This window comes from Rhinopithecus roxellana, chromosome 5, assembly GCF_007565055.1.
Source record: "Rhinopithecus roxellana isolate Shanxi Qingling chromosome 5, ASM756505v1, whole genome shotgun sequence".
Classification (NCBI taxonomy): domain Eukaryota; kingdom Metazoa; phylum Chordata; class Mammalia; order Primates; family Cercopithecidae; genus Rhinopithecus; species Rhinopithecus roxellana.
In genome coordinates this window covers 111,433,344-111,562,763 of record NC_044553.1, presented here as the reverse complement: position 1 = coordinate 111,562,763, position 129,420 = coordinate 111,433,344, and the positions used below count along the sequence as shown (strand labels likewise).

General features: G+C 51.7%; 2 protein-coding genes and 2 pseudogenes across 2 annotated transcripts; 2 read left to right on the top strand and 2 right to left on the bottom strand.

The window, feature by feature from the left end:
• Window positions 1–15,097: 15,097 nt before the first annotated feature.
• Window positions 15,098–18,547, top strand: LOC104674381 (annotated as a pseudogene).
• A 10,538-nt stretch (window positions 18,548–29,085) lies between these two features.
• LOC104668188 (golgin subfamily A member 6C-like) lies at window positions 29,086–49,686 on the top strand (the record flags this gene model as incomplete). Its single annotated transcript, XM_030931300.1, is given in 19 exon segments — window positions 29,086–29,112; window positions 39,857–39,976; window positions 41,966–42,046; window positions 42,901–42,939; window positions 43,206–43,256; window positions 43,357–43,438; window positions 43,538–43,644; window positions 44,707–44,793; window positions 44,901–45,013; window positions 45,206–45,288; window positions 45,684–46,191; window positions 46,448–46,517; window positions 47,841–47,916; window positions 48,348–48,439; window positions 48,675–48,774; window positions 48,857–48,957; window positions 49,049–49,163; window positions 49,166–49,201; window positions 49,288–49,686. Coding segments are annotated over 19 exon segments (2,103 nt in total), but the record flags the coding sequence as incomplete, so codon positions are not given.
• LOC104674383 lies at window positions 31,197–31,982 on the bottom strand (annotated as a pseudogene).
• Window positions 49,687–56,089: 6,403 nt separating the features above from the next.
• LOC104674385 (chondroitin sulfate proteoglycan 4-like) lies at window positions 56,090–66,758 on the bottom strand. Its single transcript, XM_030930834.1, is given in 16 exon segments — window positions 56,090–56,182; window positions 56,862–56,924; window positions 57,653–57,819; window positions 57,965–58,099; window positions 58,201–58,399; window positions 60,040–60,069; window positions 60,071–60,164; window positions 60,166–60,215; window positions 60,520–60,586; window positions 60,588–60,982; window positions 62,579–63,224; window positions 63,226–64,890; window positions 64,892–64,953; window positions 64,955–65,245; window positions 66,495–66,658; window positions 66,734–66,758. Coding segments are annotated over 16 exon segments (4,146 nt in total).
• Between the last annotated feature and the right edge of the window lie 62,662 nt (window positions 66,759–129,420).

Sequence of the window (129,420 nt, the reverse complement as noted above, 5' to 3'; positions counted from 1 at the left end):
AGGTAAGAGTTGTTTGCACACCACAATTACAGTGTTATAATACTCTGTTTTTCTGTGTACTTACTATTACCAGTGAGTTTTGTACCTTCAGATAATGTCTTATTGCTCACGAATGTCCTTTTGTTTCTGATTGAAGACTTTCCTTTAGCATTTCTTGTAGGATAGGTCTGCTGTTGGTGAAATCCCTCAGCTTTTGTTTGTCTGGGAAAGTCTTTATTTCTCCTTCATGTTTGAAGGATATTTTCGCTGGATATATTATTCTAGGGTATAAGGTTTTTTTGTTTTTTTTTCCTTCAGCCCATCACACATATCATGGCACTCTCCCCTGGCCTGTAAGGTTTCCACTGAAAGTCTGCTGCCGGATGTATTGGAGCTCCATTGTACGTTATTTGTTCCTTTTCTCTTGCTGCTTTAGGATCCTTTCTTTATCCTTGACCTTTGGAAGTCTGAATATTAAATGCCTTCAGGTAGTTTTCTTTGGGTTAAATCTACTTGGTGTCCTATAATGTTCTTGTACTTGAATATTTATTCTCTGTTATTATCCCTTTGAATAAACTTTCTACCTCTGTCTATTTCTCTACTTCCTCTTTAAGGCCAGTAACTCCTGGCTTTGCCCTTTTGGGACTATTTCTAGATCTTGTGGGCGTGCTTTGTTCTTTTAAATTTTTTGTCTCCTCTAACTGTGTATTTTCAAATAGTTTGTCTTCAAGCTCACTAATTTTTTCTTCTGCTTCATCAATTCCACTATTAAGAGACTGATGCATTATTTATTGTCGATTGCATTTTTCATCTCCAGAATTTCTGCTTGATTCTGTTTAATTATTTCAATCTCGTTGTTAAATTTATCTGATAGAATTCCAAATTCTTTCTCTGTGTTATCTTTAATTTCTTTGAGTTTCTCCGAAACCACTATTTTGAATTCTCTGTCTGGAAGGTCACATATCTCTGTTTTTCTCTGATTGGTCCCTGGTGTTTTAATTAGTTTGTTTGGTGAGGACATGTTTTCCTGGATGGTCTTGATGCTTGTGGACATTCAATGCCTGAGCACTGAAGAGTTAGGTATTTATTGTAGTCCTCTCAGTCTGGCAGTGCATTACCCTCCTGGCTTTGCTATGTGCCAATACACATGGAGTATTCCCAGCCAGAGAGGCTCCCGCAAGTCTTAGTGTTCAAGGTGTTTACTGGAGCTTCATCACAGAGGCATGCTTGATTGTCCACGTGGATGGATCTTCTCAGTTTTCAGTTTCCAGTCTTTCCAGGGGTGACCTAAAGCCTGGACTCTAAATCTCTTAGTTGGTTTCCCGGCCTGGCTAGACCCCACCCTAAATCTCATTATTAGACTATCCCTTATGACCCAAGACCCCCAGGCAAAGATATCCCTGTTAGGCATTACACATTGAAGATTACCTCCCAGGAGTCTAGGACAAAGGCCAGACCTCTTTTCGGTCAAGGTTAATTTTTATTTGAAACTGTACAACATGCCATCACTCTATTATCCTTTCTGTTTTATCTTCAAAATAACCCTAATTGATGGGTAAGGATGTTTATTATCATAAACAAGATCTTAAGAGGGAAGACGCTTGGGCAAGTTTGCACAGTAGATCCTGGACTCATGGTACAAGACTCTTTCCACTCTCTGAGAGCCCCGAGTGCTGAGAGGAAGATGGAAACAAGATGTGTATGTGTGTGTGTGTGCACATGTGTGTTTGTGCATGTAAATGTATATCTAATGAGTATGTGTGGATATGTGTACGTCTCTGTGTGTTTGTGTATATATGTGGATGTTTGTGTGTCTATAAGTATGGTTGTATATGTGTGTATCTGTTCGGTGGTGCACATCTGGAATACCAGCTACTCAGGAGGCAGATGAAGGAGGATCACTTGAGCCCAGGAGTTTCAGAAAGAGAAAATTTCAATGATTTTCTTGCAATTAGAAGAAGAAACCTGGGGTTGGACATAAAAAGACATAAAGCACCGGATAAAGAGGCAGAGAAATGTCTAATGAAAAACAAGTGATCAAGAATTAGTTAGTTCATCCATAAAGAAATATAGCACTTTAGCAGCAGAATAAAACTGTAAGATAATTTCCTCTAGAACCCTGACAATCTTTGTGAGAAAACTGTCGATCACATATGTTAATTGCCAAAACTTGCAGGACTCTGTGCAACAGAACTGGCTAGTAAAACCATCTTTCTTAAACTCATTATGCTACAAGTGACATTCAACTTTTTCTCAAGCAAGATTTCACAAACCTATCTCCAGCTTCCAGATAGTGAGGGAAAGTGTGATCAGATTTTATGATAAATTGTGCCTGTCTCTGAGCCCATCTCCTCCTATTGAAGAGAAGGAAAATGAGGCAAGCACATTGCAGCCCTGCCGACAAAAGTCACAAGATAAGCAGATAATTATTATTTAAACCAGAGAGTCCTATACTTTATTCACGAATGCCACACATTCTATATTAGATCTTTCAGTTCAATTTACTTGTATTCTTTGAAGCAAATTTATAAGACTCAAATTATTCAGAAAATACTCCCAAGCTAATAAAACACTTTAACCAGAGGAAGTATCATGCTACGCAATATGGTGTGGTGGTGAAGGGTGGAGGCTCTAAAACCTGAAAACACAGGTTCAAGTCCTGGCTCCACCACTTTGGCAAGGTTACACGGTCTTGCTGTGCCTCAATATCTCCATCTAAAATGTGGGGATGACAATAATAGTGTCTATTTCACAGAGTTGTTCTGAGGAAAATAATATATATGAAGCACTTTGAACAGCAGTTATTGCTATGTAAGTGTTTGCTATAGTTATTTTAACATTTCAGATTATAAATATCTACCCTGTTACTCAGATAACAAGAGTCCCTAAGCTGACAACATGATGAAGAGCTTTTGGGTTTCTTAATTTCCATCAGTTTTGTGAGGGAAAAAATACCACATGAAGAAGAGCAACTAAGCAGGCGTGAGAAGGAAGCTTGGCTTAAGATTGGGGGGCTTGGATTTATTAGGCTTTTGTCTTCTAAAAATTTCCTAAGCTCCATTGATAAGAAGATGTTCAATATCAATCTAGCTAAAAAGGATCAATAGACCCCACAAGACACTGAGTTAGAAACAAAAGTAGAAGGGTAATAAATGAAATATGGAAAACTACACAACCAGAAAAATAAACAACTACCAGTACCCAAAGCATGGCTAAATCTCACAGGATTATGTTGAATGAAAGAAGCCAGCCACAAACGCGCACATAATGAATGATTCCATTTACATGAAGTTCAAGAACAGGTGAAACTAATCCTTGGAATCATGTGAGATTTAGCCATGTTTTGGGTGCCACCAAGATGGCACTTTTTGTATTCTAACATGGTGGAAAGGACAGAAAAACAAAAGAAGAAAACTGAGCTAGGTAGCTCCCTCAAGCCCTTTCATAAGGTCACTAATCCCACTTAGTCATCTCCTAAAGACTCCACCTCTTAATGCTATCACACTGGGGTTTAAGTTCCAACATGAATTTTGGAGGAGACACAATCATTCCAACCATAGCAAATAGACTTTACTAAAAAAGAAGAAAAAAGAAAAATCTTGTCTCGAAACATAATATTCTAAGAGTTTATATATTTACAGCCCAGTTTTCCACTTGCGTACATACATATTTGTGACCATGAGTGTCATTCTTAGCTGAGAAAAATTTCAGTAAGTTTTTTCTCACATTATTAATATCTTATTCAGATAAAACCAAATTTCTAACCTAGATTTTAGGTTGAGACAGGAACCCATAGTCATTTGTTGCGATGTGAGAATGACAGAGAGAGATATTAACTAGCAGAATCCAACTATAAAAATAAATTTAAGAGCACAATTCTCTACTAATGACTCCCCCAGACAAATCATTACTTGGATAGCAATGAATCAACCTAAAATGAAAGTGAGAAAAATTCAAGTCCTTTTCACAATGGATGGATGTTTATGAGACTGTTAAGTGAAGAGGGTTAGAAACAAGGGGATAAATGGCATGCTAATTTGGGGTTGAATGGAGTAATGAGATGATCTTGGAAATACAAGAATCGTGCTTAATGGGACTTGTCTACTTGCAATTCAATAAACCAATATACGTAAATTCAAAGAGACAAAGGACATGAGCGCTCAGAACAAAATTATAGGAATACAGCCAGTCACAGTGGCTCATGCCTGTAATCCCAGCACTTAGGGAGGCTGAGGTGGGCAAATCACCTGAGGTCAGGAGTTTCTGACCAGCCTGGCCAACGGGGTGAAACCCCATCTCTTCTAAAAATACAAAAATCAGCCGGGCATGGTGGTGGGTGCCTACAGTGCCAGCTGCTTGGGAGGCTGAGGCATAAGAATCACTTGAACTGGAAGGCGGAGGTTGCAGTGACCGGATTGCCCCACTGCACTCCAGCCTGGGCGACAGAGCGGGACTCCATCTCAAAAAACAAACAAATATATACAAATTTGCAGTAATAAATTTAGCAAAGAGGCGCCAAAGTTGAGATAAGGGTCACTGTTCCACATCTGACACCTTTAATTCTTGAGTCATAGGGATGGCAAGCCAGGAACAGAATCTTCTGAATGGAAGCTAAAACCAGCCTTTGGGGTGGGTTCAGAGAGAATGATCAGACTCAAGATGTGAAAGCAGATGTTTCCTGGTAGAAAATATCCCGAATGCAAGGGCATTTTCAAAAACAGTGGTGCTGGGGGAAAGAGAATGCTGTGTGTTTAAAAAGAAAAAGAAAAAAAAAAAAAATTAAAAGAATAGAAACAAGGAAGAAAAAGTGACCAGACAGTAGGGTGACCATACGTTCTCAGACCATCCAGGCTCTGAGGAGGGCGAGACAAGGCCAAAGTTACCCAGCAACAAGGTACAGCTAAGGTTACATCTGCTGTCCCGGTACAATTATTATAGTGCCCCTTTCACTCTCCGAAGTGTCTGAATTTGGATGATGAAGCTTATGATCACCCTACCAAAGAGAGGAAATTAGCCAGAAGACCCATGTGTCCATTTTAAACGGTGTGGACTAGCCCACAGTCCCGTGCCGCTGCCCAGCTGAACGGTGCACACCACCTCTGCCTCGCCCTACCCCGCCCTCCCTGGGGCTCCAGGAAGGCTGGAGCGGAACCCTCTGCTCCTGCGCTGCTCTGGTGCCACCTGCAGGTTATATGCGGGAACTGCTTCTCCCCACCCCGACCCTGGACAGCCTTGGACTTGGCCAAAAGACATTTCGAGTAGGCCAAGCCCGGGCTGGGGAGTTGGCTGAACCCTGAAGTCCACGTTACAGAATAAGATGGGCCCAGCTTAAACCAACAGAGCCCAGCTCCTCCTCTTTCTACCCACTCCTGTCCTGTCTCATTGTGTAGACGGGAAACTGAAGCCTAATTCAGATTTTTCACTGGTAGGATTGTGAAGCATACAGCTGGAGCCTCCCAGGTGCCATTCCCCACATCTCTGTCTTTCCCCTAATACGTTAGGATAGTGGGGAAGAAAGAGAGCTTAAGCTCACTAAGCTCCTACTGTGTACTGGCCAGAGTGGGCACTTTTCTCTCCAGCCTCACACTTGATGGGAAATAGGTGATCACACAACTAGGAGACAGGATCAGAGTGGGCTCGCGATGTGCTCACCGTCTGTCAGCTGAAACTGGAACCCAGTGTGAATGTGTCAGTCTAAATACAGAGCTCTATGCATGTTCCTCTCTACTCCCTTGGTCAGCAATACCAATTCCCAAGGCTGAACCCCAGGAGGGCTGGACTGAAGGACCTGGAGGTAATAGAAAACAGCTCAAGGGTGGTGTACGTGTCACTGGAATTTGGATTCCCCTGTGTTGGAGCCTGTGAATTGCTTCCGGCAGTAAACCGAGGACACTGTAGGGTTCACCTTCTTTTAGGGATCACAGTTCTGCTCGACCTATCTCCAATGTTCAAAAACTATTGTTTTATATATTTTGTTCCATTTTTCTAGTTGTTCAAGGTGGGAGGCAAATCTGGCCCCTGTTATCAATCATGGCCACAGGTAGAGGTTGCAGGATGTTGTTTATATCTGTATCTTTTTTTTTTTTTTGAGACAGGATCTCGCTCTGTCACCCCAAGTGGCGCCATCTCGGCTCACTGCCACCTCCACTCATGGCCTGAAGAGATCCTTCCACCTCAGCCTCCCAAAGTGCTGGGATTACAGTTGTGAGCCACTGCACCTGGCCTGAAATTGTATTTTTCTTATTATCAGTGAAGTTAAACATTTTTTCCTGTGTGTCAGCAGCATTTGCGTTTCTTTTTCTTTGAATTTTCATATTTTTTTCCCCATTTTTCTTAGAATTGTTGGTCTTTGTCTTCTCTACTTTTAGAATAGAATGAATATGATATTAATCATACTTCCAATTGTGACCATGATGGAGTACCTGTATTGACGATAGTCTCCCAGCATGAACACCTACAAAGTTGGATGAAATACATGAAGAAATTGTCTTCAGACATTGGCAATAGGCAGTTCCAGGTACAATCCGAGAGACGGGAATCACATGAAGTGACTGCTACATTTTTCTGGTGGGGAGTTTCCAAACTCTCAATGACAGCACCCAGAGGAAGAGGCCAAGCCGAGAGGATCCGTCAGGGATCCTCGTTTTGTTTTGTGAAGGAAACAGAGACTGCCACTCAGGGCTGCTAAAATGTGTGTGGCAGAGTCTCAGAAAGGATGGAGTTGCAGAGAAGGAGCCCCAGAAATCTTATAGAGGTTGCTGCAGGTCCTTGGCCAAATGCCAAACTATGAATGTGCAGATTGAGACTCTGCAAGGCCCAGCACAGAACAGCCGATGGGGAGCTGAAAAGCTAAACAGTGATTTCAGTAGTCACAGACTACTGGAGACATATCTGAATTCTGGCTCAGCCAGAGTCTCCAGGCTTGGAATCTCAGGTCTTGATGAATATCCCAGACATTCACAGGAGGGTCTAGAAGGCCATGCCTTGGGATTAAGGAAGATTCCCTAGGAATAAGGGCAAAACTAAAAAACAGCTCACCCTAACAAAACCTAAAATGTAGCCTTGACACACGTGATCAAGTTAACCCATCAGTAATTTAATTCCCTGCCAAAACAACTCAACATTAGAGTAGGATAACATAATCCACATCTCTACAATGAAGGTTCACAATGTCCAACAGATCAAGTAATACTTACTAGATGTGTGAAAAAGTGAGAAAATGCATCCTACAATTAAGAGAAAACCAGTCAATTTGACCAGACCCACCGTGCATGGTGGCTCACGCCTGTAATCCCAGCACTTTGGGAAGCCAAGGCAGGAAGATCACTTGAGCTCAAGACTTCAAGACCAGCCTGAGCAAAATGGCAAAACCCCATTCTACTAAAAATTCAAAAATGATTCATGTGTGGTGGTGTGCAGGAGTCCGTAACCCCCAGGCTGTGGACTGTACCAGTTAGGTACCTGTTAGGAACCAGGCTGCGCAGCAGGACGTGAGTGGTGGGCAGTGAGTGTTACTGCCTGAGCTCTGCGCCCTGTCAGGTCAGCAGGCATTCAATTCTCATAGGAGCGTCAACTCTAATGTGAACTGTACATGCGAGGGATCTAGGTTTCACACTCTTTATGAGAATCTAACGCCTGATGATCTGAAGTGGAACAGTTTCATACCACAACCACCACCCCTGACCCCGTCTGTGGAAAAATTGTCTTCTGTGAAACCAGTCAGGACTGCAGGTAGCAAGTGCCTGTGGTCCCAGTTACTTGGAAGGCTGAGGTGGAAGGATGGATTGAGCCTGGGAGGTGGAGGTTGCAGTGAGTTGAGATCATGCCGCTGCACTCCAGCCTGGACAACGGAGTGAGACCTTATCTCAAAGAAACAAATAAACAAAAAGAGCCAGGCATGGTGGCTCACACCTGTAATCCCAGCACTGAGATGGCGCCATTGCACTCTAGCCTGGGCTACAAGAGCCAAACTCCATAAAAAAAAAGAAAGAAAGAACCCATAAATGGCTCACACATTGAAATTATCAGGCAAGAAGAGCTTTAAAGTAACTACATACATACATTAAAGAATTTAGAGAAATATCAACACCTACCTGTGAAGGATGGTAAAATAAGAATTTAGAGAAATAAGTTTTAGTATAAGTATGTCCTAAATATGTATGGTACATACTTACTAAAATAGTTTACTTTTTATCAGAAATCTAAATTTAACTGGGTGTCCTATATTTTATCTGGCATCTCTACCCCAAAGCCAAGCAGGAGAGAGTTCAGAGTCCTATCTTCCAGCAGGTGACCTAGCCTAGGACAGGGCCTGGCCAGGGGCAATTGTGCATTGGATGGGTTCGAGATGCCAGTTATTCAATGTGTCAAAGGTTTGCCAGGCCAACATACAATCAATATTATTTTTATTTAACATTTTTGTCTAAAGCAACTTTAAAAATTTTAATCTTTTATGTGGAAATATAGATTCAGAGGAAATTTCAAAGATGGTACAGAGAGGTTTCATGGACTCCTCACTCAGTTTCCTCCAAAGGTCCTCCAAAGATTCTATTTTGTATAAATGTAGGACAATATCTAACAATGTCACTTGTCTAGGTCTATGCCATTTTATCACATATGTAGACTCCCTTAACCACCGCTACAATCAAGATACAGAACTGTTCCACCACCATGAAAATCCCCCTCTTGCTATTCCTCTGCACTAATTCCAGGCTCTTCCCCTCCACTATTCCTACTCCTGGCAACCACTAATGTGCTTTCTGTCTTCATAATCTTCTCACTTCAAGAACATTATAAAATGCAAAAATTAGCCAGGTTTGTTTGGTGGCACCAGCTTGTAGTTCCAGCTACGTGGAGGCTGAAGGAGGAGAACTGCTTGAACTTGGGAGGTGGAGGCTACAGTGATCCTGTCACTGCGGTCCAGCCTGAGAGACAGGGCGAGACTCTCTCAATGAATGAATGAATGAAGGCCTGGCACGGTGGCTCACACCTATAATCCCAGTAGTTTGGGAGGCCGAGCCAGGTGGACAAAAATTAGCCAGGCATGATGGTGCGTGCCTGTACTCCCAGTTACTTGGGAGGCTGAGGCATGAGAATCACTTGAACCTGGGAGGTGGAGGCTGCAGTGAGCTGAGATTGTGCCACTGCACTCCAGTCTGGGCCACAGAGTGAGACTTCATCTCAAAAACAAAATAAAAAAAAAAAAAAAACAAAGAAAAACAGAACATTATATAGATGGAATCACACAGAATGTGGCTGTGGCCTTTTGAGACTAGGTTTTTTTTTTCTACTCAGCAAATGCCTTTTAAGATACATCCAAGTTGTGTATGTTCCTTTTCATTGCTTTTTTCTGTTTGAGATGGAGTCTCACTCTGTTACCCAGGCTGGAATGCAGTGGCAAGATCTCAGCTCACTGCAACCTCTGCCTCCTGGGTTGAAGCAATTCTCCTGCCTCAGCCTCCTGAGTAGCTGGGATTATAGGCACTCACCACCATACCTGGCTTTGTTTGTTTGTTTTTTGAGATGAAGTTTTGCTCTTGTTGCCCAGTACAATGGTGCAATCTCGGCTCACTGCAGCCTCTGCCTCCTGAGTTCAAGCAATTCTCCTGCCCCAGCCTCCTGAGCAGCTGGGATTACAGGTGCCTGCCACCATGTCCAACTTTTTTTTTTTTTTTTGTATTTTTAGTAGAGATGGGGTTACACCATGTTGGCCAGGCTGCTATTGAACTCCTGACCTCAGGCGATCTGCCTGCCTTGGTCTCCCAAAGTGTTGAGTTTACAGGCGTAAGCCATCACAGTATTTCATAGAATGGATGTATCAGTTTGCTTAACCATTCACCTATTGGGGGGTATTTGGTTGTTTCCAGTTTGGGGCTATTACAAATAAATCTGCCATGAACAATCATGTGTGAGTTTTTGTGCAGACATCAGTTTTATTTTCTGCTACAAATGCTCAGAAGCAATTGCTGGGTCATATATTGAGGTGTATGTTTAATTAAAGAAGCTGCCAAACTATTTTCTAGAATGTCTGTACCATTTTATATTCCCACCAGCAATGTATGAGAGAGTGAGTTTTGTCTGCATCCTCGCCGATATTTGATATTATCACTATGTTTGATTTCAGCTGTTTTAATAGATATGTAGTGATATCTTACTGTGATTTTAACTTGCATTTCCCCAGTGGTTGGTATTGAAGATCTATTCCTGTGCTTTAAGTCAACTCATTTTTAAAACCTAAATAAATGTATTTAAAAAGGAAACTTTTGCTTTTGGAGGCCAAGGCAGGCTAATTGCTTGAGTCCAGGAATTCAAGACCAGCCTGAGCAACATGGTGAAACTCTGTCTCTGCTAAAAATAAAAATATCCAGCATGGTGGTGTGCGCCTATGGTTTCAGCTACTCGGGAAGTGAGGCAGGAGGATTGCTTGAGCCTGGGCAGTCGAGGTTGCAGTAAGCCATGATTGCGCCATTATACTCCAGCCTGGGTGACAGAGCAAAACCCTGCCTTAAATAAATAAATGAATAAAAGGAACTTTGTGATTAGTGGTTCTCAAAGTGTGGTCCCTGAGCCAGCAGCATCAGCATCACCATCACCTGAGAACTTGTTAGAAATGCAGATTCTCAGGTGCCACCCCAGATCTCCTGAATCAGAACCTCTGAGGAGGGGGTTCAGGGATCTGTGGGTTAACAAGCCCTCCCGGTGAGAATCAGTCTCATTTACTACAAATAGAAGGTAATGGTAAAAATAAATGCATCTGCGTATCGCCTGAAATCCTCTTGTGGGCCCCAGGTTCACACACCACTTTCGGGCAGGAGCCCCACTCACAGAGGCTATGACAAGAATGCTCCTGCCCCTGGGGCTGTGCAGTGACAGCTCACACAGCTCCACGTGGCAGTTCTGAGTTTGTGAAGTGCTGATGCAGTCCAACTACAGCCCTTCCTGCCCTTCAGTGGACTGAGAAAATCCAGGCTCTGAGGAGGGCGAGACTTGCCCAAGGTCACCCAGCAACATGGTCAGTCTCCTATCCCAGGGCCCTCACAGTGCCTGGCCTGTTTAAAGCCTGCCTCTATTCACTGCTGAGTGAAAACTCCAGCTCCAAAACAGAATATGGGGAAGGATACTATCTTGGGCAGCTTATGTTTATAGCTGCAGATACACAGGAAAAAAGTCTGAAAATACAGTTGAAACTGTTATTTAGGGAGAGATGGGGTTTGCTGTTTGTGTTTTTAACTTTTATATTTCATAATTTTTATCACAATGCATAGTTATATAATCAAAATTTATTAAATGTTAAAAATTGACATGAAGCCTGATCCAGCCACGGCCTATCATTTGCAGAGTCAGGAAACCTTCCAGATAGAGCAGCCCTGCACCTGCCCCAGGTCACACCCTGGGCCTGGGCACATGCTAGGTCCTCTGTCTGGACACCCTCATGCCATGGCGGCCTCCACATCCATACCCACCAGCACCTCCTGTGGGTGAGGCCCTACCCTGCATCCAGCCCTGAGCACCCCCTAGCCCAGAGGGCACCTCATGGTGTGAGAGTCCACCTGTCTGTCTCTAAGGGAGGAAAGCTCCTTGGGACATGTGTTCCGCTTGACCATCACCCTGGCCTGGTACAGAAAGGTGGACAGTGGGTATTAGGTGAATAAATGAATGAATGATTGGAATGAGTCCCCAAAATGGTGATTTCCTGAGGCCCTTCTCCAGCTGGCCCAGGCGGAACCAGTTCCACTTTTCACAGGAAAGCCAGGTGTGAGGAGTGGGGCAGGTGATGTGTGAGGGGCCAGGTTCTCAAAGGCTGGATGGACACAGGGCTTGTGGTGGGTCTGGGGGTGGCAGTGCTGCTGTGGAAGCCTCGGGGAGGGCTCGTCCCTGGAATACCCCAGGGTATCCTGCTGCGTGGTGTGAGAATTCCTGGCTGGTGGGGACACACAGGTACTTGCTTGGATTGGCCACCTGGTCCAGCCCAAGGAGCTGCACCTCCAGCCCCTCAGGGAAAAACTCACTTTTGATGTGTGACAACAGCTGCAGGCAAGGGGAGGGAGAGGTGTGATGGGCCTTGGCCTTAGAAACCAGGAACCAGTTCATGCCCCTACCTTGGTCTATGTGGGAAAGGGATGGGACCTCAGCTAGCTCTAGGGTTCTGGGTTATGGTAAGGGCCCTCCCTTATGGACTCAGTGATGCAGGCTGACCCAGCCCCTCCCCGAGCCTCATCAGTGAAACCAGGGGTTTCGACAGGACTGGGCCAGGGCTCTTGACACCTCCCAGCTCTGACCTCTGGCTTTCTCCCAGGAGAGCAGGAGATCAGACAGAGGTGACCCAGGCTCCCCTGTTTACCTCAACCTCCTTGTGGAGCCTCCCTCTTTCTGCCTGGGAAGTGGATGGGGCTAGAAGGAGGGGCACTCACCTGTAGGTCTCTGACTTCTCTGCCCAGGTGTGCCTGGAGAGCCTGGTCTATACCCAGTGCTCTGCTACACCCCACAGCCTGGCCGCAACCTCCCTGCCTCCAGAGCAGCCCTGGCCCAGGGAAGAAGCTGGTCTCTGCATTGAATGATAGGTAGAAAATGGAAGTGGGGATGACAGCTCTGGAAAGGAGCCAAGGAGGAGGTGACTTCCCAAGGATGTGGAGGTTTTTTTCCAGAATGGAACTTGACTGGTGCGGGCAAACATCAGGAGGTGGGGAGGATGGCGCCCTCTGTGGGAGCTGGGGCGACTTGCCTGGGCCAAACAGTGGTAGGCTCTGGGTAGGAGCGGCCAGAGCCTGGGGTCCCTGTCCTTGCAGAGGACTGAAATGCAAAACAAGTGTCCCCTGCCTTCTGGCTGGGGGACATCCTCTACTTCCAGGCCCAGACACACACCAGCTGCCACAAGCCCCTGAGGCTCTTCAGAGGACCAATGGGCAGCCACACCCACTCTGGGCCAGCCTGATGGGCCCACCTGCACCCTGGTCAGGGCCCATGACTGAGGGGACTCTCTGGGGACAATGGGGGCAGTCTCATGCTGCCCTCTTACAGGTGGGTCAGTCCCTGGGATCTGGTGTTGGGCTGGGGTGGGCTGAGGCTGTTCTCTGCCGGGGTGCCTGGTGGACAGCAGGTGGAGCAACTTCTCCTTGGCTTTCCTGGACCCCAGGACACAGCTGAACACTGCGCTTTACCCTGGAAGCCTTCAGATCTTCAGGGGACCCCGGGAAGGAAGAGGGGCTGCCCATGCTTGCTCCCTGCAGCAGGCACCTCCTCTGCAGAGTGACATCACCTGATTCCTGAAGTCCTGGGTTACTGACCAGAGAGAGCCCCAACACCCTCATCAAGGCCTGTTCTTACATCAGAGCAGCTAGTACATGAGTTCGGAGCTGAAGGGGGCAGAGAGAGAACACAGGGCTCTGTAAGAGTTCTCGGCTCCCTGCTGCAGTGGGCCTCGTAGAAGGCCCCCCAAAGATCTGCAGCTGCTGTAAGTCACTGGGAGGAAGCTGTGGCAGACATGTGTTTCCCAGCCTGGTAGATGCAGATGGGTATCCATGCCCCCAAGTGGAAGGCCCAAATGAGGCCTTGGATGTGGCAGTGCAGGAATTCTAGCCAGCTCTGGGGCCCTGGGCAAGTCATTTAACCTCTCAGAACCCCACTCCTGGTCACCATGGGGCTCTTGTGTGGATGTAAAGGACCCTCAGGCCACGTATGTCCCATCAGTGGAAGCCTAGTATGGGTGGAGACCCCCGAGACTGAACTCAGTGGCGAGATCCTGCCTACCCAGCTCTCCTACATAGAGCCCAGAGCCAGCAGGGTGGGCTTCCTGGAGATGCAGGCACTCCTGCGGGCTGGGAAGCATGAGCAGGGGTCCCTTTGGGGAGGTGGAAGAGGCTGCGGTCAGTGGAGGCCATCATGAGGCAGAGCTTGGGCAGAAAAGGCGTGATGATTGGGGGATCTGAGACTCGACAGAGCCTGGACTGAGGACACTATGCCACTCAGGCGGTGGAAACTGAGCTACGGCTGGGTCCTCTGGTCCTGAGTGAGGCCTTGCCAATCCTGGAAGCTGTGCCAAAGGTGGCTCCATGTAAGGGCACATCTGAGCACTTTTTGTTTTTGAGACAGAGTCTTGCAGTGGCACAATCATAGCTTACTGCTGCTTCAAATTCCTGGGCTCAAGTGATCCTCCCACCTCAGCCTCCCAAAGTGCAGGAATTATGGGCCTGAGCTATGGAGCCCGTTTTAAATCTTAATAAATATCTCCTCCTGGTCTGCTTCCCTGGCTGACACACATGCTGGCATCTTGTGCCTAGACAGACATGTTTCTGGACTTGGTTCCATTTGTTCTGACGGGCTCCTCTCTCTCAATGACCGCACGTTACAGTATGTGGCTATTCTTACACATTTCTGTATAGAACTCAGGGTTAGTATATTAATGTCAAACTTCTACTGGTTTTTGAGGCTGGGTGGAATGTTTGGGCTAATTTAGTTGTGGGCATCTTGACAATACAGGCTTTCCCTCCAGGAACAGAGATTCTGGGACACAGGTTTTGCACATTCTGGTTTATTGCTTGGCTCGCTGCCACAGAGGGATGGCACTGCTCCACACGCCATGCCCAAGAGATGTCCCATCTTATCTTTTTCAAACAAGTTGAATGTTCTCAGCTGACAGCGTATCATCAGTGCTGCAGGGACTCACTCCCCAAAACCCGAGATGAAGTGAGGCAGAGACTATGGAGCAGATCCGTGCTGACTGCATTCGTCCTTCCTGACCTGGGCTGTCTCTGAGCTGACAGAGGGCACTGATTTGGGGACCGGGGAGGGGACAGTACAGGAGAAATGCTCCTCACCTCCCTTAGCTCCTCCTGTCCACCCAACACTTGGTCACCAAGGTATCTGACTTCCAGGCCCCAGTCACCACTAACAGGGTGCTGCATGGGAACAAAGTGTAGGCCCAGAACCTGGAGTTCAGGTCACTCCTCCTTCTAGTCGAAGCCTCTGTCCCTCCCAGGTGATTCCAGCCTCATTCCTCCATGGGCCAAATATCCTAAACAAAGGCCTGGACAGGGGGTCTTTACCCAAGTGCCCAAAAACACAAGCAGAAAGGCTCTGCATGCCCCCGTGGCCTGCCAGAGGTAAGAGCCTGTCCGTCAAAATGCACAATCCTGGTTCTTGCAGGAAGGTGAGGAGCAGAGGAAGAAAAAATCCATCTCATTCTTTTAGCAGGAACCTAAACTTGGGAAAGCCAGACCCAGTACCTTTCTTAATCCTGATACTTTTATAACTGGTTACAGCGGGGTCTCATGCACAACTGTTTTCCAACATCTTTCAACTGGCCATATGACACCATGTAATTTATTTTTTTTCTTTTTCTTTTTTAAGGCCAGGGGGAGTGGCTCACACCTGTAATCTCAACACTTTCAGAGGCTGAGGCAGGAAGGCTGCTTGAGGCCAGGAGTTCGAGACCAGCCTGGGCAACATAGCAAGACCCCATATGCAACAGAAAAACCTGTCTCAAAAAAATTTTTTTTCAGTGCAGTGGCATGATCACAGCTCACCATAGCCTCCAGCTCCTGAGCTCAAGCAATACTCCCACCTCAGCAGTTGGGACTCTCAGAGTACACCACCACATCTGACTCATGTTTTAATTTTTGGTAGAGGTGTAGTCTCACTATGTTGCCCAGGCTGGTCTTGAACTCCTGGCCTCAAGAGATCCTCCCAATGTGACCTCACAATGCACTGGGGTTACAGGCATGAGCCAACAGGCAGCTCCTGCAAAATCTGTTCTCCAGGTGCTTCTTTTGGGCCTCCTAGCTAGACTGTCATTGGCAAATACTAGTTTATTATTTTCCCACATTTATGTTAATGGATTTCCTATGTTTTATTTATCTAGACTAGGGTTTCTCAACAGCAGCACTATTGACGTTTTGGGCTGGATAATTCTTTGTTATGGAGCTGCTTGTGACTCACAGGATGTTTATCAGCATCTCCAGCCTCCGCCTGCTACATGTCAGTAGCACTCTTCAGTGTGACAGCCAAAATGATTTCAGATATTGTCAAATATCCCCAGGAAGGCAAAATCACCTTCAGTTGACAACTGCTGACCTAAAAACCTCTGGAACAATGTTAGATCACGGTAATGATAGCACATACTGCTCCTAACCTTAATGGGAATACCTCTGGAATCAAAGTATAGTAGCACCTGTATACTACTGTCTGGGCTGTTATTAGGACACTGTATTAGTCCATTCTCACACTGCTATGAAGAAATACCCAAAACTGGGTAATTTATAATGAAAAGATGTTTAAGCTGACTCACAGTTCTGCGTGGATGGGGAGGCCTCAGGAAACTTACAATTATGGCAGAAGACACCTCTTCACAGGACAGGAGGAGAGAGAAGGAGAGCTGAGCAAAGGGGAAAGCCTGTTATAAAACCATCAGATCTCGTGAGAACTCACTCACTATCACGAGAACAGCATGGGAAAAATTGCCCCCATGATTCAATTATCTCCACCTGGTCCCAGCCTTGACCAGTTGGGATTATTGCAATTCAAGGTGAGATCTGGATGGGGACACAGAGTCAAACCATATCATATCCTTTATATTAGCATACTGTATCAAAGCATATGCAGATGGTGTGTGCCTGTAGTCCCAGCTACTTAGGAGGCTGAGGCAGGAGAATTGCTTGAACCCAGGAGGCGGATGTTGCAGTGACTCAAGATTGTGCCATTGCACTCCAGCCTGGGAAACAGAGCAGGACTCTGTCTTAAAAAAAAAAAAAAGGAGGGGCTGGTCTGATGAGGGGTCACTTGAGCAGAGAGTGGAATGAAATAAAGGATAGCAAGCCACACAGTGTGCAGCAGGCAAGGATGGTGGGAGCAAAACTGGTGTCCCTGAGCAGCAGCAGGGAAGCTGGAGTGGCTGCACTTGTGTGGGTATGGGGAAGAGGGGAGAGAGGTCACTCGTCTCTGTGAGGCCCAGGACTTTGTTTTATTCCCTGCTGTATCCAAGTGCTTAGAGTGGGAACTAGCACAGAGAAGACACTCAATTGACATTTGCTGAGCAGATGAGTGCCTGGAGGAGACCTCAGAGCAGGGTTTGGTGGAGGGTGGGTCAGGGAGAGAGTTCACTCAACAGCCTGGTGATAGGGGAGAACAAGTGGCCAGAGGGTATCCATCTATGATGGGGACCAGGGGTCCCTGCTGGGCAGCAGTGTGGGAGACACACGGATCCTGGCCATACCTCAGCCTTCCCTCCAGCTTGATTACCTGCCCCCCCTCCCTTGCAGAGGTTTCGGTTCTGTGGTGATCTGGACTGTCCCGACTGGGTCCTGGCAGAGATCTGCATGCTGGCCAAGATGGTTGAGTGCACAGGGTCTAGTCTGGGTGGAGGAGGGGCACTGGGCTGGGGATTTTGGGTGTAGCTGATGTTGAGGTTTCTCTAAGTTTAGGGCCTCAGTGCTCTCAGCCTGTGCTACCATGCCTTGTGACCGTGATCAGCGGCTGGCCTGCTCTGAGCCAGTCCCCAGGAAGGAGGGGTGAGATTCACCAGCCTGGCTGATGTAAGGACTTCCCTTCCAGTCCTCTGTGAAGTTGCAGCTGCTCTGCAGCCAGGTATTAATGAGCTGCTGGGACAGGGGAATGATGTGAGTACAAGTCCCAGCACCCCATTGTCCCATGACCTTATGACCCCCAGTGCCCTGAAGCTCTGCACTAGGCCTGGGGAGATGGGTGACCCAGCCTCGACACCTCTCTGGGCACCTCCCATACTTCTTTCCAGCCTGTCTGTTCCTTATTGCAGGATCCAGGCTAGGGGTGAGGGGCTGGTGAATAGGGTACTGGCACCCTCTGAAGGTCTCCTTTCTCCATAGTATGAGAAGATCCTGAAGCTCACAGCTGATGCCAAGTTTGGTGAGTACCTCACTGAGTCCACAGGCCCAAGGCAACCCTGGGACTTCAGCCTGGTGCCTGGTACAGAGGGGCCCCCCAACCCTCCCTGCAGCATCCTTAACTTACCTTCCCTAGTGGAGGAGCATGAGGGAAAGAAAGACATTGAGTGTCCCACCTTCCTGTCCTCTGCCAGCTCCTGGAGGAGCAGGAGCAGTGCCTGTGGCTTCAGGAGGCCTGGGAGCTTTGAGCTGAAGTTAATAGGGCAACTGGGAGGTGACTGGGGCCACAGTGACACCCCCTGTCCCACTCATGGGTCCCTCAGAGTCAGGCGATGTGAAGGCCACAGTAGCAGTGCTGAGTTTCATCCTCTCCAGTGCAGCCAAGCACAGTGTCGATGGCGGATCCTTGGCCAGTGAACTGCAGCAGCTGGGGCTGTCCCAAGGTATGGGTTGTGGGTGGGCAGCTGGGCAGCCTGTGTGGGCCAAGGGCTGCTGCCAAGGCCCTGTGACCCTGAGGTGTACTCTGCCTCATCTGGACCAGGAACCCAAGCCAAGCCCCTACCTGCTACCTCCAGAGCTACTCCATTCTACCCCCAGAGCACGCGGCCGGCATGTGCCACTGTTACGAGGAGAAGCAAAGTGCCTTGCAGAAGCACTTGTGGGTCTGCATCATACGCAGCAAGTATGAGGCCAGCCAGGGTCCAGGCTCATTTTAGAAGGTGCATGCTGCACGCAAAGTGCATGGAGAGTCCAGGGGGATGTCTTAACCATGGTCACATACCAATCAGGTGCAGAGCTGGGACCTGGCCCTGGCTCTCTTGACTCCGTGGGCTGTGTGATGTGTACCTACAGGATCAGACCTTGCCCTTTCCTCCTGGTTGACTCTTCCCTAGTCCCCTGTGCCCCATATGTGAGCACCCAGCTCTTTCTTATTCCTCTCTCTCCGAAGCATGGTCCCTGGGAGCACAAGTGGCAGAAGGGGCAGCAGAGACTGTGGACCCCTCAGCTGCACCTAAGACCTCTGTGTGGTCTAGCTCTGTGTGCTGGGGGAGGCTTTTGGCTACCATTTCCCCCTCTGTAAATGAGACCGATACCTGTGGCATGGAGGGCGGGAGGCCGGTGTGAGTGCCAAGCACTTGGAGCAGGGCCCTGAGTAAACATGGACTTGGAAACGGGTGTTCCTCGATTTTATGCACCTTGGGAATGGGAGTGGGGCTCCCTGCATGGGTTGACAAGTCATTGCTTTCCCCCACTCCACCTCTTTCCCAGCCCTGCAAGTCCAGTCCTCGGGGGTCCAGGAGGGAAAAAGCCCCTGGCTGTGTGACTTCGGGCTGGTGCCTGGCTCTCTCTGGCTCTGAGTTCCTGGGAACGTCAGCAGCCAAGCCATGCCCTCAAGTTTAGTACCTTAACAAGAAAGGCGGGGACACTGGGATCAGGCCCACCCCCCAGCCCCAAACCCCATGGCCCCAGCTGGAGGATGAGGAGATGCTGGGCTTGGATGGGGGAATCAGGGATGGAAAGGGACCTGCTCACCCCTCAGCTTGGCTCAAAGGCTCAAGGCGTCAATGGTTGAGCCTGCCCCTCAGGAAGCGGCCCGGGCCCAGCCAGACAGTGACCAGGACGAGGGCAACTCTGACGAGCAGGTGGCCCAGGATGAGGAGAGCCACGGCATAGCTGGAGATGAAGGCGTCCAGAGGGCTGGAGGCTTTGGGGCCAAGAGTGCCTAGAGCAGAGCGAGAAGGCTATGACCAGGTGGGGCCCTGCCTCCCAGACTTCTGAGAAGGCAGAATCTGGGCCCAGAAGATCCTGTGGGACCAGAGATCTGGGGTTAGGAGCATCTTGGAAGGCTCCATGAGGAGGGGAGGCAGGCTTCAGATCAGGGCATGTGGAGTAGGCAGATGGACAGAGGGAGAGGGCCTGCAGAGGGAAGGAGGTACTGACCGAGGTCTGGGATGACGGGTGTGCAGACCCTGGTGAAACAGTCCCAGGAAGCTTTTACTCCTGGCGGGAGGCAAAGAGGGAGCAGACCTGTTGCATGGTGAGAGAGAAAGAAAGAGAGAGGAGGCATCAGGCTCTTTTAAACAACCAGCTCTCCTGTGACCTGATAGAAAACTCACTCATTGAATCACTTGAACCTGGGAGATGGAGGTTGCAGTGAGCTGAGATCGCATCACTGCACTCCAGCCTGGGCTGTGAGCGAACTCTGTCTCAAAAAAAAAAGAAAAAAAAAGAAAAGAAAACGCACTCATTACCATGGGGAGGGCACTAAGCCATTCAAGAGGGGTCCCCCACCATGACCCCCTCCATGCCTGGCTTCCTAGGAAATCATCTTGACCCCAAGGGGTTGGGCAGGGCCACTAGGCTGAGGGTTGGAGTTCTATCTCTCCTAGTCCCAGCCTGGGTCTCCATCACAGGCTAGCCCACTCTGCTTGCTGTGTTCTCTCCACACCTGTTCCCTGCAGCCCAGGGGTCAGTCTGGGTGCAGGCCTGGTTAGAGGTCCAGAAGCAGACTCTGCACCCCCGGAGCTCATACCTCCTGTGCACCATGGCAGCCAAAATGCACCAGCATGGCCAGGAGTGCTTGCTTGTCCCTGTAATCCTAGTGTTTTGGGAGGCTGAGGTGGAAAGCTCTTGAGACCAGCCTGGGCAACATAGCCAGACCCTGTCTCTACAAAAAATAAAATTAGGCATGGTGGCATGCGCCTGTGGTCCCAGCTACTCAGGAGGCTGAGGTGGGAAGATCACATGAATCCAGGAGGTCAAGGCTGCAGTGAGCTACGATTGCACCACTGCACTCCAGCCTGGGCAACGGAGCAAGACCCTGCCTCTAAAACAGGAAACAAAGTGCACCAGTGTGTGGATACCAGGTTCTCCTGGTGTGTGGACCTGACCGCACTTGGCCCCACTGGTGAGTAAGAGGCTGCCTGCTGTCTTACAGAACATTCCCAACACTACACCTGTGACCCTCCTGCATGCTCTGGCAGGCTTTGTGAGGGGACCTGTCACCTACCTCTCTGGCTGCCCTAAGGCCCAGCTCAAACCTTCCCTGCCCCGAGAACCTTGTTCTGAGAGTCTTTCCCCCACCCAGAGGCCCCCTCATTTCAGAGCTTTTGGTGGGGTGAGTACAAGGATCGACTCTCTGCTACCAGCCTGGGAGGAACTGTCCCCAGGGTTGGGTCTCTGGATGGCATATGAGGGTCTAGACCAGGACCCAGATGCCTCTAACCTGAAAGGTAGGACCTCGGTTGCCCCAGCTTCACAGAGCCCCTCGTCCAGCCTGACCTTCAGGGACAGGCCTGACCCCTGCGTCCTTTGGTCTTGGTCCCTACTGGGAACTCTGGTTACCCTGGCTTACCTACTTTGACTCCAGAGGTAATGCTGACATCCCCCATGAGACACAGTGACAGACTGCTTACCTGGCTCAGTCACCATGGCCAGGCAGAGCTCAGGTCCTGGCCCTGTTCAACTTCTGCCTGCTGGGTTCAAGTGACTCTCCTGCCTCAGCCTCCCGAGTAGCTGGGAGTACAGGTGCATGCCACCATGCCCAGCTAATTTTTTGTAGTTTTAGTAGAGATGGGGTTTCACTGTGTTACCCAGGATGGTCTTGATCTCCTGACCTCGTGATCCACCCACCTCAGCCTTTCAAAGTGTTGAGATTACAGGCCTGAGTCACTGTGCCTGGCCTCCCTAACACCCTTCTAACTCTGGTGCCCTGCAGGGTCTATTTTGGAGCACCTGGAGCCCAAGAAGCTGCCCCTCACCTTTGTGATTCCAGGGACCCCCTCCCTCATCATGATGAAGGCGGACCCAAACCCGCTGAGGTGCCTGAAGGAGCAGGGTCAGCCTCTGCCTCCCATGGCCTCTCTGATGGGGAGGATGTTATCCCAGCAGCGAGAGCTGGGAGCAGAATCAGGAGGATGGGGGGTTTCTCTGTGGGTAGCTCTGGGATCCAGGGTGGAGCTCTTTTAACCTGGTCCCTCCCCTGTGACTCTCCTTGGCCCCAGGCAAAGAAGCAGCTTGCTGGAGGTCACCTGTCAGGTAGGGACAGAGAGGGATCTGGGTTCTTTTTCACTCACCGGCAGCTCCCCCTCCCCCTGCCCTCTTCCCCATTGATAGAGAACCTGGCATGCTGTGCCCCGTAGAAGAGTTCCCTTTCCTTCTGGTGAGGGATGGAAACCAGCTTAGGGTGGGAGGGATGAGGGGTCTGGGGGCTCTCCCAGCCCTGCCTCACATTTGAAGGATGGCATCTGGGTGACAGCATGGTTTAGGCTCGAAAAAAGGCACCCCTAGGTTTATAGTCTGGCCTCGGGCAGGATGCTGCCATGCCACCTTCTCTTCTGTGCATCCTGACCTGGCACCCTACTTAGTTAAATGTCCTCAGGCCTCCTGCACCTTGGGCATTGCCCCCACTCCCTGCCCCGACATAGCTCTCCTTGTCCTGGATTAATCTTCAGAGATTCTTGCCCAGCCCACAGCTTTGCTGGACATCGCAGGCTGGGCCAGGCCCCCTGCCCAGCACTGACATCTCTTTGTGAGTCTCAACCGGACTGAGCTGCAGCTTCAGGGTCAGGGTAGGCACTGACTTAATTGATGTGACCCAGGACAAGGTGGTTTATTGATGGTTTCATATCTGGTTAAGCTCTTGGCCTCTATGGTTTCTTTGGGCGCAAGATACCCCTCTATCCCATGCTTAGGTGCCCACATGTGGCCACAGGTGCCTTTCGTACCACCATCCCTGCTAGAGGCCAGTGTCCAGGCACCTGTGGCTCCAGGCAGAAGGCTGAGTGCAGAGCCAGGCCTGGGCAGATGTTCTGCAGGGGCTGCAGGAGCCGACAGCCCTGACCACTCAGCCCGTGGCCTTCCATTCCCCTTCACTGTGTCTGGCCCCTCATCCACCATCCTTCCAGGGGCTAGGGACCTGGACCACACTGACTTTTGTCTGCCCCTGGTTCCCCTTGTGCCTGCCAGGTTCTTGGCTGAGCATGATGGTCTTGTCCATTTTCTTGATTATCCACAATCAGAGATTTATAGAGCCAAGTGGGGACATCACATCTCCTGTCTACCAGGTCCTCACCAGAGACAGGACTGCCTTGGGCCGGGCCTGGGATACTCAGGGGTCACACTCACCTTTTGAGACCTAGCTTCAGCGGCTTCAATCTGGGCAATGGCCTGATGGGCAGCTGCCCCTTCTCCTCTGCTTTGGAGAGGAAGGTCAGGCAGGAGATCTGCTTCCTGCCCACCTGAGGCTGGTTGGAAGCAGGGCACCCACCTGTGCCTGTCTCACCTTGCTGTAGGTGCAGCGGAGGATGAACCCCTCTCCTGATCTCCTGCAGATGTGCATTCCAGGTTTACAGTAGGTGTTGGAGTGGGCTCCAGAGCTCTCCTGGCCCTAGGAAACCCTGGGCTCCATGAGGCCTTGGCCTAGCCAGATTGTTTCCCACACTGTCACCTCCCCACACTGTCACCTCCCCACACATGGGGCTGCATGTTGTGTGCCCTGGGTGGGACATTGGAAGGAGTTCCACCTTCCAGGTTTGGATCACAGTAAAGCCTCTGCCATGGAGATGTGCTGGCTGAGACAGATGGGGTTGAACCAGCCCTGTCACGTTGGTCTTGGGCAAGTCACCTGTGCCTTGCTTCCCTTTCCCCAGCAGCCAGATGGGGATAATAGCACCTATTTCACCCATACTCAAGTGCTCACTTGTTAGCGGGAACTGAGTCCTGGAGGAGGTGCAGGGGGAGCCATCGAGGTAGCACTGCAGCTGGACCTGGGTCTCAGTTCCTGCTCCTGGCTGTGAGATGTGTCTCTCTCTGTTTATTCATCTGAAGGATAGGGCTGTGCTGTTCTGGGGTCACTGTGACAATGCAGCTGGCCTGTGTGAGTTGGTGGTGGCCTCCTGAGATGGTTTGAGGTGGACTGGAGGTGTGTTTTGAATGACCTTCACCCCCTTGAGGAAGACCCACTTCGGGAAGACTCACATGTCTGTGTAAAGGAAACCAGGTTCCCTGCCCTTCAGCTGTCCTCCGTCCCTTCCCAGCCCCCTCTGCTGTCCTGCAGGCTCTGGCGGTTGCCATCCCGCTTGGTGGCTATCTGGCTAGTCCACACTTCCAGGTGGACCCTCTCTCCTCACATGGTGCATATCCCATTGTGCCACCTCCAGACAGGCCATGCTAGCTCCAGGGCCTCCCTTCCCTGGTACCCAGCCCCCACCACTAGGTATGTGCCCCCTCCCTAAAGCCCACTGTGTTCACCAGCTGTGTTTGGACTCTGTCTCTGTGCAAGGCCTCATGCAAAGGCTGAATCAGCCTGGCTTGTAGAGGGCCAGGAGACCAAAGCTCAAAGAGAGTAACGGTCTCCCAGAGTCCACTTAGCCTCAGCCCCAGAGCTGCATCCGTGCTGTTCCTGGCTCCAATGAGCCAGTTCTCTCCCATGACTCCTGTAAGTGCTCCTGTGGTGATGGAGGTAGCTGGAGAGAACAAGGCTGCCATAACCTCCATCCCTGAGAAGGCCCAATGGGGAACTTTTAGGCATCAGGGCATCCCAGGGAGCATCTTCCAGGGACCCATCCTGCACCCTGCCCCACCCCGGCTCTCTAGTGAGAAATTGCAGTTGCTTGGACAGCGGGGCTGACCCAGGACAAGTGCATCTATTAGGCTGGTCTTTGGGGTGCTGGGGTGGGGGCAGGGGTGCTTCATGGATAGGAAGGAGAGGCCTGTGTGTTCCAGAAGTACAGAGGAACCTGGTGCCAACTGCAGTCAACCCCAATGTGATGACCTTTCTACGTGCCCTCTTCGATATCTTGGTGCTGACTGCTGTATTTGGCCAGGTAAGCTCATGGTCTGTGCTCCTGGGGTCCCCTCACTGGGCCTGCCCACTGCTTCCAGGTAGGGGAGCCTACGGGCCAGGACTGTCCTTGGCTTCCCCTTCCAGATCGTGGGTTCAAAGATCATTCCTGGGTTCCACCACCACCAAGCTTCAACGGTGTCCTGATGGGCACAGGAGCTGCTGGGGCTTTCTAGGTTAAGACCCTTGCCGATCTCGGCACTCCCCCCTCTGCAGTAGGGGGGCTGCAGGGGTCAGCCTCAGTCTCTGACCTGGAAGCCTGCCTTACCTTGCCCCGGCAGCCCCACACCTGCCCTGGAAGACCCCCCACACCCAGTGGCTCTGATCCACTCTAGGGCAGCCAGGGCCCCCGTTGCTCATACCCTCTGGCCTGAGGCTGACTGGCATTGTGGCTGGGTTTGGGGGTCAGGGTTGAGGGTTGGCCTTGCCCTTAGTAGCCCCCATTCCCCCTCTGACCCCTTTTCAGTCTTCTTCCTCTTGTGGGCTCTACCCTGGCACCCTCCCAGGTCCTCACACTGGATGACTTTCTAAATATCCAGAAATCACTTTTTAAAATACCAGCTTTGGGGCTAGGAGTGCCTAGAGCAGACCAAGAAGGCTATGGCCAGGCAGGGGCTCTGCCTCCCAGACTTCTGAGAAGGCAGAATCTGGGCCCAGAAGTTGCTGTGGGACCAGAGAGCTGGGGATAGGAGCATCTGGGTGGGCTCCGTGAGGAGGGGAGGCAGGTTTCAGATCAGGGCATGCAGAGGCAGTGAGCCTGAGGGAGGAGGCTGGTGGACAGATAGAGGGGGCCTACAGAGGGAAGGAGGTACTGACTGAGGTCTGGGATGACCATCTCTACCAAGAGGCCCTCTGCCTCCCCCAGGATGTGCAGACCCTGGCGCACACAGTCCCACACAAGAGCCTGGGCTGGCACCGCCCTGAATAAGGTGGCACCCACTCTGGCGGTTAGTGGATGCAGCCTGGTGGGAGGATCATCCCACTTCAGGGGGCTGGGCAGCCTGAGGGGCCTAAGGGAGGTCATCTCTTCCAGCCTCCTGCCCTCAACCCCAGAAGCCAGGTCTGAGCCCTAGGCCACCCAAGGGCCACCTTGGGCCCACCAGAATTCCTCCACCACCACTTGGTCAAAGTTTTGTAGAGGTCTGAGGACAAGGGTCAGCTGGGGGATCAGGAGAGGATGAAGAGGGTCACAGCTCTGACAAAGTCTTGTCCAGTCATCCCCCATCTTCCCAAGGCCTCTTCCCTGAGCCCCCTACTTCATTCCGCCGCTTCACCCATCTCGTCAGCTGCCCCTGAGGTGCCCAGGACTCGGGGCTGGTGTTGTCCTCCAAGGCCTCGGTGTAGTGCTGGCCCAGGATCTGCAGCCAAACTTCATACAGCACCAGCTCCGCCTTTTCCCCTAGAGAGATAGGGGTGGAGGTGGCATCAGCCTGCACTCCCTCTCCTGGAAGCCCTGGGGTGGGACGCACACACAAGCTCTAATACTCCATCCAGGGGTCAGCTACTGCGGGTCTAAAAACGAGATTTGTTGCTTCCTGTTTTTGTGTGACCCATGAGCTAAGAATGGCTTTTACATGTTTAAATGGTTGAAAACATGGAAAGTAGAATCGTATCTTGTGACACATGAGAAGTATGTTATGTGACGTGCAAAATTCCACATCCATAAAGAAAAGTTTCTGGGAATGTGACTATGCTCATTTGTTGACATGTTGTCTAGGGCTGCTTTCTTGTTGCGGGGGAGGGTTTGAGTATGTGGTGATGGAGACACAGTGGCCTGCAGAGCCTTAAAGAGTTTCCATCTGGCCCTTTAAGGAAAACGCTTGCTAACCCCTGCACTGATCTAGCTAATGGAATATGCTGCTCACTCCGAGAGTTGATTCTAGTAGGAAATGTTGCTGATAATGTAACAGATGCTGCTTTTATGTTTTATTTTGTCACTGCTCTGGTGGGAGACATGTAAGAAAATTCACTCCCTGGGAGGAGGTCATGGTGGGGTTTGTGGCCATCAATGGTGAAGCCTCTGCAAGAGGATGCGTGGGGAGCTCTACCGTCTGCTGAGGGGGTTGTGATGGGTCCTCTGTGTTGAGGAATGAAGAGGGAACATGGTCTGTCTGCTGGGAACTGGCTTCTGAGGAGCAGAGGAGATGGTGGTTCGGGCCTGTGGAGGCAAAGGCCCAAACCAATCTGGTCTCTGGGGTGGCCGGCAGGGAGAGTAGTTGTGTAGGAGTGGGTGCGAGGGCAGAGCCTGAAGGAGGGCGCCCAGACCACACCCCAGGAGGCTGCAGTGGTGGGGGTGGGGCAGCACTGTAGGAGGACCAGCGCCTTCTGTGGCTGAGGGGTCCTTGGAGAGCAGCTCCGTGCTGTGCATACCTGGAGGGGACTGATTTCACCCAGCGTTCTCCTTACTTTGGTGTGGAAGAGCTCTCCCTGTTAGGATGGCATGAGCTTGCAGAAATCATCCTATCAGGAGGCCTCAAGAGGAGATATGGGTTTCTTGCAGCCCTTACACTGGGGCAGAGCTGAGGGTTTTTGCCTCTGACTTGGTGGGACAGATCTTGTCATGCATGTGAGAACTCAGTGAGGTCCTGGGCAATCAGGGAGGTGATGGGACCCTCTCATCCCTCTGATGTTGACTGCTTCTCGCCTATGTCCAGCTCCTTGCTGAAACTCTGTGCCCCATTCCTCTCTGTGGCCCCAACACATGAGCAAGCATTGTCTGAAGAAAATTCTGCCCATTCTCTAGAAGGGGAACACCGAGGTTTAGAGAGGGGAAGAGCCTGATGGCCCAGAGACACACAGGGATCACAGCCCTAGTAAAAACACAAAAATTAGTCGGTGTAGTGGCACATGCCTGTAATTCCAGCTACTAGGGCAGCTGAGGAACAGTAATTACTTGAACCCAGGAGGCAGAGTTTGCATAAGCCATGATATCACCACTGCACTCCAGCCTGTGCAACAGAGCGTGACCCTGTCTCAAAAAAAAAGTTAAAACCCATTTGTCCAGTATAACGTTTTTCAAAATACATACTCAAACATAGAAAAGTCTAGAAATGTCACCAATGGTAATTTCAGGAAAGAATTCTAAGGTGACTTTTTTGGTTATCTGCAATTTTTTCTTTTATTTTTTGGACATAGGGTCTTGCTCTGTCACCCAGGCTGGAGTGCAGTGACCTGATCAGGAATCACTGCAGCCTTGACCTCACAGGCTTAAGCCATCCTCCCACCTCAGTCTCCTGAGTAGCTGGGATTACAGGCACATGCCACCACATCTGGCTGATTTTTGGATTCTTGTATTTTTTGCAGAGATGGGGTTTTGCCATGTTGCTCAAGCTGGTCTTAAGTGATTTACCCACCTCAGCCTCCCAGAGTGCTGGGATTACAAGTGTGAGCCGTGTGTGCCAGGCCTATTTTCTATAATGACAATGACCATGGATTTCATGTGCCAATATTTTTCTAACAATAATATTTACAAAGCATACTATGAAAAATATTCAGAGAAAAAGAAGAATACAAAATTGTAAAAATCATATATAACTAGTTGGTTTGCTTTTTTTTTTTAAAGGAAGAAAGAAACAAAGTAGACTGGCCAGGAAGATAGTTACTTCCACTTTGTATTTCTCTGGTGATCTCATTAGGAACTCTAAAAAGTTCCAGGAGTAGAATCATGGGGCAGAGTACCCCGGCTTTAATTTCTGGTTCAGAGAATCCTACCAACTTACATTGTCACCAGCAAGGTCTTTGACTACCTGAGCAAATCTCACCTTAAATCAATTCTCACCTGACATTAGCTGCTCAGCTTTCCACTGATACGTTGACTCCAGGAGGCTCCTTGAGTTCTGCGTGTTCAGCTGGCCTCCAGTGGCCCCATTATTATTTTCTGCCAGGTAAAAGTCAATCACTCAAACAGGTTGCAGCTGGAATCAAACAAAGGCAAGCTGTTAGTGAACACATAAAACATTTCTCCATTACACAGTCAATTCAAAAAAGGTTTTGATTTCTTTTGCCAGGAATTTTAGAAAATTAATCATACAAAACACTGTATCATTCTCTTGGAGAATAATCAAGCCAAGATTTTCAACCATCTCAGTGGTCCATTGAAAAATGTTCATATCTATTTAAAATCAAAACCAGAGAGAATTCAAGTTAATGTACTTGTTGTTGTTGTTGTTATTGTAGTTTGAGACAGCATCTCGCTCTGTCACCAGGCTGAAGTGCAGTGGCTTGATCTCGGCTCACTGCAACCTCTGAATCCCTGGTTCAAGTGATTCTCCTGCTTCAGCCTCCTGAGTAGCTGGAATTACAGGCACACGCCACCACCCCCAGTGAATAATTTGTATTTTTAGTAGAGATGGGGTTTCACCATGCTTGCCAGGATGGTTTCGATCTCCTGACCTCATGATCTGCCCACCTCAGCCTCCCAAAGTGCTGGGATTACAGGTGTGAGCCACAGAGCCTGGCCTAATGTACTGTTTATTTAAAATTCTAAGGATCTTTAAATAATTTTCAATGGATCATATTTTTATTACATTTTAAAATCGTTTATAATCTGCTTTCACACATATTCTCCCTCATTTGATCCTCACAATTGCCCTGGGAAGCAGGTTGGAGACAGAGTAGGGGACTATTAGGAGACAGATTTACACAATGCAGAAGAAAGCTCACTGTGAGCCGGGTGAGGAAGGGAGCCTTGGAGAATCATGAATGCAGTATCTATGTCTATATTCCCAGCCCAACTACAATGCCTGAAATTCATTAGGTATTTAAGAAATAGCTGCTGAATTATTGCCTAGGGGTGCTCAGTTGAAGAAGCACAGTTGGAACTAACAGTCAAGCTTCCTGACTCCTAGCCCAATACTTTTACAAACACACCACCTATTTTTCTATATCCAATAGAAAGTATAGTGTTTAAGTTGTACATAATGTTAATTCACTTTCAATACAGGTCAATCATGATTAACTGTCAGTAGCTTTTGTGACAAACTTAGTAAACTGGAAAGTTGAACCTTTCAGTGTTCCCATTCTCATGTCACATGCTATTTCTGTTTTGAAATAAAAATCCTTCCACATGAAACTTTATCCATCAAAATGACAGAGAAGTGAAAACAGATACAAGAAGAAAGCAAAACATTAATTTCAACATCGTTTTGTCTATTTTGCTTTAAAAGTGTAACCACCAAGCCATTTTTAGGAAGATACAATCTTTTTGAAGTGTTAGAAACCATAATAACTATTCTTAACTTTAAGTCCTAAATGACCAGTATGTGTATTAGTAGATAACTGGACACAGTGTAAAGTCAGAAGGGTGACTGTATGTGGCAGAAAGGGCAGTATGTCCAGCAACTGCAGATGGATAAATGACAATGAGTCCAGATAATGAATTCTGATACAACCATTCAAATAATGCTCATGAGTACTTGATAGCATAGGGAAAAGCTTAAGATACAGTGTTTTAGAAAAAAAGGAAAGGTGAAAAAAAATAGATGGAAAGCATGACTTCAATCTTGCATACAGATGCTTCCACTTTATCCTTTTTGTTTGTTTATTTGTCTGTTTGCTTTTGAGACAGGGTCTCACTCTGTCGACCAGGCTGGAGTGCAGTGGCATCATGATCTCAGCTCACTGCGGCCTCTATTTCCCGGGCTCAAGCAATGCTCCCACCCCGGCCTCCTAAGTACCTGGGACTACAGGTATGTGCCACGATGCCCAGCTAACTTTTTGTATTATTAGTAGAGATGGGGTTTTGCCCTGTTGTCCAGTCTGGTCTCAAACTCCTGAGCTCAAATGATCTGCCTGCTTCGGCCTCCTAAAGTGCTGGGATTATAGGCATGAGCCACCACCTCTACTTTATACTTTCTCGTTGAAGTAGACTGTATTACTGATGCCCCACCCACACCCTCTTTTTGGATATCTGGCCTCTCCTCGAGTCTCTGGAAAGGGCAGCACTACAAATCCAGGGACCACTAGGGAACACCCACCCTCACTGCTAGGCAGATCAGATTCTCTCTCCTGCTCATTGGAAATGACACAGAGAATTTTCGATAGATTTTTTGCAGAGGAGCATCTGTATGGAAAGGTTCAGTAACACTGAGAGCAGGGGTACTACCAGGGCAAGCCAAAGCCTCAGAGGCTGGAGGAGCCTGGAGCACATGCCGAATGCTTATCTGCAGAGCAAAGCACAAGCATGCAGCAGAAGTCCAGAGTGAAGGCATGCAGGAGAGGAAAATCACCTCCTAGCCCAGGCAGGCCTTCCATGGTGTGGTCCTATTTTCAGTTTTGTACTTAGATGTCTGTGAGGTTGCCTGTTGTATTCTTAATACAAATCCCACTTAAGCCAGCCTAGAATAGGTCAAGATAAATGTAATGACTTGACTTGGCTGGAGTGCAGTGGCGTGATTATGGCTCATTGTAGCCTCAACTTCCTGGGCTCAGGTGATCCCCTTCTGCCTCCCAAGTAGCTGGGACTACAGGTGTGAGCCAACTTGCCCAGTTAATTTTTTGTATTTTTCTGATGAAAATATTTTTCAGAAGAAATCTATGTACATTATCACTGACTGCTTTTTCTTCATCTTCTGTGAATGTGTAGGTGTTTGTGTCTCTTGTGTTTCTTCCTTTACACAGGATATGGGCTGTTTGAAAACTATTTCGTTATCTTCATCATCATCATTCATTTCAGCCACTTCAGATTTTCGTTTCTGTAAAAATGTTGATGTAAAACCAATGTGGGGCCCTAGATATCCACTGTCTTCTCAGGAGTGTCAGAAGTGCCTAAAACCTTTTTCTTCTTCCTACATAAAACCTGGGCTTTTGTAGACATCTGACAATTCATTTTTGAAATACTTTCCATTTTCTGTAAAATCAAAGAAGGAAAATCATAATCAAGTCCTTTTTAAGCTAGTTTCTTCCTGAGTAATCCCTCTTTCTTTTTAAATCACTCCTCCTTCCGTAGCTTTTGTGTAAGTGCTGATTCTAATTATACATTTCACTGATGGGTATGATGGCTGCTTAAATGGAATATTCCAGTCTTGAAAGAGTTCTTTCTGTACTTTTTCAGGTGGCATAAAATGACCCCCCAAGAGTCTTTCACCAAACAGGTAGTTGTTCATTGTTTCAGCAACTATCTTAGCAAAATCCTCAGACTTAAACTCCGCAAATGCATAGCCTTTGCTATTTCTTGGCCTTTTATTTCTGGATAGTCTGAACCTTGTAGCAGTGCCTTGTAACTGGGAGAAATAGGAAAGGATCTGGGTTTCATTCAGTAGGTTAGGTAGGTGGCACACATAGACTACTCCAGAAGAAAGTTGTTCTTGTTTTTGTGTTTTGTTTTGTTTCTGAGATGGAGTTTCACTCTTGTTGCCCAGGCTGGAGTGTGATGGCGCGATCTCGACTCACCGCAACCTCTACCTCCTGGATTCAAGTGATTCTCCTGCCTTATCCTCCTGAGTAGCTGAGATTACAGGCATGCACCACCACACCTGGCTAATTTTTGTATTTTTTGTAGAGACAGGGTTTCTCCCTGTTGGTCAGGCTGGTCTAGGACTCCTGGACCCAAGCGATCTGCCTGTCTTGGACACCCTAATTCCTGCGATTATAGGCATGAGTCACTGCACCCAGTCCAGCCTTGACTTTGAAATGTATGTTGTACATCCAGTCAGCAGTGAACTCTGGGGGAACACCAAAGATGAGAAAAATGAGAGAAGAAATACCTCCAATTAAAGGAGTTAAGACCAGATGCTTGAACTTATGTTTTAAAAAGTCACTGCAGGTTGGGCACAGTGGCTGATGCCTATAGACAGAGCACTTTGGGAGGCTGAAGTGGGTGAACCACTTGAGCCTAGAAGTTTGAGACCACCCTGGGCTACATGGCAAAACTCCATCTGTACACAAAATAAAATAAACTAGCCGGGCACGGTGGAACCTGTGGTCCCAGCTACTTGGGAGGCTAAGGTAGGAGGTTGAGGCTGCAGTGAGCTGAGATCCACCACTCCACTGCAGCCTGCATGACAGAGTGACACCCTGTCTTTAAAACAAAAAAAAAAATCACTATTTTGTGGTTTTCTGGGTGAAACCTCTGTTTCCATAAGAAAAAAGGGGGTTGAGACAGTATGTATTACTAATTCAAAATCATAACCAGATGTTTAAAGTAAATCATTGTATCTATTGTTTAAAAACCAACCTCAGGATTATTAAAAGTTAGTTTTATTGGATTTTTCTTTAAGCTGGGCTGGTTCACTCAGGTCTGTCACTTCCAAGCCCATGTTTTCCTACTTTTTAACCCTATTTGGAAGGAAAACTGCAGCTAAGATTAGGATCCATCCTGAGATGAAAAGTTTCACACATATACACCACACATACCCCCCACCACAGTATGATGACACAGTGACCCAACCTTAGGCTAATGGTACCACTGACAGCAAATGCATTTTTTTCTTTATTCTAATTTTTTTCCTTTATTTCTTCTAACAGCAGCAAATGCATTTAACCATTTATTGAGATTCTCAACAGCTACCATTTGGTTTGTAGAGCAAATTGTTTACAAAGTAACTTTTTTCCATTTTTGATATTTTAATGAAAATTATGTTCTTCAGTTTTAAAGCTCCATCCCTCTCCCAAAGAAAGACTAACAACTACCTACCAAGTAATGATTTTTTAGGAAAAGAACAAAAGCAAAAACAGCTTTTAAACACTTCTGGAACATGGGTAAGCTTCCAAAGTCAAGACCTTCTGGGCCCAGTGGAGGTGCTAGGCTGCCTCAGGACACCATCAGCACTTCCCCATCCACAACATCCTCAGCAGCGGGGAGCCATGCGCAGACCCCAGGGTGCTTCCTGTTCCACAAGCTCCCCTCTCTTTTTCCTCTCCACCCTTGCTGCTGGGCCTCCCCTCCAAATCTGCCTAACGAAGGCAGCAGGGTCTTTAATACTGTTCGGCTTTGTCAGTGGGGAAAGTGTATTCTAGAAAGCTGAGAGATTCCCTGGTCCAGTCTGGGGGAGGAAAAAATACGCAGTGTAGCATAGATGGTTTCACTTGTCCATTCAGACACATGCTCATACATATTAGATGGATGTATCAGATGCTTCAAAAGTCCTGATGTGTAGTAGTAGAACAAAACTTGCTTGTAAAAAAGAAGTTGTAAAATTATAAAAATATCTGCAGCAGTTCAGGCTCCTGATGACAAAGCTGGTTCTGCTAAGTAGTTATTTTGACATGCACAGCAGCTTTCCCTAGAAGTCCTGTGTTCCGGGGGTTTCATTTAGACCACAGGAAGTTGAAATTGAAGTTTAAAAGGTTCTCTGCTGACAAAATATGCTATATCCATTGGTGGACTTCTACTCAGTAATGAAAGGAACAAACTACCAAAACCTGTCATATGTCATGGACCAACCTCAAAAACATTAGCTAAGTAAAAAAAAAACCAGACAGGAGAACACATATTGTATAATTCCATTGATTTGAAATGTCCAGAAAAGGCAAGTTGATGGAGACTGAAATGGTCTGATTTACCTCAAGAGGTAGAGATTCAAGCTCTCTAGAGTACATGTGATACACACATGAGAAAAAGTAAGGAAAAGAAATTTAAATGTAAATAAATGAAAATAATGCTTCTCCCTGATTGTAAAGAAAATCACATTCTTTTTGTAATAATTTGGAAGACAAAATATGAAAAAAAGTCTTTAATGTTGCCACTCAAAACGTTCTGGCTTGTTGTTTTTTATACTTCTTTATGCATTTGAACATTTTAAAAAGTAGAATCATGGCCGGGCGCAGTGGCTCAAGCCTGTAATCCCAGTACTTTGGGAGGCCGAGATGGGTGGATCATGAGGTCAGGAGATCGAGACCATCCTGGCTAACACGGTGAAACCCCGTCTCTACTAAAAAATACAAAAAACTAGCCGGGCGTGGTGGCGGGTGCCTGTAGTCCCAGCTACTTGGGAGGCTGAGGCAGGAGAATGGCGTAAACCCGGGAGGCGGAGCTTGCAGTGAGCTGAGATCCCGCCACTGCACTCCAGCCTGGGAGACAGAGCAAGACTCCGTCTCAAAAAAAAAAAAAAAAAAAAAAGTAGAATCATAATATATAGTCTTTTGTCACTATGTTTTGGGAATATTTCTATGGCAGTAAATATATCCTTGGCATCATCCTTTTTAAAAGCTTGATGTATATTAAGTTAATCATTGCCACCCCAGAAGTAAATTTTCTTATATATATTTTTTAATGGATGCAAGCAAGCATTTTTGGGCTGAATTCATAGAAGTAGAATTTCTGGAGGAAAATAACATAAAACACTTTAAAGATTTTTCATAGAAATTTTCAAATTATCCTGCACAAAAATTGGTTCAGAGTTTATACTCCCAAAGTGGCAGAGCTCCAGTGCCCCCTTCCATTTGTCCACTTTACTGGTATTTAAGGAGAAAATCTCATTGTTTTCATTACACTTCTTTGGTTTCTAGTGCTTTTGCAATTTTTTTTTTTTTTTTTTTTAGATGGAGTCTTGCTCTATCGCCCAGGCCTGGAATGCAACAGTGTAATCTGGGCTCACTGCAACCTCTGTTTCGTGGGTTCAAGCCATTCTCCTGCCTCAGCTTCCCCAAGCAGCTGGGATTACAGGTGTCTGCCACCATACCTGGCTAATTTTTGTATTTTTTAGTAGAGATGGGGTTTCACCGTGTTGGTCAGGCCGGTCTCGAACTCCTGACCTCAGGTGTTCCACCCACCTTGGCCCCCTAAAGTGCTGGGATTACAGGCGTGAGCCATGGCACCAAGCCTTGAATCTTTTTAATATACTTATTGGTCATTTTTTTTCTTGTGGGAAGTGCCTGTTTCTCCATTGCCTATTTTCTGACCAACTTCCAAAGTCACATTTCACTTAAATTTTATCCTGCTGATTGAAAGCATTTCAACATAAACAGGAGCAGGACAGACTGTAATTATGTAGATCTTGCTCTGTCACCCAGACTGGAGTGCAGTGGCATGATCATAGCTACCACAGCCTTGTACTGCTGAGCTGAAGCAATTTTCCTACCTCATCCTCCCAAGTAGCTAGGACTACAGGCGTGTGCCATGATGCCCAGCTAATTCTTAAAAATTTTTGTAGAGATGTGAATTCGCTGTGCTGCCCAGGCTGGTCTTGAACTCCTGACATAAAGTGATCCTCCCACCTTGATTTGCCAACGTGCTGGGATTACAGGTGTGAACTACTGCTCCTGGCTGAGAGCTCATTTTGTTTGCTAGTGGAGTTCTAGGTATCTTTTTATGTTTGAGGCTTTGGTGCTAGTGCTGAAGTATTACACTCACCATCTGAGGTTTACAGGACTTTTGTTTTTAATATTGAACAGATGGAACTGTTTAGTTCTGTATCTTTGCAGGCATACAAAATGCGCCTACCAGGATTCTGCTTTATATCCATTGAAAGCAAGAAGTAATACAGTAAAACTTTGCCTGGCTTAGAGGCTTTGAAAGAATGGAGTATTTTGATTTAATTCTATTAACTTGGAATTGTGAAGGTGAAAAGAATTCAAAACTTATATTTCTGGTTGAATGCAATTTGAAAATACAGCCAATTATTCCCCTTTTCTTCTGTAGTAAGTTTGGACATTCTCATCTACTTGGTGTTTTATTGTAGAACTGCTAGTGTGCCTGAGACTTACATTGTGAAGACACTTGAAAAAACACTTGAGAGGTAAGAGGGTGTAAATGGTATTGTAAGAGATCAGGCTGGTTGAGAACTGACACTTGTAAATATACCTTGTAGACTGACTCTCTGATTGCCACTTGTTTTCTTATTTAACTCATAAAAATAAAACATTGGATGGAGGGTGGGAGTAGGAAGGAGACTTATGTGTTTTAATTGCATGTCATGGTTTCGTATCAAGACAGAACATATGGTATCCCTGGCTTTGGACTTACAGAAGGAAACACATTTTTCTACCTACTGTGTGCCAGAGGTTCTTGAACATCTGGAGGGATTACTGCAGCACAGATGGCTGAGCCCTACTCCAGAGTTTCTGATTCACCAGGTCCAGGGTGGGGCCTGAGAATTTGCACTTATAAAAAGTTCTCAGGTTCTGCTGGTGCTGCTAGTCCAGAGACTACATTATTGAGAACCCTCTTGTCTACTAACTGTAAATGGTAGAACTCTAGAAAAAAGCTTAGTTTGGTGTGGGATAAGAAGCTCAGAGGTTATGGAGCAAATCATGAAAGATTCAACCCTTGATCTCAGCCTTGTGTGGAATTCAGGTAGCAATACACAGTGACATAACACAGTTCTTGGTTTTCATGATTGCGAGTCACAGCCAAGTATCAAGTGAGAAATTCAGTTTCATTTGCAAGGCTTAGAGAGGTCAGGTGATTCTAGAAAAATAGACCTTGTGTATACTTCAAACCGGAAAGAGCTTTGAGTGCCTATTAAGTTGAAAGCTTTGTGTTTTTATTTACTTTTGACTATTTTATTTTATTTTATTTTTGAGATGGAGTCTCACTCTGTCACCCAGACTGGAGTGCAGTGGAGTGAGCTTGGCTCACTGCAACTTCCACCTCACAGGTTCAAGTTATTCTCCTGCCTCAGCCTCCTGAGTAGCTGGGATTACAGGTACCCACCGCCACACCTGGCTAGCTTTTGTATTTTTACTAGAGACGGGGTTCCACCATGTCGGCAAGGCTGGTCTTGAACTCCTAACCTAAGGTGATCCACCGGCCTAGGCCTCCCAAAATGTTGGGATTACAGGTGTGAGCCACCACACCCAGCCCAAAAGATTTGTGTCTTTAAAGATATTAGACATGTTTATTGTTTTTTAAAAAAATCTTAATAATGTAGGAGAATAAAAGAAATGTTTTTCCAAAAAAGAGAAATCATTGTGATTATTTTACCTTATTGGAATGTTGGATAATATAGTCCACTTCATTAATCATCACATATGCTATGGATTTTCCATTTTTATAGGATTTGTCTCAATTGAGGTAATACTGGTAATTCTTGTACTCCATCTGGAGATGAAAAATGTAGGCCAAAATCATAGACCATGCGTAGAAGCTGGATAATGAAAAGAGCTCTGGAGGAACATGTAGACACACACACACACTGACACATATATATTTAGAGTATAAACACAGATATTTTTTAAAGTTTGTTTTGAACGTTTTAAAGCAAAAGCCAGCCCCCTCTCCCCAGGAGTAGGTAGGCCCCGCCCCTCTCCCCAAGTGGGCGGGGACAATAGTTACATGGGCAGTTTTCCTTGTGATGCCACAGGTTCCTCTGGACACTGCTCCCTGGCCACGCCTCCTTTCCCTTTCATCTTTCTCATTGACCAATGGGCTTGGAGAATTAAGGCCACGCCCCATTCTGCATTCTAGTGGGGCCCTGGTTACACCTCCTCTGGCTCAGTCACACAGCCGCCTGGTAGGTGACTGGAGGTGTTCGCTGGTGTGGCCCCAACCCTGCCTCCCTCCCCACCCCATGATGTTAGAAGAGACTCGACAGAGTCAATTGGCAGCAGCCAAGAAAAAGGTAAGACACAACAGGTCATGGCCCCCCAACCTAGCCTGATATCCCCTCCAATGACAAGACCACTGCCAGAGTACATACCACTCTTGAGGCACACCGGGCTGGGGCCCCTAACCCTGGCACCTCTGGGCTCCCCCCACCAAAGTCTCATCAGTCAGCCCTGCCCCCTCAGCAAGCAGCACAGCCTCTGCCCTCGCCAGTCGCCCCATGGTGACTTTTGGCAGGTGACTCCAGGGGCTCCCTGCTCCATACTCGCCCCTCACATCCTGCTGCCCCAAGCCCAACCTCCCTGGGTTCTTTGGGCTCAGCTGTCCGAGGACCTGGGTCCCCCAGCCCCAGCCGCCCACCATCGCCAGTCATCCCCGGGTGACTTTGGGCTGGTGACTGCTGGAGTTTCCTGCTGCAGACTGTACTCTCCCCTCTGGCTGACCCAAGTCTGACCTTCCTGGGCTCTTTGGACTGGCAAGTAAAAGGACCTGGGCACCAGCCCTGTGTCCCACTCCCCCATCATGGATCAGCATGACTCAGCCATTGCACTGATGTGGTTCCCCCCACCCCCAGGAGGAGTGGAATGTAGTGATGTCACAGTCCCCCTAGGAACTGTCATTACTGCTGCAAGACTGGCCTATGATCTTACAACCCAGTCCCCTAAGCATTCTCGCCCCATTTCTGGTTCCTCTGGCCACAGCACAAATTTCCAGCTGGAAGGGGAATGGGGACAATGGGACTTAGGAGCAACAGGTTTCAGGTTGCCTTACTCTCCTTGCATAGACATTGACTTTGTGAAAAGCCTACACTTCCCTGTGAGATCAGATGTTGACAGTATCTCTGGGTGGCAATGGGAGAATGGGTTTGGTTTGGTTCCCTCCCAGCCTTCTACTCTCCAGAGAGACTGTAACGTACTTTTCTGAGTTCTCCACCTCATATTCTAATTCTCCATGGTTCTGGGACCAGACTGCCCTTCAGTCAGTGGTCTCTGAAGTGACATTTGCTCATCTTCTGTGGAATAGATCTTGGAAAACTGAACTTGACAGCTTGAGTCTTCCTCATATCATCTCAACTTTGGTACTTTGAGTGCCACAGGATAAATGTGGGAGATCTTTCTGAAGCATCAGTTTCCCTTGATTCTCTTGAGAGAGGAAAAAGCCTTAATGTACTTAGGGATGACGGTCACATAGGTTTCTAAGAGCACACCAGACTTTTCTTTGAAATGAGACTTGGGTTGTCCTCTTTCTGATAAATTGCCAGATTTAACAAAAAAGTTGCCTTGTGTCATGAGGACACATTGATATAAAAGTTTGAGAGATACTGGTGCACTTATTCACACTAACAGACATGTGAGGATGTATGACTCTAAACCACACAGTGTGCAGTTCTTGACTGCTTAATGTTTACTTTTCTACCTCTGCCTCTGGTTTTGGTCCCTGGCAGCTGTTGATTTGTGGAAAACCCCAGAGCTTGGAGTCAGAAAACTGAGTTTAAGTTCCATTATTGCCCCGCCCCTTTGTTTTTTAGCCATAATATCAATCCCTCTCAGTCACTAAGTGATTGTGACAACACCTTGTACAGTTGTTGGTGGCATTAAATCAGATGGTGCATAAGATTTTTTTGCAAAAACTGTAAAGGAGGATGTGGCTGTAGGGGCTGGTAGTCCTCATGAGTATTACTGCTCTTCTTTCCCACAGCTAAAAGAATATCAGCAGAGGAACAGCCCTGGTGTTCCGGCAGGAGCGAAGACGAAAAAGAAAAATACTGGCAGTAGCCCTGAGACAACCACTTCTGGTGGTTGCCACTCACCTGGGGATGTGAGTCTTGGCTGGTCAGATTCCTGGGGACAGGGGACCCAAGGGGCAGTAGAGGGTAATTGTTGAGTTTGTTGGGTACTGGTTAAGAATTCTGGGTTTGAATCCTGCCTCTCCATGTGCTAGGGATCTGACTTAGGGCAAGTTGCTTGAGCTCTTTGGACCTCTCTTTTCAGTATTGTTTGACTTCCATTTTTGAAGATTAAATGAGATTCCTTGTTGTTGTTTTTATGTTAATCCCTAGTACTTGGCCGCTGTAAATACCCAGGACACCCAGGAAATGGTCATTGCTGCTTGATTTTTCTCATCCCCAGTCTCAAGGGGATGCTGGGCCAATGAGTTCAGACACTTGCCATCAGGCTGTCCCTTTAGGAGTCACTGAAAGGGCCCAGTGTGTGGTGAGGAAAGCCCCAGGCACTAGGAGTAAGAGAAGATCTAACTTGCCACCAGCTTGCTGGGTGACCACAGAAAAATCACTTCTTCCCCTGGGCCTCAGTTTCCTCCTCTGTAAGATGATACTGGATAAGATCAGTGTCTTTCACACTTGCTTTTTGGCTGGAGCCCCCTTAGTTCAAGTGAACCCTTACTCAGGAGTCTGGGTTTTTTAATGGAGGTGGAGGTCTGGAGCTTTACCAGATTCATCGCCCATGCCCTGGGCCTGAGGAGAGGGGTCCAGTGAGCGTATTAAGAGCTGCATTGGTCAGGTGACTCTACTCTGTGACTGCATCGCTCAGGGGAATTTTCCATCTATTTGTTCCTGCCCCTGGCAAGGCAGCAGGTGGCCATTTGGAAGAATGGCACAGGCCATGGTTTTAATCTCCTCTGCTCTTCTTCAGCATTTCAGTTTTCCTGAACCCACATCTTCCTCCTACCCTGACTTTCTTGCTTCTCTCTAAGCCACTTCTGTCTTTCTCCCCCTGCCCTTGTTTTTCCCTTTTCACCTCATGTAGATTCAGGACATTCTGAAGGTGCTGGTGTCCAACCTTCACCATTCCAGTGGGGTAGCGCTCCCCCATTGCACAAGTGGAAGGTGAGGCAGTGCCAGGACCCCTCTCTGGCTTGCTGTCTCCAGCTGTGCATGCCCCTGAGGCTTCTCTGGTTTGGGGGATACTTTGCCTCTGGCTTATTTTTATTTTGCTGGCATTATCCTTCAGCCTGTTTATGTCTGCTTCTTCACCTGCTTGATTGATTGGGTTTTTTCCTTCCCTGCATCTTTTATCATCTTGGAAATGGTGAGACATACCTTAAAGTTTAAAAGTAATTTGGGAATAATGTACAGAACAGGCATGTGGGATTTGGGGCTTTTTTTTTTTCTTTCCTTTTCTCTTTTTCTTTTTTCTTTTTCTTTTTCTTTTTCTTTTTTTTTTTTTTTTGAGACAGAGTCTCACTCTGTCACCCAGACCGGAGTACGCTGGTGCAATCTTGGCTCACTACAACCTCTGCCTCCGGGGTTCAAGTGATTCTCTTGCCTTAGCCTCCTGAGTAGCTGGGATTACAGGCATCTGCCACCATGCCAGGCTAATCTTTGTATTTTTAGTAGAGATGGAGTTTCACCATGTAGGCCAGGCTGGTCTCGAACTCCTGACCTCAAGTGATCCAACCGCCTCCACCTCCCAATGTGCTGGGATTACATGCATGAGTCACTGTGCCCAGCCCCTTGCTGTTTTTTTTTTTACTTTCTCAATATCCTTGCTGTTTTTTTTTTACTTTCTCAATATCCGTAACTGTATCCCGTGTAAGTTTTCTTTCTTTTTTTTTTTTTTTAATTTCTATTACCCCTGCATCATCTGCTACCCTGAAGGGTCTGGAGGTAAGAGGCCCTGGGCCGAGGTGCAGTGACCCTGCATGCCAGCCCCCGAAGCTCCTCTCACGGCAGGGGCTGGGTGCCCCTCTGCCAGCTGAGACAGCCCCACACACCCCAGCCCTAATGATTGTTCTCTCTACCTCTCCCCACAATCGTCCTTCAACTCCTCCTCTCTGCGTGCACCTCAGAGCCGGTACCAAGAACTGGAAGTAGCCCTGGACTCAAGCTCCGCAACAATCAATCAACTCAATGAAAACATAGAATCTTTGGTAAGAGTCCAGTGGGGTCCCGTGATTCCGTGCTGCCCATCCTGGGTTTTAGTTTCCCCTTGGGGCTCTGAAGAAAGGGGCTGAGGGCCCCTGGTCCGAAGGGCAGATGGGGAGCTGAAGCACCCAGGCCTCACCTGGGGGGACCCCAGAGCAAGGAGCATGCAGCATGGCTCTTCTGTCACTGCCCTCTTTGCTGACTCTCTCTGCTTCAGACATCCCTGCTCCAGTCCTTGCCACACACGCCCTGGGGTTGTCGCCTCTCAGGAAAGTGAGGGTTGTAAGGGGCCCCGTATTTCTGCCCTGACTCAGTCCCTAATTTGCTCCTTGAGTCTGGACAAGCCACCTCTCCTCCTTGGGCTCATGTTTCCAGAGGAGGTAGAGAGTATCAAAGATCTCTTTAAGCTCTGACAGTCCGAGATTGAAATGCCCCTGGAATAGAAACCTCAGGGCCAAGGGTTCCTGTCTGTCCTTTTCTGTCCTGTATGTCTGCTGTGAAGACCCGTACCTGGCCTGTATGTGTTCAGTAAATGTTTGTTGAATGAACACATCTTTCTAAATCACAAGCTGGCAGAAGGGTGGGCCTTTCTCAGACTCCATCTCTAGAGGTTTATGTTACTGTCCTTTTGAGAGAATCCAGATTCAGACTTTGAGTTCTGTGGCTGTGGGCAAAAACCAACAAAGACCCAAATCCTCTGTCTTTGGGAGCTTGAGGAGAGTTGACCAGTTCGTGTTGCCATTGGGTCTGAGAACTTTGCCTTTAAAATCCATTCCTGGTCCCTGCCTACAACTTCCTGGTCTGGGGAATAGAGTTGAGGGGGCCCCCCTCAGTCACCTGAATTTGACTCTCCCCACAGAAACAACAGAAGAAACAAGTGGAACATCAGCTGGAAGAAGTAACGTGATTTCTTTGTTTGCACACAACATGACTGCTGGGTTTGGGGGGCACTCAGATGTAGAGGCGTCAGTCTCGTCTCACCCACTCCCAACCTGGGGAAGAAGGCTCACCCCTCAGATTCCACCCCATGCCCACAGGGTCCCTGATAACCTGGTCCCATGGGTGTGCCTGTCCTGGGGCATTGGTGGCATGCTGGGGGCATGTCTCTTGCTGTGCCATCTCTGCCTCCCCCGGATAAGAGCTCTGTCTTCCTCTTCCTAGCAGGAAAAGAAAGCAAACAAGGAAATACACAGAGCACAAACGGAGCAGTTAGAGGTGAGTGGAGGGTGGGGAGTTTTCTCCTGTCCTCCGGAGAATGTTTCTTTCCTTCTCTTTCAGCACTTGCTTGGCTTTTCTCCCAAACGTTCAATTCCAGACAATCAACATCCTCACATTGGAAAAGGCAGACTTGAAGACCACCCTTTACCATACTAAACGTGCCGCCAGACACTTCGAAGGTGGGAATCTGGGCACCCCGTCATCCTTCAACCTGGCACTTTGACACTGGCACTTTAGGGGGACTCCTTTGTGCCCCACCTCAACCTCTCTCATTACAGAAGAGTCCAAGGATCTGGCCGGCCGCCTGCAATACTCCTTACAGCGTGCTCAAGAATTGGAGCGGGCTCTCTCTGCTGTGTCTACCCAGCAGCGCGAAGAGGACAGGGTGAGTCCAACCAGCTGCCCCGTCCCCTGGCAGCCCGGCTTCCCAGATGCAGGAGTGAGCCTAAAGGTCCCTTCTGCAGGATGCAGTGTCCTGCCCAGAAGGCAGCATGCTCATTTCTCGCTGCTTTTGTGTATGGTTGTTAGAGGCAGCCTGGGGCTGAGTCAGCTGCTGTGGGTGAGTTGGGGGCACTGTGGGGAGCGAACACTGGACGCAGAACTGGGACGCCAAGTGCCTGTCCTGCCCTTACCTGGCTGTGGCCTTGGCCAAGTCCTAGGTGGGGTATCGGGTACTTGTACTGTGAAGGTACAGAAGAGTGCCTTTAGTATGTCACCATTTCTGTAGAGAGAGGAAAGTTGTATGTATGTGTGTCTGTGTGTGTGTGTGCTTCTGTGTCTGTGTGTGTGTATGTACTATGATAATATACATAAAACATGTCTGTAAGCATAAGCATTTCATTAAAAACCTCAGGAGAGAGTAACAGGGTGGCTGGGAGACACTTCCCTTCTGTACTTTCTGAGTTTTGAACTATGCGAATGTATCTTCCTTTCAAAAAGTGAACAAAAGATTAATTCCCCCTTTCTATCTGCGCCCCCACCCGTAGCAAGAAAAAATGGGCTTAGAGAATTGGATAGACCTGGGTGTTCAAATCCCAGCTCTGTCTAAGTGATCTTAGGCAAGCACTTAACCTCAAACACTCCATGATTTTCATCTACGCAATAGAGGTTATCCTAGTAACTGTCTCATATGGTGGTTGTGAGGGTTAAATGGGATTGTTAGCATGGCACCCGGTGAAGCACTCCATAAAGGTTCAAACAGTGGTAGTAATCACAGTAATAACAATTGCAGTATTATCTGATCTCTCTGGGCCTCCGTTAGCCAGCTGTAAATTCGATCTCTTTCCCTGTCCCTTCCAACTTTACTGAGTTCTTTTAAAAACCAGGCCACGGGCTTGGAAATGCCTTGATCTTTACTGACCGAGTTGTATACTGAGCCTAGCCCTAGCCCTTTTCAGGGGCACTGCCCGGGCTCCCCAGATCAAAACTTCTCACTCTTCACATCCAGTCCTCGAGCCGCAGTGAAGCAGTCCTCCAGCGGCAGTTACAGCAGACCAGAAAGGAGCGGGCGCTGCTGAACGCACACGTGACACAGGTGAGGCTTTGCAGAGGGAGGGATGTGGAGGGAAGATGATCCCAGCTGACCAGGAGCAGGTGAGGACCAGTGACAGCCCTTCCTAACTTCTGTGCCCATGCTTGCAGATGACAGAGTCACTTAAACAAGTCCAGCTACAGAGAGATGAGTATGCTCAACATATAAAAGGAGAGAGGGCCCGGTGGCAGGAGAGGATGCGGAAAATGTCGGTGGAGGTGAGACCTGACCCTTCAGCCCCCACCTTAGATGGGTCACTGGATCTTTCTGGGCATCTGTAAAATGGGACTAGTATAGCCGGAGGTGGTCATGGGTCTGGGCTTTGTGGAGGTGAGGGCAGAGAGGGAGATGGTAGCTTGTCCAGCCACCAGCCCCTCTCTCCAGGGCCCTTTCCCCCTGTGCTTTGGGCAGGCTCAGCATTGAAGGAGGAGAAGAAGCGTGACATACATCGGATACAGGAGCTGGAGAGGAGCTTGTCCGAACTCAAACCCCACATAGGTAAGATGGGGCTGGTGTGACCTGGGAGCAGGACTGGCATCAGAGGGCTGTGGGGTGACTTAGAGTGCCCCAGGGAGGTGGGTGGATGGAAGGGCTTTGAGGCAGAGGGAAAGAGGTTCTGTGCCAGGAGACTGGCAAGTCTTGTCATCTCCACGAGCCTCAGGGTCCCCATCAGCAAAGAGGGAGGAGTGCCCGTTGTCAGCCACCCACAGTGCTCTCTATCTGACATGGCTGGGAAATTGGCTTCCATCGGGTGCGAGGAATCATTAGCAGTGAGACCAAGATTGGGAAGCCTGAGAGGAGCTGTGCATCAAGAGGAGGCTTGGTTTTTTTTGGTGGGGGGAGGGGGTGGCAGAGGGAATCCAGAGGCCCTCATTGTCTGCTTCCTTTCTCAGCTGAGCCCCCATCCCCAGCGCCCCCAGCAGGGCCCTCTGAGGTGGAGCAGCTACAAGATGAGGCCAAACACCTGAGGAAGGAGGTGGAGAGTTTGGTGGGAAAACTCCAATCCCAGGTGGAAAACAATCAGGCCTTGAGTCTCCTGAGCAAGGAGCAAAAGGAGAGGCTTCAGGAGCAGGAGAAGAGGCTCCGGGAGCAGGAGGAGAGGAGTCTTCGGGAGCAGGAGAGGCTGTGTGAGCAAAAGGAGAGGCTTCAGGAGCAGGGTGAGAGGCTGCGAAAGCAGGAGGAGAGGCTGCGAAAGCAGGAGGAGAGACTGCGAAAGGAGGAGGAGAGGCTGCAAAAGCAGGAGAAGAGGCTGTGGGATCAGGAGGAGAGGCTGTGGGAGAAGGAGGAGAGGCTACGAAAGCAGGAGGAGAGGCTGCGAATGCAGGAGGAGAGGCTCGCACTCTCCCAGAACCAAAAGCTCGACAAGCAGCTGGCTGAGCCACAGTGCAGCTTCAAAGATCTGGTGGGTTGCCCTCATCCCTAGCCCTCCAGGCCCTTGTTTCCCCACCTGTAAAATGGGGCAGTGTAGCCCTCACATGACATGGTACTTCTAAAGGCACCTGTGAGCCAGAGCTCATCAGGCCCTGCTCTGATGGCTGTGGGGGAGAGGGGGTGATTTTTCTAACCTGCCTCCACCCTTCCTGGTGACATGGGAGACAGACACCAAGTTCAGGGTTCTCCAGCTGCAGTGGATGGCCACTGATTGCTTCTCTCTGTCCAGACACGACAACAAGAGCGCTCTGCAGTTGGAGCAACAAGTAAAGGAGCAGCAGGAGAAACTGAGTGAGGTGAAGGAGACGGTAACCTCTGCCCCATCCAAGAAGGGCTGGGAGGCGGGCACCAGCCTCTGGGGAGGGGAGGTCCCAGGCCAAAGGCAGCTCTAGCTGGAGGGAAGGTGACCCCAGCCCCTCCAGAGTAGCCCTATATCTGTTTCTTGCTTCCTGCCCTCTGACTTTTAGAGGTGGGTAGCCCTGGGCTCCTCCCAGGTCTGGACATCATCATCCCAGCTAGAGGCATGGAGCCCCCCAATTATAGGGGAAGAGACTGGTATAAGAGGTTCCTTATGCCCGGGGTGGTAGCTCATGCCTGTAATCCCAGCACTTTGGGAGGCTGAGGCAGGAGAAACGCTTGAGGTCAGGAGTTTGAGAACAGCCTGGCCAACATGGCGAAACCTCATCTCTACTAAAATTACAACAACAAAAAATTAGGCAGGCGTGGTGGGCACAAGCCTGTAATCCCAGCTACTCAGGAGGCTGAGGCATGAGAATCACTTGAGCACGGGAGGTGGAGGTTGCAGTGAGCTGAGATTGCACCACTGCACTCCAGCCTTGGCCACAGAGTGACACTCTATCCCAAAACAAAACAAAAAAGCCTCCTTAGATTCAACCTGGATTCTGGCCTCAGTTCCACTGGTCACCGTTCAGCTACTTTTCATCTCTGGGTCTCTGTTTCTTTAACTTCAAAAGGAAGTTAGCATTTTTCTTGCAGAGGTGCTGAGGATTAAATGAGATAATACATGGAAAGAATTAGGCTTGTAGCACACTTAGCAGATGGTCGTTGGCTCCCTCTGCTTTTCCACCAGTCTGTAGCCTACAGTTTAAATGGTAGGAAGGAGGACATGAGATTTGAGGCTGGGGAAGGAGGCATGGGGTTCTAGGCAAGGGAGGAAGTCTCTTAGGCCTGGAGCAAGGGGCCAGGGTCCTGGGCAGGTAAGAGCCCCACAGTGCTCTCACTACCCTATTAATGGGCCCAGAATCTGGAAACCAGCCACCATGTGCCCTCATGCCCAGGGTCTTCCTGCAGCTGGAGCTGAAGAGCCAAGAGTCTCAGAGTCTGCAGCAGCAGTGAGACTAGTACCTGGGTCACCTGCAGCAGTACGTGGCCACCTATCAGCAGCTGACCTCCGAGAAGGAGGCGTGCACAGGGAGTTACTGCTGCAGACCCAGCTCATGGACCAGCTGCAGCAGCAGGAAGCTTGGGGCAAAGCAGTGGCTGAGATGGCCTGCCAAAAGTTGCAGGAGACCCAGGGGAGGGAGTTGCTGAGGACAGGGCCCCAAGGGGGACAACCTGGCAACTTCCGTGCCTTCTCACTCTGTTTCCCGTCCCCTTAGGAGCACCTAGAAGCTGCCAGCCAGCAGAATCAACAGCTAGAGGCCCAGTTGAGCCTCATGGCTATCCCTGGAGAAGGTACAGGAGACCACTCAGAGGAAGAGGAGACAGCCCCAGGAGGAAGGGGGAACTATTAACAGCATAGGATTGAGGGGGTTGGAAGAGACCTTTAGAACAGATAGTCATTATGCTGACCGGGTGTCTGCACTAAGCTCGGCATGAATATGGTGACCTCCTGGGATCAGGGGGCCACCTGGTTGCCTAAGGATGAGTGAACTGGCCCAGATCAGAAAGGAAGCAGTTCAGAATTCCCACACTGACTGGTAGCAGGACTGTGCCTGGGCAATATAGCAAGATCTTGGTTCTTAAAAGGAAAAATAAAGAACAGCAGCTCATTCCCCTCTGGGGAGGGCCTGGCTCAGGGTTACACAGTGAGGGTGGGGAGAGGTGGGCCCGCAGTACCGCCCTAGATGGGTTGTCTGAGGACCCCTCTGGCCACCTCCCCACAGGAGATGAAGGAGGACATCTGGACGGTGAGGAGGAGGAGGCACCTCGGCTCATGCCAAACATCCCAGAGGACCTGGAGTGCCAGGAGGCCATGGTGAGTCTGACTTTCCCTGCCCTACTTTGACACCTTCCTCTGTGGTCCCTGGAGGGAGCCAGAGTCATGGGCCTGGCCCCAGGGACTGGGGATGAGTCTGTGTGTGGAGAGACCTACCGGGCCCTGCAGGGGGCCATGGAGCAGCAGAAGGTGAGTTCTGGCATGGGCCCAAGAAAGGTGGGGGCGGGGAAGGACAGGTCACTCCCGAGATGTGACCCCATTATTTTGGCTCCAGAGCAGCTTTATGGACCTCTCGAAGAAGGCGGACAGGAAGGAGCAGGTGGAAAAATTAGAGCTTGGATTCATCCAGCTCTCTGGAGCAACAGAGGGCATGAGTGAGCAGGAGGCCAGGGCATGGCAGGGGGAGCTGCGGGGCCTTCAGAGGGGCCCCAGTGTCTGAGTCCTGTCCTCTCGCAGGAGAGTACATCACCGAATATGAGAGCCAGGGGGCAGTGCCAAACACTCTGCACCAGGAGAAGGAGGACGTCATCAGGCCGGCTCAGAACGAGGAGATGAAGGTAGAGGGCATGCAACGTCTCTGCGGGGGTGGAGGTGGGCATGGGAGGTGAAGCCAGCTCAGGCGTGGCAGCTGAGCACCCCTCCCTGCAGGTGAAGCTGCTGGAACTGCAGGAGCTGGTGTTGCCGCTTGTGAGCGACCACGAGGGGCGGGACAAATTCCCCCCCACTGCCCAGAACCCGGCTGATGAGCCCGCTCCAGGGGCCCCAGCCCCCAGGAGCTTGGGGCTGTGGAGGAGCAGGGTGGTGAGTAGAGCCCTCAGGCGGGGTGGGCAGGCAGGAGCAGGGGAGGCTCGCACTGTACTCAGACCCCTGCCTCCCTCTCTCCGAAGATCTTCGTGAGGTGAGCCTGGCCGACAGCGTGGAGCCTGCACCGGGAGAGGCCAGGGAGGGTTCTCCCCGTGGCAACCCCACCGCACAGAAGATCGTGCAGCTGATTCCTGTAATGCAGGACACCCAGGAGCACCCAGGCTTGGCCAGCAAACCCTGCGTCCCATTCTTTTACCGGGCAGCGGAGAACAGGGAGATAAACATCATCATCATCTGAGAGCTGGTCAAGAAATTGAAAAAAAACAACAACAAAAAGTTATGGGGTTAATCCCCTACACAATTCATTTACTTCATTTGAATGTTAGAGCGCCTCGTGTTTATTTATGTTTCTAATTTACAGTTTAAATTTCTTTGTGAAAAGTTAAGGGAGAGTGGGTCTTTTCCTGATGTTCACTCTGGCATCCTTTAGCATTTTGGTTTTTAATTTGATAATTGTAGGTCATTAGCTCACATATCGAGTTTGCCCTTACATGGTGGGAGTTCAAACACACAAAGACCCACTATTTGCACAAAACTATTCTTGCTGGTTTGGAATAGGCTGCCATGCTTTTTAAATGTTATTGCAACATGTGTATTCATTACAGAACTCAGATAAAATCTGCTTATGTTCTGCTATGATATTTGATTGAATCCTAATCACAGTGAGCTCTTCATTAGCTCAATATTGTGGTTTGCCCTCAAGTTTCTTACTTTGTAATATGCCACTGTGAGTATTGACATTTAGAGTTGTTTAAAGGCCAAGAACTGGAAACACCCTTTTCCCTGTTTTCTGTGTATTGGGGATGGGAGTAATAACATTTTGGGGAGCTTTTTAAATCTCACAGAAGAGGAAAGTGGCCTGCGCTGGCAGGTGTGTGCAGGATAGAGTGTGTTTCATTTGTTCTGGTGCCAGGAATGAGTGCTGTACTATGGTAGTTCACTTAGGATTTGTATGTGCTCTGGGCTCATGAAGATATTGCATCATGAGCTGCAGCAGTTGGACTCTTTCTCAATGACCTAAAAAGGGATTCTTTCTGAGGAATGAAAGGCTCCCATCATTGACTGTGGATGAGGAAAACCTTTCCTAGCTTAGAGCATTTACATCTACAATACATTTTAAAGTCAGAGTTCATGTTACCTGTTTTAATCACCTGTCTCCACGGCCAGCAATCCCCAAAGTTCAGGAGCCGTGATGCCCTCCCAGGAAACTGACTGCAATGCAGATTCTTGAGCTCCACTTCAGAAATTCAGTAGGGCTTAGTGGGGCAATATTAGAAGCTTAGAGTTCATCAGAAATATAGAATTTTAAAATGTGAGTTCAACTGAATAAATTTGAATTTCTGTAGGAAATAAAGAATCAAAATACCTATTTAAAGATTGCAATATATGGTCATTATTTTTAAAGTATCTGATTAAACCTGATAGGTTTTCCAGAAATGAAAAAATCAGTTCTAAAACCAAAGCTGATATTTAGAAGATGTGAAAATGTAACTCAGCCCTATCCATAATAGAGTTTCTCTAAAACTTTATCTTACAGAGTCACTTTAAAATGATACAGTTCTTGAAAAATGTAACTGCTGTGTTAATGTTTTGAAATAAGTTAAAACATTTTAAAATATGAATACTGTAGTTTAAAGCAAAGAACCTGGGGGAAGGAAAAGTAGAGAAAGAGATAGCAATTTCAGTCTGAACCTTTATTTGCCAAGTTTTCTTAGAATGACTTCTACCAATTTATGAATTCCTGTCAACAGAATGTATAATGGAAATACTGAAAGACTGTTGTCTAAAGTGCCATTATTGACTGCTACTGTGATGCTACTGTAATGTAATAAATTAGGAAATTGTTGCAAAGTGCTGTTTTTGCCTTCAAATTTTGTGTGTCTTGAAAACTATATTATTAAAGATATTGAGACTGTGCAAATCCTGGGCACACTTGGCATGAGATCATCAGTTTTTATTTTTACAAAATTGTAACTATGCAAGTGTGTTTATTAAAAGAACACAAACTAAAAAGAAGTTATGGGATTTAAAAGTTGTGGGATGAAAAAGTTATGGGACAAAAAATGCTGTGTAAAAGTTGTGGCAAAAGAAGTGGAAAAAAAGTAGGAAAATGTTTTATGAAAAGTTTTTTTAAAAGTTATGAAAAGGAAGTTATGGGATTTTTTTTTAAAGTCATGGGATAAAAATAAAAGCAGGCCCCTGTCAGCATAAGCCTGGAGAAGTGGGGCTGGAGTCTCTGCCCCCACCATGTACCAACCACCCCTTCCCAGTCACCCCTTTACCATTAGGGTAGCAAGACAAGACCCCATCTAATGGAGGGAGACAAACAGACCCTTTGCCACCTTGACCAGGGCTGAGTCCTTAAATTTCTGGACGGTGATGTTTGTTATTGAAGAGCCAGAGGCTGGTGGAGTTGGTTTGTTTGGAGGAGGCCTAATGGCCTCCCTACTCTCACCAAAGCAACTTTTCCCTCAAGGGGGCTCCCATCTTCTTATTCAGAGAGGCAGCTGGAGCAGTACAGTGGGGCTAACTGTAGAGCAGGCGAGGGCACGGGCTGCTGGGGTGACCCCCTTTCCCCAGTGTACATATAGTATCTGTGTAACATTTTGTATATTCCGGGTGGTAGGGCCATCCCCTGTATCATAACTAGTGGAGGGTGGAGCTGGCATATGAGGAGGAGGTTCTAAATGTTATTTACAGCTGGAAAACTTATTTATCTATAGTATAGGACAGAGGAAGGAGGTGAGGATGGGGTCCTGGTTGACTTGGTGATGCGACTCCTGTGTGTTTTGCTTTTCATTTTGGAATAAATGGATTTAGTCATACAGCTCAGCCTGGTGGGTTGCTGTTTCCCTCACTGGGTCCTGGAGTTTGTGCCAATGAACGAGCAGCCCAGAGTGTCTGAGCATGTCCAGCTGGGCTGTTGGGGACCTTCCAGGCCTGTTACCTGTATGCTGCCTGGTGACACCTGGTGGATTTCATGTGGACTGCTATAGCACAGTACAGCCCTGACAGTCAACAGGCTCAGAAGCCTGATCTACCGGTGGCCGGGAAGGCAGGGGTATATATATATGTATATATGAGTATTTATAGCTATTTATAAAACAGGGCAGGGGCATGCCACAGAGGGGGCACAAGTTTTCAGGAATGGTCACACCTGGATGTGTCAGCTCACCACTACAACAGACTAAGTCACAGATGAAGGGGGCTGGCTTTGGGCTGGGGAGCCTCTGTTAAGTCACAGGACACCTGCCCCGCAGGCTTGGAAAGGGAGGCCCCCGAGAAGAGGAGGATCTGTTTAGAGGTCAAAGTGGGGCTGGGGCTCTCAGGACGGGATGGACTTGCCTGACCCAATCAGCTGGCAGTTGGAGAGAAGAAAAGAGAAAATAGGAGAGAGAAAAGCAAGCAGAGAGCTGGTGAGGCAAACGCAGAGCACTGGCGTGCCACAGCAGCTGTGAGAGGGCTGGGGAGGGGAGGGCACAGATGCGGGTGTGGCAAAGGTTCCTGGAAAAGAGGGGCCAGAAGGGAAAGGGGAGGAAGATGGAGGGAGGAGCCAGAGCTTCACAGGTAGTGCATGGGGGATGCGACGGCCCTCCCCAGCCCACACACGCTGGCCTCACCCATGGCACCCAGCCAGTGCACCCACAGTTCAGACCAATGCTCAGCCCCCTTGGGCTTCTCTCTTCTCTGGTCACTCTGTCTTCCAACTCACTGGCCCAGGGCCACCTCTTGCTTGGGGAGCCCCACCCAACTGCCACCTGGCCTGATAAGGAACACTGCTTGAACCAAAATGGTGAAGCTATAAGGGATGGATGGCTGGAGTGAGTGCCAGAGGCCCCTCTGAGTGGTCAGCAAGTCCAGGGTCCTCTGAAGGGACCCTGGGGAAGGCAGGGAAGGCAGGTAGCTGGATGCCACTGGCCATAGACTTATAAGTCTTAAGAGGGGAGCCTCAGCTGGTTGCGGGGTGGGGGTGCTGCAGGTTTCGTAGGTGAGCCTGGGCCCTTCCTGCTGGGAAAAGCAGAAGAGGGAGAGTTCATGGCAGGAGAGGCAGGTGGGCTCACTAGGCAGGCACTGTGATCCCCTTGGCTGAATAGCACAGGAGACCCCTAGGAGCAACAGACCAAGGTGTGTGAGCCCGTTGGCCTGTGGTAATGCTTCAGCGGGGGCCAGGTACCCTGCCTTCAGTCACATGCTAGCAGCTATGATGGTACCCGGGAGGATGGGAAGGGGGCTGTGTGTCCCTTCCTGGCCTGTGAGGTGTGTTGTGGGATGACCATGTGTATGGGACTCTTAAGGTTTTATCCTAGATCACCACTGGATTGCCAACTGATAGAGGAGGTGGGACTCTAACTATCACCCCTGCTCTGCAGTGGATTCGGCTCTCGGCACTCCCAGGCTGGGAGCTGGATGCCCTGCCCTGGCAGCATGACTCAGACTGCATGACAGGTATGGCGTTCCTAGACCTCTGGCCTCCTCAGACTCCAGCTCCACACAATGCCCTCCAAGCTCCCAGCCCCTACACCATAAACCATGAGCTCTATGCCGTCTCTGATGGCTCCAGAGAGCACCCATGTCTGCCAGCTTGGGCATGGAGCCTGTTCCAAGAGCCCCCAGGCTCAGCCATGGAGGCCATGGGCAGTGGCGCTGATTCCCATGGCTCACAGGGAAGGGAGATGAGAGAACCAGCAGCACGAGGACAGAAAGAGGAAAGAACAAATCTGCAGTTCCAGAAAGGAGGGGCAGGGAGCCTGGATCTGAGGTCCCAGGTGTGCCCCCGTGTGGAGCTGGTGCAGCAGGGCGGGAACACCATTCATGCAGCAGGCGGCCAGGCATGTACCTACCATGGCTGACGCTCCTCAGGGGCCACTGATAGTGATTCTGAAAGACAGCATCAAATCAACATGGCAGCTCACATGCATGGGTGAGGCAGGCCTGGGGTTGGCGGACACACACATGCACATGCCGGGGTGTGCACACACATGCTGTGAGGCCCCACTGCCGGCACGAACATGCTAACACACATGCCCACAACACACACACGCCTCCTTCCCTGCCACCTCCCGGTTCCCAGCACCCTCACTGACTGGCACGTGCAGCACAGATCTGGGGGGTGCAGCCACTCAGCACACTGAAGCACACACTTGGGCAGAGTCACAACACAGAAGCTCACCCACACACAGAGGCATTTGCACCAGCTCCCTGCACACTCGCGCTGGCATGCTCAGAGGACCACCCATGCTGCTCATGGAGACAGCGCTTGCTCGCTAATGTTCAGCTGTCATTTCTCCACCTGAGAGCCTTCCATGGCCCCTACTGCCTACAGCATTGAGCCCCAACAAGCCATACTCTTCGGACTTTGAAGTTCTCCACCCTATGCCCCACCCTCCCCACAGAGCTCTTTCTCATTCTGTCTCTGTTCCCTGCTTTGGCCAGGGGCTGTCCTCAGTGAGTCCCACACTAAACCTCTGCCCACGCTGCAACTCTTTACCCAGATACCCTCCAATTCCTTGCCACGTAAGCCTATCTCAGTCATGCCGGACTGCATTGAAGCCAGGCTGCCTTGAAGAAGCTCTCCCAGACTGCCCTTTTCCCCAAGGCAGGGTCAGGACTTGCCAAATGTTTTGCTTGCATTAGCAAGACTAGAGTTGGAGCAGGCATCAAACCTTACATCCCATATGTCACACCTCACCACAGACCTGGGTGCCAAACACCCTGAAGAGTCTGAACTCATGTTGGCAGTTAGCAAAGTGCTCCTATGGCCACCTCTGCAGTTAACACAGCATCCCTATGGACACTGTCTCCCTTGATCCCCACAGCCACCCTGGGAGAAAGGCAAAAAGTCATCATTTGATAGAAAGGACCCTGAGGCTCTGGAAGGGAAAGGGACTCGCCTGAAGTCCCATGGTGAAGCAGCATCTCTGGACTCCCAGTGTTGCCCAATACCGTGCTGCTTGCCTCTACCCATCCCCGTTGGTCATTAGCACATCCTAGGGCAAGCCCTAATCCCTGCCTCATTTTGGTTTATGGGAGCTGGACCCACAGTCCCACTCTACAGCCATTTGGAAACAAAAACAGATGCTATTGTTTTTCCTTAGAGAACATGGCCAGTGGAAACAGGGCACACTGGGAATCAGAGTGAATGTCCTTGAAAGAGGGCCATGAGTCAACAAGGCCAAGCCAGAGGATGTAGAATGCTTTTCCTTAGAAATCTTTGGGAATGAAGTGGGCTTCAGACACTCCCACCCCTTCCCCAGCAGCCACCCCTACCACATTGGTTTAGACTGGGTAGGGTGGCGGTGGGGGTGGATAAAAAATCAGATTGCCCATGGCCCCCAGGCTCCTTCCCCAGCTGTTTCTGTCCTAGCCCAGGCCTGGTGCCATTCTCACATTCTCACACTCATGTGATGTGTCACACACTTCACAAACCTTGATGGTCACAGTCACAGCCTGGTCTCTGCTCCTGTGGTCCAGTGGCCAGACATCCCCTGGGATGGCTCAAAGGAGCCAGGACTTGGTATTGGCGACATCAGCGTAGCTAAAGAAAATCCACACACCCAGTGTACCTCAGGGTTCAGACTCTCTGACCTGAGGTAGGCTCCCCAGGGGCTGGGAGAGGAGTTGGAGGGAATGGAGGATGGAGGACAGTGAGAAGAAGAAAGGAGGAGGAATGCAACGTGTGGGGCGGCCACCAAGAGTGAAAATGGAGGGAAGCGCCATGTAAGTGCTGGAAAGAAGGGGGTAGGTGGGATGAGCCCCATAGCCCCCTCCCCAAAAACAACTATCTTCAGGACTCAGCGCTCCCTGGGGGGCAGGCTCTGCCAGCCCTCAGCCATATGTGGCTCCGGCATCCATGGTCCCAGTGCCTTGGAAGGAGAGGGCCGGTTCTGGCAGCCAGGTCCAGTGCTTTGTAAACCAGTCCTATGTCGGGGGGACACATGACCCCTTCCCTGCCCAGTTCAGTGTTGTGGGACAGGGCTGCTGTCAAGACAGTCCCCAGTCCTGCCCTCCTCCCTGAGTGGGCCAGATAGCCCATGTAGCCTCTTCCCCACTTGCGTTTGTGGCACTGCCAGCCTGGTACGCTGGTGCCCATTCAATCTAGTCCTTCATATTGCTGGGGCACGGGGAAGCTCTGAGTAATGTGGGACTATAGAGTGCGCAAGGGTTCCTGATGGCCTGGTCCCATGCCCTCCCGATTCCTGCGCATTCTTGACAAAGGCTCCCAGCAACCGAGGGTATTCAGCAGCTGTAGACACCAGCCTGATGAATATCTCATTGTGGGGAGGGGGCCATAGCAGGAGTGGAGCTCCAGGAAAACACAGAACCCGGGACTGGGAGGTGTTGATGTGAGAGGCCCAAGAAACCTTGGCTTTGCACTTGCTGAATACCATCTGCGCCTCTCAGGAGGGAGAGTGCCAGGCTCAGGAGGTCCCTGCCCAAGCAAGGGAGCTTGGAAAGGGGGCTGGGGTGGGCTCTGCCATTTTTGAGGGTTGGCAGGGGGACCTCTCTGGAGGTACTTGGGGCAGTATAGCATGCCATGGCTCCTGAGTGACAGAGTCAGCTCTGTGCCCCACAAGACCGCTCCCTACTCAGAACTCACTGTGATCATGTGATGGGTCCAGATGCCCACGCAGCCTCCTGGCAGGAGCATCAGGTGCACCACCTGCCCAGGACAGCCCACGGAAGAGTCTGCTCCACTCTGCCCTGCTATGGAACAACTCTTGTTCTGCCTTCAGCAAGAGGTGTTCGTTTAAGCGATGACTGGGCTGGCCCCCATGGCACAGTTATCACAGAGTCTGCTGCTACCCATGGCTGAGAGCTCTAGTTCTTCCTGGTGGTCTCTGAAGCCACCAAGATGGATGAACTGTGGCTTCACCCTCTTGGCCGACTCGGCTGCCTTTCATCAGCTCATCTGCCCCTAGGATCCACTCTGCCTCTGGCTGGCACCTGACCTGAGCCCCAGGCTCACGCCTCTGCCCACAGGCCCAGCAGCTGCTTCACCTCCAACTCCATCCCTCTGGACCAAGCACTGCCCCTCTGGACCAAGCTACTGGGGTGCCACTAGTGTCCCCACATGGTGCCTCCTCTCGAGATCCTCAGGTCCTGCTGTAGCTTCCTTCTGGAAGACACACTCCAAGACCCCAGCCCTGCTCTAGGGCCCTGTATCCCTGACTTTCTGCATCCTTCTCCCTCCTTCTGGGAACATGAACTTGCCCTGCCAGCCTGGTGGCTCCTGGAGGGCAGGACACCAGGGCCTGGACCATGGCAGGACCGGGAGCGTCTGCTGCCAGTGATGCTGGAGCTGGCACCCATGTCCACGTGATGTCCATGGCACAGCGGCCATTTGAGGCTGGGGGTGCCTGAGTGGTGGCTGCAGAGTGGGGCTCTTACCTCTGCCTGAATGAAGTTCACCAGGGCCTCCCCTGTGCTGTCCTGCTGGGCATGGAACAGCTGGCCTAGCTGGGGGCCCAGGACCACACCGTAAAGCAGGAGCTGGGGGCCGGTGCCTGCGCTGGAGCTGGCTCTGAGGCTCTGGCTGCTGAGTGGCTGGACGGACCCTTCCAGACGCAAAAGGGGCTATCACCCTTTGAGATCCAGGCCCAGGCCTGTGTCTGCAGAGAGGCAGTGTGACCCTGGCATGCCACCCTCAGCTCTGTCCCAGCTCCTGGCACACCCAGGAATGCCCACAATCACCACAGCCACCTGGGCAGACAGTCAGTGTCCGGCTGCCCTCCAGTGAGAGGAGCACTTGCTTCTGGGCCATCACTCGGAAGAAGTGTCTGGAGGAAGTGTGCTTGTCATCAGAGAAGCCGAAGTGGACGCCTCCATCCAGGGCTCCTGAGGACAGAGTCATTGGGTCCGGCTGACCCAAGCTGGCTCCCCATCTCAGGGCACCCCTGCAGGCAGCAGGAACCCAGGGCCCGGCCCTCAGCACCCACCTCTGTGTGAGAACAGCATGAGCCTGCCGTCCAGCTGGGCCTGCGTGAAGCTGCACACCTTGGTGCCTGGCACTGCCCACAGCACTACCCGCCCACTGCTGGGCTGCTCAATGGTGTAGACAAGGTCCTCAGGCCCAGAGTAACCGTCCATGCTCCTCAAGGCCTCTGTAGGGATGGGCGCAGTGGCCCCCTCCCACATCTGGGGACACAGGCCTGTGAAGGTTCTGCCTTGCCCTGCTCACCCACCCCTTCCTCCCCGGCTCTGGGCTGCCATCAGGGTTCCAACTCTGCTGCAGCTCAAGCCCTCAGGTGGCATCGAGGCTGGCACCGCTCTGGCTGCCCTGCACAAAGGGCCCTCCCCACATTCACCTTCCCTGTCACCCCAGGGAAGGTCCCAGGGAAGGTCACCCTCCAGGCCCAGCCTCCTTGCTCTCCATCTGCCCTAGTCCTGCATGTCCCTCAAGGCCAGCTTGTGTCTCCTACCCAGGAAGGCCCCTGTTCTTACCCTCACCAAGTTCTCACCCCCTAGAAACCCCCAACACTGATGACCAACAGTGCTCCTTCATCTGTCTTACTGGTGGGGCAGGGGTCTCCTTTCAGAGCCTCCGTGTGTGCCTGGCCAGGGCCGGGCACAGGTGGGAATGGTGATTTTAGAAACGGGCCCTCCCTCCAGCTGAGGGAGGGGTGGGTGGCGCGGAGAGTGGGGGGCTGATGGTTGGCACTGTTCTGCAGCACAGAATCAGCACTGCGATGGGCCCAGGTGCTTCCAGAGCAGTTACAGGCCCTCCTCATGTTGGGCGAAGGGGACCCCTTTTCAGGCCTCCCCCTTGCAAGCAGAGCAGGCGCGTGTTCCTGAGGTCCTGGTACCAGTCTTGCTGGGTCAATTACTTGTGGGCAGAGCTGCAGTGGGACTCACATGCCCGGAAAACAGAACCTTCTGGCATTCCTGGGCTTCCTTCCCCAGCCCCAGGGAGCCCTCAGGTCGAGTCTTGGTAGGAGGGGCTGTAATGTGGGGGACAGGGCCCCATCGCAGGGCTCCCGGAGCAAACACGGGTGGATGGCACCACCTGGTGGCCACGCTGCCACACAGCTGTCCTGGCCTGTGGTTCCAGAGCACTGTGTCCCACTCTCCTGTGGCCTCTGCACCATGAGGCCACCCCCTATGGGCACATCCTAGACCACCAAAGCCCCCCTCAGCGGCCCTTGTCAGAGACAGCCCAAGTCAGCTCTCCTGTGGAACCTTCAATGACTCTTGCTGTCTGCAGAGGATGCACCCCAGAAGCAGGCATTCAAAGCCCTGCCATGTGGGCTTAGTGAAGCCACGCCCTTTCTGTTCCACCAGAACTACTTTCGCAACCATGGAGAGGTTCCATCCCATGTCTGGGCCTCAACTTCCACCTCTGCCAAACGGGGGCCCTGCTCTGCTGTGGCACAAGGGGCAGGAGTTTGGGGAGCCAAGCCGTGGCCTTCACTTGCTGGGGTGAAGGTGGGAAGCTTGTCGGCTCCTGCCCTGACACCTGCCCTACGGGCTTGTAAGTGATTCTGTCGGGAGTTCTGGTCCTGAGCCACAGGAGAAGGAACAGCAGAGCCACCTGTGGCCGCTCAGAAGTCTGCCTACCTTACTTGCAAGCATCCAACAACAAAACTTCCCACCTGTGCTCCATTTCAGCACAATCTCACACCTCTCCTTCCAACAATCCTGTGAGGCATGCGGCAGCATCCCCATTTTGCAGAGGAGGAAACTGAGGCTCAGAGAGGGGGAGCTCTGTGCTGGGAAGTAGGGGATGCTGGCCTCTTTCTCGAAGCAGACATGGGGGATGGTGCCAGGAATACTCTCACCTGCAGGCCTGTGTTTGTAGTGAAGATGGGGAGGTTGGTCATTGACAGGCAGGACGGTGACAGTGAAGGCCACAGGATGGCTCTGGCAGTCCATCTCCGAGGCTTCAGTCATCAAGACAAAACTGTGTCAGTGTCTCGCTCCCGTCGTGCACGTAGCGGATCAGCTGCTCTTCCACCTATGGGCAGGCCCAGGGCTAGTCAGGCCCCAGCAGCACCTTCATGTCCTGCCTTTGGGTGCAGGAGGAGACTGACTCTTTCAGGGCTTCATCTTCCATTGGTGGAAAATGGGGACTGTAAGTTCTGGCTCCCAGAGGAGCTGTGAGGAAGAAAGGAGATATGGTATTTAAAGTACAGGTGCTTCTGAAATGTGACTCCCCATCTCCTCTCTGTGTATAACCCCCAGACTGGGAGTCCCCGGGGCTCCCTCCATTCTGCCCCCAGAGCTGGGCTGCAGCCCCTGGGCCTCTCTCACAGCTGTACCTCTCTCCAGGAGAAGGCACTGAGAGTCCTGGCTTGAGGTTTGTCCTCCTTTTGCAGTGCCCCATGCCAGGCCGAGGCCAAGGAGAGTGGGAAAGTAGGGCCCGATGATGTGGAGCAGTGGAGGGGCCAGGGTGAGGCTGCCACCCTCGGGGTCGCTGAAGTTTTGCGCCTCCAGTGGGATGGCAGTGGGCAGCACCTCTAGCTCCACACGGACACCCTTGAGGGGAGCACCCAGGCCCATGGGCACATCCAGTGAGAAGGCATCGCTCCAGGCCTCAGGGTGGGAGTGCAGGTACAGGACCCTGCCCATGTCCACTGCCTCCTGGGAGAAGCTCTGCACAGGGTCCAGGCTGGGTGGCTCATCTGCCAAGACGCCACGAGACACCATCACCAGGTAGCCGGCACTCGGTGGGCTCTTCACTGAGAATATGATGTCTGCCGGCGGCACTGCCTCCTGGGCTGCCTGGTTAACAGAGGTCACGAGGACTCACAGGGGGCCACAGAGGGAGTCTCACAGGGGTCCACTGTGGCCCTAAGCAGCCAGAACAGGCTTGATCTTGCCCCACTTATTCCTCCAGATACCACTGCTCATTTAGACACACAAGCACACACATGGGTTCACACACACAGCAGCTAGACATGCAGCTGGTCACATTTTTTGTTTTTTGACCGTCTCACTCTCACCCAGGCTGGAGTACAGTGGCGTAATCACAGTTCCCTGAAGCCCCAACCTCCCAGGCTCAAGGGATCCTCCCACCTCAGCCTCCCAAGTAGCTGTGACCACAGGCACGTGCCACCATGCCCAGCTAATTTTAAATTTTTTGTGTAGAGATGGGGTTTCACTGGGTTGCCCTGGCTGCTGGTCACATGTTAGTACCCACCCCACACACGGTTACAGGGGGTCAGTCACACAGCTTGAGATGCACTCCCCCGGGGAGGTGCATAATCACATATCCCCAGACTCAGTGACACAGACACACAAGTTCATCATACGCTGACGCAGTCACACATGTACATATGCGCGTGTGCACACACACACACACACACACACACACACACACAGACCCCCCTGCTCAGGATCTGTTCAGGCCTGTGGCTGGTTTGCAGGCAGTGCCTCCCCAGCCCCTGTTATTACCACCCAGGACCGTCAGAGGGCGCCCTGCCCCCACCCCTCCTGAAGGCACAGCCGCCTTCAGCCCAGGCCCTATGGAGCTCATCATGCCCCAAAGGCCACATGGGCTTCCTCACCTGATGGGCCAGTCACAAGAGGCTAAACCATCCCCAAACTCACATTCCTGTTCTATGCCTTTGCCCAGAATGTTCCTCCTGCCTGGAATACCACTCCCCATTCTCTGCTACCGATGGCCTGTGCTCTTCAGAGCCCGGCCCAAACATTGCCTCCTTCCGCAAGGCCTTCCTGACACCAGATCTGCTGGCTCACTGTCGGCCCCAAGCTCCAGACATGCAGACCAGAAGGGTCTCCGAAATAAGTAGTGTGGGAGAGTAAGGCTGAGCGGGCAAGGACTGGGCTGAGGTCACAGGGCAAGTCCTGCTGGAGTGAGCCTGCTGGAGGGCCCATGGCTGCTCTGTGGGGTTCCTGGGTGGGCAGAAGCCCTTGACAGACCCTCCTAGTCCTGGTCTGGGCTCTGAGAAAAGAACAGGGAACATGTGGATCTGAGGAGCAGCCACCTGTCTCCACAGCCAGCAATCCCCAAAGTTCAGGACCCGTGATGCCCTCCCAGGAAACTGACTGCAATGCAGATTCTTGGGCTCCACTTCAGAGATTCAGTAGGGCTTGGTGGGGCCCAGGAATCTGCATGCTCAGCCATGCCATGGACATGAGTGGACACGAACTCTGGAGGCACACACAACTCCCAGGAGGATGGGTGTACAGCAAGCTCCCCAGAAACTCTTGGGAGCACAACATATATGGGAGCACATCTGAGACACGTGCACACATACAACTGGGACCACCACAGCCACAGCCCGAGTCACATGTATACCTGGCATGGAGGCTGAGGGGGAGGCCCTCTACCTGGCCCACACCCCCTCTCACCACCTCCAGCTGGTCCCTTCTGATTTCAGCTGCCTCTCCCTGGAAGACACAGATCTTCTTGTGCCGGACCAGCTTCAGTGGGGCCAGTGGGCCCTCTAGGGCAACGGTCACTTGTAGGGTGGCACCCATGTGCACTGGCCCCATTTCCATTGAGAAGATCAGGGTGTCACGGGTTCTGAGGCTGCCATTGAGGCCGTAGAGAATGGCCCCGTCTAGCAGGTCCTCCTGGGAGAAGGCTGTGGCTGGCTGCGTGGCCCAGAGCAACTGCCCCCAGCGAGGGCCAGCTGTGACATGGTAGTGCACCTCATCCCCACTGTGGATGTCAAGGTTGGTGTCTAGGTGGAGCTCAGCTGTGTCAGTGGTGTCCTGACCTCCTTGAGGGACCACAAGGCCAGAGCCTTTGGCCACACGGAGGTAGGGCTCCGAGGCCTGCACCTCCAGCAGCGCAGTGGTCTGGTGTTGCCCATCAGACACCTGCAGCTGGATCCAGCCATGATCAGCCCAAGTGCATGAACAGGACTCACCTCTTTCTGAGGCCTCCTGGGTGAAGTGGTAGATGGGCCGCGTGGGCTCATCCATGGCCACGATTCTGCCAAAGAGGAGGTCCTTGAGTGTCAGCACCAGCTGGGCGTCAGCAAAGCCCGAGTCTGAAGGCCACGTCGTCTGCAGTCAGCAGCTGCCGCCCACCCTCGGCCACATGGAAGACGCGGCTGATGGTCTGCACAGGGGCGTGGTCATTCAGGAGTTGGATGGCCACTCAGAAGACACCCCGTACCTCCTCCCAGGCCATGTCACCACAGCTCTCACCCTGGCAGGTAGCAACAAATGGGATATCATCTTCTGTGGTCTCGGAGTCATCATGCTGGTAGACCAGCCGGCCACGCAACAGGTCTTCATTGGTGAAGGATATCACCATAGTGGTCTTGTCCTGTGTCCCACGCCAAGCCAACCTCCCATGGCGGGGCCGCTCCATGACCTCATAGAGGTAACTGGCACTATTGAGACTCTTGACAAAGAGGTGGTCAGCAGAGAGGACACCCTCACCACCCTCAGGCACCACGAGGAGGACATTGGTGAGGATGGGTGCATCTGGGTCACCACCAGTGTGGATGGGGAAGGTATAGAGCGGGGAGAAATATGGCGGAGCTGTGACACAGAAACGGAAGGTGTCCTCGACTGCCTCCGAGGCACGTGCCGTGGCCCCATAGGTCACCCGGCCAGCCTGTATGTCATCCTGGGTGAAGCCCTGACCGTCTGACAGCCTCGTGCCCTGTAGTTGAAGGTTGCCTTTCCTGGGAGCCTAAACCACCTCACAGTGGAAGGTTAGGGGGCTTGGGCCTGCTTCCTCCAGGGTGGCCTCCAGGTGGGCTGCGGTGAGGGTCTCCTGCTGGGTGTTCTGAGTGTGCAGTGGCTCCAGCCGCAGCATCCACACGGTGGCTCTCTGGATGGTCACTGGGAAGGACAGATTGCTCAGGATCTCCTGGTCCACCTGCACCTCCAGGGCCAGGTTCTCCACGGTGTCCTCGGTGCGGTGCTGTGGGTCGGTGCTCAGGTACCTCACACGGCCCTGCTCCACATCCCGCTGGTGGAACGCCTGTGTAGCCCACCACTCAGCACCCTCCACTCCACCTGCCCCCTGCTTCTGCAGCTCCCCAAACTGCAGGGCTCTGGTGACGTGGAACAGCATGCTCACATCCTGCCCCACGGCATTGGTCTCCACCGACAGGTTGGCGGGCGAGAAGGGCATGGCAGAGCCTTGGGCCTTACTGCGGTGGATCTGTGTGGCCGGCCGGATGGCGACCACCTTCAGCGTGGCCGGGGGGCTGGCCTGCAGTCCATCGCTGACCTGGAACCTCAAGTCCTGTGCAGGGCCACCGTGGTGGACATAGACCAGGCTGCCGGCCTCCAACTCTCGGCAGGAGAACTCAGTTGCCGGCTCCCCAGGCTGGTCTCGGCGCTGCACGGGGAGGCCAGAGGGGGCTCCAAGGAACTGGAAGGTGAGGCCCTCACAGGCAGAGTCCGAGTCATAGGCCTGGAAAACCTCGGGCCCCAGTGGCTTCTGTGTGTGTTCCAGGATCACCACGAGGCTGCCATGTAGGAAGATGATGCGGGGTGGGTCATTGACAGGGTTGACCTGGATGAGCAGGAGGTCAGTTTGGCCCCTCCGCAGGCATGAGGGCATAGGCACCTGAGCCGTCACTGACACCTCCAGCACCAGCTGGTCGGAGGTGTCCTCAGAGCCATCGTGGATGAAGCGGGCCTTGCGGTTCACCACGTCCAGGAGGGTGAACATTTTTTGTGCCTGGGCGCCCGGGCTTGAGCTCACCGTCGCATGCCCCTCGGGTCACGCTGAACAGCACCTGGGATTTGACCAGCTCAGAGGAGGCTGCAGTCATTGAGGGTGGCTGCATGGAGGCAACCCCTCAGGGCTCGGCTGGTTCCCCTCAGATAGGGCAGGCCAAGGCTCCCAGTGCCCCCAACAAAGAGCCCATAGGGGACCTCTATGGGGGCTCCTGGGACTGTACAGGAGGCCTTCAGAAACCCATCAACTGACAGTGTGGCCCAGCCCTCTACGACAATCAGCACCATAGTATGGGCAATGGAGTCACTCAGCAGCTTCTCTGCTGGGATCTGCAGCCTCAGCTCCTCCTGGCTCAGGACAAGTCTGACCTTAAGAGAGATGGGGAGTGGGAGATGGGGGACAGTACTTTGAATCCATCATTTCCCTTATAAAAGTATAGTGTGTTCCCCACACTTGGGGCCCTAGAGTGGAAAACCTAGGACAAGGGCCTCTAGTGCCACTCCTCTTGCCGTCCTGCCATCTCTTTACTCATCCTCCAAACACTCACCAAAGGGACTTTGGGCCAGGCCTGGATGGGCTCTGGGGACCCTGATGTGAATCAGATGTGGTCCTCGCCCACAGGGAACTGACATACAGCAAGATGCTCTCCTAGAAATCCAACCTGAGTTTTAAATTCTCCTCCTCTTTCCTCGAGTGAGAGGTGCCAGAAATATTGTCTTGGAATCTAGATTTCACCCCTGGAAAAATAGGTAACTGGGAATGCAATGACAGCAGCAGACTGGCCAAGCCCTAGTCCTCTCCCCACTGGGGCATGGAAGGAGATGGCTGACTCTAATTTTTTTTTCTTTTAAAAATAGAAATGGGGTCTCATTGTGTGGCTCAGGCCAGCCTTGAATTCCCAGGCTCAAGTGATCTTCCCACCTTGGCCTCCCGAAGTGGTGGGATTATAGGCATGAGCCGCTGCACCCAGCCTGGCACAAATTTGGAATAAGACCCTGGGTTCTTAACTCTTCACGGTTTGGGGGAAGACTCAAGAAAGAGCCACAAGACTCCTCAATGACAAAGCTTGTGGTGTCTTGAAGGATGAAATGGAAAAATGAGGAAGCTGAGGCAGTACTGCTGCTGTTACTGTCGTGGACAGGCAGTGGTGCTGCAGAGAAACTGGTGCAGTGCCACAGGGATGCACAGGGGTTGTGGGGACCCAGGAGGGGGCCTCGCCCAGGAGGAGGGGATGTCCACACTGAGACTTCAAGGAGAGGCTGGAGTTAGGCATGTGCAGGGAATGGGTGAGGCACGCACCTGGCAGAAGGAGTGTGGTGACCAAAGGCCTGGCATCAAGTGACTGTAATATGGCCGGGAACTGAAAGCAGTTCAGTGTGGTCAGAGCACAAAGGGCCAGCGAGGGCTTGTGGTGGGAAACGTGGTTGGAGGGAGCCAGTGGGCAGAGCCAGTTCATGAAGGATTTACCATTTCTAGGCTGCTGCTGCCCATCCCACAGTGGAGAACTTGAGACCCTAAGATAAAACACAAGGTCACACAGCCAGCTGGGGTTCACTCAAAGCTAGAGAAGGAATCCCACCCTGAATCCCACCCGGATCCCAGGGGGACATCACTGACCTGCAGGCGTCCAGAGTAGAGCTGCAGCAGGAGGTGGTCAGCTGGGCCTGCTGCCAGGAGAAGGAGGGCTTCAGGCTGGGACGTGGAGAACTGCAGCTGTAGGTCTATGTCCATCAGAGCTGTGGCCACAGGCACCTCCAGGCGGTTCTCACCGAAGAAGGAAGCTGTATGAGAGAGAGAGAGCTGTGGTCCAGGCTCAGATGCTTGCCTGGAGGAGGTGAGGTGCCACAAAGAGGTACCGGTGGGTTGAAGAAAGGGGTCCATGCTGGCGCACCCTCATGGTTCTGCTATATGATGCTGTCTATGAGTACTGCCTGGATCCCAGCATCTTCTTGGTCCTGGCACCAGAAGGCACAGCCTCACCTTGTGTCCAGCCAGACCTTGACTTTGCAGGAGGTCAGACCCAGAAATTCCCAGCAACTCGGGTCTCCTTGGAGGTTCCTGGAGCCGGAGGCCTTTGCCAGCTCTGACTCACCTCCCCTGGGCCCCAGAGGAGTCTTCCTCCCGGGTCTGGGTCCCCCACCCCGCCCAAAGGGAAACATCACAGGCCTGATCACCTGGCTTGGTGGTCACAGCCCCGAGGAATGGAGTTTCTGGAGAATCACCCCCAGTCCAGACTGATCCCTGCTCAGATTCCTTCTCCTAAGTGCCCTTGTGCTTGGGCTCCTGTGCAGTGCCCGCCATGCCATGCCCCGCCTCCATGGGTTGGCTGGGGCCACAGCTGAGATTTGGTGGTGGTGTCAGCACGGCCCACCTATCCCCACTTCTCTCTCAGGTCATCCTTCCAGCTGCCATTGAGGGTGGGGACGGGAGCTTATTGGCCTGAGTCTGCCAAGGAGCAAAGGCTCTGAGGCCAGATGGAGACCATGTGCAGTGTCAAACCAAAGTGGGCCCACACTTCCTCCATTACCCTGCTATTGCTTCCTGCTGGAGAGCTATTCACAGTCCCCGATGAGCAGTCAGATCCGGCCCCATTGTTTCCACCATGGCCAAGGAACCAGGGATGAGAACAGCTGAGCTCCCAATTTCCCCAGGCCACCACGCAGGCTGAGGCTGAAGACAGGGCCTGGGAACGGCTGAAGGTCTGCTGGGCAGGCCAAAGAGGACCTCCCCAGGCAGAAGGCCATGCCTGGGCTTGCCTGGGGTTAGTGGTTCCTATGCAGGGCCCATTCTGTCCCACACCAGGACTCCTCCTCTTTTAAATTGCTGCTTCCTCCAGGCAGTTTCCCCAGATTAGCCTCCCTGACTTCCAACCCGCTGCCACAATTTCTGGTCTATGCCTTTTGTGGTGATAAGAGCCAAATATAACTTTGACTTTGCCTGCAGATGTCCGGGGCTCAGGGGCAGACAAACACGGGTTAAAAACGGTGATTCAGCCCTGTTGGGTTTCCCTCAAACCCCGAGAACAAGCACAGGCTGACGGCCTTGATGGGGTGATCCAGCACCAGCCACACACGCGCTGGTCCCTGGCCAGCCTGAGCCAGCTGCCATTCCGCCTGAGAAAGCAGCTTCAGCCACGGGAAGAGTCGGAGGTTTGTACGCCCTAAGGGCAGCCAGCCCCACCGGGAAGGATGTCCAAGAAAGATCCGTAAAAACCCCTTGGGCTGAGTTAAATCCCCTCTAGTTATCTCCTCCTGCCAGCACTGCTGGCAACACCAGCACCTTGTCTGGGAAGCTAAGAGAATCAAGCGAGCCCTGCAGACCATCTGCATGGAAGCGGCCCAGCAGGCTCAGCAGGCCCAGCACAGCTCGGTGCCAGCAAGGGACAGACTAGGGAACCGCAGGTGGCTGCCACCTACTGGAGTGCCTTATCTGCAAAGACATTGATTCCTTAGAGCAAAACACAGCACAATAAAGTGAGGGAGGCCATAGCACAAGGGATGGGGGCACATGGCCCTGCAGGATGGAGCCACCACCACCACTGGCTGGAGCGGCTCACAGCAGCTGCCAGGAGCCAACTGTTGAATGTTCAGGAATTTTGAGAGCCAGGTGATACTGCCCACAGTGAGAATATTTATACCAGGAAAAGAGGCAAACACTGTAAATAAGGGTTCCCCCTCCCCAAGAAAGCCCATTGCTAAACATTTACCTACCCAGCACCCACGGGGAAGAGGGCACATCTCCCTGCACTTACCCACCTGTGTTAGTCAGGGTTCCCTAGAGGGACAGAAGTTATAGGAGATAGATACAGATATAGATGTAGATACAGATGTAGATATAGATATAGATATATAAAGGAAAATTTATTAAGTACTAACTTGCACAATCACAAGGTCCCACAATAGGCTATCTGCAAGCTTGAGGAGCAAGGAGACCCAGTCCGAGTCCCAAAACTGAGGAACTTCGAGTCCGATGTTAGAGGGGAGGACACATCCAGCATGGGACAAAGATGTAGGCTGGGAGGCTGGGCCAGTCTCACCTTTTCACATTTTTCTGCCTGCTCTATATTCGCTGGCAGCTGATTAGATGGTGCCCACCAGTATGAAGGGTGGGTCTGCCTTCCCCAGCCCACTGACTCAAATGTTAATTTCCTTTGGCAACACCCTCGCAGACACACCCAGGATCAATACTTTGCACCCTTCAACCCAATCAAGTTGACAGTCAGTATTAACTATCACACCACCCTTGCACTAAAGGCATATGTAGACCAGCCAAGGCTTGGTCAATGTCAGGGCTCTGGGCCAGGCCGGGAATGAACTAGATGGTTGGCCCTAACCACTGAACCACCTGCCTGCAGCCCCCTCCCAGCAGAAGACAGTAGAGCCTGTTTGGCTAGAGTGGGAGGGTGGCAGGAAGCAGAGGTACTTTCCAGAGCGCTGGGGTCTGAATGGGTCCATTGAGGGGCTGGGCCCTGCTGCTTCCTGTGGGGCTGAGTGGGAGGGGCTCACACAGGCTGTCTTGTGCTGCTGGAGCGCATAGCCAGGCAGCCCCCCATCCCAACAGAGGCCTCTGAGGCCTTGCTGGCCAGGGCTTTGGAAACTCTGACAGCACCACTTCACCCACCTCCCGGTCTCCATTTTTCTGCCCCTTTTACACTCTCTGAGGGGCTGCAGTTGCAAAAACCCAGAATCCCTGTCTTGGAGGTGGTAGGGGATGGGGGGGCATTTGAAGAGGAGCTTTGAATGGAGATGATGTGCAGGATAAAGACGTAATAGGCCGGGCGCGGTGGCTCAAGCCTGTAATCCCAGCACTTTGGGAGGCCAAGACGGGTGGATCACGAGGTCAGGAGATCGAGACCATCCTGGCTAACACCGTGAAACCCCGTCTCTACTAAAAAATACAAAAAAAACTAGACGGGCAAGGTGGCAGGCGCCTGTAGTCCCAGCTACTCGGGAGCCTGAGGCAGGAGAATGGCGTAAACCCAGGAGGCGGAGCTTGCAGTGAGCTGAGATCCGGCCACTGCACTCCAGCCCGGGCGACAGAGCGAGACTCCATCTCAAAAAAAAAAAAGACGTAATAAGCTACAAGTCAATCCAGAAGACTTCCTGGAGGAGGTGACGGTGGTGTACAGTCACAGAGAGGGAGGAATAGGTAGTCTCTGAGGACAGCAGCAAGGCCAAGTGAGAGACTGGCAGGGGTACACAGGTCCCCCTCAAGTGGAGCAAGGAGGGTTTCTCCTCCCTCACTCCACAGAGCCTCTGACTAACTTGAAGGAAGAGAAGTAGAGGGGAAAGTAGAATGGGTCAAGCCAGGCTCAGCTGTCTGACTGGGGCGGGGGGATGGAGGAGGTTATGGGGAGACATCGGCACAGGCTGGATCGGATCTGCCCTTGACTCTCCTGGGTCAAGAGGACCCATGATTCATCAAAACACCAGTCCAGACCTGCAGCAGCTCCATGGGCTGCCCTCTGAGCCAGGAGAAGGGGCCCACTTCAGGCCTCAGTGTCACCATTCTGTAAAATGGGCACATCCCTCCCACCTCTTCCCCCTCCTGACTGTGGGGATTAGTCCTGGGGGTCCCTCCCTGGTCTAGGAGTTTGCTGTCCATATGGATGTGGAGAAGGTTAATGGCATGGGGTGTCTGGAGGTGCCAAGCCTTGGGCATGAGAGGAGCAGGATGCCCCACAGGTCTGGGGGCCCATGGGAGGGGCAGGAAGAGTGCTGCGTGTATGGGCTTCTCTCTGGAAGGTGCATCGGTGAGCGTCCAGGACTGTATATTAATAGATGTGTATTTGTGTGTGCGCAAGCGCATGGGTGGCTGCTGGGGGTATGCTTGGGGTTTGCGTAAGGCTGTGTGTTTGTGTGTGTGTGCACGTGTGTGGGCCGGGAGCTGCCAGGACAGAGCACTGATTGTGCCCGGGCCTGTCCTGCCCTATGGTGCCTGCCTGCCATTACTTGGCTGGGCCTGGCTCCATGAAAGGGGCTGTGCATTCTTGGAGGGTTCCTGCCCCTCCTGCTCGGCGCCCATAGAGAGGTTTGCTAAAGGTGGGTATGTCCTCAGGCTTCCCACCCTTCCTCCCCATGAACAGGGCACTGCTGTCTGGGCCTGAGGGTGGGGTGGCTCCATCCTTCCTGAGACCTAAGCCTGGGGGCACAGAAAAAGCCTGTGTCCTTCCCTCCCAAGTCCCTTCTCAGGGGCCAGAGGAAACCTCGGTCAAGGTCCCCAGCAAGCCTCCTCTGGCGGGGCAAGGGCTGCGCTGGCATCTCCGGGCTCCCTGGAGGCACTGCTAGGAGGAGTGTGGATGGGCCCCTGAGGCTTCCATCCTGACGCCCAGCCCTCTCTCTGACACCAGGCTCCAGGGACAAGGGGTCACCGTGAGGGGAGCATCTCTGCCCATCAGGCCCGCCTCCCCCTGCCAGGGTCCCACCTTCCCCAGCCAGCCCAGGGCCAGGTCTCAGGCACAGATGCCTCTTCCAGGCTGAGGGCTGCTGCGGGCCCTGTCCTAAGTCCTCAGAAGCCCCAGGGGTGAGCGAGGCCACCTCTATCCCCGTCTCTGCCCCATCTTCCCATCTCTCCTTCACCTCTGGCCTTTGCTGCTGCTGTGCTCTGCCTCTGCTCCCCCTAGTCTCTCCTAAGCTCTGTCTTTGGCTCTCACTTCCCTCTGCCCCATCCTGGCTGTCCCTGGGCACATCACCCTTTGCCGAACTTCTCCACCATAGCCCCTCGGGGTTTAGCACCACGGGTGGAGATCCTGGCTCCAGGTCTAGGCAGGCAGGGATGAGGGAGTCTGAGGGGGCTGTGGGCTGGGTTGCTGTGGGAGGGCCAAGGCCAGGATGAAGGGCTCTCTGTCTCCCCTCATGGGTGTGTGTGTGGTGGAGCAGGGGTGGGGTCGTGGCCCACCTTGGGGCTGAATGCCGGCTGTGTGAGATCATGGACAGGCCAGGTGCGCTTCCCCAGCAGCAGACCCTCCCTGAGATCATCTGGCCCTCTAGACCTCACGTCAGTTCCCCTCCCCTTGCACCTCCAAGGGACTCCCCGATTTTTCTTCTGCCAGCAATCTATTTCCAAGCCAGCAGGCGGGACGTGGGCGAGTGTGTGTGCAGGAGTGTGGGTCAGTGTCACGTGTACACACGTGTGTGGCGGCAAGGCAAGCAAGGAGGGGGGGTGCTGAGTCCACGGTCTGGCCCCACTGTGGGCCCTGGATACTGAGCCATAACTGGAGGCTCCCTCCCCAGCACATTGGTCTCCCTGGGCTCCTCAGGCAGGTGAGAAGCTGTCTGGTGTGCCTACTCAGGTGCCAGCCCCTCTCAAACCTCCTCCCGGCAGACCCCCCAAGGCTCAGCCACCCACACTGAACTATCGCCTTCCCCCAACCTGTTCCTCTGAGGGTAACAAGGGGACTTAAGGTCAGACTAAGGGGACAACATAACCTGCCCAGTGATGACATTGGGGTCACCAGGGCTCAGGCTAGATGGCTCATCACTGGCCGGGGTGGGCTACCTGGGAGACACTCACATACCTGCAGACCCCACAGGGCTCACTGCTCATTAGCCACTCTTCCTGGCTGCTTCCAGACTGGGATTCCACCACCCAGGGCCATTCTCATGGCCCACGGAGTGCCTGCTCATCTCCTGTCCCATGAGCTACCGAAATGCGGACAACAGTAAGTTAGTTCTGGGCCAGGCGTGGTGGCTCATGCCTGTAATCCTAGCACTTTGGGAGGCTGAGGCAGGTGGATCACCTGAGGTCTGGAGTTTGAGACCAGCCTGGCCAACATGGCAAAACCCTGTCTCTACTAAAAATACAAAAATTAGCTGGGCATGGTGGGGCACGTAGGTAATCCAAGCTACTTGGGAGGCTGAGACAGGAGAATCGCTTGAACCCAGAAGGTGGAGGTTGCAGTGAGTCAAGATTGTGCCACTGCACTCCAGCCTAGGAGACAAAGAGAGACTCTGTTGCAAAAAAAACCATAACAAAACAAAACAGTAGGTTAGTTCCAAATCCCATGGAGCTTACAACAGCAGCCATCCTCTCAGGAGACACTGCTTTATCCCAGTGGGGTGCTGGGGTGCCAGGCACCTGCTCAGGTGACTGCCTCCACATCTAAATGCTGCAGAGACCTCTGCCAGGGTCAGGGCAGCCTGATCCCTCCTTGCCCCAAGAAATCTTGAGCCAAGAGACACACACTCAGGTCAGCTGACCTTCTGTTTAGTTGCCTTTCCGGTCCCCTGCAAGGCCAAGGAGGCCAGGGAGGAAAACAGTTTCCTCAGCTATTGGTTGGGCCCTGACCCTGGTCACTGGCCTCAGATGCCGTCCTCTAACCAAGTGCTTTGAGTCACCCACCTGGAGGGGCATGTACTGGGGAACATTTCCAGTTGAGGGAACCCGTCTGGAAGAAGAGTGGAAGCAGGGGCAGGTGGGGTGGGAGAAGCTGAGCTTGGTCCACAGAGGCTGATAGGGGGCCGCACCCTGGGCTCCCAGCCACATGTCCCAACCCTGGGGCCTAGTGGAGCACAGAGGAAGCAGGAGGGGAAATGAGAGGTTTTGAGGGAAGCAGCAGCCCAGAGTCCACCCAGGCTGGAGGGCTGGGCCGGGGGAGGAGGAAGCGGGGCCTCAATGGTGTCTTTGTGGAGGCCCTGCTGCTCCCCAGGCTTCAGGCGAGGAGGGTGGGGTGGCTGCGGTGGGGAGTGGTTCCAGGAGGCTTTTCCCTCCCTTATAATTTTCCCCCTTGTACAGGGAGATGGGTGGGTTTCCAGGCCCCTTCCGTAACCTCCTTTCTCCCCACTTTCCTGGCCCTAGCGGATCTGGGACCCTCACCTCAGTGGACCCAGGCTGGGGTAAGGTTTCTGGCAGGGAAGAGAAGAGTGAAGGACCCTCACTTGGCACTGGGCCTGCCCAGCCCCTTGAGGCCCAGCAGGCTCCTGGGAGGCATCTCCCATTTTACAGGTGAGGAAACTGAGGCTCGGAGAGGGCAGTCCTCTGTGCTAGCCTGTGGAGCAGCGGCAGGGCTGGCACTTAAGCTCCTGTGGGTGTGGCTCCAGAGCTGGGGGCTGTGGGTGTCGGCAGGGCACATGCACCGTGTGTGTACCCAGAGAGGCGTGGTGGGTTTACTTGCTGCCTGTGAATCGGAAGTGGAGCATCTGCCAAGGGCCCCAGTGGGAGGAGGGTGTGAGAGCTGGACCCCAGCCTGGGGAAGACACACTCTTTCCCTCTTGTCCCCTGGGGCTCTTCTGTCAGGGCCGGGTGGAGGGGGCAGCGAGGAGGGGAGGGAGGCATCTGCTCTCCTGGAAGGTTTGGCAGCCCCGCCTCTCTGGCTCTGGGGCTGGCTGAATGGGGAGGGCCCTTCTGCAGGGGCTGGTGGGGGATGAGTCAGACTAGAAGTCAGTGATAAGTGCCAGCCCTGCCCACTGCGGACTTGGAGGTCCGGGAGGAGGGTGGAGAGGCAGGGGGTCTGGGTGGGAGCTGCCCCCAGGAGGCTGAGGGCCAGGCTCTCTCCTGGGCTGCATCCAGAACCAGGCAGCCCATGGCTCATCTCTGAGTCTCCCCTCGGCTCTGGCAGCAGAAACCGCCAAAGACAGGGCTGTTGGGGCGGCGTCTCGGGGCTTCCCCAGCCTGGCAGGCTGGGTCTGGAGATAGTGAGTGTGAGTTGGGGTGGGGGAAGAACAGAGGAAACAGTGACTATGGGTCTGGATGGCTGCCTGGACCTGAAATCTGGTGGCACAACAGCTTGTGTGCCTCCTCCTCAGTTCCCCCATCTGAATACAGGGCAGAGGGTGGGCTGACCCCACAGACAGAAGTCCATGTCCAGGGCAGATGTCTGGGTCAGGACTCACACCCCCATCCCACACACAGGGCTCAGAGCCATATGTTTCCACGCTTTCCCTGGCCTCAGTGTCCCTATGTGTAAAAGGGGACCTGGATAGAGGGACCGACACACATCTGGCCTCTGACCAGCCCAGCAGACTGGCAAGAGGTGTGGCCACTACTGTGGGTACAGTAGAGCCACCTCTGGCCTAAATGGCCACAGGTCCGGCCAGACTGGAAGCTCTTGAGGACAGGACCAGGGCCCACATCCCTTGCCCAGGGCGTGTGTGCAGCCAGGAGGCCCACGGACCTGTGATGAGGGAGGTGACATCAGTATCTAAGGGAATGAAAGGATCAAATGAGGTGGCATTTGGCCTGCGTGAGGGGTTTTCTATCAGGCAGAGCTGTCCCACCACAGCAGGCCCGGGCACTGGTCGTGCTCCATCGGGAGGGCGTTGCTGGGAGGGTGCACCAGGAAACCTCAGTGTCCTTGCTAGTGGACCTCTGGGCTAACCAGGCCCATCAGAGATTCCGAGACTGAGACCTCTCTTCCCAGGCAGGCCTGGCTCCTCCTGGAATAAGTTCCCACCTAGCACCCCCACATGCCAACTGCCTGGAAGCCTACAGCCTGTGGGGCCCCGTGGAGCTGTGCCCACCACGGCCACACTCCCTCTGGGCTTCCTTTTCTCTTCCGGCCTCAGGCCCAGCCTCTTTGCTGATGCACCATGTCTCTCTCACTGGCACCAACTCTCCAGGGCTCCGGGCCCACTGCCAGTGTCCCTCAGATGTCCATGCCAGGAACACCCATAGGAACCGCCAAGCCCAAACCCACCCAAAGCAAGGAGGACTCAGTGTCCTCTCCCCTACAGCCTGCTCGCCAGCCCCGTGAAGGCCCAACTGTCCACCAGTTGCTGAGTAGACATCTGAGGGTCGCGCTGGACTCTCCTCCTCCTCCCTCCCCGTGGCCACCGCTAACTAATACTCAGGTTCCATCCTTCCTGCTCCCAAATTCTCCTTCAAATTCATCTCCCTCTCTTGCTCCCTGGTCCATCCATAAGGCAACTGGCCACGGTCCTTGGTCTGGCTTAATGAATCTCCTGCCTCCCTTTGCTAATAGCAGCCCCAGTTAACCCAAACTGAAAGCCGCTCCCTCAGCCTCCCTTGCCTGAAAGCCTTTGGTGGCTCCCACTGCTCCATGGTCAGGCCCCCACCCCCGAGTGGTACTGAAGGCCAGGGTGCCCTAGACTCTGCCTGCCAGAGTCTCCTGCTCTCTTCCATGGACACGCCACGCTCTGCCTCATTAGACTCTGCACTGCCTCCGTGCACACCTAGCAGGGCCCGCCTGCTGCCTTCGCTCAGGATGGGCCTAGCTGCCGGGCCAGCTCTTCTCTCCTGTCCGCCTGTGAACTGTCCTCATGCTCTTTCAGGAAAAAAGCCCAAAGCACCTTCTTTGTCCTTGGGGTGCAAACACACTCGCTGTGGCCCAGGGGGCTGTGCTGTTGTCACCTCTCTCCATTTACACTGTGAGCCTTGGGGACAAGACTGACCTTGCTTGGGGACAGGAGGTGGGAGGAAAGGAGGAAGGGGCTGCCTCTGGGAGCTCGCTCCAGCCCTCCCCACCTTGTCTTACCTCCAGGCTCCTTTCCAGGCCTCCTCTGCTCTCCAGAGCCCCAGGGCTCAGAGGCAGGGGGCTGGACATAATGGCCAGGGAGGGTTGGAGGGACTGCCCCAGCCAGAGACTGCTTTTCCGGACCTGTGGTGGGAGTCTGATGCTTGTTTTTAAAGAAAACAGAATCCGAGCTCCTGTTTATAGCGAGAGGCCACAGCCACAGACAGAAGATGGGTAGAGTTCAAGGCTTCCAGACCCCAGCTCTGGCAGGGGCTGGGGGGATGGGGCCATTCCCAGGAACATTTCTCAGGATTGGTCCCTGGGGCCCGGAGTCCCTTGTGGGAATGGGAGGAGGTGAGGGTCTGTTATGTCTACTGAGAAGGCAGAGAGGGCCCTGGGGAGGGGTGGGGTGCTGGCAGCAGGGAGTACTCTGATTGCCTCTGAACCGGGTAAAGGAGAAGGGAAGAACAGAGCAGGACTGGAGAGATGGGCAGACAGAGAGACAGTGGGAAAGACAAATGGAAAGAGATGGAGGAACCAGAGCCAGGGATGGGAAGGGACAGAGAGATGGAGAGAGCAGGATGGGGGGATTGACAGAGAGACAGGGGAAAGCTCTGCAGCCCGGTTGACCCTTAGCAGGGCAGACAGAAGCTGTGAGGGGAGACTGAACTATGGCTTCCATCCCATAGAAAGTCTTCATGGTGCTCCATGCAGTGTGGTCAGAGTCTGGGTAGAGCCGGTGAGGAGGGAGGAAGCAGGCGTCTCTGTGGCCTTCACCCCAGAAGGCCAGGCCTCACCCATCTCCAGCCCCCAGGACCCAGGGCCTGGAGACCCTCTATTCCTGGCAGTCCTGCAGGGGAGGCCCAGGTCTGTTGGAGGCAACATGATGTGGTGGGGCAGAGCCCAGATTGACCTTGTCACCAAGATCCCCAAGGGCTGTCTTGGGCATGGCCAGGACCTCAGGCCAGGATCTCGAGGGACAGGTCTGGTCTCTGGCTTGTTATGGGATGAGTTCCCTAGGCCTGGAGGGCTCACAAGCTAAGGCTATGGCCTGGACTCACTCCTGCTGCCAGCCTCTACTCAGACCCCTCCCTTGGCTGCACTTGTAGGGGGCTGCGGGGTAACTGTAGCCTGGGGCATGTGTCAAGGAGCCACAAGCAATGACTCAGACAGTTCAAAAAGGAACAGCTCTGAGTGGTGACTCAATTGGCTCTGGAGGGGCTGGGTGGGTCTGGCTGGTACAAGATGGGGTGGTCTGGGTTTATTTTTGGCAGGGCGGGGCTGGGGCCAGGGGGTGGAAGATGGGAACCGGGGGTGGAGAGGAGCCGCTGCTGTCATCTTAGGAAAGCCAACTTAGGAAAGCGGCTTTCCAATGCCAGGGAGCCCTGGCAGGCTGGCTGCTTCTCAGCCCCACTCCAGGCCTAGCCTGCCTTTGCCGCTTGGCCCAGGACAAGCAGCTGGCTCTCTCTAGATAGAGGCAGAGCTCCCTATCCTGTTCCCAAGAGGCTTAAGTGCAGAATTTAGAGCTGACCAAGGAGACTGAAGATTCCACTCAGAGGCCCAGATAGGGCCAGGGGTCTCCCCAAGGCCACACAGCAGGGCCAGGAAGCCCAAGGGCTATGGCACCATCAGCCAGCTGGCTGAGGTCTCTGCAATATCTTCCCTGTCCCAGGGCTGTCCACGGTTGGAGGGGCAGACTCCGTGTGAGTACCCACCCCTGGAGGGGCTCAGCCAGGCTCCAGATGAGTGGCCAGAAGCACATGGGCCCCAGATGCTCAGAGATGGAACCTCGGCCGGGAGCAGCCACCTGGATTCCATTAGCACATGTGGGTGGGGGGCCTGGCCAGGCCCTGCCCAGGGGTCTGTGGAGAAGAGTCACCACTATGGGGGTGAAGGCAGTCGGGGCCTGCACAATGGGATCTCGGCCTGGGGGCTCAGGCATGGGCCAGCTCCTGTCCGGGGTCCCTCCAGTGTCCCTGCCCTGAGCTGCACACCCTGCTCTGCAGTCACTTCAGTCACCTCCCCACACCTCCCCCTACGCTGAGCTCACACATACACCCATACCCCTGAGGGGTCCTAGCAGCCCAGAGCGGAGAGGGCTGTCCCTTCCCCTCAGTCTGGATTTCTGCTCCTCGTGATGCAGCCACCACTGCTTATATCATGAGTGCTGGTAAGAGCACCATGGTGACTCTGGCAGGTGAGCTGTCTCGCGTCCCTGGGCCCTGGCCTCCAGCCCCCACCTCCAGAAGGGACTCGTGAGGGGCTGGTAGAGAACAGAGAAAAGACAGGCTTCTAGAGTCCCCCATCCCATAAAAGGTCCTGGTGCCTGCTCATTCTCTTCTCCCCACCCACCTGCTCTGGGGACCAGGGGTTCCTGCTGTGCCCCAGCCCAGTGAGCTCCATCCTAGGGGCTGCTAGGCCTGGGAGAAACAGGCCCTGGGGAGGGCCAGGGAAGGGCTGTCCCCAGTTCTTCTAGCACTGGGAGAGGGGTGTGGGCCTCAGCCCAGTGAGCCAGACAGATGCAGTCCCTCAGCCCCTCCCACCTTCTGAAGGGTCCTGGGTTGGAAGGCAGCCACTGGCTGATCCCCCCTCAAGAGCCCACCTCTCCTTTTCCACGTCACCTGGTCCCACACAGACTCACAGGGCCACCTCCTCCAAGTCTTTGCCTCGGAACCTTCCTTAAAGATTCCTAAGCAGAAGCCCCATGTGGCCGGGCCGCTCCACCCTGGGAAGAAGATGCTAATAGCAGAGTGACTGCAGCCTCAGGAGCAGACGCCACTGAGCATTGATTCCAGGCAGTGTCTTGCTTAATCCTCACAACACGTAAGAGGTCAAAATTATTTATCCCCATTTTATAGAGGAGAAAACTGAGGCTCAGAAAGACAGAGTCACTTGCCCAAGGTCAGGCATGGAGTGTGAGGGCTGGAATTCAATCTGAGCCCTCTAATGCCGTGTTTTACCACCTGTGCCTGGCCTCCCGCTTCCCTGTATGGGTTCCCACAGCTCAGCACTCAGAGGAGGGAGAGGTGGGGCCTGGGTCAGGGCTGAGGGTCAGAGGAGGAGCTCCCTCTCAGCTGCCCGCAGACTCCCAGAAAGGGTGATTTGCTCCTTCCTTGGCCAGGGTGGGAAGTAAGAGTGTGTGTATGTGTGTCTGTGTCTCTGTGTGTGTCTGTGTGCATGTCTGTGTATGTCTGTGTGTGTGTCCATGTGCATGTGTGTGTGCGTATGAGTGTCTGTGTGTCTATGTATGTGCGTGTCTGTGTCTCTGTGTGTATGCGTTTGTGCGTGTCTGTGTCTGCGTATGTCTGTGTGTGTATGTGTGTCTATGTCTCTGTGTGTCTGTGTGCATATGTGTCTGTATCTCTATGTGCGTGTGTCTGTGTGTGTATGTGTCTGTGTCTCTATGTATCTGTGTGTGTGTCTGTCTATGTGTGTGCGTGTGTCCGTGTCTATGTTTCTGTGTCCGTGTCTCTGTCTATGTGTCTGTGTGTGTGTGTCTGTGTGTGTATGTGTATGTGTCTGTCTCTATGTGTATGTGTGTGTGTATGTCTGTGTGTGTGTATGTGTCTGTCTCTATGTGTATGTGTGTGTGTGTCTATGTCTCTGTGTCTGTGTCTCTGTCTATATGTATGTGTGTGTGTGTGTATGTGTCTGTCTCGTGTATGTGTGTGTGTGTGGCTAGGCCTCAGGCCTGCCTGGATGGCCTCCAGCTGCAGGAGAGCTGGTCTGGCCCCAGCCGTTGTGCATAGGGAAGGGGCAGGGAGAAGCGGGTGTCGTGGGAATCAGTGTCCTGGTCCTACTGGTATTTATAGCTGCCCCTTCCTGAAATGTGGGTGGGGGAAGGGGCTGCTCTTAGGTGTAACGGAAGTTGGTCTCCTCTCCCCAGCCCCCTCTATCTCCCCAGAGAGTGGACTGGCCCGGGCCAGAGGGCCTGCCCTGGCAGTGGGACGAGGCACTGTGTCCTGAGTTGGGGGTTTTCCCTGGGGCTGCTGGCTCAGGGGTGGGACACTCCTTGCCTGCTGAGCAACACCGTGTGTGAGAGTGTGTGTGAGAGTGTGTGTGAGTGTGTGTGTGTGTGAGTGTGTGTGTGTGTGAGTGTGTGTGTGTGTGTGAGTGTGTTTGTGAGTGTGTGGGAGAGTGTGTGTTGTGTGAGTGTGTGGGAGAGTGTGTGTTGTGTGAGTGTGTGTGAGAGTGTGTGTTGTGTGAGTGTGTGTGAGTGTGAGAGGGTGTGTGTGTGTTGTGTGCGTATGTGTGAGAGAGTGGGGGGGAGTGTGTGTGAGTGTGTATGTGTGTGAGAGTGTGTGTGTGAGTGCACACAGGCTGGGTGTCAGGCTGAAGAAGGTCATGGACTGCAGACAGAGGCCAGGTGAGGGTGGGGGAGGAAAGGCCTGTCACCCCACAGAGATGGAGGGCAGGGCCCTAGGAGAGGCACAGTCCAGGCCATGGGTCTCAGAGCAATATGTGGTTAGAACACGCTCCTGGGGTTGGTGATACTGGAGCTGAGCCTTGGAGGATGAGAAAAGGGAAGGCCAGTTGCATGGAGCAGCTTGAGCAGAAGTGGAAGGGTGCCAGCCGTTACGGGTTATTATCTGATGGCCTAGTTCTACCTGATCAGCCAGTCCGTGGGACACAGGATCACCTTGACCAGGGAGGATGATACATTTGGGGAGAGAAAGACATAGCATAGCACAGTTGAGCATCCCTAATCTGAAAATTCAAAATCCAAATGCCCCTAAATCCAAAATTTTTCGAGTGCCAATAGGATGCCACCAGTGGAAAATCCCACACATAAGAACTGTTTTTTTTTTTAGATGAACCCTCACTCACTCTGTCACCCAGGCTGGAGTGCAGTGACGTGATCTTAGCTCACTGCAACATCTGCCTCCCAGGTTCAAGTGATTCTCATGCCTCAGTCTCCCAGGTAGCTGGGATTACGGGGGTTGCCAGCACGTCCAGCTAATTTTTGTATTTTTACTAGAGACAGGGTTTCACCATGTTGGCCAGGCTGGTCTCGAACTCCTGAGCTCAGGTGACCCTCCCACCTCAGCCTCCCAAAGTGCTGGGATTACAGGAGTGAGCCACCACGCCTGACCTCCACACATAAGAACTTAACATAAATTTATCTCAGGCACAAAATTATTTTTTAAAAATCTAAAAAGTTACCTTCAGCCTATGTGTATAAGGTGTATATGAAACATAAATCAATTTCATGTTTACATTTGGGTCCCATATTCAAAATATCTCATTATATGCAAGCAAATATTCCAAAAGCCAAAAAATTCCTAAATCTGAAACACTTCAGGTCCCCAGCGTTTCAGATAAGGGACACTCAGCCAGTGTGGCGGGAGGGCCAGCAGACAGGGGCAGGAGCAGGAAGCTGGGGCAGGAAAGGCCACACAGCCCCAGGCCTGCTGTGAGGAAGCTGAGACCGCCTTCTGCTCCCGGCCTCCAGGCTCCCAGACTTGGGGAAGGACATCTTCCAAGGGCCCTTACTACCAATCTTCATGGAACCCAAGAATTCATGTGGCTCTGCATGAATTGGGGTGGGGCAAGCATCCCATATTCCCAAGCTCAGCTGCCTCCGGGCTGGCTCAGCTGGAAAGCCCTGGGGGTGTGTTGGAGCACAGCTGGAAAATCCCTGGTTGGCTCAGATCTCTACACCCCTCTGGGGGCCAGGCTGTGAGCCCTACAATGGGGGAGACCCCTGAGCAAAGCAGGTGGGATTTGTGCTCCCGGGGAGCTGCTGGTCCTGAGGGTGAAGCTACCGCCCAAAGCAGGGAGAAAGAGTAGGGAGCCCACCCCCTAATCTGCTGAGGACTCACTGTGTGACTCTGAACAAGGAGGCTCCTCTCTCTGCCCGGGTTTCCCCAGGATCCACTGGGGGCTGGTCTGGGGTCAGGGGTTTCTGCAGTAAGTTCCGGGAAGGGAGACAGCCTCACTGACACACCTCAACCTTAGGCCACGGGAGATCCACATACTGAAGTGTTGAAGCAGGAGCGATGGCTGGAGGCCTGACTAACGCACGCCAAGGCTGGCAGAGCCGGCGGGCTCCTCCACAGGCTGGGAGCGGCATGGGCATGGGGAGGAGCTGAGCGAGAGGCAGGAATGCTCAACAGGACAGGCACTGTTCCTGACGGGGCCCACCCCTGTCACCAGGCCACTTTAATGGCAGCCCTACAGCTATGACCCTACAGAGAGACAAACGCGGCTTCACTGGCAACCCCAGCTTCTGGTGGGGACATTTTTGAAGGGGATTTGCTTAGGCTGTGAGAAAGTGGGGAGGCTTTGGAGAGGGAGAAAACACTGGCTGGTGGGGGATGGGGACACAAGAACAAACATCTGGAGTCCTCAGGGAGCTGCCTGTCCCCACAGACCTCTCTCTTTCCCTTACTGGGGCCTGAGCCCACTGGTGGGTGGTTGTCCACCTGGCATGATGTGGGGAAGCTCGCTGCTGTTGGGGTGAGTGACAACACCACGGCCTGTGTGCCCAAAGAGAGACCTGAGGCAGTCCCTTCTTTTCTCTGAGCCTCAGTTTCCTCATCTGTAAAATGGGAATGTTAGATAGATATGGTGGCTCACACCTGTAATCCCAGCACTTTGGGAGGCCCAGGTGGGAGGCTTGCTTCAGCCCAGGAGTTCGAGACCAGCCTGGGCAACATAGTGAGACCTCATCTCTGCAAAAAATAATTACCCTGGTGTGGTGGCACATGCCTGAGGTCCCAGCTACTCAGAAGGCTGAGGTGGGAAGATCACTTGAGCCTGGGAGGTTGAGGCTGCAGTGACTTTCCTGAACTGCAGGGCTGCTGTGGGGCTGCATGACTAACAACATGGTTAGTGCGCACCCTGGGACATGGGACACCCAGCTCGTACCGCTGGTATGAGTGCAGCGATAAGACAGCTCTATCATCTCCTGTTTGGAGTTACGGACCCTCCAGAGAAGCGGAGAGAGCTAGGAACCCTTGCCCCACAGAGGAGCCAAGTACAAAATTGTTCATACAAATTCAGTTCATTCAAAAAATCCTCATACAAACTCAGTAGGAATGGTAATATAGTAAATTTGAAACCTGCCCTAATCCTGCAGCTGGAGGAAGAGTCTTAGCTCTCTCTACAAGGCTCTATTGAACTGACATGTGCTGGGGCGGAGGGCATGTTGGAGGCAAGAGGAGAGCTGGATGGGGCGGGAGTCAGGGGGAAAGGCAGTGAAGGAGCAGAGGGACCAGGGAGGGATCAGGCTCCAGTCCCAGACCCAGAGGCCCCTTGTTCATTTGCTCCTGGCCTTGAATAGAAGACACAGCTCAGGTGGCACCCCTGTCCCCATCCTGTGCTCACTTCCTTCCCTGTAAGCGCCACTGGCCCAGGTCGTTAAGGTAGGGAACTTGGAGACAGAGGCAGTAGCCTCTGTCCCGGGCTCCTAGTCCCGGCCACCTTGTCCAGGTCTGTGAGAGTGGCCATGTGCACGTGTGTGTGCCCACATCTGTGTGCGCCAGTAAGTGTGGACATCAGGGCTATTTCCAACTCCCCCTCCCCGCCCGCCTCTCCTCGGCAGCATGCCCAGTTCCCAGACATAGCCTATACACTTCCTCCACGAGCTCCACACGCACCCCACTCCCCTCCTGCCATCATCGACAGCCGCCTGGCCCACCTGGCGTGGCCCACCCCAGTCCCCCTAGGCGGGCAGCACTAAAAGGCCCTTCTTGTCCTGCCTGGGTGGGCAGGCGTAGGGAGGGAGGCTCCGTTACACTTGGCTCTAGAACAGTTTTTCTCGAGTCTGTGTCCCTCCCCAGCTTGCCCCTGATTTTCTCCCCTCTGTACTTTTCATCCAGATCTTTGCTGTTTGAGATTTAATTTGCCTTTCTGCCTCCTGAATGAGTCTCAGTTCAGCCTTTCAATATCCTGTGCCCCTGAGAGCCCAGCACCATGCCTGCATGCTGTCAGGGCTAAGAAGGTATTTGAGAATGGCTCTCAGTTGAAGTGCAAGGAGGTGGGGGTACTGGAATCCCTCCTTGGCTGGAGGCTGGGGCCTGGATGAGCTGACTGCCCTGGTCACCTTGGATGCTCCCTTCCCATCTCCCTGGCCGCCCAGCCCATCCCTCAGGCCCTGAGATCTCAGGGGATCCGGTCCCTGCAGGAACAGGGAGCCTGGGGATCCAGCCCTGATTCACCCCGGGGGGTCCTCCCTTGACTCACTTCCCTTCTGGGAACCATGTGATGACCTCTTTTAGAGCTGGCTTCTCCATCTGAAGGGGAGAAGGGTGTGGCCTGGGCCCTTGTGAAGGAGACTCAGGCCCTTCCTTGACTCCATGCTGCTCTTGGGAATGATCTCGAAGGTATAGCTGAAGCACTGAATCACACATGGGTAGTGATGATGGATGGGCCCTAAGGCCACAGTTCTTATGGCATAAGTAGAGCTGCCTTCGCTGAAGGAAGAATGCTGTCATGGTGGGGTTTCTGGCAACGAGACAGAGAGGGGATATATCCCAGCACTTCTCTGAAAGCAAACTTCCATTCAGCCTCTGCTAGGTCAGGCATCAGTGCTGGGATGAGGAGGTGTGGCAGGGGGTGGTCCAGGGCTATCTGTAGGACAAGCCCCCGCTGGGGCACAGTGTATCTGAGGGGCACCGGCTCTGCCTCTAGGAGGCTGAGAGTGGGTGGTGGGTGGGGGGTCCTGCCTGTCACCAACAGGAGGAGGAAGAGGAGCAGAGAAGGAAGAGGGGAGGTGGCCGATAGACAGACAGATCTGAACAGGAGCAAAGGGAGGGGAGAAGGGGCAGAGCTGGGGGGCGGCTGGAGGGGTGTGTGTGGGGGCTCCTCACAGGGGAGGGCAGGGTGGCTCCTTCCTCGTTTCCCGCCTTGTTCTCCCCGTTCCTGGCCCGGGGCATCTGAGGCTGGAGGACCCACTTCTCACTGTCGCCAGGTGGGTCCCTTTGGACCCCAACATAGTCACCCCAAACTTGCCTGGCAAACAAAGCCTGGCCAGCATTGGGGTGGCCCCACTGGTGTCTCCGACAATCCAAACGGGCAAAGCCACGCCCTAGACAATCCATGCCTGGCATACAGTAGGTGCCCCTGCCCCTAACTGGACAGCCTTGGCTAGCTAGAAACCCCATAACCTGAGATAGCGGGGTCCCGTGTCCACCCCAGGATTGAACCCCTGGCGACCCCAGTCAGTGGTGGGAAAAGCTCAGCCTGCTTGACTCCTAATCTGAGGGCCACTTCTGGCTCCTCCTGTCCCTTTTCCCTCCTGCAGGAACCCCTCTAGTTCCGCCAGGCTGGGTTAGGGTCTCAGGCCCCTCACTCACCTGTGGATGCAAGTCTGACCAACATAGTCGGGGCAAAGCCAGGGCCAGGGGGAGGGGGAAGGTGGGGGCCGCATCCTGGAATGCATCCCAGCAGGCTGAGTGACAGGTTTTTCGAGGTGTGATGGTGCCTGGTCCATGCGGAGGTTATGAGTACTGGTCTTGAAACCAGAGAGACCTGGGTTCGAATCCCAGCTCTCCTACTTGGCTATCAAACCTTGAACAAGTCACCTCACCTCTCTGTGGCAGTTTCTGCATTTGTAAAATTGGATTGATGATGATTAAATCCTTTAATGTACCTTGAGTGCCTAGCCCAGGGCCCGGCATACAGTAGGTGCTCATTAACTGCTTATCCTTTCTCCTCTGCCTCTGTCATCCTGCACATTCCCTGTGATTCATGGTTTACATATAGCTTTACACATATCACTTCCCTTGTTGCAAAGCTTCAACTTTCCCCTCCACAGTCTGCTGCATTCAGTAGGTGTGCATTAAATGCCTGCTGTAGTTGACTAAGAAACCAAATGCTGCTGTTCTGTGGGGATTTTGGCAAACCTAAGAGCTTCCATCCGGGTGCCCCAGGAGGCCTGGGACGGAGGCTGTGCCAGGCTGGCCTCAGTGGTAGTAAAGTCATTGATTCCACAATTTGTCCAATGTTTTTCCTTCTCCTCAAGTCAGCAGGACACCGGGTCCTCATTAGGGGCTAATTACTGACCAGCTATGGGGCTGGGGTTGGGGGATCTGCTTGGAAGACTGTGTTTGGAGGAAAAGAGCTTTCTTTTCAGGAATGAAAAAATAAGACAGAAGGATTTTTGCTCTATGAATCAAAAATTTGGGTGAAGATCCGAACTGGCCCCATCTCCCCTTCCCTTCCCCTTTCCCATCTTCCCTGCTCCCCACCTACACAGGTGTCTATGGAGCCTCCAGACAGGGCGCTCCCGCCCACAGCTGAGATTCAAGTCTGGATTAGCTGGGAGCCTCCCCTGCTGCCTTGTTGCTAGCTGGGCAGAGAAACAGGCCTGGAAAATAACGGCAACCAGCACAGCGGCAGTAACCCGGCTGGCGCATCTCTGCTGGGGCTTCCCAGTTCACAAAACATTCACCTGCTCTCTTGACAACATTGGGAAGTGTATGTGTTGGCTGACAGTGTCCCAGCTTTCAGATGAGGAAACTGAGGCTCTCAGTGAAAAAGGGATGCTGCCGCTCCAGCGCACACAGGCCTGGCCTTTGCTCAGCCGTAACCTAGGGCTGGAACTCTGGACCAATGCTGGGCAGCATCACGCCAGACAGACTGGCAGAAAGTCGAGGCCCCTGTGTGCCTTTGAAACTGACCCCTGACCGCCTCCCACTGTCTTGGAACAAAGGCTGCTGGACCAGCCGTGCCTGCTCCTCAACTGTCCCCTCTCCAGCTCCTCAGCAAGCTCCCCAGAGGCCTCAGTGCTGAGGAGAGCTGACCTGGGCCTCTCTGGCATCCTCAGGTCTGGCTCAGGCCTTCTCTCTTCTGCCTTCCAACCTTTGCCATAACTTTGCTTGGCCAGTTGGTGGCCATCCCTGACTGCCCCTAGCTCCCTGGCTACATCTCACCTTCCTCCAGCAAGCCCTCCTAGCCCTCCTTCACGCACGTTGACTTCTCTTTCAAAAGATTCCCTGGAGTCCTGATCTCCGTAGCTCTCCAAGTTTCACCTGGGGCCTGCCTAGCTGGGTCAGGAGGTGTCCATGCTTCCCCAGCCAAGCATGGGACAGGGGACAGGGTGGGAGGGAGGAGGAAAGAAGGAGGCTTAGAACACACTTAGAAGAAGGAAGAAGGATGTTCCCACCCAGGGGCGAAAGAAGATTCAAACTTCTGTGAAGCTACAGTGACCTGTGGTATGTGCTGCCTCCATTTCTCCAATTGTTCTAGGAGAAGAAGACAACAGAGGGCCCGGTAATACCCACCTCCCTGCCAGCAGATTCAACCAAGCATGTGGCCAGGCGCTGCTGCTCACTCCTACCCTTCTTGGTTCTTGGAATAAGAGTCCCCGCTCTGGGCAGTGGCTGTGGTTTGGCCCCACCCTTGGCCAGGGTGTTTTGCACCCTGGTCACCTGGGCCCCACCCAAGGAGCCTGTGGCCAAAGCCAGCTTGCTGGTAAATGGTGTGTGCCTGTGCCCTAGATGGGGTGGTGCCTAAGCAGGGCTGTGCTCCTGCTGCCCAGGGCCTGCCCTCAGGGAATTGGCCCTCTGCCATGAAGGTCACAGAACCTAGGCCACTACTGTGCAAGAGGGCATGGGCTTTAGGCACTGGCTCAGTGGCCCTGCAGTTTTGTGGCCAAGAGCTCCACGGCAGTGGGCCCTGGGCCTGGGCCTTTGACCTGGGGCCTCTGTTAGGAGTGGTGCTGATCCTGCTTCTGGCAGAGGCACACATAGGGCTCCTCCAAGTACAGGCAGCCAGGCTCAGGAGGGGCAGGAGCAGCCAGTCCCAACAATTTCAGTTCAGGAGCTGAAAAGTTATGTTTGCCACCCTCAGGAGCCAGGTGTGGAAGGGAGGCCAGTGGAGGGCTTTGCCCTGGACTCTGATCCACGCACAAGCCGTGCTGGGAGGACAAGGGCCGGGGGTGGTGAAGAACCCTCTCGGAGCCTTTGCTTTCCAGGAGCAGGCACTCATCTTCCATACCATGTTCACAAAGCCTGGTGGCTTCATTGGCTGTGACCAGCTGGCCACAGCTGACTCCTCTGGGGTTGTGCTGTTTCTAAATATTAGTTCCTGCTGTTAACCCTTGGTGTGCTGCCCCAGTGGACAGCTGGCTGCCAGACAGAGCCTCTTGGAAGAAGAGTGGACAGTCCCCACCTGGATGAAAAATTTGTGAATATATTTGCTTGAGGGCTGGGTTGGGACTCCCAGAAGAAGGGTGAGAAATATCTGCTTAGGGCTGGGAATGAGGCTTGCAGTAGATGTCAGGGGATGTGGGTCTGAGCTGGCCACTGGGTAGGGCAGTGGAAAGAATGTGGGGTCAGAAGCCAGGAGCCAGGAGCCTGGTCCTGCCAAGCCTTTTCTTATGTGGCCCCAGACAAGTCACTTCATCTTTCTGTCCCACTTTCCTCATCCGTAAAATGTACAGTCACCGAGGTGCTTGGATGATGGCGCCGGAGCTTTATAAACTCTGAAGACCTGGTGGTTATGATGATTTTTATGCCAGGGTCCTGCTGTCTGCATGACTCCCCTGAGTCCCTTGGAGAAGAGGCAAAACTGACAACCAAGAGACAGCTGGAGCAAGCTGGCGGGCCTGCTGTTAGCCTGTGTGGAGCTTTAGTGGGGACGCCACCCTACACAAGAATACACAGGTTGGAGTTCAGCCCCTACTGGCCCCATTGGCTGTTGTCCTTGCACAGTGAAAAGCCTTGTGGTAGCCAACCTCCGGGATGGCCCTCGGTGAGCCTCACCTTCTGGCATTCATGCCCTTGGGTAGCTCCCTTTCATGCTGAATACAGCTGACCTGTGCAGCCAATAGGGTGTTGCAGAAATGATGGGGTGACGTCCAAGATGAGGTCAGAAAAGACATGGCAGCTTCTGCCTTGCTCTCTTCTGATTGCAGCCACCATAATCTGAGAGCATTTAAGCAGCATGTGGAGGTGCCAATGTGAAGAAGAACTGAGGCCTCTTGCCAGCAGAAAGCACCAACTCACCATGCGAATGAGCCATCTTGGAAGGGGATCTGCCAGCCTCAATCAAACCTTCAGATGAATACAACCTCTACTGACATCTTGACTGCTACCTACTGAGAGACCTTGAGCCAGACCCACCCAGCAAAGTCACTTTTAAACTTCCAACCCACAGAAACTGTGTGCAACAGAAGGAGATTGCTGTTTTAAGAGATTAGATTTTGAGACTAATTTGTTATGCAGCAAAAGATAACTGATACGGGCAGAGTTGTAGATGGCACTCCACTGAGTCAGGCCCAACATGTGCCTGGGACTCTTCCTTGATCAACAAATTCATTCATTCAACAAGTATTTCCTAAGGACAGACCATCTGTCAGACACTATGCTGATGCTGGGGGCTGGGGACACAGGCAAATAACACAGGACCCTGTTTTGGGGGAACTTACAGGCTCCCCAAAGTGACTTGGTGATTGGTTGGCTGCGGGAGTCAGGATGAGGGAGGTGTGCAGGACAAGCCCAGGTTTCTGGCTTGGACACTTGGAAGTGTCATGGATTGAGATGGATGGGGACTGGGTGGGCATCTTATGAGATGGAAATCTTGGGGCACATTGAATTGAGGTGCTTCTGAGAAACCCAAGTGACACTGTGCAGGCTGTGGTATATGTGAGCCTAATGCTCCTAAGAAGGTCTAGCCAGAGGAAGTTATACTTCGGGATTGCTGGGGTATTGATAAAGGAATCAAAGCAACAAGAGATGAGACTGCCCGGGAGAGAGGAGCATGGTACAAAATGAGAGGAAGACCCAGCATTGAGCCCTGAGACATCAACGTCTCTTCTTTAAAACATTTATTTTGACACAATTTGAGTCTTAGATAAAAGTGGCAAGATGATTACAAATATTTCCCACATACTCCACCTAGATTTCCCGAATGTTCATCATTTACCACATTTTAAATTCTTTTCTCTATATGTATATATATTTTTTCTGAACCATTGGAAAGTAAGTTGCAGACATAATGCTCCTTTATCCCTAAATATTTCCATGTGCATTTCCTTTTTATTTGTTTTTTTAATGAGACAGGGTCTTGCTCTGTTGCCCAAGTTGGTGTGTTGTGGTGCCATCATAGCTCACCGCAGCATTGAACTCCCACTCAAGCGAGCTTCCTGCTTGAGTAGATGGGATTACAAGAACACACCACCATGCCTGGCTTTTTTTTTTTTTTTTTTCTTTTTTGGTAGTGACAGGGTCTCACTGTGTTTCCCAGGCTGGTCTCAAACCCCTGGGCTCAAGCAGTGAGTATTTCGTAAGAACAGAACTTTCTCTTTCTTTTTTTCTTTTTCTATTTTTGAGTTGGAGTTTCGCTCATGTTGCCCAGGCTGGAGTGCAATGGCGCAATCTTGGCTCACTGCAATCTCTGTCTTCCAGGTTCAAGCGATTCTCAAGTCTCAGCCTCCCAAGTAGCTGGGATTACAGGCATGTGCCACCACTCCTGGCTAATTTTACATTTTTAGTAGAGACGGGGTTTCTTCACGTTGCTCAGGCTGATCTCAAACTTCCAACCTCAGGTGATCTGCCAAACTTGGCCTCCCAAAGTGCTGGGATTACGGGCATGAGCCTCTGTTCCTGACCTAGGACCTTCTCTTTCATACCTGGAGTGCAATTATCAAAATCAGAAAATTAACATTGGTACAATACTTTGAACTAAGCCAGAGAGTTTTTTCTCCTCAGCTTTTCAATGTTCCCAACAGTATGCTTTATGGCAAAAGAAAACCCCGGCTTCCACATTGCATTTATTTATCCTTTCTTCTGAGTGTCTGTTCATCTGGCACGGTTCTTCAGTGTTTCGTTGTCTTCTGTGATGTTGCCATTTTTGACAGGCACAGGCCAGTTCTTTTGCAGGTGAATTTTGGTTTGAGTTTGTCTGGTTTCCTCATGATTAGATTCAGGTTCTGCATCTTAGCATGAACATCCAGGAAGTAATGCCGTACCCTTCTCACGCAGCCTATCAAGAGACACACATCAGGCCAGGTGCAATGGCTCACACTTATAATCCCAGCACTTTGGGAAGCCGAGGAGGGTGGATCACCCGATGTCAGGAGTTCAAGACCAGCCTGGCCAACATGATGAAACCCCATCACTACTAAAAGCACAAAAATTAGCTGGGCATGGTAGTAGGTGCCTGTAATCCCAGCTACTCAGGATGCTGAGGCAAGAGAATCACTTGAACTGAGGAAGTGGAGGTTGCAGTGAGCCAAGATCATACTGCTGCAATCAGCAACCTGCAGCCTGGGTGACTGAGCAAGACTCTCTCCAAAAAAAAAAAAAAAAAAAGAGGCACAACATCCCATCATCGGGATGTTGACTCGTATCACTTGGTTGAGGTGATGCCTGCCAGGCCTCTCCCCTGTAAAGTTACTGTTTCCTCTTTGCAATGAATAAGCATACACCAACATGGAAAGGTCAGGTTGAGGAAGGAAGCCAGGAAGAAAGCCGGTGTAGGGGCAGCCGAGAGACAGGAGGAAAGGAAGAGGGGGTCCTCAAGCCAGCAGGAGGAGCAGCATGAGGGAGGCGGGGCTGGCATTTGGGGCCAGTGCTGCTGAGAGGTCATGCATTAGAGGATAAAGAGTGTCCCTTGGAAGCAGCTGCCACCTGCAGGCAGCAGGCATGGAGTTAGGCCTGGTTCGGGTGGAGCAGTGGGCTCAGCTAAGTCAAGTGTGAGAGGGAGGTGATAATACAGATGACCAGAAAACGCCTCTGTGGGGAAGGTGGTCTCTGGGCTGGGCAGAGAGAGACAGGTGGTGACAGAGAAGCATGTGGGCTGGGGGAATGGTTTTGAATAGATGGAGGGGACCTAGGATATATAGAGTGTGACAGGAGGGGGCCAGATAAGAGGCGCAAGTCCAAGGAGAGGGGTGCAGTCCACAGTGTCCCAGGTGGGAAGTGGGAGCCGATGGCGAAACACGTGGCAGTTTGAGGCTCTGGTTGGGGGTGCTCGTCAGAGCCCAGCCTGATGGGGCAGGTGGACAGGGGGACTGGAGGGACCGCCAGGCAAAGAGAGGAGCATAAGCCACCTCTCATGCTCCTCATGGGAGATGATCCCTGGGGGTGGGACAGACAGGGAGGGCAGGCTGCCCAGAGGTGGGGGTGGGTGGCAGGTGGCGAGGAGGGCAGGTCCAGGGTTCCAGCCATGAGACTGTCTCTGGCAGCTTTAGCTGCCGGTTGCAGATGGACAAGGCAGACCTGGGGGACGCAGGGCTTGGATGTTCCAGGAAAAGGGCTGGATGAGGAGGGTAGTGAAGGCTGGAGGGTCCTGAAGGACGAGGAGGAAGTGGAGGGAGTACAGGGTCAGCACTGGGGTCTTAGCAATGGGGTGCAGGGGATGGCCTCCCAGGGAGACCGGTGGTCAGTGCTGCAGGAGGTGGTAGGAAGCTCAGGATTGCAGAGGGGGACCAGGCTACAAGGGAGTGGAGTGGAGTGATTTGCACCTGAGGAGGTCTGGGAACAGGGAGGCCAGGGCTTTGGTGGTGGTCCCTGGGGAGGCCCGAGCTATCAGGAGTTGGGGTGAGGTGGAGGTAGCCTCGAGCCATGGCTGCTAGGTTTACGAGTAGGGACTTAGGGCAGCCCTGAGGAGCTGAAGGAGGACACACCTGGATGCCAGGGCCCCAGAGGTGCATTTGATGGGGAGGGCACAGTATGGGGACTAAGGTGGACAGAAACTCATCCCACTGTGGACTCTGAGGCACGAGAGATATGAATGACGGAGCAGTTAGCTTCGGAGAGGGCCGAGGGCCACCTCCTGGGGCAAGCTGGGTCTCTGTCAGAGCTGGAGGGAAGGGAGCATTTGGAACAAATTGAAGTGACTTGTGACCTGGTGGGGTGCGGGGTGGCTTGTTTTCCTGAAGAGCTGTGCACCGGAATGATGGGCAGAAGCAGTGAGGGAGGAAGGCAGGAGGGTCCCCGGGCCTGAAATACTTGGAGACCACCCCCTCACCAGGAAGGTGGGGATCCCAGCCCCAGATCCGGCCCCTCTCAGCACTGGGGGACCATCAGGGCTCACAGCCTCCTACAGGAAAAGCTGATGCAGATGGGGCTGAGGAGGTAGCACTGGCTCTGGCCCGAGGCCACTGAGGCTGGGTCACCCCCAGTCTGGCCCAGCCCTCCCTTACCCAGAAATCAGAGGTTCACTTGCCCCATGGGCATGCAGGGACACTCAGAGGGTCTGCTGCTGGGGGAGCTGGGCCCCCGTCCTCTGTTCTGAGGCCTGCAGTCCCTCAGGGGCTTCTGGACACCCTGCATGCCTGTCCTGCCTGCTGCTCTGAGCCCTCGCTGTGCCTGCTGACTGGAATGTGTTCAGAGCATGGCTTGGTTTCTATTCAATCAGAGACTGATCCAAGGAGAGCTCTGGGTTTTGTGTCCTGGTTTTGTCTCCGCTATTTTGATGTAATAGGAGACTTTGGGCAAGTCCTTGATCCTTTCCAGGCCTCAGTTTTCTTAACTGGGTACTGGGGTGGTGACAGACACCCTGTCTAAAGCCAGCAGTCATCTGGTTCCTGAGGTGGACACCGCTGACCCGGTTCAGATCAAATCCCCAGTCTGAGTTACTGACAGGGGGCAGGCCCTGGGACAGGGGCAGGGCAGGTGGGGGTGCGGGCAGGAGCTGGGGGGTCCCTGTGGTTGGGAGTCGGGAAGAGGGGAGTTTCCTTGGGGAGGGGCCCAAGAGGAGAAGGGGAGACAGTGTGCTGGGAAGGGCAAAGGTGGGGTTCAAGGTGAGAGCAAAGCATGCAGGTGCCCCAGAAGGGACAGTGACAGGGAACTGGGGAGACACAGAGCAGCAGGGGCCTGGGGTGCAAGGGGTGGGGCTGCTACCCGGGGCTACATGGTGGGCAGCTGGGAGGGGCCTCGGGCTTTGCCCTGAACGCTTGAGGGCCGGAAGATGCTTCAGGCAGTGAGAGAAGCTCGGACAGGATGGGCAGAGCAGGAGGCAGCTCTCAGCTGGGCAGACTGCAGGGAAGGGTCAGCTTGTCACACGCTGTTTTGGAGAGTCACTCACTATGTCCCCAGCCTCAACAGCTTAGCCGGGCAGTGCTTGTCAGAGGAACAGCCATGAATAAGCCAGGAGGGGGCAGCGTTGCCTCAGTCTTGAAGCCCAGGCCTGTGCCCACCCACCCAGGTCCCCACCTGCTCTGGCTTTGCTGCTGCTGGGCGGACAGGCGCCAGCTCCTGTTGGTCTTGAGGAGGCGAGGGTCTCTAGGGCCGACATTTGTCCTTCCTCCGTTCTTGGCATCCAGAGCCTCAATTCACCTCTACTCCTGGACACAGGAAGGTGTGAGGGGAGTTCTACTTTGACCTGGCAGCCCAAGGCCAGTGAGAGGCATGGAGGGGATGTGGCTGAGGTCAGCAGAGGGGCGGGGAGGGAGGGTGGGAGCCATGGAGTGGAAGTGAGGTGGGGGGGGTGAGAAGAGCCCCCACACCCGATGGCTCAGGCAGAGGCACACTCTTCCACAGAGCAGAGGGAGACGGGAAGAGAGCACTGCCTCAGAATCAGTGTCTAATGGCTCAACCTTGTAAACCTGAACAGTTTCCAGGTTTTAATTTAAAGCAAAAATTGAGGCTGGGTATGGTGGCTCAAGCCTATAATCCACGCATTTTGGGAGGCCGAGGTGGGCAGATCACTTGAAGCCAGGAGTTCAAGACCAGTCTTGACAACATGGCAAGACCCTGTCTCTACTAAAAATGCAAAAATAAGCCAGGCATGGTGGCAGGCACCTGTCATCTCAGCTACTTGGGAGGCTGAGGTGGGAGGATCGCTGGAGCCCAGGAGGTGGAGGCTGCAGTGAGCTGTGATCGTACCACTGCACTCCAGCCTGGGAGACAGAGCAAGACTCTGTTTTTAAAAAAAAGAAAGAAGAAAGAAAGAAAGAGAGAGAGAGAGAGGAAGGAAGGAAGGAAGGAAGGAAGGAAGGAAGGAAGGAAGGAAGGAAGGAAGGAAGGAAGGAAGGAAGGAAGGAAGGGAGAGAAAAGAAAATTGAAGACCTAACTTTGGACAGAAAGGAACAGAGCATATAATATTCTTTGGAATATTTTTAGATGCACACATACAACTAAATATTTAGAAAAGAACCTGTGGTAAACCCCACTAGGGATGTCCTTGACTCTGGGCCCTGAGGTCCCCTCTCCATCCCACCCGCCCCCAGGCCCTGAGCTTTGTGTCTGCCCATCCTCTCAACAAGGCTGGCCTGGGCTCGCTCTTGGGAGGCTGCGGGAGCTCGGGGACCCATCTGTCTTGTAGCAGATTAGAAAGATGTCATTTTGCCGACAGTGCCATTTATCACAGCAGCTGCAAAAATTAGTGATGCTTGGTCTACAAGTGTTGGGTGGGGTGGGAGCTGGCAGGTGACAGCAGCCAATGCTCCCCGGCATTACCAGGTCAGGGAACTCTGAATAGAGGCTTTCTGACTTAACCTCTAAGTCTGGCCAACCTCTGAATAGGGGTTTTCTGACTTAACACTTAGCCCAGGTGAAGGCCCTCAGTTGGAAAGATGAGGAAGCTGGCGCTCAGAGACTGGAAAAAAATTTGGCCATATGGCAATTATTATTATTATTATTATTATTATTATTATTATTATTATTTTAAGTTAGAATCTTGCTCTGTTGCCCAGGCCAGAGTGCAATGGCACAATCTTGGCTCACTGCAGTAGCTGGGACTACAGGCACACGCCACCACACCTGATTAATTTTAATTTTTTTTTGTAGAGACGTGGTCCTGCTATGTTGCCCAGTCTGGTCTCAAACTCATGGCCTCCAGTGATCCTTCTGCCTGGGCCTCCCAAAGTGGGATTACAGGCTTGAGCCACCATGCCCAGCCCACGTGACAGATTAGTGGCCCATCTCTAAATAAAGGTCTAGGTTCCATGTGTGACCAGGACCAGGGCTCAGTGGGTGACCAGGACCAGGGCTTGTCTGGGGTGAAGTGCTTTACTGCTATTAGGACTAAGTATTATTTTTGCCTTTATGGCTCAGTCTAGGACAGACCTTCAACCTGGCCCCAGCTGCCACCAGACAGGGGCAGGATTGGGAGCTGGCCCTGGAACTAGGACTCACCCTTGGGGTGGGTTTATGGTCCCAAGGGAAGGGGAGAAGGAGGATGGAGGGTTCAGAAGGAATATCTAGGGGGTGAGGATGTTCAGGTGAGAGATGGCCCCACCATCAGAGGGATGCCAACTCCAGGGAAGATGAATGGGGCCTCCCTTGTGCCTCGGCCTGCAAAAAGGGTCATTTAGCTTGGGATCGACCTCTGGATGAAGCAGTCCCATCGCTTGATGTTGCCTTTCCTGTGGCAGTGCCCCCAGAGGGGTGACCTGCAAAAGGTCAGGCACAGCCTCCCAGGTCTGGCTGAGTGCGGCGTGGGCCCTTCTGGACAACTCAGGGGGTTCTCGCTTGACCTTGCAGGAAGCCCTGGTTTGATCCTTGTAGGACTTGAATCCATATCTTCAGGTCACTAGACCCCAGAGCCTGGCACTTGATCACACACAAAGCCCCCATCCGTGCATTCATTCATTCAACAAGCGTTTGCTAAGCTCCTGCCCTGTGCCAGGCTCTGGCTGGGTCCAGGGGTATGGAGAGATGATCTTCACCTGGAGCCCTGGCCTCCAGGAGGTCTGGGGCTGTGTCAGTGAGAGGGTGGGAATTCGCCCTTTCCTGCCACGAGCAGACGTTGGAGGGCGGATGAGGCTCGGTGCCTGGCAGGAAGCCAACCTGAGGTTCCTCCTTTCTCTCTAGGGGGCAAGACAGGCCTGGCTCCATGTACCTCAACCAGAGCTTGGTGGTGACATCGCAGTCCCACGAGCCTCCTGGACACTGGCTGGGGTGGGGGCTGGTATCTGTTGTTCCATTGTTGCTGGAGGGAGCCCCAAGGCCAACCACGACTCTGGTTCCCTGGACCTGGGGGGATGGTGGCCCTGGGCCAGAAGCGGAAGAGGGGCCCTGGCTTCAGGGACACATGGACACACCATCTGGAGGCACACAGGTAGGGGCTGTGCACACACACATGTCCCTTACTGCACACACATGGGGGCAAAACACACACACAAATGCACAGACCCACACCTTACTCTACACACACACACCTGGTACCACCACTGCCTTCAACACATGCTTCATGCAAGTCACAGGGAAAAAGCAGACACAACCCACGCTTATACCACACATGCACACAGGCCCCACGCCATGCACGGCCACACCTCTTACTCTCCCCACCCCGCCCCGTCCCTTTCTCCCAGGCGTCTCATCTCATGCACAGATACGTGCCCACCCAGGCTCACTGGCGCCCCCCACTGCCCTGGAGAAGTAAGTCCACAAACCATGAGATGCTGCGACATGCAGAGAGAAGTGGGATGGGTGATGGGAGGGAGGTCAGGAGAGTCCCTGCATTCCCACAGGAGAGGAGACCGCTGGCTGCTCTCAGCCCTCCAGCCTGGGATCTGGCCTCTGGGTGCTGTACATGTACTTGTGAGAGGGCACCATATTTTCAAAGCCGTCACCCAGGAAGACAAGCCAGGTGCCCACCCCTGCTCCTGGCATTCAGAGATGCCCACCCCCAGGGCTGCTCAGGCACAGGAGGACTAAACAGGAGCTCCTGCCACCTGGCTCCTTGCAGGGTGGGGTGGGGGACTGGTGCGAGGACACATCCCCCTGAGTCCTGGGGTCAGGGGCTATGTGGCCTTGCTCACTGGCAGAGAGTCGCCCGCCTCTCCTGTTTCTCCCGCTCCCTCTTCCTCTCAGCGCCCACGTCCTTCCACCTGGCCTTTCTCTCCCCTAGATCCTCCCCCATGACTGGATTTCCTTTCTCTCTCTCTGGCTCCCTGTGTCCCTGTGACCTGCTTATCTTCTAGAATAAAGATCGACATTTTCAATTACCCCAAAAATAACAGCCATTCTTGGGGCCTGGCAGAGGAGGGCTGCACAGGCGCAGGCACGGGCGCTGGTTTGTGTGTGGGGCCTGCAGGTGGCGGGGGTGGGGACGCACACAGTCCCACTGTCCTTTGTTTGCTTTTTCTCATCCAGAGCCTTCATTTTTTCCTGGAAGATTGGAAGCACGTTTCCCTTCAGGGGAGGAAGGGAGACAAAACAGAGAAATAAAAACTGTCATCTTCTTGTAAACACAGTGTAGCACCAGGTGGGGGCTCGGCAGGAGAGAGGGACACAAGGGAGAGGCCAGGACAGAGAAAGGGGGCCAAGAGGGATGGGGTGGGAGTCAGAGCAGGGTGGGGAGGTGAGCAGGAGCCCCCCTCAAGGCCAGGTGGGTGGGTGTCCCGCAGGAAGGACTGATGGGAGAGGAACGAAGCGAGGCTGATCCAGGGCCGTGGGGGGTTTTGAGGAGACACAGCGTCTGCTGAGTGCCAGGCAGGTCCCGGGAGGTAGGTGCTATTCTCTGAATCCCCCCCTGCGCCAGGCTCTGGGGGTGCTGAGGTGAGTGACAGATATGTCTTTGCACTCGTGGAGCATAAACTCTACTGGAAACAAAGCGGTGGCTTCGTGTGTTCAGCACTTATATCAACTGAGGTTCAGAGAGGGTAGGTGACCTGCCCGAGGACACACAGCTGGAATTGAGGGGACCAGGATCCCAGCCAGATCCGGGTGACCGTAGTCTCCTTTCACATCGCCTCTGCTGTGGGCACACTTGGCTCTTGCGTGACCTTGAACAAGTCCTCCCCTCTCGGCCATCAGTTTCCCCGTCTGAAAAGCAGCCAGCATGCTGGCTCTTTGCAGGGCTGCGGGTAGCGTCAGATGTCTGGATGTGAAGGACCCTCAGCTCTGGCTCTCTGCCGAGCTGGCTGGCGGGTGGAGGAGCAAAGACCACCAGGTGCTGGGGGAGGGAATGGCCGGCAGGGAAAGGAGGCCGGACCGCAGATTTACTCCCTGCTGCCGCCCAGTGGCAATAATTGGATACTGCAGAGGGTTGGTCTGGACGGCCACCTTCAGTTGGCACAAGGGCCAGAGCAGACAGGCGCCTTTAAGGAGTGTTGTCTGGTCCTCCCTGGCCCCATTTCTCAGATGCCCAGAGAAAGGAGGGACTCCTCCTCAGGTCATCCAGGGCAGAAACTTGGGCTGGGCTTTCAGGGTAAGGTGCTTCCCTCCATCCCTGTGGCACTCAAGAAGCCCCCAGGCAGCTTCAGGGCAAGAGAAACAAGAGTTCTGCATTCTCTGCTTGATGCCACCACCTCCAGGGAGTCTTCCAGGGTCTCCTTCAGCGAGAAGTGGCCTCACTCCTGCCCTGCAGTCAGTCCCACACTCAAACTCTCCTTGCTCCTCCTGCCCCACCCAACCATGACTGTCCTCCTGCCCGCAGCAAATCAGTCAGTGGGACCCCTTGAGGCACAAGAGATGGTGGAGAGCCATTGTCACCACTCAGGGAGCATGTGCCAGGGGCCCACTCTGTCCTGCGGCTCTGCCTGTGTCCTCTCACTTGAACCTCGTAGGAACTTTGCTAAGTTGGGGTTATTTTGAGCCCCATTTTTCAGGTGAGGGAAGGGCACAGAGAGGTTATGACTTTTACACACAGAGTGGTGGGGCAGGGATTCAAACCCAGGTCTGTCTCTTCTCTGGAGAGGCGCCTGCATTTGGAGGTGAAAACTACCCCTGTGGCCATATGACAGTCCACTGTGACCGGACACTGAAATGACCAGTCCGGGGGCTTGTGGGCTGGGGTCTGGCTTCACCACTGTGCTGCTGGGTGACTTCGGGCAAGGCCTATTCCTCTCTGGACCCTGGTTCCTCATCTGTGTACTGTGTGTGTGTGCGTGTGTGTGTGTGTGTGTGTGTGTGTGTGTGTGTGTGTGTGTGTTCTGGGCTACCTCAGAGATCCATTCTGGCTTTGAATGTGGCATGTCCCATCTTGGGCAGATCCAAGGAAGGTCAGGAGTGATCCGGCTTTGGGACAGGTATGGGGCTGGCCCTAGGGCCTGGATGCGTCTCCTTCCGCTGCCTGCCACAGAGGGGAGTTTGTCTTGCAGGAAACAGCCTCATCCATCAGCGGCAATGGGGGGCTGACAGCGGCCACTCCCCGCCAGCCCCGGCTGGAGGCAGACTCATAAATCCCACGCCAGGCCAGGCTGTAAATTCCTGTGATTCACATCCAGCCTCTTGGAGGACAGAGACATTTGGGGCTGTGGGGCTGGCTGTTCTCTCCCAGACAGGTGGGTACTGGGGAGAAGCCTCTTCATGGGCCCAGCAGTCTCAGATGGCCCCTCTGAGGAGATGCGATGCTGAGCCCCCTGGATGCCTCAGGCCCAGCCCGAGCCACCTCTGCCCAGACCCAGGCCACCTCTGCCTGGGCCATTCCTGTGCCCTCGCTGGAATTACCCTGGAGGTCACACGTGTGGACATGCTCTATGGCCTCAGAGATCTCGTGGGGCCTGTGGCCCAGAGGGTGGGCTCCACCAACCCCACAGCGAGGTCTCCTGCCAACCCGCATGGCATTCTCTCTTGGGGCTGTGAGGACACGGTGGGAGATCAGGGCCCAGTCTGTGCATCTCTCATTCCAGGGAGGCTGGGGCCCCGAATCCACTGTCCCTTATGCAGGAAGGGGACAGGGACACTTAGGCCAGGATTGCAGCCATTTGTCACCTTTCATCAGGACTTTTGCCACACTTAGATGCCACTGGAATTCTTCTTTACTTAGCGTTTTTTAAAAATCAGCTTACTTTTAAAATTTAAGTGTGTGATTCAGCCTCTTCTTTAGCCACATTTGTGAAATCAGGGTCTGATACACTAGTCAAATACCCGCACACATGTACATATACACATGTGCACACGCACTCACACAGACACATACATATACACATATATGTGAAAATACACACATGAAATACATCCATGAAAGTAAACACAAAGTTAAAATAGCAAATGCTCAGCTCCGTGTACCACCTAATCCTGTTTTAGGTTTAGAGTGGCTCTAGTCTCCCCCATTATGGGTGATTCCTTATTGGTGATACAAAACAGGTTCAGCTGGCTCACAGAGCTGAGCATTTACCAGCCATTCTAGCCTTCCCTCACTTTACAGACGAAACCAAGGTCCAGAGAGGTGTGGGGCCGCCCGAGGTCACACAGCCCTGGGATTAGTGGCCAGCCCGCCTGACTCCCAGTTGAGTGCTCTTTTTATGGAAGCACACTCCCTGTCTGCGGTGTGCAGGGCTCCTTCCTCCAGAAGCACATGCGGATTCACAGAGGCCTTTTGGAGACAGTGGCCTAACTCAGAGGGTTCATTGCAAGGCGGGCTTCCTAATGGCAGGCTGATGGGCAGGCGGACGGTCTCCTGGGTCCTGGTGGGACCACGCACTGGCCCCTGGCTGTCTGTGTTGTCTGTGCTTTATCCTGGTGCTCATGGCTCCTGCAGCGCCTCAGGATTGGGGGAAGTGGGGAAAGGAGGGTCCCAGGGGAGGGAGAGAGCAGGGCTCTGGCAGCAGCCCTTCCCCAGGGAGCTGCTTACCGAAGAGATCATTAGTGGCACCGGCTCTCAGGCTGGCAAGGAAGGTGGCCTCATTAGCAAGCACCTTCCCCTGTGCCACCTCTACCTTCCCACCTACAGGCTCCTGCCACCCACACTGCCACTGCCATCACTCCAGAGATGCAGCACGATGGGCCTCCTCTTGGGCACAAGGCTGCCAGCTCAAGGGAGCCAGGAAGGAGATGTGTGTGCAGGGTGGCAAGGGTGTGTGTACTCTGCACACACAGACACTGGCACACAGCGACGCTCATATGCATGTACACACATACTGCATTAATAGAGGTGTGTACATAAGTCTAGCGCACACACACATAACACAGTCTTGCACAGTAACACGCGCAACTCCCCAGACACACTGTACAAGCACACGGATCCAACAGAGACATGTATACACAGGGGCGAGTTTCAGTGTGAAGCCCCACAGGGCACACGTATAGAGACCCATGTGGAACATAGGCTCACGTGCACCCCAGGAGATGTATGTGTGTATTCACACAAACATACAGTCCTGTCTCCAGACTCCGGAGTGTGCATGGAATTGTACACACATGAGTACGTGTCGACAAACCTGCAGACAAGCCTGGGGCATACCACTGTGTGTGCAGGGATGCCCACATGCACATGTACATGCACACACACAGAGCACACATCAGTTATTCTTTTCTTGGAATCTAACAAGGCCCAAGGAGCAGGGAGTGGCTAATTCCCTGGAGGAAGTGAGGAGACGGGAGTTGAGGACACATTTAATTAATTCTTCTTATTCCCAGCAGAGAGAGAAAGGGAGGGAAGGAGGGAGAGAGGAATGAAATGAGAGAGAGGAGAGGAAAGGAGAGGGGAGAGGGGCAGCAGGAGGGCAAAGGTGAAGTGGGGAGGAGCCCGTGTGGGCAGTGAGGAGACTGAGGGACCCCGGGCCCAGGGGCATTAACCTTCTCAGCTTAGGGCAGGCCCAGGGACCTCATCACTCAGCCCCAATCCCAGAACCAGACAGGCCATTCAAGGTCAAGTGGTGGGGGTGGCACAGAAGTCCACCCGCAGTGCCCCCTCCACACAGCTCTGGGGACGGGGCGCGCACGTCTTTCACCTGTTCCCACCGAGTGGAAACCTGCCCCGAACCCCAAACCTCCCACCCTCAGTCCCACTTCTGCCCTGTGCCTGCATTGGCTTAGGGCCTTGGGGGCTCTCCTATCATAGGTCCGGGGTGGGGGCGACACAGCTGCCCAGGGAGGCCCCTGTTGGGCACCAGGACAGCTCCTCCCACCCCTGCCCTGACCTCAGTCTTGAGACAGAGTCAGGGAGACGGAGGTGGACAAGGAGAGGGGCTCTGAGGGGAAGGGAGGATGTAGACAGGAGAGAGGGGAGGTGGGGCGGGGTGGGAGTGAAATAGGGAGATGGAGGCAGTGAGAGAGATGGGGAGACACTAAGCCGGAGATGCAGAAAGATGTGAGAGGGGCCAGGATGGTGAGAGTCAGACCCAGAGAGGATGCTAGAGAGAACCAGAGAAACAAAAAAAGGTCTAAGGGTCCGGAAAGGCAGCCAGGCTCTGCGACTCTCCCTGGTCAGGAGAGAGTCACCTTGCCTGGGGCATGAGCGAGGAACCCTGGCCTAGAGAGGATGCTGTGTGACCCCACCCAGGCACCCCACCGCTCCGAGCCTCGGCTGCTGGTCTACTAAGCAGGGGGACCGGCCCTGTCTCCGAGAGGGCCCTGAGGCTCTGCAGAGAGGCTGGTCTGGTCCTTTTCTTCCCTCTACTCCCTGCTGAGTCATGCAGGCCTGCAGATGGGGTGGGGGGCTCCCTTCCGGGGCCCTGAGTGGGCAAAGCAGGTGAGAGAGGAAAGTTGCGTGGGGCTGGTGTTGTGTGCTGCAGCCGTGAGCACGGAGTGATGGAGCGTTTGCCCTGAATATTGAAAATGCATAAATATCCATTTTCAGGCACCAAGGCAGATATAAATACAGAGGGGAGGGTGTGCAGCCCTCAGCCATAATTTATGAGCTCTGCTACCTACGGGGGCTTGGGCACTCGCTTGGCTGTCAAGAGGCTTTTCCAGAGGGCTTTATAACCATCAGTGGCCACCTGGATCCCTTCTCCTGGAGAAGTGGCTCCTTGGGATCCACCGCCTGGGGTGAGGTGGGGCAAGGCAGGGGGTGTCATTCCTAGGCCTGCTCTGTCCTAGGCCTTTGGGGCCTCTCCCGCTTCTCCTCCTCCAGTATCTCCTTACTTGGGAGGGACAGAACCACATCTGTGTCAGGCCTGGTGTGTACCCAGCCCTGGTGCACTTGGATAAGATCAGAGATGCTCCAGTCCTGCCCATGGGCACTTCCAGGCTGCAAAGCAGAGATGACACCCTAGGTCCTGCCCTTAGGAACTCATCCAAGGGAATGACAGAGGCCAGAGGCCAGAAAGGAGAGACACATGGCCAATGGTGGCCCTGAAGAGTCTGGCTGCAGCCCAGCACACCCAAAGCCCTCAGCCTGGAGGGGAAGCAGCAGGACCCGGGGTGGAGGTCACAGCCCGCTGGCAGGCAGCTCGCTGGCACCCTCCAGAGAGGACATGGGTCTTGCCCCATGTTGGCTTATCCAGACCCTTCCACCATCTAAGGAATGTGCTCATTCTTGAAGGGTAGACAAATGGAGGCCCCAAGGCAACTCCCTGCCTCTCCCCCCAGAGCTGGAGCTCAGACTTGAGCACCCTGATCCCTGCCACCTTCACAGGCTGAGGGGCATCTTTCTCTTTGGGTTGGGACCCTGTGTTCAGGGCACCCACTTTCCCACAGCAGAAACCCACCAACCTCTATTGGGGGATGTGGAGCATTCTCCCTGGGGCCCTTCCAGGGTCCCTGAGCCTCCTCTTCCCAGGAAATGGAGGCTGGGCTTCCTTGCCCTGAGCAGGAGCTTGCACTGGGAGGCAGGGGCTGGACAGTCACCTGCTGCCTGGGCCAAGCGGTGGAACCTGTTTGTGTGGGATGCAGGCATTGAATCATGAACACACCAGGTTGAGTGGCCCTGGGCCCTGCACAGAGCAGGGGCTGGGGGTGGAGTTGGGTAGCATCGATGGGGAGGGGCAGGACTCAGTGGAGGGAGGGCTGAGGCTGAGGTGGGGGTAGCAGAACCGTGCCTCCTATTCCTTGCCTGCCTCTCTCATGTTTCCCTCCCCCACTGTCAACAGGGGCTTTCTGAGGCGGCATCCCCACAGCGAGTGATGCCTGCCCGGGCCCTGCCCTCTGGACCTGTTCTGCCAGAAACACCCACAGGTCAGGGCATCCAGGTGCCCGGATGGACAGCCACAGGCCAACCGCCTGGCCAGCCACAGCCTTGGCTGGCCGCTCTCTTGTGGCTGCAGAAAGTGAGAGATGCTGCAGCCGCCAGCCTTCGCTCACCTGCCACCAGCCCCCGCTCCCCTGCCGCCAGGCTCTCCTGTCTGTCCTAGTCCTCGCGTCTGGTAGAAGGGCACAGGCCACAGGGGATTCTCTGGGTCTTCCCCAGATAACTTTGCTGTTGGCTCTGGGCCTCACGCTGGCCCTTCTGTGCCGTCTGGGCAGCAGGATAGATATCTGTGGGGCATATTCTCCACACCCCCTTGCGTGCTGCACCTGGTTCAGTTTTTCCAAGAGGAGGTGCTGGCAGGCTCCAGCACCTGCATGACAGGTGCCTCTCAGTGGTTCCAGCATCAGCTCAGTGGCAGTTCCAGGAGCACAGCAGTGAGTGTAGGCTGTGGGCTCCAGCTCAGGGCATCTCTGGATCTCCTCCTCCTCCCAGCCCTTCCCCCATCACCTCAGCAGCCTGGCCGTCCTGGAACTCCCAAGGATGGCTCTAAAGCCATTTTGAGGAGCCAGTTCCTTGCTTCTTCCTGAAGGGCGCCACCTTAGCTCTGGGTGGCAGGAAAAACTCTTTTCCCCTCTGCGAGAATGATCCCACCTTGCCAGTTAAATGGAATGGTCTTCCCCAAATCTGTTCTCTGGGTCATGTGTGCGCAGCCAGGCCTCTAGCTGCAGTGGTAACAGGGACCTCTCTCCACTGGCTGCTCCCCAGAGTCTCCTCTGCTTTCTCCTCCCTTCTCATAGGCTTCTTCATCTTCCTTGGAGTTCTGCTCCCCTATAACTCAGGGTCCCCCCATGTGGCCCTGACCTGCATTCCGGCTGCTCTAGAGGCGTGATCTGGCTTCTGCCTCTGCATGAATGAACTACATCGCTTGGGAGGTCCTGGTTCGAGTTACTAAGGTGACAGTCTGGCCTGAGTCGTTTATGACCAGGCCAGAGGTTCTGTATGTCCCAGGTTTGGCCTCTGCGGTCAGACACTCATTGCCTTCTGCAGGGCAACCAGGAACCATGGGAGCCTGGAGGTGAGGTAGTCTTCCTTAAATCAGGGTGGGAAGCAGGCAGGGGCCTCAACCACAGGGCAAATTAGCAACTGAGATGGCATCAGCAACCTTGCCCAGAGGCGACGCTCGCCCCAGCTCCACCCACCCCGCCCAGTCTGCAGCAATGCCTGCTGGATGCCCAGCACCAGACTGGGCTTACGGGGGAAGCAGATGAACAAGACTCAGACCCTGTTCTCGAGGAGCTGAGGGTCTCATGTGGGAGACAGAGAGTCCTCAGATGCCCGAATACCAGGCTCTAAGGAGCACGAGGTGCACAGGGAAGGGAGAACTCAGCTCTGGCTGAGGAGTTGGGGATGCTTCACGGAGGGAGAGATATTTGACTGGTGCCACAAGGGGGGATTTTAATGTGTGGTTGGTTCCAAGGTTGCTGGAACCATCCCAGGGAGAATAGATAGAACCATGGGAACAAAGCCCCAGCTTGGCAGCAGCGCGAGAGGAGCTGACGACTAACCACCAGCCTAACTTGGTTAGTGAGAACACCCAGAGCAGTGAGGATTAACCAAAGAGTGGCAGGGTGCGGCTGTTGCTTGGCAAGCAGCGGGAGGCCCCAGAGGGGTCCCCGTGGGAGGAAGAAGGCCCACAGGGAGGCAGGGTGGCGTGGGGTGTCGGGAGGGCCTGTTTGGCTGAGCTGTTTGTCTGGGTAGGGCCACCCATCTGGGTCTCCTCCTGGGCCCCCAGGGCCTGCGTTCAGAACTGGGCAGACACACAGCCCTCTCCAACCCAACGCCCCCGGCTGCAGCCTGATGGCAGGGCTAAAATTAGCCTGGTGGCTGCGGGGGCAGCAGGAGAGACAATCATGGGACTCACCTCCACGTCTCCTCTCAGAGGGAGGGAGAAGGGAGGCTAGAAGCAGAAAGACCCAGGCCTGGGCCTGGGTGTCACTGGGGCACTACAGCAGCAGGAACCTGGGAACCCTCAGGCCTGACTTGGGGCACAGGAGCCTGAGGGCAGGAGCAGGATGGCCCTGCCTCTTTTCTGGCCACCCCCGGTGCACTGCTGGATCCTGAGGGAGGGGTGGTTAAGTTTTGAGCATCTGGTGCCCTGACCCACTTCTTCTCCTCGTGCTTGCCCAGGTCCTCTGGGGGCTCCTCTCCTGTGGTCACCATGGGAACTCCAGGTGGCTGAAGTTTGCTTGAGCCTAGCTCCCTGAGATGGGCTGTGGATTAGGGGACGTGGAGGGAGCTGGTCCCTAGCCTGGGCTCTGAGCACCCCTCCCCTGGGGACCAGAGTCTCCGTCTGAGCTCTGCCCATTTAGCGTTCACCGGGTCTCGTCCTCGCCACCTCCCTCCCCCACACTCCACACAGTCTTCCAGTCACCAAGTTCTGACTGTTCCTTCCACTTGCAAAATCTCCCTGGAAGGCATCCACTCTGCACCAGCCTGGCTGCCTCAGGCCTGCTCCACCCCTTCCCTCTCCCCTGGATGACAGCCGTGGCCTCCTAAGGGGTCTGGCTCTTCAGTCTGCTCCTCCTGGGTGCTGCCGCTGTCCTCAGGACGAGCACTGCTTCTGACCAGCGCCTGCCAGTCTGGCAGCTTCTCTACCCCTCCCTACCACAGCCTAGGCTCCTACCACCCAGGGATGGCTGCATCTGTGAAATGGGTGGCTGGTGTGTTGACCTTCACTTCTGGAACCGCGTTCTATGAGTCAGTAGTGTCTTTCTGGAATTAACGGGTATACCTTGAAAATGGGTTCCATGTGGAATTGGTTTGGGAGGCACTGCACAGCCTCTGCCTCCTGGATACTCACAAAGCATTGTAACAGGCGAAAGGCTCCAAGATGTCCTGGAGTAAAGAAGGCTGTTTTGATTTATTTAACCCCAAGATTCCCAGAGTGTTTTGGCTCTCAATAAGGAATATCTATGAACAACTCTGGGAACAAGTTTCTCTGGACCACCCTTTGGAAAATGCTGGAGGAGCTAAAAGTACGGTGCCTTATCTTTGGGGATCTGGGGTCCTGAGGCCTGCTTCCGCCATCTGGCATGCAGGGGTTCCCACGGGTGCACCTGCTATGATGGGGCCGGGGAAGCCTTGGAAAATTGGGCCAGGCCTTGGGTGCCTTGCTTGCTTCTCCTGCCCTGCAGTATGGTTCCTGGATGTGTTTTATTTAAACCACACGTTCTTTTGAAATTTGACCTGGTTGTCAACATTTAAAACCTGGGAGATTCTACCACAAATTCTGCATTTTAAAGTTCTCTTAAAACACAAGGAGCCCTGTTAACACAGTGCGCATCTCTCCCTCTGCGGAGCCAAAGAATGGCAGGACCCATTTCCATGCAAGCAGAAACCCAGAAACACTGGAGTTTCTGCCCTCTGTCAAGGGGAGTATGGGGTTCTCTTCAACAAATTCCTCTTTATGATGATGACTTATGCCTGACCCACCCTCCTTTGGCGGTCCTTCTTTGAGGGCCTGAGGCAGGTGGGGCTCGCTGGCTCCAGCATGTTCCTTACCTCCCATGAAGCACCATGTACAGGATGCAGTCTAGGCTATGAAGTCCACTGGGCTACCCCACCATTACCCTCGGTTCCCATGACAGGGGCCAGAAGGGCTGCGGGAGGCAGAGGGAGGGCCGGCTGCAGCCGCCTCTCCTGTGACCACCTGGGGGCTCAGCTGACGAGGAGATTCACAGCTGCTCAGGTCACCCTGGTAATCGGAACATGCTGGGTGGGGAACCACTCCCTGCAAGAGCGAAAAGCTGAGAACACTGTGGGACCGACCATGCTGGCACCCCTGAGCCAGCCCGCTGCTGCAGAGAGCCCTCTACAAATAGCCCGCTCTGTACTGACGGTGGCTGGAACCTGGGGAAATATGGCTCAGGGCTGCTTGCTGGGGCCCAGGGTGGGGTGGGGCTGTGGAGGGCCACACCCCTGCCCTGGGATGACTGTGGGTGAAACAGAACCCAGACTTGCAGGCCCCAGCCTGAGGTGGAGGGTGGGGGCCCAGATCAACCTCCCCCGACTGTTAGGATAATAGGAATTTCCCTCCAGGATAAGGCTGGCACTGGTTTCGGTTCTGTCCTGGGTGGAGGAGGAGGTCAGTAGTGGACTCTCCACTCAATGGGGCCTTCACGGGCTCTCATCCAAAGTTCCCACACACCCCCATCAGGATGTCTGACTTCGGCCACCTCCTTCCTCACCTAAACCCGTCCTGCTCATGGCCCTCCTCTTCTAAGCCTGTCCGAACATCCCTACTTTGGGGACCTGTCCTGTGTCTTCCTCCTCCAGGAAGCCCCTCTGATCCTCCTTCTCAGAGCTCTAGCCCTCCTCCAAGCTCCATCCCTGCCCTAAATGACCCCTCCTCCCCTGCCATCCAGGGACACCAGGCTTCCCTTCCCCTGGTGCAGCCGGACCTTCTGTGCTGTCTTGAGCAAGCCCTGGTCCTGTTTGGGCTTCTGAAGACTCCAGGTCTGGTGCCTGACTTATACCCTGTTGTGATATCCTGTCATCTGGCCCCACATGGAGTCCTATAGGGGACTCTGAGACCCAGGTGTGAGTACTGGCCCAGGCCCCTCTCAGAGGTCTGGCAGCCCAGCATCTGCCACGGGCCTCCTTTCCTCCTCTTCCTGCCTCTGCCACAGTTCCCTGGAGGTGGCCTCCAGCCTGGCCCAGGGGCTCACACACTTCTGAGGGAGGCAGGGCCAGACTCCAGACTCAGGCAAGGCCTCAGAGGACACGTCCCAGTGCGCAGGGCCCAACACTCTGGCGGGGGGCGGGCTACAGGGAGGAGAGGCAGGGTAATTGAGGCTCGAGTGCTGGGCCCCACCCAAGGTCACCAGCCTGCTCCTTTTCCTCAGTCTCAGATGGAGCGGAGGTGGGGAAGAGAGACCAGGGATACAGTAGGGCTTAGTTATGGAGGACAGGGGTCCCTGTCTGATATTGTTAGGCTTTGTGTCTCCACCCAAATCTCATCTTGAGTTATCATCCCCATTTTCCCCACCAGTGAAGGAGAGACCAGGTGGAGGTAATTGGTGGATCATCGGGGCGGTTTCCCCCATGCTGCTCTCGTGATAGTGAGTGAGTTCTCACGAGATCTGATGGTTTTATAAGTGGCTCTTCCCACTTTGTTCAGTACTTCTTTTTTCTGTTGCCTCGTGGAGAAGCTTCTTGGCTTCCCCTTGACCTTCTGCTGTGATTGTAAGTTTTCTGACGCCTCCCCAGCCATGCTGAACTGTAAGTCAATTAAACCTCTTTATTTTACAAACTATCCAGTCTCATGCAGTTCTTTATAGCAGTATGAAAACAGACGAATACACTGTCCCTGCTGAGGGCTGACCTGGCTGGACACTCCCTGCATTGGCACCTGGGTTGCCAGTAGCAGCGGTAGTGCTGGTGGGTGGGAGCTCTCCCCTGCTCCACGTGTGCTCCTGAGATGTCCCTGGAACCAAACCACCTTCCTAGCTGTGGGCATGGATGAGGGGAGGGACCAAGATTTCCTATTGCTCTTTTTGTGTGTGTGTGTTTTGTTGTGTTTTTATTTTGTACTTTTTTGAGGTGAAGTCTTGTTCTGTTGCCCAGGCTCTTTGGACCTTGGGCAAGATCTGGGCTCACTGCAACCTTTGCCTCCCAGGTTCAAGCAATTCTCTTGCCTCAGCCTCCCCAGTAGCTGGGATTACAGGCCCCCACCACCACGCCCAGCTAACTTTTGTATTCATAGTAAAGATGGGGTTTCACCATGTTGGCCACGCTGGTCTCGAACTCCTGACCTCAAGTAATCCGCTCACCTCAGCCTCCCAAAGTGCTGAGATTACAGGCGTGAGCCACCATGGCTGGCCTTGAGATTTCCTATTACTCTTGAAGTGAGAGGCCCAGGAAGGGTTGGGAGCATAGATGTTTGTGAGTCCATGGGGGCCAGCACTCTCTGTCAGTGGAACCCAGGGTGAACCCTTCTGTGCCCTGGGGTCTCATTTGTCTACCTGACAAGTTCGGTATTAGACCAGACGGGGCCAGGGTTGTGGCTGAAACTCTAGACTCTAATCTCACTAACTGAGCAAGCTTCAGCAAGCCGCTGAACCTCCTGGTACCTCAGTCCCTACATCTGTAAAATGGAGATGACAATACGATGTTCCTCCTAGAATGTCAAGAGGATTAAATGAGTTGATCTGTGTCTGTATCCATGTCTGTGTCTATATCTATACCATATGGTATATACCATGTTAGTGTATTTCAATGTTAAGTATTATCATTATTGCCAGGTCACAGGCCCTTTTGAGAATTCAATAAAACATACTTTTCAGAAAAAACCTGCATCCACATAACCAACTCGGTGCACAATTTCGAGGGGTCACGGACTGCCTGCAGCTTGTCTGTGCGGTGTGCGGTATTGAATGTCCAAGGCTGTGGCAGTCTGACTCTAATTTGCTTTCATTTTTTTTAGTTGAAATCTTGGGGTCAAATTAATATACTCAAATAGCTCTAAAGGTCCAATGATAAATAGTCACTTATTCCCTGCCTCCCTCCTGCGCCCCGACCTCATACTCCTCTCTCTGGCACTGGAGCATCAAATCTGGCTTCAGCCTTAGCTGTGAGCTGTGGTGCCCGGAGTCCAGGGGACAGGACTGCTCCTGTTTCCTCCCCGTGGCCATGAAGTTGGGCTTGGGACTCACTGCCGAGCTCCGTGGTCCTACCTTCTGAGTGGCTCTCAAATCTGCTCCGTGGTTCCGTCCCTCTGTCCCTCCCCAGTCCAGATGTCCTCCCTTTCCTGCCTTGGTGATCTCCCTGCTTCCACCCTTGTCCCTCCCTGGCAGCCAGAGTGAGCTTCCACCTTGCACATCCCACCACATCCCCTCCTGCCTACAACTCCTTGGCAGCTCCCCATGGACTGCAATGATCATCAGGGCTGAAGGAGAGGAACTTGTGTAAGATTCATGATTTCCAGCATACAGGAAAAGCAGAATTCTTACCAATAAACTTGATATCATCAAAGGGAGCCTGGGATTGGTCCAGGGACCTGTGAGTTCACTGCTTGGGAGCCAGGCCTGCAAGGCCCCTGGGGTGGGGGCAGGGACGAGGAGGCAGCTGGGATAAAATCATTTCATGCAAATACATTGAAATGAGGCTTTGTGGCAGGTTTGACAAGCTGCCAGGAACAAAGGCTCTGTGATCATCCTGTCTCCCACCTCTAACCAGCTGGCTAGAGTGAGAGTTCCCTGGGGGCCTGGAGGAGGGGCTGTGGGGGATGAAATCTCAGGCCCTGGACATTAGGGAATTAGAGAAAAAAACACACCTCTGAGCCCCACCCTTGCCCTCCCTTACACCCTCAGTGGGTGCCCATTGCCTAAAAGATGAGATGCAAACTCCCCTTGGGCACACCCAATACTGAGCTTCCAGCTCATAGTTGAGCAATAGTCCTTTTCTTTTCCTTTTCAAATGAACCTCAGGTACACACGATTGAGTTAATCACACCCCTAGTTAGGATGTGCTCTTACTATTGGCTCATGCAGGGCCACCGTAATTCATGAATAAATGTGTTTGCAATAACACAGCAAGCACCTTTAAACTCAGAGCTCAACCCAAGATCTGGAACCTTAACAATATTTGTACCTACCTTTGTGCCCCTCCCTTCTCATTTTCCCTGCCACCTCCTCAGAGGTCAGCACCATGCTGAATTTTGTATGTATCACTCCCTTATCTTTTTTTTTTTTTTTTTTTTTTAAAGAGATAGGGTCTCTCTCTGTTGCCCAGGCTGGAGTGCAGGGGTGTGATCATAGTTTCCTGAAGCCTCAAACTCGTGATCCTCTTGCATTAGTCTCCCAAAGTGCTTAGATTACAGGTGTGAACCACTATGTCCAGGCCCTCTTGACCTTTAAACCATAAATTTATTTCTGCTTTCCCTTTTTCCTTTTTTTTTTTTTTTTTTTTTTGAGACAGAGTCTTGCTCTGTTGCCCAGGCTGGAGTGCACTGGCACAATCTCAGCTCACTGCAGCCTCTGCCTCCCAGGTTCAAGTGATCCTCCCACCTTAGCCTTCCAGGTAGCTGGGACTATAGGCACTCACTACCATGACCAGCTAACTTTTTAAATTATTTTTTTGTATGTGTATTTTTTGTAGAGATGGAGATTCACCATGTTGGCCATGCTGGTCGCAAACTCCTGAGCTCAAGTGATCTACTCACTTCAGCCTCCCAAAGTGCTAGGATTACTGGCATGAGCTACCATGCCCAGCCTAAATTTGTTTCTATATCAGTTAGGATAAACTAGGTTACACCACAACAACCCCCAGTCTCAGTGACTTGCCCTGAAAGAGGCTTCTTTTTCTGCCAATGCAGTTTGGCAGAGGCTCTGCTCATTGCAGGCGCTCAGGGACCCAGGCATGTGGATGGCACAGCCACTATCTAATCACACTGCCATTTCAACTCCAAGTTCTGGGGTTTGCTTTGGTTGGGAGAGGAAGAGAAGAATAAGAAACATGTACCAGCTCTTAGATGTTTCTGCTCAAAAGTGACACTGAGCACTTTTGCTGACATTTCACTGGCCAAAGCTCTTCCCAAGGCTATCTCTAATTTCAAGAGGGTATGAAGGAAAAATGCCGTCCAAAATGAAGGAAGAATCAGAAGACTCATTGAGCATGGGTAATGCCACCACAACCACATATCTGTGGATGCCTGAGCACTATGTTGCTGATTTGAGCTGTTTGTGATCTTTATGAAAAGGCATCATGTTATATATGATCTTCTGAGATTTACTTTTTCACTCAACATTATGTTAAGATTCACACATACTATTGTACATAGTGGTGGTTTTTTTCTATTTCATTGCAGTACAGTATTCCATGGACAGATTCTGCCCCCATGTATCCATTTTCTTTTCAAAGGGCATTTGAGCTGTTCTAATTTGTTTGCTATAATAGACACTGCTCCTGTGAATGGTCTCTTCTTGCAACTTCATTTTGATTTCATCATTCCAAGCTGCAGATTTTGAGCTACTGGCAGCTCCTGAGATTTCTGTGCAGCTCCTGCCTTGGTCTTCAGGCCCCAGGCCCCAAGCAGTCCAGCCTCTCAGGGTGGAGGCTCCTCAATTCTCTGTGGTCCCTCCCAGCCAGCTGAACAAGGAGTCAGGGCACTACGCTCCTCTCTGTGCAGCAATTTCTGCTTCCTGCCACTCTCATCTTAACAACGGGAGGCAGGGCTGGGGTGCAGGTGAGGGCAGCATGTCAAATGTGAAGCTTCCTCTGAGAAACACCCATTGTGCTGGGTGCTGGAGATGCAAAGAATAACTCATTCATTTACAAAGCAGACATTTATTTCCTTCCTTTTATGTGTTGTACTCCATTAGACTGGGACCACAAAGATAAAGGACCTGCCCTCAGGGAGTTCATGGTCAAGGTGAGGAAGCAGACATAAGTAAATGACTGTTTTTGCTGACATATAAGACGTGCTGGTGTCTAAGTCTCACTATGATTTTATAAATCTAAGTATGTCTAGTCATATATGTCTCTATGTCTGTATCTGCCTGTCTAGTAAACATGATTTTATTTATGTAAATTTGGCATCATCTATACTGGGACAGAATGAGAAACCAGATCTTGATTGATGGGTATTATTTTTATAGATCATAAAGTTCCTGAGCTAATACCTATGTTTTAAATTCTTCTAGTTGGGTCACTTTAAAATTTCCCTAGAGAGATGGGCTGGCTACAGCTTTCAGATGTGCTTTGATCTTCTCCAGGTCTTTATCTTCTTTTTTTTTATTCTCAGTTGCTGGTGGACCAAAATATCCCTGCATTCCCTTGGGAAGTTAATATTCAGCTTGACCCTAGTGTTATAGCGATGCTTCCACTGCTTTTGAGCCGTGGCTTACATTCACATCTGAAATGCTGGAGAAAGAACCCATATTCTACCTCTGATCAGTCGTGTGGCTTGTTGCTGCTTTAATTAAGAATACCTACAGGAAGTGATCCTGGAATCTTTTCATTTGTTATTTTGCTTAGGCTGATCTTGAACACCTGGGCTCAAGCATCCTTGCACCTCAGCTTTCCAAATAGCTGGGGTTATAGGTGTGTGCCGTGGTGCCTGGCATGCTGAAATCTTTATTGTGATGTCTTGAGCTGCCTCATCCAGCCCCACTTCAAGAGGGTGGCATTGTCGTCGTATGTATCCACAAATTAGGGACCTTGATGTGGACAACCCAGGAGATGTGGGTCCCCAGATAAGAGTGCCTCTGACTCTGCTTGTGTAGAGAACAAGTCAGTGGGGGAGTTCACTGAGAAGGTGGTGCACCAGTGGAGTCTTAAAGAACCAGCTCGTGTTATCCAGGAAGAGGAGAGGAGTTGGAATTCCAGGCCAAGAGCATAGCATGTGCAGAGGCACAGCGCCATGACAGGACCTGGTGCCAATAGGAGGCAGTGAGTCATTTGCAGTGGCCAGGACAGAAGCCCATTACAGGGGATCTTGCCATGTTGCCCAGACTGGTCTCAAACTCCTGGGCTCACACAACTCTCCTGCCTCAGCTTCCCAAAGTGCTGGGATTGTAGGTGTGAGCCGCCACTCCAGGCCTTTAACCATTTTTAAATGTACAATTCAGTGGCATTAAGTACATTCATAATGTTGTGCCAACATCACTACTATCCATTTCAAGAACTTTTTCATCATCTCAAACAGAAACTGTACCTGCTAAACAATTCCTCCCCGTCCCCCTTCCCCTAGCCTCTGGTGATCTCTATACTACTTCATGGCTCTATGAATTGGCCTATTTTAGATCCTTCATGTAAATGGAATCATGAAAATATTTGTCCTCATGTGTTTGTGTGTCTGGCTCATTTCATTTGGTATAATAATTTCAAGTTTTGTCCATGTAGCACGTATCAGAATTTCATTTCTGTTTATGACTGAATATTACTATTATGTGATGGAATTCTGACTTCTTCCTAGAAGCACTGGGTTGCCAGGAGAGTTTAATAGTCGGAGGACACCTGCTGTTTAGGACAGTTTCTGACCCTGGGTGTGAGGATGAGAAGGAGGTGGAGGCCTGCAGGGGACTGTGGCCAAGGTTCAGCAACAGAATTATGACACTTTGGTGAGCCCGGGTGTGGCCTCGCCTTCTCCAGGAAGCTTGTCCTCCACTCTGAAACCTCTAGGGCCCTTTCTGTCTTCTGCATTTCAGCAGATGACCCGCCCGGTCTCTGCTATTCTTTTTGACCTTTTGGTATCTGAGGACTGTGCCCCAGGCACTCTGGGACTCCCAGGCCAGGACCCCAGCTTCTCTTCCCTCTGACCCCCATGGCACAGCCCAGTGCATAGCTGAGGCCTCAGTGAGTTGGGGCTCAGGGAAAAGGGTCGCCCCGGATAGCTCTAGCAGGCGTGCCTCTGGCAGAGCCCACTCCCGCTCCTGCCTCTCCCGCTCCTAACCTTTCCTTTGGGTTTGGGCTGCATCCTACCAGCCAGCACCCCACCCTTAGTGCCCCCGGAAGGTTTCATCTCCCGAGCTGGGTTGAAGGAGACAGAACAAGCCCCTGGGGTGTCGACAACAGGGTTATAATCCAGCAGGATGAGACTGAACTCCCTGGAGTCTCATAGCATTTTTCCAGCCCCAGCCACTTTATTACTATATCGCTGACTGATGGGGCTCCGGGGAGCTGTGGTTCCAGCAGCCGCTCTGCTGCCACACCCCGTTTGCTATTGATCAAGTGGCAATTGGGCTGAGCAAATTCATGCCCCTTCCTGCCCCTTGTGCTCTGTTCTCCCCTCCTTTTCCTCTCTCTTCTGCTCCTGAGGCTTCTGCTTTGGGCAGTGGAGATTCAGTACCCATTGCCACAGGCCTCGAGCTTGTGAGGTGCCGGCAGCTGCTGTGACTCTGGAGGCTGCACACTCAGGTCTGCTTCCGCTTTATGTGACCCTGGGCACGGGGCTCACCCTCTCTAAGCCTCCATCTCCTGCCCGGAGCAATAAGGGGGTTGAGCCAATGTGCTCTGAGGCTTCATTTAGCCCTGACTGCTCTGTGACTTACTTTTTGAGTCTTCATTGTGAATTTGTACAATGTTTTCTTCTAAGACTGTGACAGTGTGAAGGAATTGGGTGGGACCTGCTTTCCCTCTACTCCCCAGGAGTTCCGGGCAATGGGGCATCACTCCTCCTTCCCCTTTGGGAACATGTTACTAGCCCCAGGCCGGTGGGCTGGTGACTCTCTTCAAGGCTGCCTTAGAGTCCAACCCATTAGGTCAGAGCTCGTGGAGAGATCCGATGCCATCCTGACTCAATCAATGGGAGCCCACAAAGGGAGAGAAGTGGCAGAGCTGGCCTGGCAGAGAGCCCAGAGCTGCCTCCAGCCTCTGCTCTAATTGTACGCACAGATCGCTGGATGCCTGCACACTCTAGAAGCTCTCTGGGGAAGGACATTTCACAGATGAGGGAATTTACCAGTCCGGGGTTTTATAAGTGCAGTGCTGGGCCAAGTCACTCTCATGAGCAGTTGTCAGTGATTTACCTTTCTTCCCAAGTAGGCGGAGATACGAACTAAAGGATGGCTGGGCCTCACTTTAAGCAGCTGCAAAGAAGAATGATGATTTTCTAACAAGAGCTTTTTTTTCTGTCTACCTTGAACGCTCTATCTCTGGTCTTGTAAGACAACCCTCCCTGCTGACTGCGAGTAAAGGTGAGCCTCAGATACCAGGTGATGGAGACAGTGCTCTGTCCACCAATGCCACAGCTCTGCCTGGTTCTAAGATCTGCCAGACTCCCCAAGGGAGAGTGAGGGGAGCTGGACTGCTAAACAGCATCCCCTGGGGCATTGGCATTGCCTGTCTCTGGCCTGGGGAACAAGGTCTCATACACAATATTGGTCTGAATCAGCCCCAGGAAGGAGACTTCACAATCTCCCTGCAGCTTGGGGGTGGTCTGGGGAGAGGGGAAAAGCTGGGATGGTGAGGGGAGGAAACCTGTGTTCCATTTCTAGCCATGCCATTAATCATCACACTACCACAGACAAGTGCCCTTGCCTCTCTGACCCTCAGCAATGGTCCTGCACTCCCCACTTCACTGGGTGTTGAGAGGATAAACATGAGGCTAGGGTCCTAAAAGTATCTGGCAAAGATTTCTCCCCCAGCCCCTTGGTCAACACATTCATGCCTCTATCTAAAGTCCATCCTCAAATCTCCAAAAAAATCAGGTATAATGGGACTACCCAAACAAGTTATAACTTTTCAAAGATAGACACAGTTAGAATAAAAAGTTTTTACAGCATGTAAAATGAGACTCTGCAGCACAGTTGTGATAGATGAAATTGTTTCACCTCTCTACCTCTCTGTTGTTTTTTGTTTTCTATTTTACAAAGCTTTGGTTGGGTGCCGTGGTTCATCCTTATAATCTCAGCACTTTGGGAGGCTAAGGCAAGCAGATGGCTTGAGCCCAAGAAGTCGAGACAAGTCTGGGTAACATGGTGACATCCTGTCTCTACTAAAAATACAAAAATAATTAGCCAGGCATGGTGGTGTGCACCAATAGTCCCAGCTACTGAGGGGCTGAGGTGGGAGGATCACTTAAGCCCGGGAGGTTGAGCCTGCAGTGAGCCAAGATTGGGCTACTGCACTCCAGCCTGGGTGAAAGAGCTTGACCCTGTCTCAATTAAAAAGAAAAAAGTTTGCTCCTTTCTTTTCTGTTTTCTTCCTTCCACTTTCTTTGGGCTTATTCTTTTGTTCTTTTTCTTCCTTTTTGAGTTAAATCACTAATGTTTGCTTTAAATCTTTTCTCTACTTTCGTAAATGCATTGAAGGCTATACATTTGCTTCCAAATATTGCCTTAGCTGCACCCCACAAGCTATAAATTGTATTTATAACCTTTTGTGGTTACTGTTTTCCAATTTTTTTCATTGTGGTAAGATACGCCTAACATAAAATGTATCACCTTAACCATCTTAAAGTGCAGGGTTATTGGTATTAAATACATTCATAATGTTGTGCAACCATCACAATGGTTCAGATCCAGAACTCTTTTAATCTCATAAAACTGAAACTCTGTACAGTTAAATAATAATTCCCCATTTCCCCTTCCTCAAGTCCCCGGCAGCCACCATTCTAACATATCTATCTCTGTGATTTTGACTCTTCTAGGTGCCTCATGTAAGTGGAAACATACAGTATCTGTCCTTTTGGCTGGTTTATTTCACTTAGCATAATGTTTTCAAGATTCCCCCAAATTGTAGCATGCGTCAGAGTTTCTTTCTTTCTTTTTTTTTTTTTTTTTTTGAAACAGAGTTTTGCTCTTGTTGCCCAGGCTGGAGATCACCCAGTGGCATGATCTCGGCTCACTGCAACCTCCGCCTTCTGGTTTCAAGTGATTCTCTTGCCTCAGCCTCCCGAGTAGCTGAGGTGACAGGTGTCTGCCACCAGGCTTGGCTAATTTTTGTCTTTTTAGTAGAGACAGGGTTTCACCATGTTGGCCAGGCTGGTCTCAAACTCCTGACCTTGTGATCCGCCCACCTCGGCCTTCCAAAGTGCTGAGCTTATAGGCGTGAGCCACCGCACCTGGCCAGTTTCCTTCCTTTTTAAGACTGAATAATATTCTCTTATATGGATAGGCCACATTTTGTTTATCCATTCATCTATTAATAGACACTTGGGTTCCCTCCGTGTTTTAGGGAATAATGCTGCTATGAACACGGTATACAAATGTCTCTTTGAGACTCTGCTTTCAATTCTTTTTGAATATATGCCCAGAAGGAGAATTGCTGGATTATATGGTAATTTTATTTTTAATTTTTTGAGGAACTGCTACACTGTTTTCCACGTAGCTATACATTTTACATTCCCATCAACAGCGCATAAGGTTCCAGTTTCTCCACATCCTCATTAACACTTGTTTGTTTGCTCATGCTAGTAGCAGCCATCCTAATGGGTAAGAGGTGAGATGTCACTGTGGTTTTGATTTGCATTTCCCTAATTATTAGTGATGCTGAGCATCTTTTCATGTGCTTTTTTTTGTCCATTTATATATCTTCTTCGGAGAAATATCTACTTAAGTTATTTACCCCTTCTTTTTTTTTTTTTTTTTTTTTTTTGAGACAGTCTCATTTTGTCCCCCAGGTTGGAGTGCAGTGGCATAAACATGGCTCACTGCATGTTGACCTCCCATGCTCAAGCGCTCCTCCTGCCTCAGCCTCCTGAGTAGCTAGAACCACAAGCATGCACCATCTTTCCTAGCTAAATTTTGTATTTTTTATTTATTTATGTATTTATTTATGTATTTATTTGGAGAGATGGGGTTTCACCATGTTGCCCAGGCTGTTCTCAAACTCCTGAGTTCAAATAAGCCACCCACTCCAGCCTCCCAAACTGCTGGAATTACAGGTGTGAGCCAACTCACCCAGCCTATTCTAGCTATTAGTTTTTTTGTTTTTTTGTTTTTTTTTTTTTTGAGATGGTGTCTCACTCTGTCGCCCAGGCTGGAGTGCAATGGTCTGATCTTGGCTCACTGCAAACTTCGCCTCCCGGGTTCAAGCAATTCTCCTGCCTCAGCCTCCCAAGTAGCTGGGATTACAGGCACCTGCCACCACGCCCAGCTAGTTTTTATATTTTTAATAGAGACGGGGTTTCACCATGTTGGCCAGGATGGTCTCAATCTCTTGACCTCGTGATTCGTCTGCCTTGGCCTCCCAAAGTACTGGGATTACAGGTGTGAGCCATTGTGCCTTTTTTTTTTTAATGTGCTTTTTTTTTTTTTTTTTTTTTTTTAAGACAGAGTCTCGCTCTGTCACCCAGACTGGAGTGCAGTGCCACAGTGGCTCACTGCAACCTCCACCTCCCGGATTCAAGCAATTCTTGTGCGTCAGCCTCCCAAGCAGCTGGAACTACAGGCACGCACCCCATGCCTGACAAATTTTTGGTATTTTAGTAGAGATGGGTTTCACTATGTTGCCCAGGCTGTTCTTGAACTCCTGAGCTCAGGCAATCCTCCCACCTCAGCCTCCCAAAGTGCTAGGATTACAGGTGTGAGCCACGGCACCCAGCCCTAGCTATTAATCTTTTATCAGATATATGGTTTGTAAATATTTGCTCCATGGGTTGCCTTTTTACTCTGTTGACAATGTTTTCTGATATAAGAAATTTTAAAATTTTGATGAAATCCAATTTACCTTTTTATTTTTTATTTTGTTGCCTGTGCCTTTGGTGTCATAGCCAAGAAGTCATTGCCAAAATCAATGTCCTGAAGATTCGCCCTATGGTTTCTTCTGAGTTTTACAGTCCTATATCTTACATTTAGGTGTTTGGTCCATGTTGAGTTAATTTTTGTATGTGATGTTAGGTAACAGTCCAACTATATTCTTTTGCATGAGGATATCCAGTTTTCCCAGCATCATTTGTTGGAAAGACTGTCCTTTCCCCGTTGAATGGTCCTGTTATCCTTGTCAGAACTCATGTTCCCATTTTTGCAAGGGTTTATTTCTGGGCTATATATCTATTTCTATTCCATTGGTCTATATGTCTGTCTTTTTGCCAGTACCACACTGTTTTGATTACTGAAGCTTTGTAGTAAGATTTGAAACTAGGAAATATGAGTCCTACAGCTTTGTTTTTCTTTTTCAAGATTGTTTTGGCTATTTAGGGTTCCTTCGGATTCGATATGGGTGGCCAGGTGTGGTGGCTCATGCCTGTAATCCCAGTGCTTTGGGAGGCTGAAGTGGGAGGTTCACTTGAGGCCAGGAGTTTGAGACCAGCCTGGGCAACATAGGGAGACCCTAGCTCTACAAAAAGTTTGAAAAATTAGCCAGGTATGTGCTTGTGGTCCCAGCTACTTGGGAGGGTGAGGCTATGGTGACCTGTGGTGGTACCACTACACTCCAGCCTAGGTGACAGCCTTGTCTCAAAACAATTTTTTTTAATTAAAAAAAGGTGTTTCCAGTTTTAAAAGTTTGGGAAGGATTTGGTGTTCACTCTTATTTTAATATTTGGTAGAATTTGCCAGTAAAGCCAGAGGTCCAGGGCTTTTCTTTGTTGGGAGATGGTTGGTTATGGATTTAATTTCCTCACTAGTTATGAATCTATGCAGATTTTCTCTTTCTTCATCATTTAATCTTTGTAGTTTTTGTGTTTCTAGGAATTTGTCCATATTGCATCTTGGCTATCCAGTATTGGTGCACATTTGCTCGTGATACTCTCTTAAAATCCTTCTTATTGCTGTAGAATTGGTAGTAATATCCCTACATTTGTTTCCGATTTTAGTAATTTGAGTCCTCTTTTTTTCTTACTTCATCTAGCTAAAGTTCTGTCAATTTTGTTATCTGTTCTTTTCTTTTTTTTTTTTTTTTTGAGATGGAGTCTTGCTCTGTCACCTAGTCTGGAGTACAGTGGTACAATCTCAGCTCACTGCAACCTCTGCCTCCCAGGTTCAAGCGATTCTCATGCCTCAGCCTCCTCAGTAGCTGGAATTACAGGCACCTGGCACCACAGCCAGCTAATTTTTGTATTTTTGGTAGAGATGGGGTTTCACCATGTTGCTCAGGCTGGTCTCGAACTCCTGACCTCAGATGATCCACCTGCCTCGGCCTCCCAAAGTGCTGGGATTACAGGCATGTGCCACTACACCCAGCCCTTGTTATGTTTTCAAAGAACCAACTTTTGAGTTCATTGATTTTCTCTATTGTTTTAATTCTCTATTTTGTTTTAATTCTCTGCTCTAATCTTTAGTAATTTTTTTCCTTCTGATACTTTTGGGTTTAGTTGTAAAGTAATTTGAGTCTTCTCTCTTTTTTTCTTACTTCATCTAACTAAAGATCTGTCCATTTTGTTGTCTTTTCAAAGAACCAACTTTTGATTTCATTAATTTTCACTTCTCTATTTTATCTCTGCTCTAATATTTAGTATTTTCTTCCTTCTCATAGCTTTGGGTTTAGTTGTAAAGTTAGGTTGTTGATTTGAGATCTTTCTTGTTGTTTAATGTAAATGTTGGTAGCTATAAATGCCCCCTTTAGCACTGCCTTTGCTTTGTCCCATAAGTTTTTCTATGTGACATTTTCATTTTAATTTGTCTCTAGGTATTTTCCAGTTTCCTATGTGATTTCTTCTTTGATCTGTTGGTTGCTTAAGAGTATGTTGTTTAATTTTCACAGATTTGTGAATTTTTTAGTTTTACTTCTGTTATTGATTCCTAACCTTATTCCGTTGTGGTCAGAGAAGATATTTTTCATGATGTGTATCTTTTAAAATCTATTGAGAATTTATTTGTAGCCTAGCATATGGTCTATCCCTTAAATTGTCCCCTGTGCATTTCAGAATGTGTATGTTGCTGTAGTTGGGTAGAGTGTTTTGTATGTGTCTGTTAGAACTAGTTGGTTTATTGTGGTACCTTCTCTCTGGTTGTTCCATTCATTGAGAGTGTGATATTTAAGTCATTTGTATTTCAATATACATATAGTTATAAGTTCTTCTAATGAAGTCCAAGGATTCAATATTTCTATCATCCTTGTGGACAAGCAAAGAAGTTTTTAAAATGTTTTCTAGAATCTTGGTAGTATCTTTTTTTAAAACACAACTATAGCTATTATTATTATAATCATTATTATTTTATTGTCAATAACTCAATTTATATATATTTATCAATTTTACACTCACTCCTTTTTTCATAACCTAATTTTCCCCTTAGGTTCACTTTTTTTTTTTTTTTTTGCCGAAATCCTTAGGACTTCTTTCAGTGAATATGTCTTGGGTTTAAACTCTTCCAGTCTTTATATGTATGAAAATGGTTTTATTTCCTTTTTAATCTTGAGTAATTATTTAGCTGCAAATGGAATTTTACCCTCCACTTTTTTACACTCAGTGCTTTGAAGTGCTTGCCCCATGACTTTCTGGCTTCTTTTCTCCTTGGCACGGGGTCTGCATAACTTTTGTTAGTCATTTCTCTCATTGCTATAAAGAACTACCAGAGACTGGGTGATTTATAAAGAAAAGAGGTGTAGTTGGCTCACAGTTCTGCGTGCTCTCCTGAAAGAATGACTGGGGAGGCTTCAGGAAACTTACAATCATGGTGAAAGGCAAAGAGGAAGTAGGCACATCTTATGTGTCCGGAGCAGGAGGAAGAGAGAGCAGGAGGAGGTGCTATACACTTTTAAACAACCAGATCTCATGAGAACTCACTATGATGAAAACAGCAGAGGGGAAGTCTGCCCCCCATGATCCAATCACCTCCCACCAGGCACCTCCTCCAACATTGGGGATTATAATTTGACATAAGATTTGGGTGGGGACACAAATTTAAACCATATTATTCCACTCCTGGGCTCTCCCAAATCTCATGTCCTTCTTACATTGCAAAATACAATTATACCTTCTCAACAGTCCCTCAGTCTTAACTCATTTCATCATTAACTCAGAAGTCCATGGTCTAAAGTCTCTTCTGAGACAATGTAAGTCCCTTCTGCCTATGAGCCTATGAAATAAAAAACAAGTTGTTAGTTCCAAGATACACTAGGGTTATAAGCATTGGGTAAATATTCCCTTTCCAAAAGGGAGTAATTGCCCAAAACAAAGGGGCTACAGGCCCCATGCAAGTTCAAAACCCAGCAGAGCAGTCATTAAATCTTAAAATGCCAAAATAATCTCCTTTGACTCCATGTCCAGGCCACACTAACATAAGGAATGGGCTTGCAGGGCTTGGGGGCCCTTGCAGGACCTTGGGCAGCTCTGCCCCTGTGGCTCTGCATGGTACAGCCCCCTTGCTGCTGCTTTTATGGGCTGGCATCAAGTGCCTGCAGCTTTTCCAGGTGCACAGTGCAAGCTGTCAGTGGATCTATGATTCTGGGGTCTGGAGGATGGTGGCCCACTTCTCACAGCTCCAGTAGGTGGTACCCCAGTGGGGATTCTGTGTGTGGGCTCCAACCCCATATTTCCCCTCTGCACTGCCCTAGTAGAGATTCTCCATGTGGGCTCTGCCCCTGCAGCAGACATTTTCCTGGACATCCAGGCATTTCAATGCATCCTCTGAAATCTAGGCGGAGGCTCCCAAGCCTCAACTCTTGCCCTCTGCACACCTGCAGGCTTAACCACATGGAAGCTGCCAAGGCTTACAGCTTGCACCCTTTGGAGCAGCAGCCTGAAGTGTATCTGGGGTCCTTTTAGCCACAGCTGGAGCAGGAGCAACTAGGACACAGGGAGCAGTGTCCTGAGGTTGCGCAGGGCAGTGGGTTCCTGGCCCTGGCCCAGAAACTATTCTTCCCTCCTAGGCCTCCAGGCCTGTGATAGGAGGGGCTGCTGCTAACATCTCTGAAATGGCTTCAAGGCATTTTCCTCATTGTCTTGGCTATTAACATTTGGTTCCTCTTTACTTATGCAAATTTCTGCAACTAGCTTGCATTCATCCCCAGAAAATGGGTTTTTCTTTTCTATCACATGGTCAGGCTTCAAATTTTCTGAACTTTTATGCTCTGCTTCCCTTTTAAACATAGGTTCCAGTTTCAGATCCTCTTTGCTCATGCATATGATCATATGCTGTTAGAAGGAGCCAGGCTACATCTTGAACACTTTGCTGCTTAGAAATTTTTTCCACCAGATACCCTAAATCTTCACTCTCAAGTTCAAAGTTCCACAGATCCCTAGAGCAGGGGCACAATGCCACCAGCCTCTTTGCTAAATCATAGCAAGAGTGACCTTTACTCCAATTGCCAAAATGTTCCTCATCTCCATCTGAGACCACCTCAGCCTGGGCTTCATTGTCCATATCACTATTAGTATTTTGGTCACAACAATTTAACAAGTCTCTAGGAAGTCCCAAACTTTCCCTAATCTTCCTGTCTTCTTCTAAGCCCTCCAAACTGTTTTGGCTTCTGTCCATTAGCCAGTTTCAAAGTTGCTTCCACATTTTCAGGTGTCTCTATAGCAATGCTCCACTTCTCAGTCCCAATTTTCTGTATTGGTCATTTCTCACATTGCTGTAAAGAACTACTAGAGACTGCGTAATTTATAAAGAAAAGAGGTTTTATTGGCTCATGGTTCTGCATGCTGTAAAGGAAGCATGGCCAGGAAGGCCTCAGGAAACTTACAATCAACAGAAGGCAAAGAGGAAGGAGACATGTCTTACATGGCCAGAGCACGAGGAAGAGAGAGAAGAGGAGCTGCTATACAATTTTAAACAACCAGATATCATGAAAACTCACTATCACGAGAAGAGCAAGGGGGATGTCCACCCGCATGATCCAATCACCTCCCACCAGGCCTCTTCTCCAACACTGGGGATTACAGTTTGACATGAGGCCAGGCGTGGTGGCTCGCTCCTGTAATCCCAGCACTTTGGGAGGCTAAGGTGTGTGGATCACCTGAGGTCAGGAGTTTGAGACCAGTCTGACCAACATGGAGAAACCCCATCTCTAATAAAAATACAAAAATTATCTGGGCATGGTGGTGCATGCCTGTGTTCCCAGTTACTCAGGAGGCTGAGGCAGGAGACTCGCTTGAACCCGGGAGGCAGAAGTTGCGGTAAGCTGAGATCGCACCATTGCACTCCAGCCTGGGCAACAAGAGCGAAACTTTGTCTCAAAAAGAAAAAAAAAAAATTGATGTGAGATTTCGGTGGGGACACAGATCCAAACCATATTACTTGTCATTCTTTGGTGAATGAAAGGTCTTTTCTGTTTGGTCACCTTTAACTTTTTGTCTCTTTTATATTCTGCGGTATACTACCATGTGTTCAGGTAGCGGCTTGGCTGTATTTAGGATGCATGGCCACTCAATGTTTACTTTCCTTTCAATCTGAGAACTTATCTTTCTCTTTAGTCCTGGGAAATGATCTGCTTTTATGTCTTTGACTATTGCTTCTTTTTCATCCCTTGGCTCTCTTCTCCTTGAACTCCCATTAGATATTTGTTCTTTTTAATGAAGTTTCCATATTTTTCATCTCTTTATCTTTTTATACTATTTTCCATGTAAATTTCTTTCTTTTTTTTTTTTTTTTTTTTTGAGATGGAGACTTGCTCTGTCACCCAGGCTGGAGTGGAGTGGCTTGATCTTGGCTCACTGCAAGCTCCGCCTTCAGGGTTCATGCCATTCTCCTGCCTCAGCCTCCCGAGTAGCTGGGACTGCAAGCACCTGCTACCATGCTCGCCTAATTTTTTGTATTTTTAGTAGAGACGGGGTTTCACTGCATTAGCCAGGATGGTCTCGATATCCTGACCTCGTGATCCGCACACCTCGGCCTCTCAAAGTGCTAGGATTACAGGTGTGAGGCTGGGATTATAGGCATGACTGTAAATTTCTTAATATAAGTTTATAATTCACTATGTTTTTCTTTGGACATGTCTGGTCTAAAATTTGTCCAATTATTGAGTGTTTTTTTAAGAGAACACGGTTTTATTATGTTGCCCAGGCTGGACTGAAACTCCTGGGCCCAAGTGATCCTCCCACCTCAGCCTCCTGACTGACTGGGATTACCAACATGCTCCATAGTGCCTGGCTTCCTTTTTTGTTTGTTTGTTTGTTTGTTTTGAGATGGCGTTTCACTCTTGTTGCCCAGGTTGGAGTGCAATGGCACGACCTCAGCTCAGTGCAACCTCTGCCTCCTGGGTTCAAGTGATTCTCCTGCCTCAGCCTCCCATGTAGCTAGGATTACAGTTATGTGCCACCATGCCCAGCTAATTTTTTGCATTTAGTAGAGACGGGGTTTCACCATTTTGGTCAGGCTGGTCTTGAACTCCCGACCTTAGGTGATCCGCCCACCTCGGCCTCCCAAAGTGCTGGGATTACAGGCATGAGCCACCATGCCCAGCCTTCCTTCAGCTTTTTAAGGGGTCCAAATGGGCTTCTATTGAGTCATCTAAATATTTCCCTATTGTTTACTTTTTCTGCAATAAATAAACCTAATTGTTGATTTTGCTTTGTCATCAATCTTCTTCATGTGTTTTAAAATTTCACTCTGCACAGTCATCTTGAGGGGGAGTTTCTCTTTCTCTTCTTGTCCCTGTAACTATTGGTTTTGCAGTTGTTCCCTTAGTCCTCTGAAGTCTCTAGTACAAAACCATGCCTTAAATCAGTTTTTGGATTTTTTCATTGTTATCTAAAATCTTGGTTTTACCTCTTTTAAAATATGCTACTGTCTGATTGCGCTGCTATAACAAAATTCCAGGGACTGGGTGGCTTAAACAACAGACAATTATTTCTCACAGTTCTAGAGGCTGTCAAGTCCACGATCTAGGTGCTGGCAGATTTGGTGTCTGATGAGGGCTCTCTTCCTGGCTGTAAGCAGCCACCTTCTCACTGCATGCTCATGTGGTCATTCCTCGGAGCAACCATGTACAGGAAGAGGGAGCGATCTCTTTGTCTTCCTCTTATAAGGGCACCAATTCCATCATGAAAGTCCCACACTTATGACCTAATCTACACCTAATTACCTCCCAAATGTCCTACCTCTTAATACCATCACATTGAGAGTTAGGGCTTCAGCATAAGGACGTGTTTGTACATACACTTTTTAAACATAGATGAGTGTATAGCTGTTCTGTATCCCATATTACATCATAAACATTTTCTCTTGTCATTACACAATCTTGAATATCATTTGAAAGGTCCTTACTAACAATTACTTAGCCTTGCCCTCAGTGTTATTTCTATTTACTCCTATTTAAGGTAACCTGATGAATCCTTTTGGTGTGAAACTTGTCCATATTGTGGATCGTGTCCTTAGGAAAGACCCCAGAAAGATATGGCAAGGTAAGGATGGGAGCCCATGGCTGTTGATATCTGTCTAGAGTGGACAGTCCATCCCCATGATTTTGGAGTGTGAGCTCCCTTCACCCACAGCAGCCCTAGCCCCACCAGCAGCCCCAGCACACGGTGAGCAGAGGAGGCACCTGGACAATGGTCAGTGCTTCAGACAGTGGGTGGCTATTTTCTCCAGTCAAGATTTCCTGTATTGCAAACTCTTTGGTTTCTTTAGGAAACTTCTGGTTGGTCCCCAGATACAGGGAGCAGAGTGTTCAAGAGAGCAGGAAAGCTTCTGGCTCCTGGGGTCAAGCTCCTGAACCAGATATGAGGTTTGATACCAGGCACTGGAATGACCCAGGTTAACAACTCGTGAATTTTTTTTTTAAAGTTTCTGCTTTACAGATTGTTAAACTGTTTTCTTGTACAACTTCATAATCTTTGCAAACTAAGCCACTTTCCAGGTGACTGAAGCTTGGATTGACCAGAACAGTGCTTCTTGAAAGGTTCTGTGGATATGAGTCACAGGGAATCCTATTAAACACAGATTCTGATTCAGCTGATCTGGGGTGAGGTCCAAATTGCATTTCTAACAGACCCCCAGGAGATGGTGATGCTGCTGGCCTGAGGACCTCACTTGAGTAGAGAAGTGTGAGGGGACTTAGGCAAGTCACACGCATCCTCAGTGACTGGGCTGGAACCCGTGTCTGCCCGACACC